The 104,099-nt window shown below is 46.4% G+C and overlaps 2 protein-coding genes across 3 annotated transcripts; one reads left to right on the forward strand and one right to left on the reverse strand.

The window, feature by feature from the left end:
• Positions 1 to 31,697: 31,697 nt before the first annotated feature.
• LOC144892363 (uncharacterized) lies at positions 31,698 to 32,920 on the reverse strand. The gene is made up of 2 exons (XM_078778604.1): positions 32,726 to 32,920; positions 31,698 to 32,562 (listed from the first exon to the last, which is right to left on the reverse strand). Exons 1-2 carry the CDS (start codon positions 32,917 to 32,919, stop codon positions 32,028 to 32,030), a joined length of 729 nt encoding a protein of 242 aa, XP_078634730.1. The 5' UTR covers position 32,920; the 3' UTR covers positions 31,698 to 32,027.
• A 13,325-nt stretch (positions 32,921 to 46,245) lies between these two features.
• LOC137427169 (guanylate-binding protein 1) lies at positions 46,246 to 82,661 on the forward strand. 2 transcript variants are annotated; one of them, XM_068116400.2, is made up of 12 exons: positions 46,246 to 47,145; positions 49,433 to 49,535; positions 52,238 to 52,455; positions 57,926 to 58,053; positions 60,237 to 60,346; positions 65,801 to 66,056; positions 68,033 to 68,213; positions 75,269 to 75,549; positions 75,875 to 76,087; positions 78,830 to 78,932; positions 81,266 to 81,369; positions 81,658 to 82,661. In XM_068116400.2, exons 3-12 carry the CDS (start codon positions 52,269 to 52,271, stop codon positions 81,859 to 81,861), a joined length of 1,767 nt encoding a protein of 588 aa, XP_067972501.2. In that variant the 5' UTR covers positions 46,246 to 47,145; positions 49,433 to 49,535; positions 52,238 to 52,268; the 3' UTR covers positions 81,862 to 82,661. The 2 variants fall into 2 exon arrangements, with proteins under 2 accessions (XP_067972501.2, XP_067972499.2); XM_068116398.2 differs by having other exon boundaries at positions 46,247 to 47,145; positions 49,377 to 49,535.
• The last annotated feature ends 21,438 nt before the right edge of the window (positions 82,662 to 104,099 follow it).

The following is a 104,099-nucleotide window of genomic DNA, read 5'->3' on the forward strand; positions in this document are numbered from 1 at the left end:
AAAAACACCTCAGCACCACGTAATTCAAAACACCTCACCACCATGTAATTAAAACACCTCACCACCACGTAATTTAAAACACCTCACCACCATGTAATTAAAAACACCTCACCACCACGTAATTCAAAACACCTCACCACCACGTAATTAAAAACACCTCACCACCACGTAATTAAAAACACCTCACTGCCACGTAATTAAAAACACCTCACCACCACATCATTAAAAACACCTCACCACCATGTAATTAAAAACACCTCACCACCACATCATTAAAAACACCTCACTGCCACGTAATTAAAAACACCTCACCACCACATCATTAAAAACACCTCACCACCACGAAAATAAAAACATTTCACCACCACGGAATTAAAAATACCTCACCACCACGAAATTCAAAACACCTCACCACCACGAAATTCAAAACACCTCAACACTACGAAATTCAAAACAACTCACCACTCACCACCAAAATTAAAAACACCTCACCACCACGAAATTAAAAACACCTCACCACCACGAAATTCAAAACACCTCAACACCACGAAATTCAAAACAACTCAACACCACAAAATTAAAAACACCTTACCACCATGAAATTAAAAACACCTCACCACCACGAAATTAAAAACACCTCACCACCACATAATTAAAAACACCTCACCACCACGAAATTAAAAGACCTCACCACCATGAAATTAAAAACACCTCAACACCACGTGAAATCATTGCCAAATTATTCCAGAGGAGAAAGTTACCCAAGGGGTAATTTTTCTACAACACATCTTTCATTTTGACATACCTACTGGTTCTCATGAGCAGAGCCAGATGTGGGACCAGAATGTGTGTAACCCTCACATTGTTCTCCTGGGGAACTTCAAAAGACTTTGCCCTTATAAAGAGATAAATTTGGGAGAGAACGGGAGAAGAGGACTCTGCTTGCTCTGCTGCTGTTATGCTGGGAAATTACTGTGCTGTAACCAAAGTGAACTATTCTATGCAAGTGTGCTACACTTTGTATGTAATCTTTGCTTATCAAGCCTAGCTTTCTTCTCTCAATAATTAATACATTTCCTGTCCAACCTGCGGTATTTGTGGACATTGCTTAGACAAGCACACCTCGAATCTTCTTCCTCCTCAACACCCTATCTCCAATTAATCCTGCTTCATCAATATTATATATAAACAAGTGCAGCATCTCACTGTGCGGTAAAACAAAATGGCGCGAGTTATTCAAAACTTTTCACTGATTTTCAGCTTTTATTCCACACTTAGACATTTGGAGACATAAGTTTGCTTATATGGAGGGGTTAGTCACAACTACATAGTACCACACATATCTTAGGGCGACAGCAGCAATAGCTGGAGATAAGTTCCGATTACAAACTTCAGAAATAAGCGTTTTAATGATATAGATGACTGTACCTGAATTGCTGTTTCGTCATGGTTTACACCAATCATAATACAAACAATTATTTTGCACAAATGTATTTGTAATATACGTGATATTACATTTTATAAACTAGCAGAAGTACCCGGCATTGCCGGGTGGGGGAGGAGAGGGGGAGGGGAGGGGAACGGGGGTGGGGGGGGGGGGGGAGCGAGCCCCTTGGCAAAGCGAGCGATTTTTTTTTTCATAGCGTCATAGCGTTCATAGCGTCATAGCGTTCATAGCGTTCATAGCGTCATCACGTGATCGCTCTGAGCGAATCAGCGCCCACCTGCTCCGATTCCGTCGATTCCGTGCGCTGAAATGCGCTGAGGTAAATATGAATAAAAAATATGGATCGTCAAATATTTTGAGTTCGGCCATGTTCGTCCCAGGCGCAATGGCCATGTCTATGCCAAATATCAAGCACGTAAGCCTCTCCGTTTAGGAGTCTATCGGTAACATTACACACACACACACACACACACACACACACACACACACACACACACACACACACACACACACACACACACACACACACACACACACACACACACACACACACACACACACACATACACAGTGTTTTATATTTATAGATTTAAGTTTTCAACAAAAATTGTTTTCCAAAAAAATTTCTCATAAAATACCCTTCAGACATACACACGGGAGAGATAGGTGCATGCCAGAAGTTTGGTACGATTTCACAAAAGGTTTGAGGGAGTAGTTCGTTCAGTGACAAGACAGACACTGCACAGATATACATATCGATAGCTATAGATATACATATTGTCACGTGGCTACCTTGTGTGGTGAACACCGTCGGTTAGCACCGATGACCAAACGAGCTGTTACTTTGCGGTCAATCAAATGGTGGATAATACGCGTGGGGAAGCAAGAGGGAGGGGAAACAGGAGCCTTACCTGAACGGCTTCCACCCCGGCAGCCTTCACCCTGTAATAAATAACTCAAACAAAACGGAATTAAAATGTACAAAAATAAACAGGTTTATCTATCTATAATTCCAGTAATCTCTGTTTGTACGTTTGTACGTTTGTCTGTGACCGCTGTTTCTCGACAACCACGGGTCCGATATACTTTTAACTTGCCAGGTATATTGCTGGGGACCCGAGGATGTGCCTTTTCAAGGTTTCATATTAATCGGACAATTACTTACCGAGCTATGTCCAAAAAACGATTCAAGCAATCAGAGAGCAGCGAACTATCGCGTGTGCCGAACGTGGCGGACACACTCTGCCTCGGATGGCACATTTGAGAGCGTATTCATTTATTTCACGTTTGCAAACTATGTTGGCGCTATGTTGGCGTTAAACTATGTTTTAAAACTAATAAAAACGAATTTGCGATTCATTCGCTTTCCTGCGCGTTTGTGCACGCGATGGCGATTTCTTTACCAAACTCCGGAAGCCGTTCGCTTTGGACCAAACCATTTCATGTAAATAGAGGGGGGGGATATAATTTTAGATATAGATATAGTACGGGCAATGCCCTAGTTAAAGAAAATGCCGGTAACAAAGAAACACACGATAAACTAAATTCCTAACTTGAGGGACCCTCCACACCAGACTCAAACACGGACAAATGGAAATATAATGATGTAGAAATAAAAGGTGTAATTTTATTGCACTTAGCTCAACTCGATCGGTGCATCTCATCAAGACTCTTCCAGGCTCGTTGGTGCGAAGTAGGCCTGCCGCATGAAGCGAACAACAGGTGTGCAGCCCGCTCTTCCACACCGTGCTCATCCACCCATCTTCCGCATGGAAAACCGCAGTGCCCGGGTTGTGGTTGTGCCTCTGAACGACCACCAGCAAGATCTCCAAAAACGCGGCCGTTCACGATCGCTCCCTTGAGCACGAGAGCAAAATGCCACCATTCGTACGAGGTTCAGGGCGAGAATGCGCAAGAGGGAATCACAACCGTTCGCTATCGTCTTCGGTAGGACAAGGCAAGGTTGGTCAGAGCGAGAAGCCAAGGAGAAGAGAAGGGAAGCAGCCCAAAATATCCGCTAGCGCGTTCATTTATCACCCAGGCTCTGACATCATCTGGGGTGCTTCGCCAATCAGCGAGTTGCTTCCTACCAGTCCTTCCTGTCAATAAAAATCCCGCCCAATCACGGCTCCTCGGGGCGTGGCCTCTTCCTGCCCGACATGTGCACTTCCCAAGTCGGTGTTGTCAGTGGTAGGGCTTGATGCATGACTTCCGGTTAGCTTTTTAATAAGTGAGTTTAAATGCGGGTGATTGCATGGCTTGGCTATGTGTCTATGGTATGGTGCCAAAAGGGACATAGGAAATAAATTACAGAGGCAATGACAGAGGGGATAAATTACCCATAATCCCCGAGCTAATTAACATACCCCACTCTTCGTAATGGGGACGAAGATACACTTAATCCGAACACACGGTCCACCAGATCCCTACCAAGGTGGTTCTTCTTCTTCGTGACAGTCGGGTCACACTAATCTATACACTCTACCTAGTCTATGGTATCCCTACCCCCTACAAACATAACAATACATACAAGGTGTTCCAAAAAGACCTGGACAACTTTGGTTGTTAATATATTTAGTATCATAAATGATACGATACCCTTTGTTTCATATGATACAGAAACTCATCAAGTTTTCTTTATTTTCAGGTCTGGTGGTATAATGTAAAATAAAATGTCAACTCCGCAGGAGAAAGGTCAGTGCATAGAATGGTTAATCGAGACAAGATCCGACATGCGTGTTCAACGTAATATCGGTACAAGGTATGGAAGGAATCCACCATCGCGGACTCGTATCAGAGAGTGGTACAACCGGTTTAAGGAGACTGGAAGTTGTCATAAACAGAAAAGTACTAGTCGACCAATCATAAGTGCAACAGACATTGAATGAGTGCATGAATCATTTCAACAAAGTCCCAGAAAATCAATCCAATGCACATCCAGAGAAGTGGGACGACCAACCACCACTGTACACAGGAGCTTACATCCAGAGAACTGGAACTACCAAACACCACTGTACACAGAAGCTTACATTCAGAGAACTGGGACTACCAGCCACCACTGTACACAGGAGCTTACATTCAGAGAACTGGGACTACCAACCACCACTGTACACAGAAGCTTACATCCAGAGAACTGGGACTACCAACCTCTATTGTACACAGGATTTTGCATAAAAAACTGAAGCTTTATGTCTGTAACGTGCAGATTCTGCAGGAACTCAAACCAAATGACAGACCCAAATGCAAGGTGTTTGACTTGGAAGCGCTCAGTCGCACAGTCAAAGAAAACGCTTTCAACGTGAAACCCCCCTTCAAAAACCGGATTTTGAGGAGGAGTTTTCACACTGGGTTTAAAAACCCTTGCCCGACATAGTTTCTTTTTTCCCTGTGCAGCGCCTCATGATAGGGGAGGGATTTTTTTTTGGTACCCTTGATCTGACTTTGGATACCCCCAGCTCGTTTGCAAAATTTGTTGGAGATTGGCCCAGCTGGTTTTTTTTTTCTATGATTTTCAGATATTCCAAAAATACATACACATAATTTCCTTGTGGGGAGCAGGGGAGGGGCTAATATTGGGGAAGATTTTTTGGTGCCCTTGAATTTGAACCTGGGTACCCCCAGGACATGCAAAATCAGTTGGACATTGACCCATCCATTTTATTTTTACTCTGATTTTCAGAACGACACGAACATACATGCAGATAATTTCCTTGTGGGGGAAGGGGGATAGTTTCAAACCTCTCTCAGATTCTGGGGCCAAAATACCAAACCAAAATTTGGGGCCTCGAGGTGCTATGGTTCGGCTGTGAAAGAATAACGTGCGAATGCACAAACACACAAACAAATCACAAACACTTGAATATATATACAGTCGTGGCCAAAAATATTGGCAACCTTGCACTTTTTGCAAATAATGCACCATTTCTTCCAGAAAATTGTTGATATTAAAAACGATTTTGGTATCCACAAATGTATTTCTTTTGTTTGCAGTGGAACAAAACAAAAAAGCTGAAATAATTACTAAATCTTAGCTTATTCCATACAGAAATCCTAAAATGGTCCCGACAATTATATTATTGGCACCTTTTAGAAGTTGTGAGAAATAATTAGATTTTGAAGCAGGTGATTCTCCTTTACTTTGGAATTGAACTCACCTGTGGTGAGTTGCAGGTGCCTGCAATATAAAAATCACTCATTCAACCAGTTGGAATAGAGAAAAGGAGTCATTCTGCTGTTTTGTGTCACTGTGTGTTCCCCAATGAGCATGGAGAAAAAAAAGAAAAACAGAGTAGTCTGAGTAGGTGAGACACAATATTGTAGCCAAGCATGGACAATCTCAAAGCTACAAGTCGATCTCCAGAGACCTTGATGTTCCTGTGTCCACCATACGCAATGTTATCAGGAAGTTTAAGGCCCATAGCACTGTAGCAAACCTCCCTGGATGTGGCCGCAAGAGAAAACTTCATCCAAGATTGCAGTGAAGGATTGTTCGAATGGTGGAAAAAGCACCTCGATCAACTCCCAAACAGATTCAAATTGAATTTCAGACACAAGGTACGACAGTTTCAACTCGCACCATCCGTCACCAACTCAATGACAGGTGATTCTATGGTAGGAGACCCAGAAGGATCCCACTGCTGGGAGAGAGACGTAAGAAAGCCCGACTGGAGTTTGCCAAAACACACCTGAATAAGCCAAAATCCTCCTGGGAGAATGTCCTGTGGACAGATAAGACCAAATTAGAGATTTTTGGTAAAGCACATCATCTCTATGTTTACAGAAAACAAAATGAAGCCTTCAAAGAATGGAATACCTTCCCTACAGTCAAACATGAGCAGGTTCAGTGATGTTTTGGGGTTGCTTTGTGGCCTCTGGCACTGGGTGCCTTGAATGGCATCATGAAATCAGATTACCAAGGCATTTTGGAGCGCAATGTTCAACCCAGTGTCAGGAAGCTTGGTCTCCGTAGAAGGTCATGGGTCTTACATCAGGACAATGACCCCAAACACATTTCAAAAATTACCCAGGAATGGTTCAAGACAAAACGCTGGACTGTTCTGAAGTGGCCAGCAATGAGTCCAGATCTAAATCTGATTGAACACCTGTGGGGAGATCTGAAAACAGCAGTTGGGAGAAGGCACCCTTCAAATCTGGGAGAACTGGAGCAGTTTCCACAAGAAGACTGCCAGTAGAGAGGTGTCGGAAGATCATTCATGGCTATAGGAAGCTCTTGACTGCAGTTATTTTGTCCAAAGGTTGTGCTACCAAATATGAAGTCTGGGGTGTCAATAATTTTGTCAATGTCATTTCTTTTTATTTTCTGATTTAAAATGATATATTAAGTTCTGAATCAAAAAGAAAGGTTCTGTAATATTAACAGTGAAATAAAGAATTGTGGAGACCAAATACTTTTGTCAATTTCAACGTACTTTTCGAGAAAATTGTGAGCTGTATGAAAAAAGTGCAAGGGTGCCAATATTTTTGGCCTCTACTGTATACATATATATATACATATTGTTACAGACGCGGTTGTGGATGTTGGTTCACCGAGCGGTTTGGTATGACCGCGCCTGCACGTTTACCCGATTATGCTCGAACGTTGACTAAGTCGCGCTATGCTAAATCAATGATGGAAAAGACACAACGGCTGGATTAAAATGACACGACACCAAGGGTTCAGTTCTCAAGACCTCCGGAGGAGGTTATATTAGGGCGGAAGGTCAGATTACAACGACAAGAGGGACAGCATAGGAAGACAGGCACTTAGACACAGTCTTATCTAGCCCCGACAGACGACAGATAAACGGGACAAAAACTGACTCACACGGGGATTGATGGCAAGGAGGGGCAGGTCTTCGATGGCTCAAGGTGCACCTTGGCTCAGGGGCAAAATCGACCCGGTCCAGTCCAAGATGCGGGAGGTCTCACTCAGCGCTCGGAGATGGTGACTTGTCTGCTCAAGCTGGGGGCGCATCTCACGTCACGTCCGGTAAGTGGCTGCGTATATCCGGCGGGGAGTGACACGCCCTCGGCTAGTTAGCTCCGCCCCAGATGGAATCGGTCCGCCCTTCTTATTGGGTGCGGGGGGGGGGGTTACTGGCTCTGCCCCTGACGAGGAGCTGACAGCCAGCCCCTTCGTGGTAACCCCGTGGAGCGCATGGGCAATGGCGGCTAACCACGCCGGTGTGAGGACGCACACTCCCCGCACGCCACGCCGCGCCCCTCTGTTGTTGTAGTTGTTGTTGTAGTTGTTGTTGTAGCTGTTGTTGTAGTTGTTGTTGTTTCATGGGGAAGATGGGAGGAGGTAAGGGGAGGTCCTAAACTCACTACTGGTGCCATACGATCACATTCTGGTGCAACGAAGAGTCAGAATTAATGGAAACGAGTCCTTAACTGACATAGACTAAGAATAACTAGCAAGATGTCCTATAGTTGTCTACGTGAGATGCGGTGAACCTGGGCACGACATTTAATGGGGGAAAAAGGGGAAGGTCGGTTCTACAGAGTGTTGTTTACAGACAATGGGACTAGGGAATGGGGGATTGGGGATAGTTGGAGAGTATTGGGGAAATAGGGGAGTATTTACAAGCGGATATTGAGGCCAAATGCCATATCCGCAACATTGCACCCTTCTCTACCCTCGGGGCGTCCCGACCCGATAAATTTTTACCTATTTTAGTGTGGCACTCAGATGTAGTTCCCTCTACTATTAACTCTACCCTGAGTGCGACAGTTTTACAGATATTCACAAATGAGTAAATATGTCCCCCTGCGACGTTGCACCCTTCTCCTCACAGAAACACACCCACAGGATAACCGAATTGCGGAAAGAATTCGCAAACTAAACATACAGCCGGTAGGGAGCATTATTTACACAAGACTACACTGATATTTACACTACGATCCAGGACCTGTTTTTGGAGGAACACATGCAGATGTTATGCATAGAGAGAGAGAGCACGCATGCCAGCATCGATACACCAACCCACGAGTGCTCTGTGGCCTTACGGCCTTTAATAATGTGCAGAGCACCCCTTCCAAGCATCAAAAGCACCACCCCATCACACAGTCAGCACCATCCGGTGCACCAATAAAGTGTTTATAAATCACCGGTGGTGTCGCAGCCGGCCGATGTTCTGCCGCTGGTCTTGCCTTCATGTGGTGCACTTGGCCTTCTTACTTCTTTAATAAATCAAGAAAGTCGCCAACTGCGTCCATTTATGTATTGTGGCCGTCAGGGGCCAACTAAGAGTGGTTCACCTGTTTGGCATAGGTGCCACGTTGACCCATAGGTCCTTCCACGGGTGGTGCTTGGCCGCAAAAGAACTGCGGTCCATGGTGGGTGGCCACAAACATTGCGGTCCATATGGTGTATCGATCCAAGCAGCAAGCAGCGAAAGTGCAGGCCCACAACTGCGGAGCCAGCACCTCTCTCTCCTCTCTCTCTGCCCCAAAGCCAGATCCTCGGAGGTGGGAGACAAAAGAAGCAGACAAGTGAGTAAGGTGGTAAGGGCGCAAAAGTGCACGCAATACAAGATGATGCACACTGGGGGCACATGGGAACCAGGTGAGACAGGTACGTTCCTACCGTACGCCCCCCCCCCCACCAGGTAACCTACATGGCCCCTCCCTTACCCCTTACTGTATCCACAAAACACAACACTACCCATAAACATCTACTTTACAAATCAACAAACATCCCTACTGTCTTCCCCGTTCCTCCCATAAACCAAATTCGTCTTCTCTCCCTCCTAACCAATCAAATTTGCCATTTTCAACTTTCATCAAAATTTGCCATCTCCAACTCAACATCATAATTTGCCATTACCAATTCATCATCAGTCCCTCCTAGGGAGGGAGAGATGGAATCACCCCAATGTCTCATCCACGTCGTGATGCGTCTCACAAATCCTCACAGCAATTCTCATTTCCTGCACCAAAACAAAGAAAACACAGGTGTGGAGTCATCATCATCACCACAGGTAAGTGGCTGCGTATGGTGCGACAGGTTCATCAATCCTAACTATTTCCTAAATGACTTTAACAACTTTACACTACCCGGGGTCTTTCTCCGGCCAAACCATTGGCCCTCTTACACTATGGGTTCTAAAAACCAATTCCCATTGGCCAAACTGTGGTGCTTTTCAATTTGGGGTCTCACTCCCCCGATTCATCTCCCGGTGCCCTCGCACAATTTCTGGGCTGTGGCGTGTACCTCTCCCAGTGGGTCTACCCACCTGCACACCTCCACCACTGCAGTTGCCTCCGAGCTTACCTGCTCCTTACCCTAACCTAACTACCTGGGGAAGGCCCTCTGGCGCTCTCCCCACTCGGTGCCCTCTCTGGCACTGGGCTGCCCGATCCACACCCGGGATCCTCAGGCACCCACTCACAACTACCGGCTCCCAGAGCCCACCTGCGGCCTCACCTGGCCGACATCCTCACAGTGGTGGAGTGCCCAACCAACTACACACACTAACAGGCTACACGCCCAGCCATTTCCACAACACGAATGCACCCATCCACAACACCATTCTGCAACCGCACCACAAATGCCAATATCCACCCACAATTTACCTATACCCTCTACCTAACACTTACACTACCCGCCCCGGGTACTCGTGAAAGGGGTCCACTCTTCCCCCATCCACACCTTCGCACCATGCACACCACTCCGTACCACTTACTCCAACTCTCTCCACACACCTGTACTTGCACACCTGTGCTCTCACACCTGGTGCCACCTGCACCCTTCTCTCCCCAAGCGCATTCGCGCTGATCCACAACACTCACTACTCACACACTGCTCCACACACCTGTCCAGTTGCACACCTGTGCAATCACACCTGTTCCATTCTCACACACACGGCATCATCTCATCTAACTACTCCCCTCTGAAACTTGCGCTTCCCAGTCGTCCCTTTTAACTATTGCGCTCCCTCGTCATTATCATCCATACTAATCTACCTGCGTCCCCACTACAGGTATCAGTCACTAACTAACCTTAACGTTACCGACTGTCATCTTCGCTAGATCCCTATCAATATAACCTAACCCACCCGGGCTAGTTTTCACTGCCATACACCCCATAATCTAGTGCTCCTTTGCCCCCCTATGGGAAGGGTGGCAGGGATGCCCCCCTTACCCACCGGGCCCATCGCTCACTACCCATCATCTGCCAATCACTACTGCCAATCCCTTGCCAATCATCAAATTTTGTTTTTCTCTAATTTTGGGTCCAAAACACTAACCTCATCACCCAGTCTACTCACTAATGCCTCTCGGTGCGCCAATTCCTGTCCAAAGCCCGGCTTTGTAAAGCCAAGCCATGAATGCGGGTTGTTCTGTGCCAGCGGCTGGATGCGTCCGGCACTCGGTGCAGGGACGGGGGCTTACCCGGGCCGAGATCCCACGCACCATCTCGGCGTGGAGCCATCCAATGTCCCGATCTCGACCTGCCGGAATGCCTCAACAAAAAGTGGTCGCCATGACGACTCTTTCTATCGGGCCGCCCGCTCCGCCTAGTGGAGCACGGACGCGGCCGTTCAAAGCGAGGCCCAGCACGCACCGAGGGCCCGATTCGGCTACAAGTCGTTCTAAACTCTACCCCGTCTAACGTCGATGCTTCACCTGGACGCTTACACCCCGCAGCCCGTTCCTTGCTCACACATCCAGCCGTTTCCATGCTCCTCGTACCTTTCCTTACACACCTCGGTACACCCATTCCACTCACAGCCTTGGTCACACACCTGACCACCGAACACTTTGGCACACATTCGTTGGTCGCACACCTCACCAACACACCTCTTCGCGCCCCCTCCTCTGTCACCTCCTCTGTGACAATCACAGGTGTGCTCTCATTCGCACACCCAACCACGTGCCTCACCACCAACTCCAGCGTGCATTCCCACTCACGCTCTACCATTCTAGGTGTGCATCCTTCCATCCCAGGTGTACATCCTCGCTCACCTGTCACAACCAACTCACTCTCCTTGTCACTCTCACTACTCTCACCTCCATTCTTGACAGCGCACTCACCCTTACTCCCCATGCACCTGTCCGTCACACACCTTTCTCGCACACCCTCCTGCGCACACTCTCCCGTCACACCCTCTGTAACACTTACCACACCGCGCTTCCATGTGCTCCCTCGCACACGCGCTACGACCGACTCACTCTCGCCAGCACCCTCACTCCTTGGCACACACTTTTTCCTCACACACCCCAGAGTCAGACTTTCTCGCACACCTCCTTTTTCGCACACCAGACCTGTCGCACACTTCACCAACGGCCTCTCACGAACACCCGGGTCCATCTCGACCCCCAAGCTTCTTAAATCCCCTGGCGCATCATACGCACGACCATATTGGTCACCACTTACACCGGGTCCTCTTCCTCTTCGCTTCTCCTCCATCACCTGCGAATCCCTCATCCGGTTAATGAGCACATCATCACGATCCAAACACAGACTTTGGACCAATTCTTTTATCTCCTCTTTTATCTCTTTCTTATCCTCCCTCCGTCGCTTCTTAATTTCGCTCACCCCTTCTTCCACTTCTTCTAATTTCTGCTTCACCTCCTTTATTCCCCGGTACGTCTCCTCAAGCTCGTCCTCCAAGGCTACCTTGACCGTTTCCATGTGCGTCCTCACCTGCCGGTCCTTCGTCTCCATTACCTCTATCACCTCGTCCAACCTCGTTGTCAATCCCTCACGTACCATCTGACATTCCCTCTTCGTCGCTATCAAGTCGTCTTTTAGTTCTTTCTGTGTCGCTTTTAAACCTCCTAATACCGCAGTGTTCCTTTGAACCTGCTCCACTAACTCAGTCTGTCCCACCGTCAGCTGCTCCACCTCCTGCGTCAGGTCCTCTATGCCCCCCTGCAATTTTACAGTCCCCTTTCTCACCTCCTTCTCCATGCGCTCCTTACAGTGCCTCACCTCCTCGCGCACTCCTCCGACCTCCTCACTCACACCTCTTCTGATCTCCTCTCCCATCACTTGCATCTCCTGCCCAGATGCCACCCTCATCTGCTCCATTTCCTCCCTGTGAGCATCCAGTTTGGTTTCTACCCCCATTCTGACCCCCTCTATCTGCTGCCCCATTTGGTTAACTTCCCTTTCCGCTTGGTCCCTCATGTCCCTCAATTTGCCTTCCATCCTGTTTTCTAACCCCTCTAACCCATTTTTCACTCCCTCTATCTGATTCTCCTGGGCAGCCATTCTATTTTCTACCCCCATTAACCCCTTTTTCACCTCTTTTATCCCGTTGTCTAACCCCTCACCGGTACCCCTCGCTTCGTCCCTCATTACCCCCATTTCGTTTCCCATTACCCCCATTTGGTTTCCCATTTGTCCCATACTGCTTTTCAAACCTCTAATTTGGTCTCCCAATTGCTCACCCATTTGTTCCATAAGGGCCCTCATTTGCAACATAAAAAGGTTCGGATCCACCAGGGGCGCTGCCACGGTCGCGGGCGCGGTGACCAGCGAGGCGCCATTTTGCGCTCCCGCAACGTCGGGCGCAACGACGCTATTTTGTGCGTCTGCTACCCTCGCTGCTTCGCTCTCCTCGCGTCCCTCAATTTGGTCCTGGACCGACCCTGCCTCACTCTCCCCTACCGGACCCCAGCTGTCTTGATCCGCCATAGCGCGACTTTCAAAATTCGGGTTTTTATTTCCGTAAAACAAATCAAATTTCGCCGTTATAATTTCGAGCGCGGGAAACGCGCTCCGGATCGAATTCTACCTCCCCAACACCAATTGTTACCCTAGTGGTACAATTGGTGTTCCAAAATTTGGGCCTAATAAATTTAGTCCCAGGTCCGAATTCCACTCCTCGACAGCAATTGTTACAGACGCGGTTGTGGATGTTGGTTCACCGAGCGGTTTGGTATGACCGCGCCTGCACGTTTACCCGATTATGCTCGAACGTTGACTAAGTCGCGCTATGCTAAATCAATGATGGAAAAGACACAACGGCTGGATTAAAATGACACGACACCAAGGGTTCAGTTCTCAAGACCTCCGGAGGAGGTTATATTAGGGCGGAAGGTCAGATTACAACGACAAGAGGGACAGCATAGGAAGACAGGCACTTAGACACAGTCTTATCTAGCCCCGACAGACGACAGATAAACGGGACAAAAACCGACTCACACGGGGATTGATGGCAAGGAGGGGCAGGTCTTCGATGGCTCAAGGTGCACCTTGGCTCAGGGGCAAAATCGACCCGGTCCAGTCCAAGATGCGGGAGGTCTCACTCAGCGCTCGGAGATGGTGACTTGTCTGCTCAAGCTGGGGGCGCATCTCACGTCACGTCCGGTAAGTGGCTGCGTATATCCGGCGGGGAGTGACACGCCCTCGGCTAGTTAGCTCCGCCCCAGATGGAATCGGTCCGCCCTTCTTATTGGGTGCGGGGGGGGGGGGTTACTGGCTCCGCCCCTGACGAGGAGCTGACAGCCAGCCCCTTCGTGGTAACCCCGTGGAGCGCATGGGCAATGGCGGCTAACCACGCCGGTGTGAGGGCGCACACTCCCCGCACGCCGCGCCGCGCCCCTCTGTTGTTGTAGTTGTTGTTGTAGTTGTTGTTGTTGTTGTAGTTGTTGTTGTAGTTGTTGTTTCATGGGGAAGATGGGAGGAGGTAAGGGGAGGTCCTAAACTCACTACTGGTGCCATACGATCACATTCTGGTGCAACGAAGAGTCAGAATTAATGGAAACGAGTCCTTAACTGACATAGACTACGAATAACTAGCAAGATGTCCTATAGTTGTCTACGTGAGATGCGGTGAACCTGGGCACGACATTTAATGGGGGAAAAAGGGGAAGGTCGGTTCTACAGAGTGTTGTTTACAGACAATGGGACTAGGCAATGGGGGATTGGGGATAGTTGGGGAGTATTGGGGAAATAGGGGAGTATTTACAAGCGGATATTGAGGCCAAATGCCATATCCGCAACAATATATATGCAAATGTATACTGTGTGTGTGCGTGTGTGTGTGTGTGTGTGTGTGTGTGTGTGTCTCTGTGTGTCTGTGTGTCTCTGTGTGTGTGTGTGTGTGTGTGTGTGTGTGTGTGTGTGTGTGTGTGTGTGTGTGTGTGTGTGTGTGTGTGTGTGTGTGTGTGTGTCCTGTGTTTCATGCTGAATGTGTTGGAATAATAGGCGACACTTTCGGAAAGTAGTGAAGGACACTGAAACGTATGAACATCAAGGTACACAGCAATTGGCACCGTTCCCAGCATGTCCTGCATGGACCCTCAGACACACACACACAACCTAAACCACCGGCGCCACCAGCTGGTTGTAACAACTCAACTACAACATCTCTTGTTTAAAGATCACACTTGTAATTGACATGGTACAACAGTCAACGTGAGTGCCTAAATTTTACAAGTGTCGAATTCACCACAAATTAACCACAACCTGACAAATCTCACACTCTCTCACTCCGAAAGGACCATCTGACAAACCCTCCATCTACTTTCTTCACAATCCTCTTGAGGAAGTTCAGTCATTTCAACTCCTGGGTCTCACTGTCAGCCATGATCTTTCTTGAGCAAACCACATTTCCAAGCTGGCCTCCAAAGCCAGATGCCGACTGGGCATCCTCTGTCATACAGTCCTTCCTTGGCACACCTGAACTCCGATCCAGCTACAAGGCTTTTATCTGCAGCTTGATGGAGTACTGTTCTCCCATCTGGGCTGGCTCCCCTGCCTCACATCTTGTTCAGCTTGACGCCGTGGAAACCATGAAGGATTTCAAGTCCATTGGAATCTCCCGCAATGAAGCCGAGTCCATGGGTCTATCACTTCATCACCGCAGACAGGTGAGTGATCTGTCTTCTTCTGCCACCTTTCTGATCTTGCACCCTCTGCTCGTTCCGTGCTTTGTGCGCCAGGTTTCTGCAGGGCTCACACGTTCCACCATCTTCCCCCTTCTGGTTAAACTATCTCAATCCAGGATCACTGCTCACCTCCACTCATTTATTCCTCTTTTTCCAGCTTGTGAAATCAACTTCCACATCTTCAATTTCATTCTTCCCTCCAGGTCAAGACAACTGTTCACCAACATCTCAGATCTTCCCCAATCCAAAACCATGATCTTTTCTACCCTCGTCAACCCCCCCACCCCACTCCCTCCTCCTTCCAGTTTTCCCTCCTTGGAGTTTCCTTCTGTTTCCATCTCGTCCACCGCATGCATAGAGTGTTTTGTGTCCTGATTTTGGGTGTTACCTCCTGATCCATTCAGTGTACCTATTACTAGCTCTTCCACGAGCCTCGACTATGTATACAAAAAAGGTCCACAAGATCTATCCAATTATTGAGCACCAACAATAATTTTAAAACATATACACAGATCTACTGAACAGTTCAAAGTCCCATATGTCCTGGATCACAGATAAAATCATTCACCTGGTGGGCGTGCATGCAAGACTGGCAGACCGTGATTATACGTCACTGAGTCCTGGAAGAGCAAGGCCTCACATTCACCCACGACTGGGGGTGGCTGAACGTTGCTCAGACCATCAGCAGCACCACCATCTGCAGGTGCCTGACAAACCTTATCTGCAGGTGCCTGACAAACCTTATCTGCAGGTGCCTGACAAACCTTATCTGCAGGTGCTTGACAAACCTCAGACAACCCATCCACTGAGTTAATGTCATCATGGTCATCATCATCATCGATATTGATCTTTCATTGGTCATTAGCCGCAAGATGATCATTTTCAAAAATGAGTTTCACAAGGTACATTTATACAGTACTAGCAGAAGTACCCGGCATTGCCGGGCGGGGGAGGGGCGGGGGAGGGGGAAGGGGAGGGGAGGGGGAAGGGGAGGGGAACGGGGGAAGGGGAGGGGAACGGGGGAAGGGGAGGGGAACGGGGGGGGGGGAGAAGCGGAGGGGGAGGGGGAGAAGCGGAGGGGGAGGGGGAAGGGGAGGGGGAAGGGGAGGGGGAAGGGAGGGGGAAGGGGAGGGGGAAGGGAGGGGGACGGGGTGGGGAACGGGGGGGGAGGGTAGGAGAGGGGGGGGAGAAGCGGAGGGAGGGGGAGGGGAGGGGGAGGGGGAGGGGGGAGGGGAGGAGGGAAGGGGGCGGGGGGAAAGGGAGGGGAGGAGAGAAGGGGAGGGGAGGGATATAGATGGTTACTGGCAATTCATCACATCCACAAATGACGTAATCCACACAATTTATACACAATAGGGGAGGAGGAATCCTCCAATAGGGGAGGGGAATTTATACACAATTTATACAAAAATTTCGGTTGCTCACCTGGTTGAGGGTGGATAGAGCCAATGAGGTGGTATACCTGGCCTTGCACCTTGAATGTAGGCATGAATCCTTGCTCAGTGATGACGCGATCTGCTCCAAACGAAGTCATTTGGAACGAAGAGTTGTAATTACGGATTTCCTTCAGGAAGTGTCAGGATTGAGTCGTAGTTGATTGAAGTAGTTCTTTCAAAGGTTCCGGTGGAGATTGGAGAGAAGGCAAAAGGACATTGCCTCCCCTGCAACACATTCCTGGTGTTTCTCCCTTCCATTTCAAGGCATGGCAAAACTGACAGGTGAACGACATGGAGCCAATATCAACGTTTGAGGAGTAGTCAGTGTTCGGATTGTAACTGAATGCAGCCTTTCTCCCATGCAATGGCCGGCTGCCGTCTGCCTGATGGTTGCCAGTTGTTGAGTCGTTTTTGGCGCTGTTCTTCTGTCTCCTGCTGTCTGGCCCTCGCGTTGATTGGCGTTTAGACGTGCCTCTGTCTCATCTTCTGTCTCTCGCTGTCTGGCCCTCGCCAGACGTTGTTGATTGGCGTTTAGACGTGCCTCTGTCTCATCTTCTGTCTCTCGCTGTCTGGCCCTCGCCAGACATTGTTGATTGGCGTTTAGACGTGCCTCTGTCTCATCTTCTGTCTCTCGCTGTCTGGCCCTCGCTACACTTTGTTGATTGGCATTCAGACGTGCCTCTGTCTCATCTTCTGTCTCTCGCTGTCTGGCCCTCGCCAGACATTGTTGATTGGCGTTTAGACGTGCCTCTGTATCGTCTGGCCCTCGCCAGACATTGTTGATTGGCGTTTAGACGTGCCTCTGTCTCATCTTCTGTCTCTCGCTGTCTGAATCTAGAGACACGTTCTTGATTGGCTTGTCGATGGTGAAAAGTATCTTCATCGGCTTCATGGAGTCTCCGATCAGCGATTTTCCTTGCTCGGGAGGTTGAACGTGACAAATTTCTTTTCTTCGGTGCCATTGCCTTTATCACAGTCAGTCTTCCAGTCACTCACTCGTAGACAAATTCAAAATACCAAATTCAAAATACTCGTAGACAAAATACCACGTTTACACGTGGTAAGAAACGACGCAAACGGAAGAATTGCAACTCTGCGTCGTGTCGTGGGCGTGGCCTCATGTTCCCAGGTGATTGGCTAACTCGAGCTCGAGAGAGCCATAATGCGCTGCGTTATGGCAAAAAAAATATGGATCTAAAGATGAAAGGGGAAAAAACCTATGTGGTGTGAATGGCAATGTTCCTCGCTGAAATGTGAAAAAACGCACTCGCTTTTTGCCCGCGACACGGAACTGTGAGTTCATGGCAGCAAGGACCATCACGTGATCGCTCTGAGCGAATATACATCGCTCTATTATAGCTCGCTCTATTATACAAACATCTATGTGAAACATGCTACTAAACATGCAAGCAAGTAGCATAAAGCATGATAAATCATGCTAAATGCTAATCGTGCTAAAATCTATGCTACTTGCTGTGAGTTTATGGCGGCACGGATGGAACATCACGTGATCGCTCTGAGCGAATCAGCGCGCTGCTTTCCCACCGCCTCTGATTCCGTGCGCTGAAATGCGCTGAGGTAAATATGAATAAAAAATATGGATCGTCAAATATTTTGAATTCGGCCATGTTCGTCCCACGCTCAATGGCCATGTCTATGTCAAATATCAAGCACGTAAGCCTCTCCGTTTAGGAGTCTATCGGTAACATTACACACACACGCACACACACACACACGCACGCACACACACACACACACACACACACAAACTGTGTTTTATATCATACTAGGGCATGCCCGTACTATATATAAGCTAGGACGTGCCCGTACTATATATAAGCTAGGACGTGCCCGTACGTGGGTGCCCGTTCCTTGCCAAAAAAAAAAAAAAAAAAAATTTGTGTAGGGGTGTGTGTGTGTAAACATCCTAGGGCGTGCCCGTACGTGGGTGCAAAAAAACATGCGTGCAAACAACAACAACAAAAAAAAACTTTGAAACCACGTGGCAGTAACGACCACAGAACCCCCCCCCCCCCCCTCTATTTACATGAATGGTTTGGTCCATTCGCAACGACCACAGAACCCCCCCCTCTATTTACATGCAATGGTTTGGTCCATTCGCAACGCCAAAGCGAACGGCGAACGGCTAAATCGCCATAGCTCGGTAAGTACTTGTCCGATTAATTTCAAACCTTGAAAAGGCACATCCTCGGGTCCCCAGCAATATACCTGGCAAGTTTAAAGTATATCGGACCCGTGGTTGTCGAGAAACAGCGGTCACAGACAAACAAACAAACGTACAAACGTACAAACAAACACACAGAGATTACTGGAATTATAGATAGATATAGATTGTACACATTTTGAAATCACCATTAATGCACAACTGTGTTTCACCTATTTTTAAAAACTAAAATTTACTCGTGAGATGCCTCCAAGATTGGTGGCGCCCCAGCTCAAGGCTCGCTCAGCCAGAGCACACGGAGCGCCGGCAGCAGCGACGAGATCGCCTGCACTACCACTATGTCTGCAAATGTCAAGAAGTCCCTGCAAACAGGCAGAGCGAGTATCGAGTGCAGGACGAGCACCGCTGCAGTTGGTGTGCCCAGACCTTGCAAACGGGCAATGGTAACGGACTTGGAGACGCATAGCATCAGGATCTGCTGGCTCAGGACCCGGAAACGTACACTCCCGCACTCCAACATGGGACCGAGCGTGTTCTGCTCCAGCATTCAGCCTGGTTCCAATGCAGCAATGTCAGGACCACGTTCAACAGATCAGTCACAGCCTCAGTGATGGACTTGGAGCGATTCAGGCCATGTGGCATGGAAAGGCTCATTAAGTGAGTCGTGTGCTTCGGCAAAGCCGCCCTGCAAGCCGTGGAAAAACGTCTCCCATGCTGTGACGATGGAACAATCCCAGCTCAGCTCATCAATCACCTCTCTCGACTGCCTTAGATGCCGTCCGTTCTGACGATACACACAGCCATCAGGTTTTCTGACTTGTTATGGCTATCTTGAAACAGGGCACATAAATGTGGCTAGACTCCACTCTCTGTAATGACCAAATAATTGGATGCATGTGGAATGACCACTCACTAAAGGAGGCAGATCAATAGCGGAGCGGTTGGAGTCCTGCACTTAGTAAGTCTGACTGTGTGCTATCTTCTCTGGTACGCACTGAGGCAAAGACCAGCGCGTTGGAGTTGGAAATAAGGAGTTGTTGGAGTTGGAAGTAAGGAGTTGTTGGAGTTGGAAGTAAGAAGTTGTTGGAGTTGGAAGTCAGGAGTTGTTGGAGATGGAAGTAAGAAGTTGTTGGAGTTGGAAGTAAGGAGTTGTTGGAGTTGGAAGTAAGGAGTTGTTGGAGTTGGAAGTAAGGAGTTGTTGGAGTTGGAAGTAAGAAGTTGTTGGAGTTGGAAGTAAGGAGTTGTTGGAGTTGGAAGTAAGGAGTTGTTGGAGTTGGAAGTAAGGTTCATTCCCGAACGAAGTGAAGTCCTCAGCGCCCGCATTCATACCGAGCCAGTAGGTGCAATCAAGAGCCGGATGTAAGGTGCTTTCCATGCCAAGGTGAGCTGAATGAAGGTACTTCATAAGATTTAAGATGAAAAGACTGTGGTACGATGAGGCCCTCACCACGATAAACAATTCCATGCTCTGTTGAGAGCTCATCATGGATGTGATAGTATGGGAAATTTTCCAAGGGGACAGAGCGGATTTTTGCTCGCCATCCATCTCAAATTGTTTCCTGAAGTAAGTCTAATGTTCCATTGTTGCTTGCATGTGGTGCTACGGGACTCCTGACTGGTGCTACGGGAGCACGGAGCATAGTACGGCATGTTGATATCCTCTTGCTGCTGTCCAGACGGCTTCATTGGCAAATATGCCCTGCAAAACGTGTCAGCCAAGTAGATTTCTCTGCCTGGCCTGTATTAAATATCCACCTCGTAGGCTATCTGCAGTAGCATCCTCTGCCAGCATTCTGGAGCTCAAGCTAAATCCTTTTTGGCAATAATTTCTAACGGTCTGTGATCTGTATGCACTCCCACCTTCCAGCCTTAGGTATACTGGTGAAACTTCTCAACTCTGTACTGCAAGGTCAAAAGTTCTTTCTCAATTTCCGCATATCCAGTTTCTGCGTTTGACATGGTTCTACTGGCATTTCCAAAACAGCTTGCACTTTCTGAGGGTGACGCTTCACTCTCTAGTCTCTACTTCGTAAGTAAATGCCCTAAATAGGACACCTGTGACTGATGCAGTTTCACTCTTTTGGGGCCTAAATGCAATCATTTTAGTCTACACCATTCAAAAAGAAAAACAGCTTCCGATCATGGTCAGCCAATGCTTCCTCATCCGTTCTTCCTTTCCCGTACAGCGCAATGTCATCATTAACCTTCTTACAGCGGGGTAGGTCTTCCAAGACCTGTTCAACTTACATCTGAAATTCTTCAGGCACAGATTTAATTACAAATGGCATCCTAAAGCTAAGGTAGTGACTGAATGGCATATTGAATCTTGTCAGAGAGGAACTTGGCTCGTCCAACTGAAAATGCCAGAATCCATTTTTGGTGTTGAATGTGTTGAAAATATGTGCATTCCGCAAATTTTGCAAGACATCCTCAATCACCACCATCAGGTAATGACTCCACATGACAGCAGTGGTGAGGTGTTTCGGATCAATGCATATCTTCAACCTTCGTGTTAACTGCTTTATCACCGTTACCATACTGTTCATCCATGGGGGTTGGCATTGTAACTGGTGTGATGATGCCTAGCTCTTCCCAATGGCCAAGTTTCTCCTCGAGCTTGGAATGCAATGCCACTGGAACTCTGCGTGGTGGATGTATGACTAGTTTTACGGTGGGATCAGTCTCAATATGATACTCCCAGCTTCAAGCAGTTCAGTGCCAGTGAAGATATTTTGTGTTCGTAGGACATGGAAAGAAGTCAGCTTGGAAAACATACATCAGAAAACAATCCCAAGATGGTCGAGGAAAAGGAAACCTGCTGTCGTGGCTAAAAATATTGGCACCATTGCACTTTTTTCAAATAATGCACCATTTCTTCCAGAAAATTGTTGAAATAAAAAAACCTTTTAGTATCCACATTTGTATTTCTTTTGTTTACAGGGGAACAAAACAAAAAAGCTGAAACAATTTCTTAGATTATTCCACACACAGATCCTAAAATGGCCCGGACAATATTATTGCGGATCTCGGGTTCGTCGACGTACTAAGGAGGGATTAAGCCCTGCTCCCCCTCTAACTCCGAGTCCACGAGGCCGCCACCCACACTACACTCGTGGTGGACGGATTGCTAAGCAATTCCAGCCGCTGAGCCGCAGCTACGCATGGAAGGGTTAACGGTCACGACCCGAGTACCTTCAACACATGCAGCTGTGAGAACGGGGACTGAACCTCGCACGAGTCACGCTGGTATTGAACGCCCGAGTGGTTGTGCGTCGCATAACTCGTGCAGTTAACACTATTGAACCCGATCGAGCGGTTTTAATTCGGGCAATGCTAGGCCAATGTTGAAAGGATGATGACGGCCAGGTTGGAAACAAACCACAGGATTTATTTAAAAGGTACAGTATTCACAGGAAAAGGACACAGTGAAGAATCTTAACGGCCTTACCTACGGTCCCAGACAAGGGCCCTCAGATTCGTTCGGGGAAGGGGAGGAAGAGGGGAATGCGCACAAAGCGCGGCCGCTTTGTGCAGTTTGCCTGGACGGGCTCGTTGGACGGATACCCCCAAGGATCCTCCAATCCGGGACACTACAGCCAGAGATGTTCGCGGCAGGGGCATTGATCACGGATGTGCACGTAGCAGGAATCCGAGGAGCATATCTCAGGGTCAGCGAGGCAGAGTGCGCGTGGCAGAGAGAGCGTCTATATGCAAGGAGTCCAGGCAGAGAGAGAGAGAGTCGGGGCAGAGAGAGAGTCGGGGCAGAGAGAGAGTCTATATGCAGGGAGTCCAGGCACAGAGAGAGTCGGGGCAGAGAGAGAGAGAGTCTACATGCAGGGAGTCCAGGCAGAGAGAGAGAGTCGGGGCAGAGAGAGAGAGTCAGGGCAGAGAGAGAGAGCGGGGGGTCCGGGCCGGGTTTTATAACCCCCCGACACCCCACTCGAACGTTCCACGGGCCTCCATTGGCCGCCTGGGGTCACGTGTCGTGACAGCCCCTTATTGGTCACCCTTGGCCACTCCCTTCAGCTCCCATTGGCTGCTCGCTGCTCACCGGCCACGCCCTCCAGCTCCTCCCTCTGGCCTGCAAGGCCTGGCCTAGGCCCATGACGAGGCACTTTAGGCTGCAATGAGGCCTACCATTACCCTGCCTGCCTCAACGCATACTAACACTGGGAAGGAGACTATTGTGGCGGACACGAAAGCTCACTGGCGTGATGGCATCATTCCGCGCACCAAGTGGGCGGCGGCCACGCCCGAGGGGTAGGCGTGGCCGCGGGATATACACCGGGCGCGCAGCCCGGAGCGCTCCAGTGCTACAGTGGAGCTCTTGAAATAATGACTCTTTTAACCTAGCGCGTTGTCCGCTTCCTCCTTGCTAAGCAAGTAGCGCGCGTAGCACCGCGCTTCATTGGTGACCCTCCGACGTTGGATCAGCCGTCGCTGACCGACCGAATACGCCATCGCAATGGCAAACAACGCGGTTACGATCAAACTCCCCGAGTTCTGGGAGGCGCAAGCTGAAGTATGGTTCCTGCAGGCAGAAGCCCAGTTCTGACTTTGAGGCATCACGGTGGATGAGACCATGTACTGCCATGTGGTCGCCTCCCTCGGGCCGGGCACGGCTGCCCGCGTCGTGTCAGTCCTGAGGAACCCACCGGCCGACGGCAGGTACGAGGCGATCAAGCGTCTCCTCCTCGCCACGTTCGGCCTCACGGTGGACGCCCGGGCCGACCGCCTCCTGGACCTCCCCGAGCTCGGTGACACGCGACCGTCGGTCCGCATGGACCATATGCTGTTGTTGATGGGCGACGAAACCCCGAACGCTCTATTCCGGGCGTTATTTCGACGCCAGCTGCCGGCACGCGTACGCCTCGCCTTGGCCGGTTCTGCGACGACGGAACCCCGAGCTCTCGCTGCCGAGGCCGACAGGTTCTTCGCGGCTTTGGACATGCAGGCGAGTTTTGACGTGGCCGTCACGAATCCCGAGGCTGACCCTGATGCTGATGCACCACACCTCGTGGCTGATGCTGATGCACACCTCGGGGCCGCCGCCACGCCCCGCCCACCACCGCCGCCGCGGAGAAAACCGCGGCCTCCGCCGCCTCCGCCGCCAACCTGGTGTTTTTTCCACGCCCAGTTCGGCCACGAGGCTCGGCAATGTCGCCCGCCGTGCTCATTCGGCAGGTCGGGAAACGCCCGGGCCGGCCCTCGGTAGTGGCACTGAGCGCCGGCCGTTCAAACAGCCTACTGTTCATCACGGACACCTTATCCGGGCGCCGTTACCTAATCGACACGGGAGCGCAGGTGAGTGTCGTTCCCACCGGTACGTCCGACAAGCAGACCGCGGGCCGGGGCCCCGCGCTGCTTGCTGCCAACGGTACGTCCTTTCGCACATACGGAAAACGCTGCCTTTCTCTGCGGTTCGGAGGGCAGGTTTTCCGGTGGTCGTTCGTCACTGCCGACGTTGCCTATGGCACTGCTCGGGGCGGACTTCCTGTGTGCCAATGGTCTGCTGGTGGACGTAAAGCACAGAAGGCTTGTCCAGGCTGAGACATTCAGCTCGCTCGCTTGCGAGCTGCCCACCTCGTTGAGCAGCTCCCGGAGCGGCTCATCGAGCGGCTTGCCGAGTGGCTTGCTGAGCGGTTCGGTTCCGGCCAGGTTCATCTGTACGCTTCCGGCAGCGAACGAATTCACCCGCCTCCTCGCCGGCTTCCCGGCCCTCACGCGGCCCACCTTCTCGGCGGGGGCTGTCAAGCACGGGGTGGAACACCACATCCCCACCGCCGGGCCACCGGTCTACGCCCGGGCACGCCGCCTCGAGCCGACGAAGCTCGCGGTAGCTAAAGCGGAGTTCGCTACGCTGGAGCGGCTCGGCATCGTGCGGCGCTCCGAGAGTGCTTGGGCATCGCCGTTCCACATCGTGCCAAAGCCCGGCGGGGGATGGCGACCGTGCGGGGACTACCGGCGCCTCAACGACGCCACCACCCCTGACCACTACCCCGTCCCCCACATTCAGGACTTCTCCGCCCGGTTGGCGGGCATGTCCTTCTTTTCAAAGGTGGACCTCATACGCGGCTACCATCAGGTCCCCGTCAGGCCGGAGGACATCCGGAAGACGGCGGTCATCACGCCATTCGGTCTTTTCGAATTTCTTCGGATGCCCTTCGGTTTGAAAAATGCGGCTCAGGCATTCCAGCGACTAATGGACAGCGTCTTGCGCGACTTGGATTTCGTCTACGTCTACCTGGACGACATCCTCTTCGCCAGCGCGTCCCGCGCCAAGCACCTACACCATCTCCGCATGCTCTTCGAACGTCTGGGCCAGCATGGCCTCATCGTGAACCCCGCCAAGTGCCGGTTCGGCGTCACCGACATCGACTTTTTGGGGCACCGCGTCACCAGGCACGGGGCTGTCCCCCTACCGGCCAAGGTGGAGGCGGTGAAGGGGTTTCCGCACCCCCGCACGATCAAGGGGCTCCAGGAGTTCCTGGGCATGGTAAACTTTTACCATCGGTTCCTGCCCCGCATCGCCCAGCTCCTGCGCCCCCTGCACGAAGCCCTCCGAGGGAAGCCGGGCAAAGGTGACGTTACCTGGACCGAGCAGATGGATGCGGCGTTCGCGGGCGCGAAGCTCGCCTTGGCTAACGCCACCATGCTCGCGCACCCGGCGCCCGATGCACCCATCGCCCTCACCACCGACGCCTCGGACTACGCGGTGGGCGCGGTGCACGAGCAATGGGTGCGTGGGTGCCTGGCTGCTGGCGTTCTTCATCCGGCAGCTTCACCCACCCGAACGCCGCTAAAGTACCTTCGACCGCGAGTTGCTCGGGCTTCACCTGGCTGTCAGGCACTTCCGCCATCTGCTCGAGGGCCGTGCGTTCACGGCCTTCGTCGACCACAAGCCACTGGTCTTCGCGATGGGCAAGGTCGCCGAGCCTTGGTCGCCCCGGCAGCAGCGTCACCTCTCGGCCGTGTCCGAATATACAACGGACATCCGGCACGTCGCGGGGAAGGACAACCCCTGTGGCGGATTGCCTTTCCCGGTCCGTCGCCCACGCAGTCCACCTTGGCATCGACTATGCCCGGATGGCAGCGGACCAGGCCGCCGACCCCGGCATCCAAGCCTTGCGGACCGCCATCATGGGCCTCCGCGTCACCGAGGTGCCGTTCGACGGCGCGGGCACGGCCCTCTTGTGCGACGTCTCCATCGGGCGGCCTCGCCCCATCATGCCCGCGGGCTGGCAGCGCCAGGTTTTTGACACCATCCACGGCCTGTCCCACCCGGGCACGAAGGCCTCCCAGAGGTTGGTCGCCGACAAGTTTGTCTGGCATGGCCTCCGGAAGGCCGTCCGCGGCTGGACCAGGACGTGCCTCGCGTGCCAGCGCGCGAAGGTGCACCGGCACACCCAGGCCACATTGGCCCCGTTTACGGTGCCGGAACATAGGTTCGACCACGTGCACATGGACCTGGTGGGACCTCTGCCCCCCTCGCGGGGTTTCACCCATGTCCTGACAATGGTGGACCGCACCACCCGCTGGCCGGAGGCCGTGCCTTTGGTGGCGACGACGGCGGCGGACATCGCGCAGGCGTTCATCGCCACCTGGGTCGCCAGGTTCGGCGCCCCCTCGGACATCTCGTCCGACCGCGGCCCCCAGTTCACCTCGGAGCTCTGCGGGGCCGTCGCGCGGGGGCTCGGCGTCTAGCTGCACCGAACCACGGCCTACCACTCCCAGGCCAACGGCCTGTGCGAGCGGTTCCACCGCTCGTTGAAGGCCACGCTCCGGGCCACCCTCCGTGATGGCGGCTGGGTCGACAGGCACCCCTGGGTCCTGCTGGGCCTCCGGACGGCGCCCAAGGACGACCTGCGCGGATCCGCGGTGAAGTTGGTCTTCGGACAACCGCTGCAGGTGCCGGGCAATTTCCTCCCCGACCCCACGGCACCATGGTCCGCGGTGCAGGAGCGCTCCGCGCTGCAGGAGACCGCCCGGAGGTTCGCCCCGGTGCCGACGGCGCACCACGGGCACCCGCCTACGCACGTCGCCCCGGAGCTTCGCACCGCGGAGTACGTCTTCGTCTGGCACGACGCCCACCGGACACCACTGCGGCCCCCGTACGACGGGCCTTTCTGCGTGCTGGAGACCGGGGTGAAACATTTCACCTTGGACATCGGCGGTACTCCCGACCGCCTCTCAGTGGATCGCCTCAAGCCGGCCCACCTCGACGTGGACCACCCACCGCCGGTGGCTCGGCCCCCGCGTCGGGGCCACTCCCCCTGCGGGCGGACCACCGGCACCGCCCAGGCCGGCCGGCACGCCGCCCCCCAGTCCTGCACCCGTCCCAGGTGCAGCCGGAGGCATCCCAGCTGGCATCCCCGCACCCCGGACGCCGCCAGTCGCCAGAGGGTGCTTCGGCCGGGTCATCCGTTTGCCCCGCAAACTGGCCCTCCAGGTGCGCGGGAATTCTGGGGGGGCGCGTGTGGCGGACACGAAAGCTCACTGGCGTGATGGCATCATTCCGTGCACCAAGTGGGCGGCGGCCACGCCCGAGGGGTAGGCGTGGCCGCGGGATATACACCGGGTGCGCAGCCCGGAGCGCTCCAGTGCTACAGTTAGTCCGTCAGGTAGAGGGGTCCATCGGTACCAAAAAGGAGGCCTAGGTTCATTGGTGTCATTTGAAAGCATTTTCCTCACCTATAACAAAAATCCCTGGTAGCAGTGTCAAATCGACAGCTTTCATGTTAAAAAACGTATATGTTTGTGGCCTATGACGATGTCATGAAACATCACTTTCAGAAAATCAGGTTTTTCGCTACCTTTTCCTACTGACCAGTTGGCAGCACATATAACATTTTATATATGCATATGGCATATCATATGAAAGCTGGTCAACTGACCATAAATATGGTGCATCTTTCCTACTGATAACTCAAAAATTGTGCAAAGTATTAGCATTTGAATGTATTTATCCGCCATTTATTGACGACATAACACATTATCCATCAACATAATGTTTGTATGTTTTTGTAATATTCTGCTGCTCTGTAGTTTTCATTTAATACATCAAGTACATATGTTGTTTTACAGGTGATATATTACGATGTATATCACCAACATTACCATCCTTATCAACTTTGATTACACTTTCGTTTATAATATCACAATTATCGTATTTTTCTTGCAACATTAGCATATGTCCAGTACATATCATTTATGCTACCGGTATGTTCATTATTGTTTGCTTTTCACAACTCAAGTCACATGTTGTATATTGTTTGTTTACTTATTTAAGTCTAATGAATAAATATATTAGAAAATAAATACAAGCAGATTGGCTAAATCTGGATTAGGACTACTACCAGCGCGATCGCTGAATCCCATACTGTATACCACAAGGTTCTATAACAGTTTTCACTTTGCAATAATTAAGGTATGTGTAAATCTCTACTAATCTCTGGTATAGCTTATGTAATTAGTTGTTTATTATATTCCCCTACAACAAAATACTCAGTTTTATCAACATGTTTTTTAAAATACTTTTTCCATGTCATTTCAGGTGTCACATCCTTGAGTTTTCAAAATGGCTACGAGTTCAACACCACCTGAGTGCATCATTCACGTCAGCAATGAAGATCCGCACAGCAATCTAACATCGCCAAGGGACTTTGAATCCTGGAGTGTACTGTTGAGAGCTGCCAGGCTTAAAAAGCACAAACCACTTTTGATGGTTGCGGAGGACTTAGAAGATGACACAATTCCTCCAGTCCATTATCACCTGAAATGTCGCAAGCTATTCACACTGAAGAGAGACTTCGAAAAACTGGAAGAACGAGACCTAGAAAATAGAGAAGAGGACATTAAGCGAAGGTCACTACGACCAGTAACCCTTCCTTCAAGTAGCACAGTTTTTGACAAAGTTTGCATTTTCTGCCCACCAGGAAAACATTCTAAGTACATAAAGGGTAGCAATACCAGAGAACACCTTGTACAATGTCTCGAGCTCAAAGCAGATGCTGGAGTTAGAGAAATTGCTCGACAAAGACGAGACCAGCGCATCCTCGCTGTTGTTTCAAGAGAGCTCGTAGCAGCTGAAGCTTGGTATCACAAGTCATGTTACAGGCAATATACCAATGAAAAATCCATTCCTGCAAAACTAGAATCTCCAAATGAGGATCCAAATGAGGATGATTACCAGCATGCTGAAACATATGCATTCAGCATACTTGTCACTATCTCATCTGGGCCCGGAGCCTTTCCAGTCCTTATAATTCCTATTTTTTTATCGTACTTGAACTTATAGGACCTTCTGACCACTCAAATCTACTATTTCTGGGGTCTGTTCTTTTTCATCTTTGTACTCCTATCAGTCCATCAGGTGGAGGGCTCCATCGGTACCAACTGGGTGGACACGGTTCATTGGTATAATTTGATAGCTTTGTGTGTCAGCATACCATTTATGCCTGGTAGCAGTTTCAAATGAGTAGCTTTCATTTCAAAATTAGTTGTTCAAAGGAGCCTCTATTAGTTCGATGCCGAGTACAAATGTCCTTGTAAGTCATTTTAACTCCAAAGATTCTGGTCATATATGTGATGACTGAATATAATATACGTATAAATAAGGTACCAAATATAGAAAATAAAATGTACATTTCTCACCAATATATATTGTCCTTGCAGGATTCCTGACTTCCTTATTGTTTTTTGACTCTTCAGAAATTGCTGTGATTATTTCTAATGCCATTTTATTTATTTTAGGTCAATTCAAAAATGGACAGCACGGAAACGATTTGCATCATTCATATGACTGGTGAGGATCCACATACTGTTCTCACTTAACAGAGGGATCTGGAATCCTGGAATTCTCTCCGAAGAGCTGCTAGGTTACGACAGCATCGTCCTTTGCTGGAGATTGCAGAAAATGCGCAAGAAGGGCAGATACCACAAGTACATTATCTATCTATAATTCCAGCAATCTCTGTGTGTGTGTGTGTGTGTGTGTCTGTGTGTGTGTTTGTCTGTGACCGCTGTTTCTCGACAACCACGGGTCCGATATACTTTAAACTTGCCAGGTATATTGCTGGGGACCCGAGGATGTGCCTTTTCAAGGTTTTAAATTAATCGCAGAAGTAGTTACCGAGCTATGTCCAAAAAACGATTCAACCAATCAGAGAGCAGCGAGCTATCACGTGTGCCGAACGTGGCGAACAGACTCTGCCTCGGATGGCACATTTGAGAGCGTATTCATTTATTTCACGTTGGAAAACTATGTTGCCGTTAAACTATGTTTTAAAACTAATTAAAACTACTATCTATAATTCCACGGGTCCGATAAAAAACACCGTACTCGCAAGCCGTTCGCTTTGGACCAAACCATTTCATGTAAATAGAGGGGGGGGATTGTCACCGTACTCGCAAGCCGTTCGCTTTGGACCAAACCATTTCATGTAAATAGAGGGGGGGGATATAATTTTAGATATATATATAGTACGGGCATGCCCTAGTCATCTGAAATGTCGGAAGGTCTTCACTATGAAACGGGACTTAGATAAATGTGAAGCAACAAAAAAAGATGAAGTTGAGAAAAAGCGAATATGTTTGCGTCAGTGAACATCATCTTCAGACTCAACTGTGATGGATAAAATTTGCATATTCAGTCCACCTGGGAAAACTTCAAAGTACATTAAAGGAACACGAACAAGAGAACCACTGACAAAGTGTGTAGAGCTTCAAGCTGATGCTACGATTCGCAACATCGCTATGCAGAGACAGGACACACGTATACACAGAGACAGGACACAGAACTAGTTGCTGCTGAGACTTGGGACCATAAATCGTGCTTCAGGCTCTACACCAATACCAAAGACCTTCAGAACCCAGCTCATAAAGAGGACACAGCGGAAAGTGATACTGATACTCGATAAAAGCTAGCTGAAGCTACATCAAATCATATTCCAACACATAAAACAAGACTTGTTTCAGTCTCCACGGATTGTCCCACTAACTGAGCTGTCTCGTCTTCCAGTAACATATATGCATGCTCATGAGGTGTCTGCAATTAAAGACTCTTCTAAAAAGTACATACGTCGAAAACTACAGGCTGAATTTGGCAATACTCTTCACATATTTCCTGACAGCAAAGGAAAATTGCTAGTCTTTCCTGAGAACCTCAGCAAGTATGACCTTGCAGAAGAGAATGTGAGGCTGAAAACAGAACTTGAAAGCTTACATAGTATGTGACAACCAGCCATCTGAGGAGGGAGAGGACATGGTTGTGTGCAGGATGATGCTGATGATGTGGATGAACTTGATCTTTATTAATTATGCCTCTGCAATTGATGATGCTAATGATTTCCATGATTATGTGCATTTATTTTGATGAAATTAATTCGTTTATTTTGATGAAAAGTCAAGTTATTTTCATTTTGATGATGATGATGATTAAAGTGTAATGTAAGGTGGCTGTAAATTCAAAATAAACTGTTTGCAAGAACTTACATGTGATCTTCTGAAGCCTAGTATGTCTGTACTACATATACATATTGCTAAAAATCGAACCAATATGGGGCCTTTTCTTCAACATATTTCAGGGTGAAAGCTGCTATTTACAGACTGCTACCAGGCAGACATGTGTTCCTGAATAGCAGAGCTTTCATATGGTATCCCTGAACCTTGGCCATCCCGAGTGGTACCGGTGGCTCAATTTTGGGGTCGTACCTGACGGACGAAGAGGTATACTCTCTACTGAGCACCGTTAGTAAGGGCATTTTATGAAATATTTCACAAATCTGTTAACTAAATTGTTACCAAAAAATTTCTTCACCAATATGTTTGTAAAGGTGTGTAATAACATGTGTTAAAATGTTGAAGTTCAACTCCCGTGGGAAACCCAGAAAAAAAGCTGTTGAATTCGGGTACCGAAAAATTATTTTCGAGAATTTTTTATTTTTTTTAATCGGCCCTTAAGTAACTTATGAGGGGTCAAATAAGGGTTTTTCATGATTCTGAGTTGATTGTTAACATTTATATTTTCACTTTTACATTTACACACAAAGTAGCTTTTATTTCACATACATATATAATACTCAAGAGTTATTTCTCATTCACAATGTCAGAAGTTTCAACAGTCATTGTCTATGTCTTCTTCAGACTCAACAACATCATGACTGCAGTTTCTGCATGTAATGCCATTACAGACTCCACAGGCCGAGATGCACGTGACCCCATTCTTCTTGCAGCTGCATCGCCGGTTGCTGCAATCTCCATGACAATTGCAGCTCGTGAACTGCAATAGCTCCTCAGGAGCCGTGGGGTCCAGTGTTGGAACTGGCTCATACCCATGCACACCTATTGTCCATCCATAGTCACTGGGGTTCAGAGACATGCTCTGTAGAAGGATCCAGTCCCGGGTCTGCAGGTAGGCACGGAGTGAATGTTGTGCAGCTGCACCCTCTGTTGGAGGTAGAGTATCTGGTTTAATCACTCCTGCCGCTGCCTTCCTTGAGAACATGTTGTACCGAATTTCACCCAATGTAGTATCTCGTCCATGGTAAATGTACTTGAAAATCGCAGTACCAGCCTGAATCACTGTTTCCTTGGTGGCTTCTGTGTCAAGGAAGATGTCGATGTACTCAGCCGCGTCCCCTTCGCAAAACCTAAAAAAAAGCACCAGGTCTATGTCAAGTAAAGTATAATGCAAAACGGAAATAAAATTATTATTATTTTTAACATTTATACTATGATGACAATGATTATAATTATTATTATTAGTAGTATTAGTATTATTTGCCGACGTAATAGTAGTATTATCATTATTACCTGGCAAATAGAGTTGTTTTCCCATGACCAGCGATTGCAGAAACCGTATCACACCCCGTGAAGGCGTGACAGAAGAGCAGGTAGCTCTTCTGTGTTTCGGAGAGAGATTCTTTGATCTTTCGGACGTCATAAGAGCCGTTTGATGTGGTTAAGAAGAGTGGATGGTGGCTGTCTGAGCTATGGTGCACCAGCATTACCAGCACGTCTGCATCTGCTGCCCGCACCTGAAAATATAACAACATGTACAAAGCATAATGAACCGTTCAAGAACAGATTTAACTTTTCAACAGTGTGAATTCTCTTATTTTTAAATTACCCCATCTCCCCCCGGGCTCCATCCAATAGTTATACTAACTGAAGACACAAATGGTACTGACCTCAACAGAGCCATCTGAAGCAGCAGCCAATGCCTCTCTCACAATTGAAGTGTCAGCATCATTGTCACACTGCTCCACAGTGATGTGATGTTTTCGGAAGGTTGAAGAGAGAAGGTGGATGAGCTCACTCTTGTTATGAGTGTTGTCCAGAAACTTTGCTCTTGGGGTCCAGTTGGACATATCCGGTCGAATCTGGAGATTACAGCAGGAATTCTTGGTACGCCGGATGTGGTCGTGATCTTTTGGTGATCTGCTGTAGCCATCAAAGACCACAATGATCTTCTGGGAGCAGCGGCCCAGATACTGCACGTAGCTCAGGTAACTGTTGGCGATCTCCTGCCAGGTCTGACGTTGTTCCCACTTCACCATGTAGACAAGCCATCCACCATCAATTACGAGGGTGCAGCAGGGTTGGTTAGTCAAGTCAAGTGGATCAGTTAACGCCTTCAGGCTTGTATTTGAAAAGTCTGCCTTGTTTGCCTTGTTCATCTTCTGATCTTTGTTGCTGAACAGGGACAATGGGAAGGGAGTCGGCTCATACTGTAAGCTTGTCTCAACTGTCATATCCCGCTGGGCGAAAATGATCAGTCGGTTGAACAACTTTAGTGAGTCAAGGTGAATCTTTTTCTCGTTGACCAAGGGAAATTTTCTTAGTGATGACAGGGCTTTTATCTTTGACTTGACATCCATGGTCGACGTCACTGACTGTCCATCCAGCTTGATCTGCATCTCCATCCCAACTTCAGCTGCTCTCTCAGCATTGACTGCGTCATATCCAGTGCTTGTGAATCCTGTTGAGAAAGACACGAGCAACTCCTTGTCTCTATCGTTGTCGAATGGCTTGATCTCCTCAAACCATTTTAGGACAAGTTCAACTGCCTCTGCATCTCGCTTCATCTGTGTCTTGGCAAGGTCTCTGTGGACTGGAACATGTTTACTGACGTCCTCCTCCATCCGCCGGTTGACATCAGACAGGTGACTGAGGGTGAGCACCCAGCATTTGTGGCCAGAAAAACTGTTTCTCATTCTTCCTCTGCTCAGTCCACCTTGTGACTTGGCTGCCTTCATTAATGTCTGCTCAATGCAAATGTCACACCATGTGCCGGACCACTCATGACTTGAGTAACGGACAACGTGGTTCCCGTGGGCAGTGGGACGTTCTAAGGTGTCTTTGTAAGCAGGCAAAGTTTCTAGTTCCTTCATGAGTTGACAGTACAGCCGTGCGCCCTTGGCATACTGATGATGGCCTGCAGCGGCAAAGATGTGAAGCATCTTGGTAACAATGCAGGACAGATGCCCATTGTGGTCTGCAAGTCGCTCGGTTCTGATAAAGACCTTGATCACATCTACCATGTGGTGGTACTCCACCCAGAGTGCAGGTGTTCTTCCTCCTTTTGCGAGTCGTTTGAAGGTTTCTTCAAACCTTTGCTCAAACACTGGCACTACTGGGTCTGAGTGTCTGGCTCCCATCTTCCCATCAGCCACCTTCTCCATGAAGGTCTTCATGTCACCACGCTCCTCCTCAGTGAAGGCAAGTTTCATGATGTGTTGATAGATGGCTGCATCGATGAGGAGGTGAACACGGATTGCCTTGTCAAAACATCCTCCATCCATGATGTGGTTGGCTGTCGTACTTCCAGGATAGATCAACTGGATCACATCTAGTAGTCCAGAATCTTCCATGATGTTACACATTGATCCAAGATAAGACTTCAGCAGGTGAAAACCACCCAACGTTGGAATGACGGGTAGATTTGCCTGCTTTATTATATTCACAGCCTTCAGCCAAATCGGAAGATCAAAGGTCACTATAGCGACCCCAGCGCGCCGTATGCACTTTCAGAGTGGTGAAGATGGTGTTGAGGTCATTAGGGTCTCGTTCAATAACTGGGAGGAACTCGATCTGTGTGCTCTGCTTTGCATCATTAGCATGGATTCTCTTCATCCAGCCATTCCAGTTGGAATGTGGGAACTCAGGATCGTTGGCTTTGATCACCCACCCCGCTGCCCAGAGTGTGTCACCTGGAGTGAGGAGTGGCTGATCATGAGCCAGGGAGGAGGAAAGCTCAGCGAGGGGGAGAAACATGATCGCATTCGTTCCTATCTGTTTCCTGTTCGTAAATGGAATAATATTTACTTCAGTTCCTCTCAGGATCTTAGCTTTGTCGAGTGCCTTCAACTTCACCCGGGGGAAAGCTGCTGTTGTCTGTGGATCTGGCAACGGTGGTGCCGGAGAGGTGACTTCGATTCAACCCATTGAGTGAAAGGGAGTGTTTCCGTGAATAGAGACAATGTTTAAATCTATATTGTCTCCAACAAACTGTGTGACTGCATTGTTTGTTTCCCCAACCTCCATAAAGACCACCTTGAAGGAGCTGGGGCTCCCACGTCGATCGGAAGAATGGACGCGACAAAAAGCTGGAATTCATCCGAGTTGCTTTAATCAAACCAAACACTCAGGCACTCTGAAAAGCCCGTTTATCGGGCAGCAATATATATACATATTATCCCGGAGCGTTTGCCCAGGAAAAGCGAGAGGGGGCGTGGCCCAGCGTCCTGGCTGCGGCCTGGCAAGTTGAGCGCGGGCCTGCCCGGGCGTCCTGGACGAGCCCGGCATGGTGATCGCTCCGCGTCCTTGATAGGTGCAAGGCGATTGTGAAAACCCAGCGGTAGCCGCTACACACATCCCCCCAGAATCGACTTGCACCGGCAGGGTCAATTTGAGGGGGGTCCTGATGACCCGGCCGAAGCGACCCCTGGCGGGTCGTGGGAGGGGATCCGGTGTGGTGGTGGGCGGTCGAGTGGGGGGCACCGTGGACGGGGGGCGGCGTCGCCGCGGTGGAAGGGCCACCCATGGTGGGTGGTCGACGTCCACGTGCGCCGGCTTGAGGCGGTCCACCGCAATCCGGTCCGACCTGCCGCCGATGTCGATGACGAACGACTTGTCGTCCCGTCGCAGCACCCGGAAGGGCCCGTCGTACGGCGGCCGGAGTGGCCCCCGATGTGCGTCGTGACACACAAAAACATACTCCGCTGTGCGAAGTGCTGGGGGGACGTAGGACTGGGGGTCACCGTGGTGGGATGTTGGCACGGGGGCAAACCGTCGGGCGGCCTCCTGGAGGTCCGAGCGCTGGTGAGCTGCGGACCAGGGACTGGTAGCGTCGGGCACGAATTCGCCCGGGACGCGTAGCACCTGGCCATAGACAAGCCCGGCGGTGGATGCCTGGAGGTCCTCCTTGGGGGCCGTGCGGAGGCCCAAAAGGACCCACGGCAGCCGGTCGGCCCAACCGCCGTCTTGAAGACCGGCCATGAGCGCGGCCTTCATGGAGCGGTGGAATCGCTCGCACAACCCGTTTGCTTGGGGGTGGTAGGCCGTAGTACGGTGGAGCTTGACCCCCAGGTTGCGGGCGACCGCGCCCCACAGCTCGGAGGTGAACTGTGGTCCGCGGTCTGACGAGATGTCCGCCGGTGCGCCGAAGCGGGCGACCCAGGTGGCGATGAAAGCCTGCGCCACGTCGGCGGTGGTGGTGGAGATGAGGGGAACGGCCTCCGGCCACCTGGTGGTCCTGTCCACCATGGTGAGCAGGTGTGTGAACCCCCGTGACGGGGGGAGGGGGCCCACCAGATCCACGTTGACGTGGTCGAAACGTCGTTCGGGCACGGTGAAAGGTGCCAGCGGGGCCTGGGTGTGTCGGTGGACCTTGGCCCGTTGGCAGGCCGTGCAGGTGCTGGTCCAATCGCGGACGTCCCGACGAAGGCCGTGCCAGACGAATCGCGCCGACACCAGCTTCTGGGAAGCTTTCCGGCCCGGGTGGGAAAGGCCGTGGAGGGAGGCGAAGATGCGGCGTTGCCAGGTGACGGGCACGATGGGGCGAGGCTGGCCTTGGGAGACGTCGCAGAGCAGTGTGTCGCAGGACAGTGTCCGCGAAGGGGATGTCGGCCAGGCGGAGGCCCGTGTCCGCCGCCCGGAGGGCTTGCACCGTGGTGTCGGTGGTTTGGTCCGCCGCCATAAGCGCAAAGTCCACGCCCAGGTGGACCGCGTTCGCGCTGGCCCGGGAAAGACAGTCGGCCACGGCGTTGTTTTTGCCGGTAATGTGCTGGATGTCCGTGGTAAACTCCGACACGGCGGAGAGGTGGCGTTGTTGGCGGGCCGACCACGGCTCCATGACCTTGGCCATTGCGTAAACCAACGGCTTGTGGTCGACGAACGCCGTGAAAGGTCGGCCCTCCAGGAGGTGGCGGAAATGGCGGACGGCCAGGTGTACACCGAGGAGCTCCCGGTCAAACGTGCTGTATTTGAGCTCATTCGGCCGGAGCTGCCGGCTGAAAAAAGCGAGTGGCTGCCAAACCCCGTTCACCCATTGCTCATGTACGGCGCCCGCCGCGTAGTCGGAGGCATCCGTGGTGAGGGCGATGGGAGCGTTGAGCACCGGGTGAGCGAGCAGTGTTGCGTCGGCGAGGGCCCGCTTTGAGCTTTGGAAGGCCGCATCCATTGCTGCGGACCAGGTGATGTCGTGCTTGGCCGGCTTGCCCCGGAGGGCTTCGTAGAGGGGCCGCATGAGTTGAGCAGCGCGGGGCACGAAGCGGTGATAAAAATTCACCATTCCCAGGAATTCCTGCAGGGCCTTTATGGTGCGGGGACGCGGGAACGTGGTGATGGCCTCAACCTTGGTTGGCAGCAGCACGGCCCCGTTCTTGGTGATGTGGTGGCCCAAAAAATCAACGGCCGTCGTGCCGAAGTGGCATTTGGCCGGGTTGACGATGAGGCCGTGCTCGCTGAGGCGCCCGAACAGTGTTCGGAGGTGGAGGAGGTGCTCGGCCCGGGACGTGCTGGCGACGAGGATGTCGTCCAGGTAAACGAAAAGGAACGGCAGGTCACGCAGCACGCCGTCCATCAAGCGCTGGAATGCCTGAGCCGCGTTCTTGAGACCAAACGGCATCCGCAAGAATTCGAATAAGCTGAACGGCGTGATGACTGCCGTTTTAGGGACGTCGGCCGCCCTGACAGGTACCTGGTGATATCCCCGTATGAGATCAATTTTCGAAAAAATGACCCGTCCCGCCAGACGGGCGGAGAATTCTTGGATATGCGGGATCGGGTACCTGTCGGGGGTGGTAGCGTCATTGAGACGGCGGTAGTCGCCACACGGGCGCCATCCACCCCCCGGCTTTGGCACGATGTGCAGTGGCGAGGCCCACGTGCTATCGGAGCGCCGCACGATGCCGAGGTGCTCCAACGCGTCGAATTCGGCCTTCGCCACGGCGAGCTTGGCTGGGTCGAGGCGGCGGGCCCTGGCGTAGACCGGCGGGCCCGTGGTTGGTATGTGGTGCTCGATCCCATGCCGTACTGCGACGGCCGAAAACGTCGGCCGCGTGAGGGCCGGGAACTCCGTGAGCAGGCGAGCAAACTCGTTCGCCGCCGGGACGGCGCATGCCAGCTCGGTCGGCGCGGAGCTGCTCAATGTGCATACCAGGGAGCTGAAGGTTTCGGCGTTGATTAAACGACGCCGTTAGACGTCCACCAGCAGTCCGTGTGCGCAGAGGAAGTCGGCGCCTAGCAGAGCCATGGGCACGTTTGCGGTTACAAACGTCCAAGCAAAGCGTTGGCCACCGAAGCAGAGGGTGATGTTGCGCGGGCCGAAGGTGCGGATGGTCGATCCGTTGGCCGCAACCAAGGAGGGGCCGCAAACCGCGGATTGCCTGTCCTGGTCAGAGGCGGGTATGACGCTCAGTTGGGCGCCGGTGTCGCACAGGAAGCGCCGTCCGGACGCTTTATCCATGATGAACAGTAAGTTGCCCGTGTGGCCGGCGCTCATGGCTGGTAATGAACGCCGGCCCGGCCGTTTCCCGGCCTGCCGAAGGTGCACGGGGGTCGGCATGTCCGGGCCTTCTGTCCGAACCTGGCATGATAGTAACACCACGCTTGGTCAGGTGGAGGCCCCGGTCGTCGTGCTGGAGGTGGTCGGCTCGGTGTAGCGGCCGCCAATTGCGTCGGCAGTTCGGTCGTCGACCGTGCCGGGTGCTCGGGCGCCATGGGTGTTGCGTCGGACGGCGTTGGGTCCCATGTCGCCGCTGCGATGCGCTGTCCTGCGGCGGAGATCTTGTCGGCTTCTCTGGCAAGGGCCCGGGGATCTGTGATCGTCGTGCTTGCCAGGGCGAGGCGTACCGGGTTAGGCAGCTGACGGAGGAACAGCTCCCGGAACAGGAATGCCGGAGAGTGCTCGCCGAGCAGTGAAAGCATGTAGTCCATTCGCTCGGAAGGGCGCGTGTCGCCGAGCTCGGGCAGGTCGAGCAGGCGCCGTGCGCGTTCCGCCGATGGGAGGGCAAAAGCGTCGAGGAGAAGCTTCTTAATCGCGCCGTATTTGTCAGCGGCTGGCGGGCTCTCGAGGAGGCTCAGGGCGCGGGCCGCGGTGGCCGAACCGAGCGCTGCTACCACATGGTGGAAGCGGGTGTCGTCGGCCGTGATGCCTCGCAGGGCGAACAGGGAATCCGCCTGTGCGAACCAAACCGCCGCGTGAGCCTCCCTGAAGGTAGGCAGTTTAAGGGCGACTGCCGTGTCCATGTCGGTAGGTCACCAATTAAGGAGCTGGGGCTCCCATGTCGATCGGAAGAATGGACGCGACAAAAAGCTGGAATTCATCCGAGTTGCTTTAATCAAACCAAACACTCAGGCACTCTGAAAAGCCCGTTTATCGGGCAGCAATATATATACATATTATCCCGGAGCGTTTGCCCAGGAAAAGTGAGAGGGGGTGTGGCCCAGCGTCCTGGCTGCGGCCTGGCAAGTTGAGGGCGAGCCTGCCCGGGCATGCCCGGGCATGCCCGGGCGTCCCAACCAAGGCCTGGCAAGTTGAGCGCAGGCCTGCCCGGGCGTCCTGGACGAACCCGGCATGGTGATCGCTCCGCGTCCTTGATAGGTGCAAGGCGATTGTGAAAACCCAGCGGTAGCCGCTACAACCTGATCATTTCTTGACAATTCACTTTCACTGGCTGGCACTTTGGCTGTCATCACTGATTGATCCTCAAGCGCAGCATCAACCACAACCTCATCATTGATCTGTTCATCGGTTGCCTCCACAATGGTGTCAAGAGTGCCAGAAGTATCTGGAACATCATCTCCACTCCTACTATTAAGGAAGCAGTATTTGTAGTTTTGTGTCTCCGTGTAAGACTCAGTGTATCCCAGCCGGTGGAACTTGTTGAGCATCCATTTTGACCCAAATCTATGATCAAGTTGTATGGCAAGCCCCATTTGGTGTGGCAATACTCCAGACCGAGGTCGACAGGCCTTAATAAAATTCTGCCCCCAAACGGCAACTCTTTCGTCTGTCTTGACAATCGGTCTCAAGAACATCTGAAGGCTTGCAGGAACAAGTGTCAGCTGACTATCGATGTCAGTCATACTGTGTGTGGTGGGGTATGACTTTGGACCTAAATCAATCAAGGCAATATCATTGGATATGAACTTGAGTGCCGTCTTTATGATCTGAGTCTTCTCATCTCCATGGTCAAGATTAGCATGATGCACTCGCAGAATATTGTCGGTGCCATCTTTGAGACAGAGTACATCTGCCCTTCTTTCCTGTGTTGTGAAATACAAGGTGTCTTCGTATTTCTCTAGAAGTTTTATCTTTAGCCAATGCTTTGAATAAGAAAGGCTCTTCTCTGGTGACTGATCAAACTCCTGCAGCTTTTCATGGACTTGGTCCATGTTCATTACCCCATGCTCTAATTCTGAGTCTAACCATTCGCAGAATTCAATAAAAACTGCTTCTCGCTCCTCATCAATACTCCTCTGTCCTCTCTTCCTTTTTCCTTCCTCATCAGTCTTGGACAAACTGTCACCTCTCGCAAACATAAGTTTGCATCGCAAATGGTACAGTGTTTCTTCTGCTACCAAGTCGTTGATCCCTTCCAGGCGTCCAGTGACTTCAGTGCCCCAGTCATCCCCGCGACTCCGTGCTGTCTTCAGCAAGCTTGCCTTCAGTGTATCTGCAGTCAAATTATCTGGCACTCTGTATTTCTTTCTAGCTTGTGCTGGATTATTTTTGTAGAGCTGGGCTGGTTGGTTGCAAAGAATGCATACATCCTTATACAGGAAGTCAACTGACTGTGATCTTCTAGAACTGCAGCCAGTTGATGAACTGAACTCACAAGTAGTGCGTCTTCTCTTCAACTTTGATGACTCTTTCTCTGCCTTTGATGCTTGAGCTGACTTCTTGGTGGTTGCAACAAAGTTGTTGTACAGATCATTTTCACACTTCTGGTGGTACCTCAGTTTTCCTTCCTTTTGAGCCTCCTTCATACGTTCCACAACAGTAACATTTTCGACAGTTTCTGCTTGTTTCAATAAAGTTGAGTATCCCTTTGGAGTTGCCTGTATGAGCCTTTCAGCTGGTGTATCCGAGCGTGCACAGATGAAGCAATTGAGCCCAGGTGGAGTAACGTCTTCATCCATATTGCTAGACTCCATGTCCTGCAAAGTAGAAAATGAGATATATTTAGAAATTATTTTTCCACAAAGGAGTGTCTGTGGTGAAATATAAATGTTAACAATCAACTCAGAATCATGAAAAACCCTTATTTGACCCCTCATAAGTTACTTAAGGGCCGATTTAAAAAAATTAAAATTCTCGAAAATAATTTTTCGGTACCCGAATTCAACAGCTTTTTTTCTGGGTTTCCCACGGGAGTTGACCTTCAACATTTTAACACATGTTATTACACACCTTTACAAACATATTGGTGAAGAAATTTTTTGGTAACAATTTAGTTAACAGATTTTCATATGTTTCCCTTACTACGTTCGAGTTTATCATTTATCTCCCCACAAATACAATCGAAAACCCTGTTAGCTTAACCTATACCTGTCCTGCACTGTGCTATCTGCACCACTTGACCCAGCCTCTCCCTCCCCCTCCCCCTCCCCCGTGTATATTGCCATCCGCAGGTCGAGCCTCTTTCTGTGTGACACGCTCCAAGACTGTCCCTTGTATTATATAATCCCTACTTTCATTTTGCTTACTCACCCCAAGCACCGCACATTTGTCCATGTTAAACTACATTTGCCAATCCTTTACCCAATCCATCAAAGTATCGACTTTTCTGAAGCTGATCCTGCCCTCCATCTCTGCTCTCTACTTTACCTCCAAGTTTAGTATTATCTGAAAATTTGAAAAGCCTCCTCTTAACCCCACTATCCAATTGATGAATGTAAAGAATGAATAACAAGTGAATCCTCTTGGATTGCGCTGAGGTTCGGGCTTGGAATTTCTAGGAGGAAGTATAATTTGTATGCAATGAAAGTACATGTAATATGGGATCGAGTAAGATCGAGTAAGCTTCACCAGTGCGCGTGCGCGAATTTACGTCACGTCGGCAGCGAGAAGGCGTTCCCCAACACGAACCAATCAGGAACTGCCACGCCCACTTATATGATCTCCGAATTCCTGTGACAGGAATTAGCGTTACACTGGCTGGAAGTCAATCGCTAAAGGCGCTTCCTCAGCGCCAATCACCAGTGCGCGTGCGCGAATTTACGTCACGTCGGCAGCGAGAAGGCGTTCCCCAACACGAACCAATCAGGAACTGCCACGCCCACTTATATGATCTCCGAATTCCTGTGACAGGAATTAGCGTTACACTGGCTGGAAGTCAATCGCTAAAGGCGCTTCCTCAGCGCCAATCACCAGTGCGCGTGCGCGAATTTACGTCACGTCGGCAGCGAGAAGGCGTTCCCCAACACGAACCAATCAGGAACTGCCACGCCCACTTATATGATCTCCGAATTCCTGTGACAGAAATTAGCGTTACACTGGCTGGAAGACAATCGCTAAAGGCGCTTCCTCAGCGCCAATCACCAGTGCGCGTGCGCGAATTTACGTCACGTCGGCAGCGAGAAGGCGTTCCCCAACACGAACCAATCAGGAACTGCCACGCCCACTTATATGATCTCCGAATTCCTGTGACAGGAATTAGCGTTACACTGGCTGGAAGACAATCGCTAAAGGCGCTTCCTCAGCGCCAATAATGATCATCAAAATGATCTCTGGGTTACTCCACAACTTACAACCTCCGAGTCACAGCTTCCCATCACTAATCCAGTTATCTTCTCCACCAGTTACTCCATAATCCAGTCTACCAACAGCCGTTCTGTGTGGTCCCTCACCAGAAGCCTTTTGAAAGTCCAGTTAAACTACATCCACTGCACTCCCTTTGGCCGGCCAATGAGAAGCTGACTGAAGCTGATATGTCAAAACTACCTTCGAGGAAAAGAACAAGACGGTCGGCTTCAAATCATGGAATGGCCAGCACAGTCTCCAGACTTAAACCCCATCGAGCTGGTTTGGGATGAATTGGACAGAAGGGTGAAAGCAAAGCAACCTCAGTACGTTTTGTCAAGGTGTTTTTAAAAGTGGAATTCCTCGAGATTGTAGGCACTCAAATGTTGTACTAGGTTACGCACAATGCATACACACTGGCGGGCGGCGCACTAGTGCGTGGCGCAAACAATGGAAACAAAATGGCTTCTAATCCCGGGTTGTCGTAACTCTCTCTATCCAGGAACTCTAGTTTCCTGACATCGATGACAGTTCAGCAGAAATGCTCGAATGACTTTTCAAAAATTATCTTGGTGCTGGGCTCCAACCATAAATTACGAGTACCTTGTTATAATAGAGCAAACGTATATGGTTATGTATGCAACCAAAACGTCTTCTTCATCTTCTGCAAAGTAAAATATTAACACCCTCTTAATTACATTTAGACCAGTGAGACCCCTCAGACGTTTGACGACGCTTTAATTCCCCCAAGACACTTAATACCACCAAGACCCCTGAAGACCCAAAGTACCCTTAAAGACCCAAAACACCCCAAAGACCCAAAATACCCTTGAAGGCCCCGAGGCTCAAAAAGACCCAAAAGACCCTGATGACCCAAATAGACCCCGAAGACACAAAAGACCCCAAAGACCGAAAACACCCCAAAGACCCTGAAGACCCAAAACACCCCAAAGACCCTGAAGACCCAAAACACCCCAAAGACCCAGAAGACCCAAAAGACCCCGAAGACCCAAAATGCCCCGAAGACCCAAAACGCCCCGAAGACCCAAAACGCCCCGAAGACCCAAAACACCCCGAACACCCAAAACACCCCGAAGACCCAAAACACCCCGAAGACCCAAAACACCCCAAAGACCCAAAGCACCCCGAAGACCCAAAGCACCCCGAAGAACCAAAACACCCCGAAGAACCAAAACACCCCGAAGACCCAAAACACCCCGAAGACCCAAAACACCCCGAAGACCCAAAACACCCCGAAGACCCAAAACACCCCGAAGACCCAAAACACCCCGAAGACCCAAAACACCCCGAAGACCCAAAACACCCCGAAGACCAAAAACACCCCGAAGACCAAAAACACCCCAAAGACCCCAAATACACAAAATACCCTGAAATACCCCCAATGAACCAAAATACCTCAAAGACTCTTAAAGACTCAGAGGAAACAAAATCCCTGACGACACCGAAGACCCAAAACACCATAAAGACCCAAAATACCCCGATATGGTCAAAGATGCCTATCCCTCTGAAACGACGTGTGGTGAGGGGTGCGGAGCGTGGCGGAGCTAGTGTGGGTAATTTGACAACATAATATGAATTCACCCAACGAAGCGTGAGTTTTGTGCATTCGTTTATCAATACAAGTTTATACCCAAGGAACAGGTAATTTTAACAGAAAGTCTCAATCAGTTTATGGGATTATCAAAATGTATTCCCCTTTTAAGTAAAGACATTTTCTCTTGGAGTTCCAAAACATACAATGAGGTCGTTGTCTGGTAGTGTTTTCGTATACAACCTGTGGCTGCTGGTTGCATTATTGTCTGGAGGCGTCGCTGTGCCGCTGATGCAGTGCCCCTGTTACCAATCACCTGGTGCTCATTTTGCCGACCTTGGAAGGAGGACAGACTGAGTCAACCCACCTGGTGTTAATTCAACGACACAACAGGGCCTCAAACTAAGGACCCTAACATCTCAAGCCAACCACCTTAACCGTTAAACCAACATCAGGCGTAGATAGTACAGTAGTCTGAATTGTGCATTTAGGGGTGAGTGAGGTGAACAGGGTGAGTTGTGCATTCAGCTACCACCCGCTCACTCCTCCTCCTGCTACCCGCTCACTCCTCCTCCTGCTACCCGCTCACTCCTCCTCCTGCTACCCGCTCACTCCTCCTCCTGCTACCCCCTCACTCCTCCTCCTGCTACCCCCTCACTCCTCCTCCTCCTGCTACCCCCTCACTCCTCCTCCTGCTACCTCCTCACACCTCCTCCTGCTACCCGCTCACCCCTCCTCCTGCTACCCCCTCACCCCTCCTCCTGCTACCCGCTCACTCCTCCTCCTGCTCCCCGCTCACTCCTCCTCCTGCTCCCCGCTCACTCCTCCTCCTCCTGCTCCCCGCTCACTCCTCCTCCTGCTCCCCGCTCACTCCTCCTCCTGCTACCCGCTCACTCCTCCTCCTGCTACCCCCTCACTCCTCCTCCTGCTCCCCGATCACCCCTTCCTGTTGCTACCCGCTCACTCTTCCTCCTTCCCTGTGCTCACCCCTCCTCCTGCTACCCGCTCACCCCTCCTCCTGCTACCCGCTCACTCTTCCTCCTGCTCTGTGGTCACCCCGCCTCCTGCTACCCACTCACTATTCCTCCTGCGCTGTGCTCACTCCGCCTCCGGCTACCCGCTCACCCCGCCTCCTGCTACCCGCTCACCCCACCTCCTGCTACCCGCTCACTCCTCCTCCTGCTACCCCCTCACTCCTCCTCCTACCCGCTCACCCCTCCTCCTGCTACCTCCTCACTCCTCCTGCTACCCCTCACTCCTCCTCCTGCTACCCCTCACTCCTCCTCCTGCTACCAGCTCACTCCTCCTCCTGCTACCCGCTCACTCCTCCTCAACCTCCCCGCTCACTCCTCCTCCTGCTCCCCGCTCACTCCTCCTCCAGCTCCCCGCTCACTCCTCCTCCTGCTACCCGCTCACTCCTCCTCCTGCTTCCCGCTCACTCTTCCTCCTGCTCCCCGCTCACTCATCCTCCTGCTCCCCTCCCACTCCTCCTCCTGCTCCCCGCTCACTCCTCCTCCTGCTTCCCGCTCACTCTTCCTCCTGCTCCCCGCTCACTCTTCCTCCTGCTCCCCGCCCACTCCTCCTCCTGCTCCCCGCTTACTCCTCCTCCTGCTCCCCGCTTACTCCTCCTCCTGCTCCCCGCTCACCCCTCCTCCTGCTCCCCGCTAACTCCTCCTGATCCCCGCTCACTCCTCCTCCTGCTCCCCGATCACCCCTTCCTGTTGCTACCCGCTCACTCTTCCTCCTGCTCTGTGGTCACCCCGCCTCCTGCTCCCCGATCACCCCTTCCTGTTGCTACCCGCTCACTCTTCCTCCTGCTCTGTGGTCACCCCGCCTCCTGCTACCCACTCACTATTCCTCCTGCGCTGTGCTCACCCCGCCTCCGGCTACCCGCTCACCCCGCCTCCTGCTACCCGCTCACCCCGCCTCCTGCAACCCGATCCCCCTTCCTCCTTCCCTGTGCTCACCCCTCCTCCTGCTACCCGCTCACCCCTCCTCCTGCTACCCGCTCACCCCGCCTCCTGCAACCCGATCCCCCTTCCTCCTTCCCTGTGCTCACCCCTCCTCCTGCTACCCGCTCACCCCTCCTCCTGCTACCCGCTCACCCCTCCTCCTGCTACCCGCTCACCCCGCCTCCTGCAACCCGATCCCCCTTCCTCCTTCCCTGTGCTCACCCCTCCTCCTGCTACCCGCTCACCCCTCCTCCTGCTACCCGCTCACCCCGCCTCCTGCAACCCGATCCCCCTTCCTCCTTCCCTGTGCTCACCCCGCCTCCTGCTACCCACTCACTATTCCTCCTGCGCTGTGCTCACCCCGCCTCCGGCTACCCGCTCACCCCGCCCCCTGCTACCCGCTCACCCCGCCTCCTGCTACCCACTCACTCCTCCTGGGAGGAAGGAGGGGAAGGGGGAATCTGCGTTACCGAACCTAGTATATAACAGTTGTACCGCTTTATATATAAACTATAATAGTTGTACTTGTTTCGTTTTATCTATCTATAATTCCACTAATCTCTGTGTGTGTGTGTGTGTGTGTGTGTGTGTGTGTGTGTGTGTGTGTGTGTGTGTGTGTGTGTGTGTGTGTGTGTGTGTGTGTATATATGTGTGTATGTGTGTATGTCTGTGTGTTTGTCTGTGACCGCTGTTTCTCGACAACCACGGGTCCGATATACTTGAAACTTGCCAGGTATATTGCTGGGGACCTGAGGATGTGCCTTTTCAAGGTTTCATATTAATCGGAGAAGTAGTTACCGAGCTATGTCCAAAAAACGATTCAACCAATCAGAGAGCAGCGAGCTATCACGTGTGCCGAACGTGGCGAACAGACTCTGCCTCGGACGGCACATTTGAGAGCGTATTCATTTATTTCACGTTGGCAAACTATGTTGGCGTTAAACTATGTTTTAAAACTAATTAAAACTAATTTGCGATTCATCGTAACTGCGATATGCGACCTTCCGGACAGTCAAATGAGGACGTCACTTCCGGACTTACGGATAGTCATAGTGACGCTGAACGTGGCGAGCAGACGCTGCCTCGGACGGCACATTTGAGAGCGTATTCATTTATTTGATGTTGCAATCTGTGTTGATTGTTGTAAGGTACGATCGATTGTAGTACATACATATTTATATTTTGTACATATTCATTACGGGCACGGTACGAGTACGGTTCCGGGTACGGTACCGGGTACGGTACGGGTACGGTACGGGTACGGTTCCGGGTACGGTACGGTTACGGGTACGCCACGTACGGGCACGTCCTAGTAATTATAAACTACTAGGGCATGCCCGTACTATATATAAGCTAGGACGTGCCCGTACGTGGGTGCCCGTTCCTTGCCAAAAAAAAAAAAAAAAAAAATTTGTGTAGGGGTGTGTGTGTGTAAACATCCTAGGGCGTGCCCGTACGTGGGTGCAAAAAAACATGCGTGCAAACAACAACAACAAAAAAAAACTTTGAAACCACGTGGCAGTAACGACCACAGAACCCCCCCCCCCCCTCTATTTACATGAATGGTTTGGTCCATTCGCAACGACCACAGAACCCCCCCCTCTATTTACATGCAATGGTTTGGTCCATTCGCAACGCCAAAGCGAACGGCGAACGGCTAAATCGCCATAGCTCGGTAAGTACTTGTCCGATTAATTTCAAACCTTGAAAAGGCACATCCTCGGGTCCCCAGCAATATACCTGGCAAGTTTAAAGTATATCGGACCCGTGGTTGTCGAGAAACAGCGGTCACAGACAAACGTACAAACGTACAAACAAACAAACACACAGAGATTACTGGAATTATAGATAGACTAGGGCATGCCCGTACTATATATATATCTAAAATTATATCCCCCCCCCCTATTTACATGAAATGGTTTGGTCCAAAGCGAACGGCTTGCGAGTGGTGACAATCCCCCCCCCTCTATTTACATGCAATGGTTCGGTCCAAAGCGAACGGCTTCCGGAGTTTGGTAAAGAAATCGCCATCGCGTACACAAACGCGCAGGAAAGCGAATGAATCGCAAATTCGTTTTTATTAGTTGTAAAACATAATGCCCAATTATTCAATTAGCGCCAACGTATTTTGGCTGTTTGCAATTTAATCGCAAGGCAAAGTAGAAAGAGAAGAGGGAAAAAAAGAAAAGCCTTGCCTTGCTGCAAACAGCTGCTGCAAACAACAACAACAGGGAAGGCTGCACTGTCCGGAAGTTGGCATATCGCAGTTACGATTATTTTAGTGTTAATGGCCAATTATTCAATTAGCGCCAACGTATTTTGGCTGTTTGCAATTTAATCGCAAGGAAAAGTAGAAAGAGAAGAGGGGAAAAAAGAAAAGCCTTGCATTAACGCATTAACGCTTGCATTGCATTAACGGTTCGGCACACGTGATAGCTCGCTGCTCTCTGATTGGTTGAAGCGTTTTTTGGACATAGCTCGGTAGGTACTTGTCCGATTAATTTCAAACCTTGAAAAGGCACATCCTCGGGTCCCCAGCAATATACCTGGCAAGTTTCAAGTATATCGGACCCGTGGTTGTCGAGAAACAGCGGTCACAGACAAACACACAGACACACAGACACACAGACAGACACACAGAGATTACTGGAATTATAGATAGATAAATAGTTGTACTTGTTTCGTTTTGTTCCTGTTTACAAAATACAGAAGTGAAACGGAATTGATGAACCACATCTAACTCGCTGCCCTTTGGCGACATCTAGCGTGTGACGTCAGTATCTGACTACGTCACTTCTTGGAAAGTCCCAGCTTTTAAAACGACGAAGAAAGTTTACAAGAGGCACACAACGAATCTTCTCTTGTCAGGTGAGGGAAACGTGAAATACTCGTCTCGTCTCAGTCACTTTGAGGGTTTAAATAACTGTATAACTATAAAATAACTTTTTGTCTGCTTGTTGTCTGTCTGCAAACACCACCAAAGGTGGATGGAGGTTATGTTTTCACCCCTGTCTGTCCGTTTGCCTGTCCGTTTGTGAACAAAATATATCAAAAAATTGTGGACGGATTCGGACGAAATTTGGCAGAGATGTAGTGTATGTGACAAGGACGAAATGATTCGATTTTGGTGAAGATCCGGATTCGGATCCGTCTAGTAGAATGTTTTAAGTGATTCTTCACCATTGGGAGATCGGGCAAAAAACTATACATAGCAGGATATCTTAAAAAGTTGTGGACGGATTTGGACGAAACTTGTTGGACAGGTTGGGTGTCTGACAAGGACGAATAGATTCGATTTTGGTGAAGATCTGAACATGGATTCCGATATGAGAATTATTTAATTACTACCGCTAGGGAGTAATGCATTCGATCGTGTCCGTGTGTGCGTGTGTGTTCGTGTGTGTTGTGAACAAGATATCTGGAAAAGTTCTCAACGGATTTGGATGAAAGTTGGTGAGATGATTGCGCTTGGGATAAGGGAGAAATGATTAGTTTTTGGTAAAGCTCAGGATATTACTCCGGATCCAGGAATTTTTTGAAGGATTGTTTACCATTGGAAGATAGGGCTCATTTTTTTTTAAACATTATCTTCTATATATTCGATATTTAACATTGTGATATGAAAATAGTTTTCATATTTGTTTTAAATGCAGTTTAAACTCGTGGTTATGCGTTAGAGCGGTGTATTTTGTTAGCAGCGTCGTCTTCAAGGTTCTTTTTGTTTTTCTAATAAAGACATATTCTGTCATTTTAAAAACACCAAAGTGTGTATTAGGTCTCCCCGTTTCATAAAATGTATCGTTTGATATGTATAATGCTTTAAAACTGTTTTTATTTACTTTTTACCTCAGAAGAGATATCAGCATTTACCTCAGCGAATGTCAATCGCGGTGTCAGTATTTGATGAACTTATAAAGACTTAGGTGAGTTATAAGTGTGACCAGCATGTGCACGGGATTCTTCCCAGAAGAATGAGTGGTCGCATTAGCTTGTACGACTTAAAATGAGCGAGTTTTGTTTTGACGTTTGGGCCAGTTTTACATGTTGTATCCTCAAGGAATGAAACGAACGTTTTTCCTGGCTTACAATTTTATTTGAAGTCACACATGCCTCAAAATACACTCACTTACATAGAATTGAACGCTGAATCCGAAAATGTAAGTGCAATTTCCTTGTTTTTTTTAAACATTATCTTCTATATATTCTAAATATATATCTGTGCAGTGTCTGTCTTGTGTTGTCTTGTCTTGTGTTGTCATTGAACTACTCCCTCAAACTTTTGTGAAATCGTACTATTCCAACTTGACCCACGGCGGGAGTAAGCGCTCTACTGAGTGGCGTTCTAGTTTCGTATGTGATTCTCCACCTTTGGGAGATAGGGCCAAAAGCAATACAAAGCGGGATATCTCAAAAAGTTATGAATTTTTTTTTTTTTGTAAACAGGATCGAGGCCCGTGAAAGAGCTAACATTTATCACACAAAAAAAAAAAATCAAACAGACACACAAAACATGTAATAAGGGTAGCGGTAGACAAGATGAGGAGAGAAGGGTTTATAGGGTCCCTTGTGTTTTATACGTCTCCCCCCCCCCTCCTTCCAACGCCTCCTCCCCCCCCCCCCCCTCCAACGCCTCCTCACCCCAAGCCCTCTCCCTCCCACACTTCTCCCTGCTCTCAAATGTTGTGGTTGTGTGCTTCCCCTTGTCTTCCCATCTTGTCTTCCGCTCCCTCTTTTTGTATATTTTGTTTTGTCTGGTTGATTTGTTTGTGAAATAAATCTTAGCTCTTTCACGAGCCTCGATTCAGTATACAAAAAAAAAAAAAAAAAAAAGGGGGAAGCACACAAACACAACATTTGAGAGCAGGGACATCGGGAGATCTGTGGGATGGAGGGGGCTTGGGGGGGAGTAGGCGTGGGAAGGGGGGGGGGGGGGTGAGAAGTATAAAACACAAGGATACTACAAGGACTTCCAGGAAAAAAGTTGGTATTTCAAAAAAAGTGGATCTGGGGTGAAGTTAGCGGGGGTAGATTCGTTAAATGAGATTATCGATGAGGTCTTACCCGGTTCAGATGGATATCCAACATGGTGCAGGGTGAGAAGAGGGGCTCACTTCCGAAACGCCGCCTCACCCTCTTTTCCAAAGCAATTAGCTATTCCTCCTCAACAATTGATTGAGGAAAGTTGTTATTATTATTTTGCCACTGGGCAGAACGAGTCATCCTTATATGGACGAACTCACCATTAGATCTTTAGAAGACCCTTTCCTGTTGCAGTGGGTTCTGATTTTGATAGGATGAGTTTCGTACTTTTTAACAGACTTTAAAAAGCGTTGATGAAATATTTGAAAAGGTTGGTTAGAATACATCGTCACAAGGTATGAGATGTAATGGTTGACATTAATAATCCTACCTCCAATAAAGCTCAGACCTTCATCACAATGCTAGGTTGTCAGGTGTTTTTCGAAACACTTTTAGTGTTTGGTAGGAAAACCTGTTTTATCAGTATTGTAGCTTTAGGGAAATGAAACCAAACTTTACTAACCAACTTGACACTTCCTCTCCCTCCCCAGTTGGTTATCTTAGTCTGTGGACGAAGCAGCCATGGATTCCGAGATCGATCGACCTCTCGAGTTCATCCGAATGGACGAGGAGGGGAAGTTTCACATGAATCAGGACACGCTCAGGTGCCTCTCCGAGATCAAGCAGTCGGTCGTTGTCGTGTCCATCATTGGGAAGTATCGGAGTGGAAAATCCTACCTGATGAACACGTTGGCTGGGAAACGCACAGGTAGAGCATTTGATTAAACGTATCAACGACCCGTGAAACCGTTCATCCAATAAGAATCGATAACAAGTACACATACATTCAAAGTACACCGCCCCATGCCAAATAATTAAATATGCTGCAGCGCGGCATTGCCGGGGCGCCTCCGGCGCCCGGCAATACCGCAGTGCAGCTCATTGAGGCTGCATTGGGAGGGAGAGGTGTACACTAATTGATTGATTAATTGTATAATTAAAATCAATAAAAGATTATCACAAAATATTTTCATAATCAATTGGCTAATCGCATAACTAAACCAGTAGTGCTTCATCCGAAGATGTATCTTTTAGAAATTTAATTAAATAAGTCATTTATAAAAAATTAAATAATTAATTGATTACTCAATAAATAATTAATCGATTAATCAATAAATACTTAATAGATGAAATGATTAATCAATAAATCAAAAATATCCTTGATAGCCACATCACTTGGTCACTCATGTCCAAATATTAGCTTCCCAGCTCAAAAGGTGCCTGAGATATTGGCCAAATGAGAAAGAAAATAAATAAATGATTAATAATGAAAATAAATAAATAATAATCATAAAAAAATTAAATTATTAATCAATTTGGTCAGAGAACACATAAACTACCACTATTTCATCAGAATCTGTAACTTTAAAAAAAAAATTTTTTTTGTCATTAATCGAATAATTAAATAATTAATCGATTAATTGATTAATTAATAAATCAAAAATATCCTTTGCAGCCAAATCACCTGGTCATTGGCATGTCCAAATATCAGCTTCCTAACTCAAAAGGTGCCTGAGTTAATAATGGTCAGAAGAGAAATGAAATTTAATTAATTAAATAAGTACTTAATTAAACGCTAATAATTAAATAACTCCTCAATTAATTGATTATTCAAAAAACAAAAAATACCGTATTTGACAAAGGACTTGCTCACTACTGTGCCGAAATTTCAGCTTCCTAGCTCAAAGGATGGCTGAGATATCGTCCGGACAACCAAGAAAGAAAACAAACAAACAAACAACCAAGAAAACAAACAAACAAGAAACCAGAGTGAAAACTGAGTACTCTCTTTCAGCGTGCGTCACTGCCGAGCCCCCTTTGGTGCCCGGCAATGACGATTTGCAATGCCTGGAGATGGCATAGGAAAGGAGCGGTGTACAACATACACTTTCACGATCAAGTCATTCTTAAAGTCGGACGTTTATGAATACATGGATATTTTATCGATAAATACATATTTTTGTATTTAATCAACACATATTGTACACCGCACCTTTCCTATGCCATCTCCAGGCATTGCAAATCGTCATTGCTGGGCACCGAAGGGGGCTCGGCAGTGACGCACGCTGAAAGGGAGTACTCAGTTTTCACTCTGGTTGTTTGTTTGTTTGTTTTCTTGTTTTCTTGTTTTCTTTCTTGTTTTCTTGGTTGTCCGGATGATATCTCAGCCATCCTTTGAGCTGGGAAGCTGAAATTTTGGCACAATAGTGAGCAAGTCCTTTGTCAAAAACGGTATTTTTTGTTTTTTTGAATAATCAATTAATTGAGGAGTTATTTAATTATTAGCGATGAATTAAGTACTTATTTAATTAATCAAATTTCCTTTCTCTTCTGACCATTAACTCAGGCACCTTTTGAGTTAGGAAGCTGATATTTGGACATGCCAATGACCAGGTGATTTGGCTGCAAATGCTATTTTTGATTTTTTAATTAATCAATTAATCAATTAATCGATTAATTATTTAATTATTCGATTAATGACTAATAAAAATTTTTTTTAAGTTACGGATTCTGATGAAATGGTGGTGGTTTATGTGTTGTCTGACCGAATTGATTAATAATTTAATTTTTTATGATTATTATTTATTTATTTTCATTATTAATCATTTATTTATTTTATTTCTCATTTGGCCAATATCTCAGGTGCCTTTTGAGCTGGGAAGCTAATATTTGGACATGACGGTGACCAAGTGATGTGGCTATCAAGGATATTTTTGATTTATTGACATCAATTGATCAATTAATCGATTAATTATTTAATTATTCGATTAATTACGAAAAAAAATAAAAATAAATTCAGTTACAGATTCTGATGAAATGGTGGTGGTTTATGTGTTCTGTGACCGAATTGATTAATATTTTAATTTTTTCATGATTATTATTTATTTATTTTCATTATTAATCATTTATTTATTTTCTTTCTCATTTGGCCAATATCTCAGGCACCTTTTGAGCTGGGAAGCTAATATTTGGACATGACGGTGACCAAGTGATGTGGCTATCAAGGATATTTTTGATTTATTGATGAATCATTTAATCGATTAATTATTTATTGATTAATCGATTAATTATTTATTGATTAATCAATTAATTATTAAATTTTTTCTTAATGAGTTATTTAATTAAATTTCTAAAAGATACATCTTCGGATGAAGCACTAGTGGTTTAGTTATGCTATTAGCCAATTGGTTTAGAAAATATTTTGTGATACTCTTTTATTGATTTTAATTATACAATTAATCAATCAATTAGTGTACACCTCTCCCTCCCAATGCAGCCTCTATGAGCTACACTGCGGTATTGCCGGGCGCCAAAGGCGCCAAAGGGCGCCAAAATTTCATTTCATACATTTGTAGGATATTTAATTATTTGGCATGGGGGCGGTCTACTTTGAATGTATGTGTACTTGTAAATACTTTTTTTAAATCTTGTGTATATATGTATAATGTATATACAGTATACGAGTGACTGTATATACATTATATGCCACAGTATATATACACAAAGAATTAAGTTAAGCACCCCTACACAACGAATTAAGGAAAGCACCCCCTAATATATATTCTTTGTGTATATGTATACATTGGCATATATTCTAAGGTATGTGAGATCAAATAATGATTGGTATGACATTAGCAATTATCCATTGATGAAATGCAGATGAGTGCACTCGTAGGGTTGAGTTGGGTTGAGTAGTGATCCGATCACGTGGGTCCTACACACGTTATTGACGCAAAGATCGCTAGAGGTCTTCTCAGAACAATGACTGTACGTTAGAAAACATAAACGTCATCCACACTGTCCGTGATGGACCTATAGCTCCATACTTAAATTGAGGTGAAAATATGCCTAAAATTCCCAAAAATTTTCACCTTAAATTATTCAGAAAAAAATAATGAAAACGGCATGATTGTTATGTTTTTATGTGACCATAATATCACTTCTCCAGAATATATAGCAATATCATGGGTATATTACACTGTTTTGACGACAACAAACTTGTAATGTGCGAGGTTGTAAAAAAACGGGGGGGGGTGCTTAACTTAATTCTTTGTGTATACATGCCACAGTCGTGACCAAAAATATTGTCACCCTTACACTTCAAATAATACACCATTTCTTCCATTAAATTGTTAAAATTAAAAAACCTTTTGGAATCCACACATGTATTTCTTTGGTTTGCAGTGGAGCAAAACAAAAAAAGCTGAAAAAATTACTAAATTACTAAATCTTAGCTTATTCCACACACAAATTCTAAAATGGCCCGGACAATATTATTTTTACCTTTTAGAAATAATTAGATTTCAAGCAGGTGATTCTCCTTTACTTTGGAATTGAACTCACGTGTGGTGAGTTATCAAATGGTTTGAACCTCAGTTGCATCCTGTCTATTAATTACATACTGTTTGAACATCAGTTACATCCTGTCTATTAATTACGTACATCTATTATGTACTGTTTGAACGTACATTTTAATTATGTACCATTTGAGGGGAGTGTGGGAAGTAGAGGTTGGGAAGGGAAAGGGTGATGGGTTTGAGATCGGTGGATGAAAGGATGGCGGTGGATCCTGTGCAGCCTGTGCCTGCTGGTTGCATCATTTTCTGGGGACGCAGCTACCGCTGATGCAATGCCTCTCTATAACCAGTCATCTCGTTCTCATTTTGCCGACCTTATAAGGATGTCTTATAAGGGCTGAGTCAGCCCACCTGGTGTTAATTCAACGGCGAGACGGGCTCGAACTCAGGACCCCAAGATCTCCAGCCAACCACCTTAACCGTTTTTTTTTTTTTTGTTTGTTTTTTTTTAAACCTCCAGCCAACCACCTTAACCGTTAAGCCAATACCAGGCTTGGATGAACGGGTGGATAGATGTTAAACGAGAGGAGGGAAGTTTCCAGTGGGGTTTCCGAAGGCAAAGGGACAAAGGTGTTGGGGAGTCCCGAGTATAGCGGCTTGGAAGCGAGAGGGTGGGGGATTGGTGATGGATGGATAGATAGAGGGATTATGGGATGGATTGAAAATTGGATTGATGGATTGAAAGTGCAAAGTTGGGAAAATCACACCGAGGATGAAACATGCTAATCTCACAACGCATTTCCCCACAAAACCCCTGTACAAAGGGCAGATATCTAAGTGCACATACTAATGAAATAACTAACTCAGGGATTCCCTACCTGTTCACGGATGCTCTTCCCGGATTCCGTCTCCACATGTCTCCAGTTAAAAAAAAAAAAAAACCTTCAATATTTATCGATTACCAAGTGCAATAAAAAGACGTTTAATTGTTTGGGTAGAAACGTAACTCATTTATACACACATGCTCTTTTAAAGAAATAATTAAACATATGTTGCCTTACAAGGAACTTCAACCTAGGAGGAGCGGTTGCCAGTTTTAACCGTGCTCTGTTGTTTTAAATTCTGAGTACAAAGCAAGGAAGCAGCACGTACCTTTCAGGAAGTCTTTTGTATACCCCGTCCAGGTTTGAACCGTTGCCCTTTCAAGCAAACTAAGGAAGAGCACACACTCCAACCATTACACCACCAAGGCTGGTTTTCAACTCACATGTTCAGCCAATGTTTTCAAACTCGCTGCGTGGTTCGTTTGTCGTTTCAAATTTTAAGCCTTGTGCTGATCATATTCTCCAAGACCATTTTCTAATGCCTTTTTTTTTTTTTTGGATACTGAATCGAGGCTCGTGAAAGAGCTAACATTTATTTCACAAACAAATCAACCAGACAAACAAAATATACAAAAAGAGGGAGCGGAAGACAAGATGGGGAGAGAAGGGGAAGCACACAACCACAACATTTGAGAGCAGGGAGAAGTGTGGGAGGGAGATGGCTTGGGGGCAGGAGGTGTGGGAAGGGGGGGATTTCCTTGGAGGAAATGTCTTACCATGGAACTCATCATAAACGTACAGGTATAATGTTTCAGGTATAACTATGCAAACTTTCTTTGTGAATAGACTAGACACGATCAGGCCTATCTTCGGCCATGTACATATGATGATGAACTATCTTGCTATTGAAGGCCTATCCTAGGCCAAGGTGATCTCCCATAATTTGGGGGTTTTTTTCAGATGAAGAGAAAAATGCTGATGTGTTTCCGGTTTGACTGTAACTCGGGCCTGTACTATAACTAGCCAAATCCTAAACCCTTTCCCCTTATCCCGACAGGGTTCATGTTGGGACACGCTGTGCAGTCCTGTACCAAAGGTATTTGGGTTTGGCCACGGCCTCACCCTCACTATCCCAAGAGAATGTTGCTGCTTTTGGATACAGAAGGCTTGGGTGATGTGGAGAAGGTACATCTAGATCACGGATCTGTAGATTCTTCTTCGTAAAGTACATAAAGTACAGTATATTTGTAAAGATTTGTCCTCGTAACTGAGAATCTAATAAGGTGTAAAATCCTGAGGATGAGATAAGGTTAGAACATTTCTCAGGCCTATCTGAAATATATGGAAAATGAGGCTGGCTGTTTTACATGCACACATACTGTTCTCTTCATCTTTTTTCTTATCTCTTGTATTTACAAGCTATGTAAATTTGTATCCTTGAATGCTCTGCATGTCATGGAGTTTGGGTTTGGTGGAAGAGATGAATCTTTTTGAGGAATGGCAAATTTCTAGCTCAGTTTTGTGGTTTCAGTGTTACTGCTGTGTCTTGCTGATCCTTGGTCGTTAATAAAACTTCTTGATAAGTGAGGACTACACTAATTAATGAGGTCTGTTTCTCTTATACATCCGGAAGGATGGTGACGTCTGTTTTTGACTGCCTCGTATCCGGTCCAGCTCCCGCTGCTCTCTCGGTCCTCTACAGAATGCACCAATTCTTCCAGTAACCACTTCCTGGTTAAGATTCGATAATCCAGGCTGACTGCACACCTCAACCCTTTTATTTCTCACTTCTCCATTCTATGGAACCCGCTTAGAGTCCTTTCTTTCCTACCCTTCCTTCCTCCAAGGCTTCAAGCATGCACGTCATCCTGACCCCTTATGTTTATTACCCTCATTAACCCTTCATAACCCAACCGTCTAACTTGCTGCTTTCAGCATTTCACCACCTTCTCTTTCTTCTTTTCTGTTCCTTCATTCCCTTGCTTGCTGAGCTCAATTGCTTCCTTGTTACCCCACTGTCAATTCAACCTTGCTCTTCCATGAGCCACTGGACCTGTTCTATTGTAGAGAAAAAAAAATAGAACCACTGGACCTGTAGCTTATCTGGGCCCTGGCCGAATGTTGTAACCCAAATTTGGTATCATTCTGACTGGTGGATCTGGACAACAAGTTTTTTGAAGGAATTTCCTGAGTCCGCCATTTTGACACACTTAGTCATGGTACCCGGACGAGCTTTGCAATCCCTGTTACCAGTCAGGAGCGGAACCTCGCTGCCCTGTTACCAGTCAGGAGCGGTACCTCGCTGCCCTGTTACCAGTCAGGAGCGGAACCTCGCTGCCCTGTTACCAGTCAGGAGCGGAACCTCGCTGCCCTGTTACCAGTCAGGAGCGGAACCTCGCTGCCCTGTTACCAGTCAGGAGCAGAACTTCACTGCCCTGTTACCAGTCAGGAGCGGAACCTCGCTGCCCTGTTACCAGTCAGGAGCGGAGCCTCGCTGCCCTGTTACCAGTCAGGAGCAGAGCCTCGCTGCCCTGTTACCAGTCAGGAGCAGAACCTCGCTGCCCTGTTACCAGTCAGGAGCGGAACCTCGCTGCCCTGTTACCAGTCAGGAGCGGAACCTCGCTGCCCTGTTACCAGTCAGGAGTGGAACCTCGCTGCCAAACTTAAGCCCAATCGGCCCAGCGGTTTGGCCAAAGAAGTCGAAATAGGAGTCGGACGGATAGACGGTCGTTTGGTGCATGATGAAAATACCTTCTATGGATTTACAATTCCAGATAGGTTTTAGAAAACTAAGGGACTTGGGAAGACTGAAGGCAACATGTATGAATGAGTGTTGTGGAATCTGCTGATTGGCTGCACTCGAATACAGTCATGAGTCGCTTCTCCTGCATGTCTCACCGAAGACTGGCGATAGTCTTTGATGGCGGAAGTGGTTAATTTACGTGGAGATTAGAGGTAAATGTGAAACTACCACCCCAGTTGGAATAGCCTCGATTATTCAATCCATGCTGGAGTGCCTGCGGGAAGCGTTGGGATAACTGTCAGAATGTGAGGGTTTACAGGTAAGGTCATGCCACATACCCTCCAAGGCAAGTGCCACTCCCTCATATTTATGGAGCACAAGGTGCTGAGTTGGAATGTCAGCAATCAACTAAAGAGTACACGATTGTGACCTCCTGTAAAAATGTATACATTCCGGTAGAAACTGCTCAGTTGTGTCTGGGGCAGTGCTGGGAATCTTTAGTCATGACACTCTCTGGGAGATTACTTGATATATATTTTACCTGTTTGGTGTTACAGTACGATGACCTGGTTCCCCATGCTGATGGTGATGACCAAATGCTTTGTCACTGCGTGTACTCCTGCAGGACAGCGAGTCACATGACATCCACCTGTTTACGCTCACTCTTCTCCTGAGTTCTGTCCTCATTTACAACACGTCCAACGTCCTCTGCAGTAATGGATTTGACCAATTGCAGTATCCTTTCCATGAGGACAATGATTTCCAGTTTTGATGTTCTCTCGACTTTTGGAGGGAAGGAAAACCTCCAATCCTTCGATATATCATATTTGAAATGCTTCATTTCGTTTTAGCTTTTTGAAAACAAATATATCAAGTCTGTAAATTTTCTGGCAAAAAGTAATCACCTGTAGGAATATGGATTTATTGTGCACCTGTATTGTAATTTACTAGCAATGGTACCTGCCCCAAGGGCAGGGCTAAAATTGGGAGGCCCAAATGAAAAGGCAAAATATCAGAAATTGAAGGCTGTTTTTATTTTAAACGATTCATATAAACATCCGTTAAATCATGTCACATGCAAATCATCAAAATCTAAACAGTATTTGTAGAATTTCAATAAAAGCCACATCACTGTTCATATCGGTAAATATTATTCCATCGTGTTTGGAAAAACTGGAAAATTGAAAAATTGGAAATTAGAAAAATTGGAAAAACAATATAGTGTGGTGCCGTGCACACACGACTCGATTGCCAGAGAGGTAGGCCACAACGCATTGCGACAACAAGAGTCTTTATTCAGAGCTCGCACTTCAGCACTGGGTGGGCTCGAGCTTAGAGCCCGCATATATGTCCCGAGGCCAAAAGGCGGGGCATGCATTTCAGTTCCCCGCCTGGACGCTCGCGCCACCCACTGGTGCGCGGAATTATTGTCCCTTGTGCCCGCCACACGCGCTCCCCCAGAATTCCCGCACACCTGAAGGGTGAGCTTGCGGGGAAGCCGGATGATCCGGCCGAAACGCCCCCTAGCGATGCGTGCAGGGCTGGGGAGTGGCGGGGCTGGGGGGTGCCGGGAGTCTGACCGCCGGGGGGCGGCCTCGACGCGGAGGCAGAGCTGCTTGCGGGGGGTGGTCCAGATCGAGGTGGGCCGGCTTGAGGCGGTCCACGGAGATATGATCCGGGGCATCACCGATGTCGACGGTGAAATATTTGTCCCCGGTCTCCAGCACGCGGAAGGGCCCGTCATATGGGGGCCGTAGCGGTGCCCGGTGGGCGTCATGCCGGACGAAGACGTACTCCGCTGTGCGAAGCTCCGGGGCGACGTGGGAGGACGGGCAACCGTGGTGTGCCGTCGGCACCGGGGCGAACCTCCGGGCGGTCTCCTGCAGGGTGGAGCGCTGTTGCGCCGCGGACCAAGGAGCCGTGGAGTCGGGGATAAATTCGCCCGGTACCCGCAGTGGTTGCCCGAAGACCAGCTCCGCCGAGGATGCGCGCAGGTCGTCCTTGGGCGCTGTCCTGAGGCCCAGCAGGACCCAGGGGAGCCTGTCGGCCCAGCTGCCATCGCGGAAGCTGGCCCGGAGCGCGGCCTTCATCGAACGATGAAAGCGCTCACACAGGCCATTGGCCTGGGGGTGGTAGGCCGTGGTGCGGTGCAGTTTGACGCCGAGCCCTTGCGCCACCACGCCCCAGAGCTCCGAGGTGAACTGGGGGCTGCGGTCGGATGAGATGTCCGAGGGGGCGCCGAACCGGGCAACCCAAGTGGCGATGAAGGCTTGCGCCACATCCGCCGCAGACGTCGCCGCCAATGGCACGGCCTCCGGCCACCGTGTGGTGCGGTCCACCATGGTGAGGAGATGGGTGAACCCCCGCGAGGGGGGCAGAGGTCCCACCAAGTCGACGTGGACGTGGTCGAACCGACGCTCGGGCACCGTAAACGGGGCCAACGGGGCCTGGGTGTGGCGGTGGACCTTTGCGCGCTGGCACGCGAGGCACGTCCTGGCCCAGTCGCGGACGTCCTTCCTGAGGCCATGCCAGACGAACTTCGCCGCGACGAGCTTCTGGGAGGCCTTCGTGCCCGGGTGGGACAGGCCGTGGATGGCGTCGAAAACTGGGTGCTGCCAGCCAGCGGGCACGATGGGGCGAGGCCGGCCGAGGGAGACGTCGCACAGGAGGGCCGCGCCCGCGATGTCGAACGGCACCTCGGTGACGCGGAGGCCAGTGACGGCGGTCTGCAAGGCCTGGACGCCGAGGTCGGCGGTCTGGTCCTCCGCCATCCGGGCATAGTCGATCCCGAGGTGGACCGCGTGCGCGACGGACCGGGAAAGACAATCCGCCACCGGGTGGTCTTTACCCGCGACGTGACGGATGTCCGTCGTGTACTCGGACACGGCAGAGAGGTGACGCTGCTGCCGTGCCAGCCATGGCTCGGCGACCTTGGCCATCGCGAACACAAGGAGCTTGTGGTCGACGAAAGCCGTGAACGGGCGGCCCTCGAGCAGATGGCGGAAGTGTCGGACCGCCAGGTGGAGCCCGAGCAGCTCGCGGTCGAAGGTGCTGTAGCGGCGTTCGTGCGGGCGAAGCTGCCGGCTAAAAAACGCCAGCGGCTGCCAAACACCACGCACCCACTGCTCGTGCACCGCCCCCACCGCGTAGTCCGACGCGTCGGTGGTGAGGGCGATCGGTGCATCGGGCGCCGGGTGCGCCAGCATGGTGGCGTTGGCCAGGGCCAGCTTTGCGCCCGCAAACGCCGTGGCCATCGGCTCCGACCAGGTGATGTCACCTTTGCCTGGCTTGCCTCGTGCAGGGGGCGGAGGAGCTGGGCGACATGGGGCACGAAGCGGTGGTAAAAATTTACCATGCCCAGGAACTCTTGGAGCCCCTTGATCTTGCGGGGACGCGGGAAAGCCCTGACCGCCTCCACCTTGGCCGGTAAAGGGACGGCCCCGTGCCTGGTGATGCGGTGCCCCAAGAAGTCGATGGCGGCGACGCCAAAACGGCACTTTGCGGGGTTGATGATCAGGCCATGCTGGCCCAGGCGTTCGAAAAGCGTGCGGAGGTGGAGCAGGTGCTCCTCCCGGGACGCGCTCGCGACTAGGATGTCGTCCAGGTAGACATAGATGAAAGGTAAGTCACGCAAGACGCTGTCCATGAGCCGTTGGAACGCCTGGGCCGCATTCTTCAACCCAAAAGGCATTCGCAGGAACTCAGAGGCTGAAAGGGGTGATGACGGCCGTCTTTGGGACATCGTCCGGTTGGACGGGGACCTGGTGGTAGCCCCGGATGAGGTCCACCTTGGAGAACACGGTCGTGTTTGCCAACCGGGCGGAAAGGTCCTGGATATGCGGAACCGGGTAGCGGTCGGGGGTGGTGGCATCATTGAGCCGGCGGTAGTCACCGCACGGCCGCCATCCTCCGCCGGGCTTCGGCACAATGTGCAGAGGAGAAGCCCAAGCGCTGTTGGAGCGCCGTACGATCCCCAGCCGTTCCAGCGTGGCAAACTCCGCTTTCGCCACGGCGAGCTTCATGGGGTCGAGTCGGCGTGCCCGGGCGTAGACCGGCGGCCCAACCGTGGGGATATGGTGCTCCACCCCGTGTTTGACGACCACCGCTGAGAAGGTGGGCCGCGTGAGGGCCGGGAAACTGGCGATGAGGCTGGTAAACTCGCCCGCTGCCGGAAGCGTGCAGACTAACCTCGCCGGGACGGAACCTTTCAGCAAGCCGCTCGGTGAGCCGCTCAGCGAGCTGCTCAATGAGCCGCTCAGCGAACAAGCGAGCGAGCTGAAGGTTTCAGCCTGGACAAGACGTCTGCGCTTAACGTCGACCAACAGCCCATGCGCACATAGGACGTCCGCGCCGAGCAGGGGCCATTGGCACGCTGGCGGTAACGAACGACCATTGAAAGCGCTGCCTTCTGAACCGCAGTGAGAGGCAACGCTTCCCGAATGTGCGGATGGGTGTACCGTTGGCGGCAAGCAAAGCGGGGCCCCGGCCCGCGGCTTGCTTGTCGGACGTGGAGGCAGGGAGGACGCTTACCCACGCTCCCGTGTTGCAAAGAAAACGGCGCCCGGACAAGGTGTCCGTGATGAACAGGAGGCTGCCGGAATGGCCGACGCTCATGGCCGCAAGTGAGCGCCGGCCCGACCCGTCAAAAGAACACGGCGGGCGGCACGTTTTAGCCTTGCGGCCGAACCTGGCATGGTAGTAGCACCAGGTTTGCGGCGGTGGTCCCCGCGGCGGCCGTGCCGGTGCCGGCGCCGGTGGTGGTGGCGGCGGCGGTAGTGGGCGGGGCGTAGCAGCGGCCACGAGGGAAGCAGGGGGCGCTGTAGCCCCCGCGCCGGGATCCACTACTGCAGCACCGTACACCGACCACGTGTCGCAGGCCTCGAAATACTTGTCGGCCTCTCCAGCCAGGGCGTGGGGTTCCGTTATTTTGGAACCGGCCAGCGCGATGCGCACCTGTACAGGTAGCTGGCGTAGGAAAAGTGCTCGGAATAAGACATCCGGGCGCCGGTCTCCAAGCAGCGACAGCATGAAATCCATCCGGATGGATGGTCATGTCGACGGGGGCGGGAAGGTCCAGGAGGCGGTCGGCACGTTCGACCTCTGTGAGCCCGAACATGGCAAGGAGGAGTCGTTTGAGCGCCTCATACTTGTGGTCGCCTGGTGGGCGCCGAAGGATCGACACGACGTGGGTGGCAGTGCCGGGCCCGAGGGCGGCGACCACGTGGTAGTACCGGGTCTCGCCCGCCATGATGCCCCGGAGCTGAAATTGAGCTTCGGCCTGCACAAACCAAACGTCGGCTTGCGCTTCCCAAAACTCCGGGAGGTTGATTGCGACGGCGTTGGTAGCCATGGTGCGTTCGGGGGTCAGCAACGGCTGAACCAATCGGGGTCACCGGTGTGGTGCTGTGCACACACGACTCGATTGCCAGAGAGGTAGGCCACAACGCGTTGATACAACAAGTCTTTATTCAGAGCTCGCAATTCAGCACTGGGCGGACTCTAGCTTAGAGCCCGCATATATGTCCCGAGGCCAAAAGGCGGGGCATGCATTTCAGTTCCCCGCCTGGACGCTCGCGCCACCCACTGGTGCGCGGAATTATTGTCCCTTGTGCCCGCCACAAAAGACTATTTTACTCCAGGGGGTCCCAGGATTACCCACCCAAAATATCGTTGCGATCAGTTCAGCCGTTTTTGCGGTACCTGGGAACAGACAGACAGACGGACATTTGGTGAATTATCGTAAGATGAACCACCTGACATTATAAATACCCACCTGGTTTGTAAGTACTTAGCATGATTGGCTTTCATGAAAACATGACGAGCTCCACATGTGATGGTCTCCTATTACTCTCTTGCCTTGCTGAATAATGTGCCTGGTCAGACAACATTGTAGTCTGTGCAATTACAGTTATCTCGTTATAACACAGATATAACTCTGGTACCTGTTGCTGTGTTTGAGCCTTGGGAGTAACTGCTATGTGGATTGGTCTGGGCCTCTCCCACCCATTCTCTCTTCCATTCCCCCCAAAAATATAAAAGGTGATAATTATCATCCAAAAATATTGCAAGTGATAAAATCTTCTATATTTCACCTTGTATGGTTTGATTTGCAGTTCCCCTTTGGTCAAATACAGACTTCACTTTCAATGTCTTCTTGAGGTTCCTTTTGTTCTTAACCCCACGCTCCAGCATGGTGCTCAATCTTGCCGACCATGTAAACACCAAGATACACCAAAGAGAAGATGAAAGAGGCATGGACTTCCACCAGTACTTTCCCACATTTGTGGTGTGTTTGAGGGACTTTACCCTGGTGCTGGAGATCGATGGAAATCCGTGCACTGCTGACGAGTACTTGGAACACTGTTTGAACATACGGAAAAAAGGAAAGTCGAGATCCTGTCGGGACTTCAATGACCAGAGGGAATGTATGTGTCAGTATTTCCAGGTAAGTTCTCAGAATGATCTTTTCTTTTTCTCAATAAAAATGTTCATGATAAAGCAGATTGAAGAATGGGGACGAAAGGGAGGAAGTAGAATCTTGGAGATGTTATTGAGGGTAGACGGGGTGAATTAGGATAGAGAAGATGAGGTAAGGAGATGCATTTTAAAGGAGTAGAGGACACGATGGAAGAACAAAGAAAGTTCCACATGCGAGAGAATAGTGATATGAAGGAGTGGAGGTAGTTGGTGCAGTTCGAATTTGGGATAAGAATGTAAGAGGGTTAAGATGACCAATGAACGTAAGACCAGATAAAGTGGGGTTATATATATATATAGACAGATATAGTTATTGTCCTTGTTCTTCTTATCGTTCTTATTATCTCCGCCACCGAAGGTAGATGGAGGTTATGTTTTCACCCCTGTCTGTTTGTTTGTGAACAGGATATCTCAAAAAGTTGTTGACGAATTTGAACGAAATTTGGTGGAGAGGTTGGGTATGTGACATGGACAAAATTATTCGAATTTAACGAAGATCCGGATGTGATAATTTTTAAAGTGATTCTTCACCATTGAGTGATAGGACAAAAGACGATACAATCACTGACTTGTGGGCCAAGAGTAAGCCGCAGACGATCGCCAAGAGTAAGCCACAGGCAATCACCAAGAGTAAGCCACAGGCGATCACCAAGAGTAAGCCACAGGCGATCGACAAGAGTCAGCCAAAGGCGATCGACAAGAGTAAGCCAAAGGCGATCGACAAGAGTAAGCCACAGGCGATCGACCAGAGTAAGCCATAGGCAATCACCAAGAGTAAGCCACAGGCAATCGACAAGAGTAAGCCACAGGCAATCGACAAGAGTAAGCCACAGGCGATCCCAAGAGTAAGCCACAGGCAATCGACAACAGTAAGCCACAGGCAATCGACAACAGTAAGCCACAGACTATCGCCAAGAGTAAGCCACAGGCGATCACCACGAGTAAGCCACAGGCGATCGCCAAGAGTTAGCCAAAGGCGATCGACAAGAGTAAGCCACAGGCGATCGACAAGAGTAAGCCACAGGCGATCGACAAGAGTAAGCCACAGGCGATCGCCAAGAGTAAGGCGCAGGTGATCACCAAGAGGAAGGCACAGGCGATCGCTGGGGGTCGTGATCACTGTGAATGCAGATAACAAGTTTAATTAATGATTACTGAATTCATAATTAACTAGCCGAAACCCGTGGAACATCCACGGAAGGGGGGATGTGGTGTATGGATAGAGTGTACCATTATGGATGGCATAGGGGATTTGCTTGTCCGAGTAAGAGTTAGGAAGAAAGATGAGAATGAAGAGTGCGTATATGAGTGCGTATACGTAGAAATTATGGTAAACCCAACTGATGAGGTTAGCGTACACCGCGATCCATGACACCGGCACAAATGCATGCTCAGGATTGTCCACTCAGTGGACGGCTTGCTGTCGCCTTCGCCTGTCCAATCAGCGGACGGCTTGCTTCGCCTTCACCCAGCAGACGTCAATATGATGGCGTCGTAAGATGGCGTCGTATCGGCAGTTAATCGGATGCTTTTGGGCCCCAACGTCGGCTAATTCAGATTTTTCGAGTATGGCTGTACGTGATAAACAAAGAGTGCGGTTCGTAGATCGTAAATCCATTAGTGCCGTGGGCATCGGGTCACTGGGTGCAGCATAAAAGGGATAACAAAGTCGAGTCCTTACGCTATTATTATATAGATTAATACCCTATATTATTATCTCCAGTTTCCCCAGATGACCTCCAGAGTATTATCTCTCCTGCAGTTTTTATAAGAAAGCTTGTCCTGTCCTATTTCCTTACCTCGATCTATAGAATGCCAAGTTCGAGTAATTTCTGTATCGTTCATGGCAGAAACTCTAGGAATGAATGACATGACATCACCAACAAATACAAATACCATAATTACTTTTTCTTGATCTCAAACGAAACGTTTTCTTCATCTCAGGACAGGAAGTGTTTCGCGTTTCCCATGCCCACAAGTCAAGATGAAGAATTGGGTCATTTGGACATCTTGAGTGATGAAAAGTTGGATGAACAGTTTCTGAAGATGGTGGAAGATTTCCGGAGAATGATTTACGTAAATGGGAAAGTGAAATCATCAGGGAACGTTGTTCTCAATGGAGACTGTGAGTACCCTTAATGATGTTTGTGTAGAAAATGTTATTTATTTGGTTAATACAATGCTTAGGCTCAAGGTGTGCAACAGAGGTTGAAAGGTAAACATAACAAGTACAGATACATTCAAAGTACACCGCCCCATGCCAAATAATTAAATATCCTACAGCGCGGCATTGCCGGGGTGCCTCCGGCACCTGGCAATACTGCAGTGCAGCTCATAGAGGCTGCATTGGGAGGGAGAGGTGTACACTAATTGATTGATTAATTGTATAATTAAAATCAATAAAAGATTATCACAAAATATTTTCTTAATCAATTGGCTAATTGCATAACTAAACCACTAGTGCTTCATCCGAAGATGTATCTTTTAGAAATGTAATTAAAGAACTCATTAATAAAAAATTAAATAATTAATTGATTAATCAATAAATAATTAATCGATTAATCAATAAATAATTTATCGATTAAATGATTAATCAATAAATCAAAAATATCCTTGTTAGCCACTTCACCTGGTCACTGTCATGTCCAAATATTAGCTTCCCAGCTCAAAAGGTGCCTGAGATATTGGCCAAATGAGAAAGAAAATAAATAAATGATTAATAATGAAAATAAATAAATAATAATCATGAAAAAATTAAATTATTAATCAATTCAGTCACAGAACACATAAACCACCACCATTTCATCAGAATCTGTAACTGAAATATATAATTTTTTTTTAGTAATTAATCGAATAATTAAATAAGTAATCGATTAATTAATTAATTGATTAATCAATAAATCAAAAATACCCTTGATAGCCACATCACTTGGTCACTCATGTCCAAATATTAGCTTCCGAGCTCAAAAGATGCCTGAGATATTGGCCAAATGAGAAAGAAAATAAATAAATGATTAATAATGAAAATAAATAAATAATAATCATAAAAAAATTAAATTATGAATCAATTCGGTCAGAGAACACATAAACCACCACCATTTCATCAGAATCTGTAACTGCAAAAAAATATTTTGTTTTAGTAATTAATTGAATAATTAAATAATTAATAGATTAATTGATTAATCAATAAATCAAAAATATCCTTGATAGCCACATCACTTGGTCACTGATGTCCAAATATTAGCTTCCGAGCTCATAAGGTGCCTGAGATATTGGCCAAATGAGAAAGAAAATAAATAAATGATTAATAATGAAAATAAATAAATAATAATCATTAAAAATTAAATTATTAATCAATTCGGTCATAACACATAAACCACCACCATTTCATCAGAATCTGTAACTAAAAAAAATAAAAAAATTGTCATTAATCGAATAATTAAATAATTAATCGATTAATTGATTAATTGATGAATTAATAAATCAAAAATAGCCTTTGCAGCCAAATCACCTGGTCATTGGCATGTCCAAATATCAGCTTCCTAACTCAAAAGATGCCTGAGTTAATGGTCAGAAGAGAAAGGAAATTCGATTAATTAAACAAGTACTTAATTAATCGCTAATAATTAAATAACTCCTCAATTAATTGATTAATAAAAAAACAAAAAATACCATTTTTGACAAAGGACTTGCTCACTACTGTGCCGAAATTTCAGCTTCCTAGCTCAAAGGATGGCTGAGATATTGCCCGGACAACCAAGAAAACAAGAAGAAAACAAACATGAAAGAAAACAAACAAGTACAGATACATTCAAAGTACACCGCCCCCATGCCAAATAATTAAATATCCTACAGCGTGGCATTGCCGGGACGCCTCCGGCGCCCGGCAATGCCGCAGTGCAGCTCGTAGAGGCTGCATTGGGAGGGAGAGGTGTACGCTAAAATATAGTTAAATATAAAAGTATAAATAAAGTTAAAATTAAATAAAGTTAAATAAAGTTAATAATAATAATAAATTAAATAAAGTTAAATAAAGTTAAAAATAAAGTATAGTTAAAATCAATAAAAGATTGTCACAAAATATTTTCTTAATCAATTGGCTAATAGCATAACTAAACCACTAGTGCTTCATCTGAAGATGTATCTTTTAGAAATTTAATTAAATAAGTCATTAATAAAAAATTAAATAATTAATTGATTAATCAATAAATAATTAATCAATAAATAATTAATCGATTAAATGATTAATCAATAAATCAAAAATATCCTTGATCGCCACATCACTTGGTCACTCATGTCCAAATATTAGCTTCCGAGCTCAAAAGGTGCCTGAGATATTGGCCAAATGAGAAAGAAAAGCGTCCTCCCCGCTTCTTCCCCCTTCAAACTCTCACCTCCATCTCCCCCAACCTTCTGCCTCGCTCTTCCCCCTCCTCAAATAACACCTCATTGTGGCTCACCCAATCACCATCAAACCTTTTGTCCGCCCCATCCTTCCCTTTCTCCGAGCTATTCTGAAATCTCTGACACACCTTCAACAGCTCTCCCTATCTCTTCCACCTCTTCCACATCTTACCCTACCCCTCCTCCCCCCTGTTCTGTATCTGATGCTCCCCCTTCCTCTTCATTAACGGTATGGACCTCAAACATCCGGGGCCTTCGTTCAAACTTAACTGATCTCTCCATACAGGTTGCTTCTGTCAAACCAGACGTGATCTGCTTAACAGAAACTTTCCTCCTTTATGATGTCTCTGATTCCATAGTATCTCTCCCGGGCTACTCCCTCCTCCGGTATGATAGACCTGAGCCTCGTCCTGGAGGCGGGGTTGCTATCTTTATCAAAAACTCTCTTCCTCACTCGCCCTGCACTGCACTCTCTCCACCTCACCCCCAGGAATACCTCTGGCTACGGCTTCCCCTTCGCTCCCACCTCTTGTTCATATGTGTGTTGTACCGTCCACCAAACAGTGATGACTCCATCTACATCTCGCTGTCTGATGATATGGACCAACTTCTATCTACTCATCCCAACTCTCTCTTCCTCATATGTGGTGATTTCAATTGTCACCATGCCAGTTGGCTGGGTGTGGGTACCTCTCTCACCAGCCATGGCTCTTCAGCAAAGGACTTCTGCGACTCACTGGGACTGACACAATCTGTCAATTTCCCGACCCGGATCTCAGTCAACGGAACATCTTCTCTTCTGGACTTGGTTATGACTAACTTCCCTGAAAATGTCTGCTGCTCTTCTTCTGCTCCGATCGGATCATCTGATCATGTCCTTGTTAAAGTGGACATCTCTCTGACCATCCTCAGGGAGCCTGCTCAGCGTCGACGAGTCTGGCATTTCACTCAGGCCAACTGGCACGGTCTTCAAGCAGCCATCAATCATCTGGACTGGTCTCCCATCTCTACCACCTCTGACATCAACTCATCCTGGGAATTCTTCCAAAGTAAATTGCTCTCTCTCATGCACAGATTTATCCCATCTCGTCTTCAGTTGTCATACCCTTCCTCCCGTCCATGGTACACGGAATCTTGTGGTGAGGCTGTTGCCCAGAAACAACTTGCCTTCGTCTCCTGGAAAGCAAATCCAACGGAAGGAAATCTCATTTCCTTTCACAAAGCCCGAAACAAGTGTGTGTCCACCCTCAGGAGAGCCAGGAAACAATATCTCTCCGTTCTCAAGACCGAACTCTCTTATCTGTCTCCCTCTTCCAAATCCTGGTGGCGTCTGGTCAAATCCGTTTCTGGTGTTTGTTCCCCCTCCATCCCCTCCCTTACCTCAAACGGCTACACAGCTGACTCCGCACGTGAAAAAGCTGAATGCCTCAACTCTGTGTTTGCCTCTAAATCTTGTGTCCCAAACCCATCCCTCTCTGTACCCACCATACCCAGTCGTACCCTGCTGCTCCTGGACTCCGTGTCCTTTCCTCCTGACAAGGTGGAAAAGTTTCTGTCAACCCTCGACTCTGATTCTGCAACTGGACCCGACGGCATCAGCCCACGGGTCCTAAAATCCTGCTCTGCTGCTCTATCTCACCCTCTCTCTGTTCTCTTCACCCTCTCTTTTGCTCAAGGTCAACTGCCATCTGCTTGGAAATCAGCCAACATCACCGCTTTGCACAAAAAAGGTGCAAAAACAGATCCTAGCAACTACAGACCAATCAGCCTTCTCCCAATTATCAGCAAAGTCTTGGAATCCATCATTGCTTCGGATATGAAATCTTTCCTCTTCTCCAATGGCTTGATCTCTGATCATCAATTTGGTTTCAGACCAGGTCACTCTACTCTGGACATGCTGCTTCTGCTGTCTCAACAATGGATGGAGGTCCTCAATGCCAAACAGGAAATTAGAGCTGTCTCCCTCGACATATCACGTGCCTTCGACACGGTCTGGCACCCCGCTCTGCTCACCAAACTCTCCTCCTTTGGTATCCATGGAAATCTCCACGCATGGCTGGCGGACTTCCTCTCTAGTCGTCGTCAACGTGTGGCCCTGAATGGGTTTCTCTCATCTCCTCTTCCTGTTCAGGCTGGAGTTCCCCAAGGCAGTGTTCTGGGCCCCGTGCTTTTTCTGGTCTTCATCAATGATCTCTCTGACTCTCTCGAAAATCCTCTCTATCTCTTTGCTGATGACTCCACTCTCTGCCGCTCCATTCCTCTTCCCTCAGATCGGCAGTCTGCTGCCTCCTCACTCTCTGAAGACCTGGACAAAATCACAGACTGGTCAAACAAGTGGAACATGTCTTTCAATCCTGACAAATCTCACACTCTTACTATGTCTCTCCGAAAAGATCGACTGGACAACCCTCCCATCTACTTTCTCAACAATCGTCTCCAAGAAGTTCTGTCGCTCAAGATTTTGGGTCTCACTATCTGCCATGATCTTTCTTGGGAAAACCACATTTCCAAGCTGGCCTCCAAAGCCAGTCGCCGACTGGGCATCCTCCGTCGTGCGAAGTCCTTCCTCGGCACACCTGAGCTCTTCACCACATACAAGGCTTTCATCCGCAGCTCAATGGAATACTGTTCTCCCCTATGGGCCGGTGCTCCTGCCTCACACCTAGCTCGGCTTCACGCTGTTGAAACCAAAGCTTTCAGAATTATTGGAATCTCCCGCGATGAAGCTATCTCTGAGGGCCTTTCACTCACTCACCGCAGGCAGGTAGGTGGTCTTTCTGTCTTCTACCGACTCCTCTCCGGCCTTGCACCCCCAGCTCTCTCTGTGCTCTGTCCCCCAAATATTCCTACAGGTCGCACAAGATCTGCCAGCAACCCTCTGATGGTTAAACTGCCGAAATCTCGGCTCTCTGCTCACCTTCACTCTTTCATTCCTCTTTTCTCCCGCCTCTGGAACAAACTCCCTCACTCCCTTCAATCCCACTCCTCCCTCCAGGTCTTTAAAACAGCTGTTCACCACCATCTCTTATCTTCCCCCATCCAAAACCTTGATCTTTTCTACCCCCGCTAATTCACCCCAGATCCACCTTGTTTGAAATTCCAACTTCTTTCCTGGAAGTCCTGGCAGTGTCCATATGTTTTATACCTCTCCCACCGCCCCCTTCCCATGCCCCCCCCCCCAAAGCCCTCGCCCTCTCTCAGATCTCTCGATGTCTCCATGTCTCTCGGTCCCTGCTCTCAAATGTTGTGTTTGTGTCCTTCCCCCTCTCTCCCCATCTTGTCTACCGCTCCCGATGTTATATGTTTTATGTGTCGGTTTGTCTTTCTGTGTGATTAATGTTCGCTCTTTCACGAGCCTCGATCTTGTATACAAAAAAAAAAACAAAAAAAAAAAAAAAAAAAGATTAATAATGAAAATAAATAAATAATAATCATAAAAAATGAAATTATTAATCAATTCGGTCAGAGAACACATAAACCACCACCATTTCATCAGAATCTGTAACTTTAAAAAAAAAAAAATCTTTTGTCATTAATCGAATAATGAAATAATTGGTTCATTGATTCATTAATAAATCAAAAATAGCCTTTGCAGCCAAATCACCTGGTCATTGGCATGTCCAAATATCAGCTTCCTCACTCAAAAGGTGCCTGAGTTGATGGTCAGAAGAGAAAGGAAATTTGATTAATTAAATAAGTACTTAATTAATCGCTAATAATTAAATAACTCCTCAATTAATTGATTAATCAAAAAACAAAAAATACAGTTTTTGACAAAGGACTTGCTCAATACTGTACCGAAATTTCAGCTTCCAAGCTCAAAGGATGGCTGAGATATCGCCCGGACAAACAAACAAGAAAGAAAGAAAACAAACAAACAACCAGAGTGAAAACTGAGTACTCCCTTTCAGCGTGCGTCACTGCCGAGCCCCCTTCGGTGCCCGGCAATGACGATTTGCAATGCCTGGAAATGGCATAGGAAAGGTGCGTGTACAATTATGGAAAAAAAGATCGTTTTTTTGGAGTTTTTTTTCAAAAAATCGCTCGATAGTGCCTAAGCTTTTAAAATTAAGGACAGTTATATACAAGGACACATTCGCATAAATAAATACAAAACAATCACCAGACTTTTGAATACAAATAAATCAAACAATTCCGGAAGTGTACGAATTTGGTATTACGGCTTCTTCTTCTTCCTGATTGGCATCACACTTAACTCAGAAACGTGAGCCACGTTCACCCACTAGCATATATATGAACCCCCGCACCCCCCTCCCCCCCTCCCCTCTCCATTACATGCTCAATACTTGTAGCGGCACACATGATCCCTTTCAAGTACATGGTTGGCAATGGGTCCATAAACCGACTGACTGGGACACAGGGTAAAACAAGAAGCAGTAGGGTACAGTCGTATGTTTTTTTGCAGCATTAAGTTTATTAACATGGCTTAACATTAAGTTTATTAATTAACTACCCCCACTAATTTCGGTCCCCTTGTGTTTTATACCTCTCCCCCCCCCCCCCCTCCCCTTCCCACGCCTCCTGCCCCCAGGCCCTCTCCCTCCCACACTTCTCCCTGCTCTCAAATGTTGTGGTTGTGTGCTTCCCCTTCTCTCCCCATCTTGTCTTCTGCTCCCTCTTTTTGTGTGTTTTGTTTGTCTGGTTGATTTGTTTGTGAAATAAATGTTAGCTCTTTCACGAGCCTCGATTCAGTATACAAAAAAAAAAAAAAAAAAAAAAAAACATTAAGTTTATTAATTGCAATCTAAATGACAGGTTTTGCAACAATGGCGACTCAGTACGTGGAGGCAATCACCAAGGGTGCAATCCCGTGCATTGAGAGCACTACTCAGGTGGCTGTGAAACAGGCGAACATGAAGGCCAAACAAGATAGCGTAAACCTGTACAAGACATCAATGGCCGGTGTGGAGCAGCAGCTTCCCATGAGTGTGGAAGATCTCATGGAACATCAGAAGAAGAGTGTGAATGATGCGTTGAAGTTGTTCATGAATAATTGTGTGTTGGATCGAGATCACGAGCACGAAAAAGATCTGCAGGTGAGAGTGATGGTCCAGGTGAAAAGATCTCCAGGTATAACCCTAACCCTAACAACTTTGTTTCTATCTGCTGGGCAGCTCTTAGGTTAACCTCATTTAATTTCTTGGAAGAGGAACAAATATGTGGATAACTTGTGTGGCTGATGAATTGATTTTGTACAAGAGGGAATATTGGGAATAAAGGACAACAAAGCTCAAAAGGTGGGAGATGTTGAAAAAATATCAACCTTTGAGGGAAGGTTCTTCCCTTACCTCTCACCGCATCTTCCTTCGTCCTCATTTTATTTGATCCTCTTTCATTCTTTCTTTTTGATGTTTTCTCCAGCAATATTTTGTTGATCAAGAGAAGTTCTGGGTGGAACAAAACTACCTGCGGTCCAAGAAGGAAAGCGAGCGGTGTTTGCAGAGTTTGTACGACCCGATACAGCAAGACGTGGAAGCGGGACAATTCCACTGTCCTGGTGGATACGCCAAGTACAGGGAGAGAATTGACGAGGTCATTTTGAAGTACAACAACACCCCGAAACTGGGTCCATGGGTAAGTACCAGACGATCACAGCGTGGTTTTCATTACGAAACGCCGAATGCAATTCACAGCCAATCAGGAGGCGACAAAGGCAAGACATGGCGGCCTCCACGATAAATCCCTGAAGTTGCATTTGTTGCTTTATTATTCACATTTTCCTTTAAAAGTTGTAAAGTAACAAATAATTGTACAACGATCAGATCGAGTAATTTTCAGTTTTTGAAATTTGACTTTTGTTTGTGCATTGTCCACTTTCAGGACTTATTGGTGGATGAATGATGCTAATTAATTATATGATACAGGTTACACTGCGTGAGGTTGTGTGATTAATTACAAATCACACATGTTTACATTATACAATCATACATTATATGATACGGGTTACACTGTGTGAGGTTGTGTGAATAATTACAAATCATACATGTTTACATTATACAATCATACATTATACGATACGGGTTACACTGTGTGAGTTTGTGTGATTAATTACAAATCATACATGTTTACATTATACAATCATACATTATACGATACAGGTTACACTGTGTGAGGTGTGATTAATTACAAATCATACATGTTTACATTATACAATCATACATTATACGATACAGGTTACACTGTGTGAGGTTGTGTGATTAATTACAAATCATACATGTTTACATTATACAATCATACATTATATGATACAGGTTACACTGTGTGAGATTGTGTGATTAATTACAAATCATACATGTTTATATTATACAATCATACATTATACGATACGGGTTACACTGTGTGAGGTTGTGTGATTAATTACAAATCATACATATTTACATTATACAATCATACATTATACGATACAGGTTACACTGTGTGAGTTTGTGTGATTAATTACAAATCATACATGTTTACATTATACAATCATACATTATATGATACAGGTTACACTGTGTGAGGTTGTGTGATTAATTAAAATCATACATGTTTACATTATACAATCATACATTATACGATACAGGTTACACTGTGTGAGGTGTGATTAATTACAAATCATACATGTTTACATTATACAATCATACATTATACGATACAGGTTACACTGTGTGAGGTTGTGTGATTAATTACAAATCATACATGTTTACATTATACAATCATACATTATACGATACAGGTTACACTGTGTGAGTTTGTGTGATTAATTACAAATCATACATGTTTACATTATACAATCATACATTATATGATACAGGTTACACTGTGTGAGGTTGTGTGATTAATTAAAATCATACATGTTTACATTATACAATCATACATTATACGATACAGGTTACACTGTGTGAGGTGTGATTAATTACAAATCATACATGTTTACATTATACAATCATACATTATACGATACAGGTTACACTGTGTGAGGTGTGATTAATTACAAATCATACATGTTTACATTATACAATCATACATTATACGATACAGGTTACACTGTGTGAGTTTGTGTGATTAATTACAAATCATACATGTTTACATTATACAATCATACATTATATGATGCAGGTTACACTGTGAGGTTGTGTGATTAATTACAAATCATACATGTTTACATTATACAATCATACATTATACGATACAGGTTACACTGTGTGAGTTTGTGTGATTAATTACAAATCATACATGTTCACATTATACAATCTTACATTATATGATACAGGTTACACTGTGTGAGTTTGTGTGATTAATTACAAATCATACATGTTTACATCATACAATCATACATTATACGATACAGGTTACACTGTGTGAGGTTGTGTGATTAATTACAAATCATACATGTTTACATTATACAATCATACATTATATGATACAGGTTACACTGTGTGAGTTTGTGTGATTAATTACAAATCATACATGTTTACATTATACAATCATACATTATACGATACAGGTTACACTGTGTGAGTTTGTGTGATTAATTACAAATCATACATGTTTACATTATACAATCATACATTATACGATACAGGTTACACTGTGTGAGTTTGTGTGATTAATTACAAATCATACATGTTTACATTATACAATCATACATTATATGATACAGGTTACACTGTGTGAGTTTGTGTGATTAATTACAAATCATACATGTTTACATTATACAATCATACATTATACGATACGGGTTACACTGTGTGAGTTTGTGTGATTAATTACAAATCATACATGTTTCCATCATACAATCTTACATTATACGATACAGGTTACACTGTGTGAGGTTGTGTGATTAATTACAAATCATACATGTTTACATTATTCAATCATACATTATATGATACAGGTTACACTGTGTGAGTTTGTGTGATTAATTACAAATCATACATGTTTACATTATACAGTCATACATTATATGATACAGGTTACACTGTGTGAGTTTGTGTGATTAATTACAAATCATACATGTTTACATTATACAGTCATACATTATATGATACAGGTTACACTGTGTGAGTTTGTGTGATTAATTCCAAATCATACATGTTTACATTATACAATCATACATTATATGATACAGGTTACACTGTGTGAGTTTGTGTGATTAATTCCAAATCATACATGTTTACATTATACAATCATACATTATATGATACAGGTTACACTGTGTGAGTTTGTGTGATTAATTACAAATCATACATGTTTACATTATACAGTCATACATTATATGATACAGGTTACACTGTGTGAGTTAGTGTGATTAATTCCAAATCATACATTTTTCAGCAACACGAGGAAATGAAACATTTTTTGGAGAAAATATCCTCAGAATCCCGAAAAATTTCCAGGTTGGACACTTTGTTGCAAGAAACTGAAAGAAAAAAATTTGGTGAGTTTGCTGCAGAATTATTATACTTCGCTCACCTGGAACATAGTTCAGTTGAGCTTATGGAATGGTGTGTCGTCCGTTCGTTTGCAAACACTTGCAACTTCTCCGAAACTGCTGATGGGATTTTTTTTTTTTTTTTTTTTTTTTTTTTTTTTTGTATACAAGGTCGAGGCTCGTGAAAGAGCGAACATTAATCACACAGAAAGACAAACCGACACATAAAACATATAACAGGGAGCGGTAGACAAGATGGGGAGAGAGGGGGAAGGACACAAACACAACTTGTTGTGTGACCTTGGCTTGGATGTGACCAAACTTGGCTAAAATGATCTTTGGTGTGGTAGACCTCAAGGTCGATCTCAAATATGTTGATGGAAGCCTCACCCTCCACATGTGAGTCGGTCATAATAAGGTTTAAAGGCCCCAAAAGTACTTGAAATCCAATCTGGTTTGGTTGCCATTTTGATTTTTTTTTATATACATAGTCACAGCTCATGGAAGAGCTAGAACATATAATGGATCAGGACGCAACATAATAAAAGGAACAGCAGACGGAGAAGGGGGAAATGCCAACAGCAGGGCTGAGGAAGAAAACATATGGAGACGGACAAACGGGTAATGATGAGGGGAAGGGGAGACCACAAGGTGTGGACAAGATGGATACAGAGGCCAAATTTTGGGGAGGGGCAGGAGGTGGTTTAATATGTGTCGAAAAAGAAAATGGTTATGGATGGGGTGTGATTTGAGATGGTGGTGAAAACCTGAAGGGAGGAATGAGATTGAAGAGTGTGGAAGTTGGTATTGAAAGTGGGAAAAAAGAGGAAGAAATTAGTTGAGGTAAGCAGCGGTTCTGAATTTTGAGTTTTACGAGAAGTGGGTTGCTGGAGGACCGCGTGCGTCCTGCAGATACTTAGGGTGTGGGAATAAATCACGAAGAGGGCAGAGGGTGCAAGTCCAGAAAGGAAGCGGAAGAAGACAGAGAGACCACCGACTTGTCAGCTATGGCGAAGTGATAGCCCATAGACTGGTTGGTTTCCTTGGTTTCACCTTGGTTTCATAGACAAGGCCTTGGTTTCCACCGCATCAAACTGAGTAAGGTGTGAGGAAGGGGTGCCAGCCCAGAGGGGAGATAAGTGTTCACCTGAGTGTAGCTGTGGTTGAAGTGGAGTGGTCCCGGGTGCCTTGTGGAAACTTGTAAATCCGCAATGATGTCTCCCATATCACCGGTCCACTCAGAGGCACCTTTTTCTGTGTTTGGACCCCAATCCAAATATTAAGGGCTTTTTCCATCCTTTCAATATGAGGATCACGGGACTGGAATGAGACTTTTGTGCTTTGCGGAGGGAGCGCTTGCGGTAACACTTGCACGTACTCCGATGACTATATGTGACTCACTTTTACAGATATACTGCACAGTAGATTCATTGATTCCGTAACGACTGTCCACATAGGCTGCACCTCCACCTTTTGCCAACCTATCTAACAACTCCATTTTTTCGCCCAACATCCTAACCTTTGTCTGACTTTTGGTACAACTAATTTTGTCCATCGTTTTATGTTTGGACGCCATTGAAGACTGTGTACGAAAAACAACACAAGGCTCGTAACGGGAGGCAATCGCACACACAGACGGATGCAAGCGAGCGATTGGCCAAAATACTGAATTGGAACACAATAGCGATTGGTCAAAACCCGGACATTAAAATCCGCGATATTTGAGGGTTTACTGCACATGATCGACTACCTATGGGAATGTTTGATTGGAAGAAGCTGATCCGAAACAATATGGCCACCAGTGAAGTCGTAATACAAAAAAGTGGGCAACATCTAAAAAAAAAAACGTGAATTATAGACATTAGAATTGCACCTTGTCAATGAGGGATAATCTGACCTAAGAGGAAGTGACGTCATCATACCGGAAGTGGGCAATATCTTGGAAACTAAGGGACATAGACAACAGGGAGTTGCACTATTGTGGACGTTATCTCAATACTCCCTGACCTAAAATGTGTATTCTAAATCGAGCTCTTATTTTTACCTTGATCCATGTGTCACTCCACTCTTTGCCACCCAGCCAGGCGAGCTGCAGGACCATTGGTTCTCTGTTTGTTTCAGGGTTTGTTTTTTTTTACATCCAGTCATGTTCTTGTTATTTGAAACTATTTACAAGAATATGTTCAAAAACCGAGATGTGGAACTCAGCTGCAGTCCTATGCGGATCTAACTCCGCTTTTAAACTTTGGGATTTTGTTTGGAAAACTATGATTAATTGTAACAGTTGATCAGTACCAATGATGCGGATTCTGATGGAAACTATTTTCTTGTTCCTGTAGCATTGCAAGAAGAGGAGAGGCTGGAGGAACAGACTCAAAATGCATTCCAGACACAATCCGATCAGAATGGAATCATGATGGAGGCCATGAAGAGTCAGTTTGAGGTTTGTTTGGAAAAAAATCCATTTGACAATATGTTTTATTCGAAGGTTTAAGGTTTTTCAGGAAAACATGTCGCTGTAAATTACCTAAACATCAAATGAGGTCCAGTTGGATAAATGAGAATTTGAACATTGGGAAGAAGGAATTAGAACTTGCACTTGTTCGTTGGAAAAGGAGAAGCCATTGGAGTAACACCAGGGATGCCCGACGTTGTCATGTGTATTACACGAGTGTTAAATCCATCAGATACGAACTCTGTTTTTTTTTTCGCTCTCTCTCTGTGTTGTTAGACGTCAAATACGTTATTTGAAATGAAAATCAAGACGATGGAACAGCAACTGCAGGCGAAGCTGGAGAGAGAAAACGAAGAAAGAAGCTCCATATTCACTCCGATCCTGGATGTCGCTTGTGCCGCCTTCAGTGTGTTCTCTCCAGTAAAAGGCTTGATCGCTGGAACTGCTAGAGGAATCGTAAAATCCTTGTTTAAAATATGACGCACATCATTCTGAATTCTGAAACCAGCACAGGGCTGTAAATCCTCCAATAATTATAATTATAGTGCAAGGAAATTTATTGTTTGGTGGTGATCAACACATTGAATTGCACTGTTCACACAATTGCACATTGAATCCACCTGTTCAGCACTGCATTCAACATTCAACCCACAGCATTTAACCCCTGACTATCACTTCTCCTTCTCCCTCCTTTTGCTTTAAATATTTCCCTATTGATTCTTGTCTTTTTGCAATTGTTGTTTTCATGTTTTGTTATGCATTATGTTTTGCACTCTGTCAAAGCGCCTTTGGGCTTCATGAAAAGCGCTATACAAAATAAATGAATTATTATTATTAATTGTAATTTCTGTTTCGGCAATTTAGATTATGCTGCCCGGATTAGTCAGGCGGAGGACGGTCAGAGTGACCATTGGTCCCCATGGACCGGCCCTTTCCCTCTTCTCTCTCTCTCTGACTCTTTTGTGGCCCTGGCTTTGTGAAGGTGCGGGGGAAACCATCTTGGATGTGGGAGATCTCAGGGTCACTCCTGCGAGATCGATCAGCTGTCCGTGCCGCGGGCTTGTTTGAGAGAACTGTCTGGGGCCATACAACAACAACAACAACAACAACAACAACAACAACAACCCCTATAGTTGTGCTTTACATGTAATTATATATTGACATGACTTGCAAGTTTAAATACTCAATTAACCAAGGATGTTAGTTACTCGAATAATTGTTCTACATTAAATGTTTGTGTACTCCTCGTGAAAGATGAAGCAATAAAAATTCTGAAATCAGTCGTAGCACCTTGGTGAATGATGACAAGAGGAGCACATTGATCTGTACGCTCCATGAACAAACGTGATGTCAGTGGAAGCCAAAGCTTAGTTGTGTGGAAAACAAAACACGGATGTATAAAATAAGCATTCCGATTAACGGATTTCAGTGGACAAATGATCACCGACGTTACACAGTGGACATTTCCCATGATGTGCTAACACATGAGATTTCTTGATAATTTGATGCAAATTATTGAGTTAAGAAAGGATGTGCAGTAATGAAGCTTTTAAAATCTTGGAAAATTTCAGGTGCTCATCCTGAGATTTTTTTTTCGAGGGGTAAGATTGCTTGTCGGAAGCTGTGCCAGATTTCCAACATGGCCACTTCCTTTTGTTGAGGAGACGGTGACTAGACTTGGTGAACAATTTAGCAATCCTCCCAAAAACATCTCAAGCACTAGATTTGCTGATCTCCCATCACAAACATCGGCATTCCCTTTGCCTTAATTCCTCTCCTCTAGTCCAGCTCTTTCTCTCGCTGCTCTCTCTCAACCCTCTGAGTCCCCCCCAGCTCCTTCATAACCTCGACCAGCAAACTCCTCGTAGCTAAATTCCCAAAATCCAGGCTCAGTGACCACTTCAATTTTTTGTTCCTCACTTTTCATGTCTGTGCAACTGCCTTCCGGGGACGTATACCGCTCTTCCTCCAAAGATTCTGTTTTCTTTACATAAGCGAGGCTCATGGAACAGAGTGGTACATTTTACAGTGGGACAAACATCAAGGGAATGAAGGAACAAGATAAGAGGAAAGGGAGGAACGCTGAAACTATCAGGGAATTAAGATGGTTCGTTTAGGAAAGATTAATGGAGGAAATAAAGATCATTTGGTGATCACAGGAGATGGTGGTGCAGTTCTTCCGTTAAACCAAGGCAGGAACAGTGAGACATAACAGCGGTCTGCAAATGGGATAAATAAGCAAGAAGTCGAGTTGAGGTTTGCAGATAGGGAGAGTTGGAGGACTGAGAGAGCAGAAGAAGCAATGTTTTTGTATACATAGTCGAGGCTCGTATAAGAGTTAACACATAGAACATACTAGTACCCGACTGCAAAGCCGCAATGAGCCGGCGAAGCCAAAGCCTCTTGCCACTATTTTACCCATCACCATGGCATCAGTAGGTTAGGTAGTTGGTAGTAGGTAGGTAGGTAGTTGGTAGTAGGTAGGTAGGTAGTTGGTAGTAGGTAGGTGTAGTAGGTACCGTACCTGGTAAGACTTGGTAAAAGAGAAGAGCAGACAGTCCTCCCCAATACCTACATACAATAAATGTCACAAGAAGCTGAAGGAAGTAACTATACGATGTGCTCGCTTAGGGCCTATTTTAAGAAATTTTAACTGGGCTTAACATACGTTTTCACAGTAAGTGTGTAGTCTTCTAACTTCAGTCGCTGTCAGGACTGGTTCTCTCCGGGCACTGCGGCTTCCTCCACCAGAAGAAGTTAGCTTGCAGTAAGATCAGTGCCGACAGATCAGACGATAGCGCCGTTTCAACGGCAATGTGTAAAAAAAAAAAAAAACACCTTTAGAGGCCATTTTTTCCCCGCAAGCGGGGGTTGGCCTTTTTCGGGAACTGTGGTTGTTGTTGTTTTTCGGTCCCCTTTTGAAGCAATGTTTTGCGGCCGGATGCCCTTCCTGACGCCAACCCTTTTTGCCGCCTTTAACGACAAGCAGGGAATTACCAGTGAACTGGTACTCAATGTGTGACTAAGTCGTCAATGTGTGACTGTCATTAATCAAACCGTGTCGATGGCGCTGATTGGCTGACCTAAGCTGATCGCTGATTGGTCAGCTCACAAAATTTCGCAAATTCAGACCTAAAATGACACCATTTGCATTCTGGATGAGATTAAAATTGATCAAATTTACTTCTTGATTAATTCGGTGAATTCCGTCTCAACTTCGGATATTTCCGGCCGTGAAAAACTATCCCCTACGGCCGCGCGATTTCTAAAAAATAATTCTTCGTCAATTTTAGAATATTTGACGCCGTTTTCACCCTCCGAAACGCGTAATAAGCTTATTTGAAATAAATTTTGAAATGCTCGAATCTCATTGGTTCTGGTGTTTGGTGACGATTTTCGTTGAAGTAACGAGGTTGGTCTTAAATTATTTTAATTACACATCAGAGGTGCATAAGATTGTGAATCAAACAAAGACGGGTGAAACAAACTCCGATTGAACTTTTTCTCAATTTTTTTATGCATACTTCCGCATCCGGACGATGGCGGCCTCCATTGAGTGATTTGGTTTTAGAAATATTTTTTCAAATGCTCGAATCTCATTGGTTCCGGTGTTTGGTGACGATTTTCGTTGAAGATAACCAGGGCCCGTGCGGGCCGAGGTTGGTCTTAAAGTATTTTAATTACAAATTAGAGGTGCATAAGATTGTGAATCAAACAAAGACGGGTGAAACAAACTCCTATTGAACTTTTTCAATTTGTTATGCATACTTCCGCATCCGCAAGATGGCGGCCTCCATTGAGCGATTTGGTGCGTCACAGCTTCGGAATTCTCAAGCCAAGGAATCCAGCATAATCTGGTTTTCAACATAATACGTACGCGTTTATTCACAACACCGGCTTCGCCGGCTATAATGAAGGCAGCAGGAGAAAAGAATAGGAGGAGAGAGAGGGAAGCACAACTACAGTGGAGAACAGGGACATCGGGAGATCTGTGGAAGGGAGAGGGGTGGGGAGGGGTACATGGGACAAACAAGATGGACACTACAGGAGATTTCAGGGGAAAATAAAATAGGGAATTTGAAGGAGGTGGGTTTGGGGTGCATTATCGGGGGTAGAAAAGATCAAGGTTATGGATGGGGGAAGATAGAAGTTTGAAGACCTGTAGGAAGGTGTGGGATTGAAGAGAGTGAGAGAGTTTGTTCCAGAGATGGGAGGAAAGAGGACTGAAGGAGTGAAGGTGAGCAGAGAGTCTTGATTTTGGCAGTTTCACCAGAAGAGGGTTGCAGGCAGATCTTGTGCGACCTGCAGGAATATTGGGGGGACAGCACAGAGAGAGCTGGGTGAGCCAGGCCAGAGAGGAGTCGGTAGAAGACAGAAAGACCACCAATCTGCCTGAGGTGAGTGTGTGAAAGGCACTCAGAGTTAGCTTCATCGCAGGAGATTCCAATGATTCTGAAAGCTTTGGTTTCAACAGCGTGAAGACGAGCTAGGTGTGAGGCAGGAGCACCGGCCCAGAGGGGAGAGCAGTATTCCATTGAGCTGCGGAGGAAAGCCTTGTATGTGGTGAGGAGCTCAGGTTTGCCAAGGAAGGACTTCGCACGACGGAGGATGCCCAGTCGGCGACTGGCTTTGGAGGCCAGCTTGGAAATGTGGTTTTTCCAGGAAAGATCATGGCAGATAGTGAGACCCAAAAGCTTGAGCGACAGAACTTGTTGGAGAGGATTGTTGAGAAAGTAGATAGGAGGGGTTTCCAGTCGGTCTTTTCAGAGAGACATAGTAAGAGTGTGAGATTTGTCAGGATTGAAAGACATGTTCCACTTGTTTGCCCAGTCTGTGATTTTGTCCAGGTCTGCAGAGAGTGAGGAGGCTGCAGACTGCCGATCTGAGGGATGAGGAATGGAGCAGGAAAGAGTGGAGTTATCAGCAAAGAGATAGAGAGGATTTTCCAGAGAGTCGGAGAGATCATTGATGAAGATTAGAAAATCAATATCAAGCACATAGCCACACTTTTTCCACTCCCATTAATCCTTCAATCTACTCCCAATTTGGGAAAACAATTGAGAAGAGCTCACTCAAGACCGATCAATGTGGAAAAGCAACGTGAAAGATGGAATGAAGACTTTAGAATAAAATATAGAAAATGCTTCACAATGAGTGACATAAAACGTAACCCACTTCCGGGCTGCGGCTTTTGCTGCTGAAGTCATTGTTGAAGAGCTTTCTGGGTCCACGTGGGTCTTATGTCGCACGTCCGGCAAAAGTACCAGAATGGTTCCCATGAGGCCACTCCGGCTTCGACGGAGGGACGATAAACCCTCCTATCACAAAAACAAAGGTCTTAGATCGATCAATATCCAATAAGCAAGCTGGACGAGTACAAATTTGTGTTTATTGAGAAGAAAACCACAAGTGAACACTCTAGGTGTTTTAGGCCATGAGCAGGTATGAGCTTTCGTTCTGTTTCGTCCCATTAAAAGAGTGAAACTTATCTTCACTTGAATACATTTCAGAAACATAAAAAGTTCGCATCATGAGGCACCCTTGTGTGTGTGTGTGTGTGTGTGTGTGTGTGTGTGTGTGTGTGTGTGTGTGTGTGTGTGTGTGTGTGTGTGTGTTATATATATACTGCCAAAAATATTGGCACCCTTGTGTGATTCAGAACTTAATATATCCTTTTAAATCAGAAAAAAAAAAGAAATGGCATTGACAAAATTATTGACACCCGAAACTTAATATTTCGTAGCACAGACATTGGACAAAATAACTGCAGTAAAGCACTTCCTATAACCATGAATGAGCTTCCGACACCTCTCTACTGGCAGGTTGACACAGCAGTTTGTTTCTCTATCAGCGGTTGGGTCCTCCTGGGTCTCCTTTCATTGAGTTGGCGACGGATTGTGTGAGTTGAAACTGTCGTACCTTGTGTCTGAAGTTCAGCTTGAATCTGAATGGCAGTTGATCGAGGTGCTTCCTCCACCATTCGAACAATCCCTCGCTGCAATCTTGGATCAATTTTTATTTTGCGGCCACGTCCAGGGAGGTTATAAGGTTATAAGGTTAAGGTTATAAAGCAGAGCATGAAAGTTATAAGGCAGCGAAGAAAGAGGTAGCAAAGGCGCAGGAGGCATGTAGGAAAATGTTCGGAGAACGCTTTGACTCGGAAGAGGGCCAGAGAGTGGTATTCAGGATTGCAAAGCAGGTAGCGAAAGAGAGATGTGATGTGATGGGGGTGAGTTGCTTGAAGGATGAAGTGGGACAAATCGTTGTGGACCCAGATGGAATTGAAGGAAGATGGAAAATATATATGGAAATGCTGTTGAATACAGAGAATGAATGGGATGGCAACATAGAGAGTAACCCAGTTTTAGGACCGGCAGAGAAGATAACTGAGAAGGAAGTTGAGGAAGCGATAAAAGCAATGAAGGGTAGAAAAGCAGGAGGGCCGACGGGAGTTGTGGGAGATATGTTGAAGGCAGCAGGAAGTTGGGGTGTGAAGAGAATGACAGAGATCTGTAATCTGGTGGTGAAAGAAGGCCGCATTCCAGTGGATTGGGAACTGAGTACCCTCGTCCCTCTATACAAGGGGAAAGGTGACCCTCTGGAGTGTAGCTCATACCGAGTGATAGTCATTGGAGCATGGAATGAAGGTATTGGAAAGGGTGTTCGAGAGGAGGATAAGGAAGAAGGTGAAGATCGACGAAATGCAGTTTGGATTTATGCCAGGAAGAGGAACGACAGACGCGCTCTTTATTGTGAGGCAGTTGCAGGAGAAGTACATGGAGAAGAGGAAGAAGTTGTTTCTTGGGTTTGTTGATCTGGAGAAAGCATTCGATAGGGTTCCACGCGGAGTATTGACATGGGCATTGAGGACGTTAGGGGTGGAGGAATGGTTGATCAGAGTAGTGATGGCAATGTACAAAAGAGCGCGCAAGCTGTAAGGACGAAGACGGGAACAGTGGTGAGTTTGAGGTGCAGGTGGGAGTGCATAAGGGGTCGGTACTAAGTCCACTACTATTTGTAGCTGTGATGGAGGTGCTGGCTCAGAACGTAAAGGAGGGTTTACCGTGGGAGTTGTTGTATGCAGATGATCTGGTGTTGATTGCGCAAAGTATGGATGGACTGAAGGAAAAGATGAACAAGTGGAAGGAATGTATGGAGACAAGAGGTCTGATGGTGAATATCAGAAAGACGAAGGTGATATCAAGTGGTAAAGCATGTGGTGAGGTGGAAAGAACTGGGAAGTGGCCATGTGCTGTGTGCAGGAAGGGTGTCGGAGTGAACTCCATTCAATGTACAATGTGCGCTGAGTGGGTTCATCAAAAATGTAGTGGTCTGAGAGGGTCATGAACCAGTGTGGCAGCTACATTCAAGTGTAAGGTGTGCACAGAGGGAGCTGCAGATGGAGGAAATGTTGAGTTGGATCTTGGAGACGGTGTGAAGCTGGAAGGTGTGAAAACATTTTGCTACCTCGGAGACATGCTGAATGGAGAAAGTGGATCAGACTCAGCAATGGTTGCTGGATTGAGATGTGCATGGAAGAAGTTTCGGGAACTCAGTGGCGTGCTGATGAGGAGGGGAGTGTCGTTGAAGCTGAAGGGAAAGGTGTATGCTGCATGTGTGAGAAGTGTTTTGATTTATGGGAGCGAGACATGGGTAATGAACGTAGAGCAGCAACGAAGGCCTGAAAGGGTGGAAATGTGAATGGTTCGGTGGATGTGCGGAGTATCGTTGAGAGAGAGAGGAAGACAAATGATGAATTGCGAAAGATGATGGGAATATTGCCTGTGATTGATGCTGTGAAGAGGAAGAGGTTGAGATGGTTTGGTCATGTTTTGAGGAAGGATGAAAGTGACTGGTTGAGAAGAGTGATGGAAATGAATGTAGAAGGAAGTAGAGGACAGGGAAGACTGAGAAAGACTTGGCTAAAGATGGTGGAAGGAGAAATGCGGGCAAGGGGGTTAACAAGGAGAGATGCAGAAATAGGGCAAAATGGAGAAGATTGTCATGGGGACCGCAAGGCTAACCCCCGCTCAAGCAGGGAAAATGGCCTTAAAATGCATGTTGGTGTTTGCTTGTCCAGGGAGGTTGGTTACAGTGCCATGGGCCTTAAACTTCCTGATAACATTGCATACGGTGGACACAGGAACATCAACGTCTCTGGAGATTGACTCGTAGCCTTGGGATTGTACATGCTCGGCTACAATCTTATGTCTGACCTCCTCAGACAATTCTCTGGTTTTGTTTCTTTTCTCCATGCTCATTGCGGGACATACAGTGACACAAAACAGCAGAATGATTGCTTTACGGTGCTCCTACTGCTATCTGCCATGATCTTTACTGGGAAAACCACATTTCCAAGCTGGCGCCCAAAGTCAGTCGCCGACTGGGCATCCTCCGTCGTGTGAAGTCCTTCCTAGGCAAACCTGAGCTCCTCACCACATACAAGGCTTTCATCCACAGCTCAATGGAATACTGTTCTCCCCTCTGGGCCGGTGCTCCTGCCTCACACCTTGCTCAGCTTCACGCTGTTGAAACCAAAGCTTTCAGAATCATTGAATCTCCTGCGATGAAGCTAACTCCGAGTGCCTTTCACTCACTCCCCACAGGCAGGTTGGTGGTCTTTCTGTCTTCTACCGAGCCGAGCTTCTACCGAGGTTTTTGTATACGAGGATGTCCTCTCCAGCCTTGCTCCCCCAGCTCTATCTGTGCTCTGTCCCCCAAATATTGCTACAGGTCACACAAGATCTGCCAGCAACCCTCTTATGGTTAAACTGCCAAAATCAACATTCCCTGCTCACCTTCACTCTTTCATTCCTCTTTTCTCCCACCTCTGGAACAAACTTCCTCACTCTCTTCAATCCCTCTTCTCCCTCTATGTCTTTAAAACAGCTGTTCACCACCATCTCTTATCTTCCCCCATCCAAAACCTTGATCTTTTCTACCTCCGTTAATTCACCCCAGATCCACTTTTTTGAAATAGCGACTTCTTTCCTGGAAGTCTTAGCTGTGTCCATGTGTTTTCTACCTCTTCTCCCCCCCCCCCCCCCCCCCCCGTGCCCTCTCGTGCCCCCCAAGCCCTCTCCCTCCCACAGATCTCCCGATGTTCCTGTTCTCTGCTGTTGTACTTGTGTGGTTCTTTCTCTCTCTCCCCATCTTGTCTCCCGCTCCCTTTATCATGTTTTATGTGTCATTTGTTTTTATGTGATTAATGTTAGCTCTTACACGAGCCTCAATGTTGTACACAAAAAAAAAAAAGTTCCTTTGACTAAGTTGCTCGATAAGAAAGCAAAAAATTGGTGCTGGAATTTAAATTGTCTGCAATGTTCGGCGAATGTAATGTTGCCATGTTGACTAGTCTGGGATCATTGCAGTTATTTGAGGCCATCGCAGTATGCCGGCGATATCTCGCCAACTTTGCTGATTGATTAAATTCAGGGTTGCAAATGAGCCGGGGATTGTGGGTTCAGTCACCACCAAAGGTGAATGGAGGATATGCTTTTGCCTGTCTGCGAACAACATGTCTCACAAGGATATGGAAGGAATTGTTTATTTATATGGCTCTGTAAAGTTTGTTGAGTGAGATGTTAATTAGAAAAGTTAGAGAGGTGAGTTTTCTCCAACACCTTGCTCCACGGGGAAATACTAAGTGTCAAGCCCCCTTCAATTTTAATTAACTTATAGAAAGGAGATTTATGAACTTTTTGTGGTTGCGTGAAACATTTTTTTTGTTTAAAAAAATTAATAATTCTTCAGTATAAGCCTCGGTGCGTGCTCGGCTCTTGTGGGTATTTTGAAGGTCACAGCTCTAGGTTGCTGGCTTGTGTGTGGAGCGGAGGCATGTACTGCTGATAAGGTTCTTTTAGAAGGGTGTCCTTTGGTCAGGTGGCAGAAAATTCCTCTGGAAAGGACTCAAGGGATTGGCAAACCTGGAGCAAATGGAGACGCGGGCATCTGTGAGCAGGAGGATGTCCAAAGTGCCGAGACCACGACTCATCCCTGCCTCCAAAAAAGCCAGAGCAAACAAACTAACGCTGTCTCTCTTTTCCGAGCTCGTTCAATCATCTGCCTGCTCAAACCACGAGAGCCGCTTGGGGGGAGCTGGCCTGTCATGAGCTTCTGCTGTTTGCTGGTCTGGACCACGAGGGCCACGAGCCCACGACCATTCCTGCCTGTCGAAATACATGATATCCGACACTGTACCGACACTCCCGATGTCCCCATTTTCCCCACCCACCCTGTCGCTCAACTTTGGGTTGACAAAGGCCTGTCTGTGTATGGCGAGTCATGAGCCTTAACCACGATCTGCTCTTTTTCTCTTCTTCTTCCTCCTGTCCCCTCTTCATGGTCTGATTGTGTGGTGTGCCTGTCTTTTGTTGTAGGTAATTAAGATTGGAGAAGGGGAATTTATGTGCTCGGGGCAATTACCTTTTCCTTTTGATCTGTGTATGTGCTTGTTTTGAATCTCCCTGTAAATACTTGCCCTATTGATTGTGATCTCCATATGTGCTGTAAATAATTGTGATTATAAATACGCACTTCAATTTTGATAAACTATTCTTTCAAACCTGCTCGGTTGTCCTTTCCTTCATTGATCCGACATAGTGTGTGCATAGCAAATACATGGGACGTTGAACCCCACCAATTCGTTCCAATGGGTAGCCGACTCCCACACAATTTAGCTCGGCCGTACATAATAAATAGACAGCTTGCGGAGTCGAGAGCACAGTTCCCTAGTTAAAGTAACCAAACCACCAGTCAGGTCACGCGATTTATTAGAGCGAGGACCCTGCTCGGGTTGGTGGCTTCAACCAGCATCCGTGGTTGCTAAGCAACCCATCGGGCCACAGAGTGATCTGCCTTCAGGGACGGAGGTCGAGTGGTGGGAAGGAGTGACCCCCTCTTGTATCCCAGCATGCTCACCCCGAACCCATAACATTTGATGTTTAAGGAGTGTGATGGGACCTGGTGGATGGTTAGCACGCCTCAAAATTGTATGGAGAGTCGTCTGGGGCACTGGCGTAGCAAGGGGGGGGGGGGGGAGGGGGAAGTGGGCGAAAAGTGTGGTCGCCCGAGCGGCACTTTTGAGGGGCGGCAAATTTGTTATTTTGCATCTATCAATTAATCATTATCAGCACTTTGTTCCATTTTGCCGCGGCTCATGAAAGCACAAGTGAAGGGAGGAGTTCAACTGTGCAAATGGCCCCGCCCTCCGTTTGCTGACCAATGGTTGCGGCCAATGATATCCCGGAGAGAGGGGGCGGGCAAAAAGTAGCGCGTGGCATGCCGCGAAACTAAGCGGATGAGGAGTTCGCCGTTCACACCTCATTAGTGTTCGCGTCTCATTTGTACAGGTTAGAAAAGGATATGAACAAAAAGAAGAATTTATTAGGAAGGTTTTTAAAGGTTGAAAATTAATTTTCTTTATTTTCTTTGAAATCCTGTCTGATAAAACCCTCTATCATCTATTTATTACGTAAGCAAAAATGGGTGAATTCCCCTTTTGAAGGCCAAGGAGTGCCGGGCTAATGCAACATGGCGCTTCACAGAGGGGAGGAGCCACATGACCTCATGCTGATCGCCATCTTTGTAAAATCTTGAGAAGTCGTACTTGTAAAAGTCCCCTTCCCCCAGTATCAGGATTCTCTTGTGATCGATAAGTTATCATCCTCGCAGAGCTCTCGTTCTCTCTGCTTCCCTCTCTGCAGGGTTAGCAAGCTGAGCTTGCTTCTGCACACGTTTTGCTTCTCTTTTTTTACTTCTGCTAACGCGAGGACGAGGAAATGACATTGTTTTTATGCTTTTGGAATACTTCTGGCATTTCATTGAATAAGTTGGGCCAATTTTTATAAAATTTATCAAAGATTATTTTTCTTTTTTTACATAATTTCCACAATGTTTTGATAAAAATCCATAATTTTCACGATCCAATATTGTTTTCAAGGAATCTTAGTTGCAGATCTGGAAACGTTATGCTCTTAACAATTTCCTATTTGCTTTCTAATTTATTACCACAACATTACTATTGAATTATTCTTGTCTTTACTTTTTAGACGAACCCTTTCTACCATGAGCAAGCGGGTTACGTCACGTCTAAGCGGAGCCGCCAACAAGCGCCTTCGTCAGTCTCGAGAACAAGCGAACCAGAAAGGTGAAGCTGCCTTACGAAAGTGTCTGCAGGTGTCAGACAGAGTGGATGGGAAAAGGTCTGATCATGGACCAGAGACTGAGGAGACCTCACCTGAAATTCAAAAACAAACAAGGGATGCATCAGGGCAGGAGTCCACCGAGGTAAATGAACCGCATGAGCTACGTCGAGCTATAGATCTACCTAAACCAGATTCCAGTTGGATTGATATACTTCATGATGTGGCAACGTGGTCACACTATATTTCTCAACATATACGAGTGGATCTGGTGATGAAAGGCCCTCTGGGTATTCAGAACAGGGATGGGACTCATCCAAATTTTTCCCAAAAATGAGGAGAACCACAGTATGTCTGGGGAGTGGTTTTTCAAAAAGATAGAGAATGGAGAAGAACTCCTAAACCACTGGTTGCTCTATTCACCTTCATCGGACTTTCCTCTATTGCTTCTGCTGCTGCCTTTTCAACCCTGGTAGTAGCTCCTTTGCCAAGAAGGAGGAATTTAACAAGTGTAGGAAGTTAAACCCTCTGGTATCTGAGCATGAACAAAGCCCAGGCCATTATGAGGCATCTATGATGTGGAAAGAGACGTGTATTCGTTTGGAAAGAGGAGCAACAATAGATCATGACATCCAACGTCAGATTGAAAGCGATGCGGCAAAGTGGCGCGCCACTCCCAAACGTATCATCCGTGTATTTATCACGCAAAAATCTCGCTTTTCGAGGGCATAGAAAGATTCTCTCACCCGAAACGACCAATAACCCAGGGAGTTTCCTGGCACTGATGCAGCTGTTAGGAAAATATGATCCAGTAATGAGAGAGCATTTGATGAATGTTGAAGCTGTTCTCCACCCTACCGTCACATACCTCTCACCCACCATTCAAAATGAATTCATACAACTTCTGGGTAGACTGGTGAAGTTTAACATCATCGAGGAAGTTAAAACCGCAAAATACTATGCCCTCATCTTGGATAGCACTCCAGATCAATCACACGTAGATCAGACGTCTCAGATCCTAAGATATGTCCATATCTCATGTGGGGAAGTGAAAGTAAAGGAGTCATTTATTGATTTCATGCAGCTGGAAGGCAAAGACGGCTGAATATTTAACAGAACAAATCGTTAGTAAGCTGCAAGATGATGGTCTTGACCTCATGCACCTCCGTGGTCAAGGGTACGACAATGCCGCCATGATGACCGGGGTTCACCATGGAGTTCAATGGCGAATCACCGGTATCAATCCAAAGGCTGTCTTCATTCCGTGCACCAATCATTCCCTTAATTTGGCTGAAGGTCGCTCTGCTGCAACTACAGTGAACGCCATGACTTTTTTCGGGAAACTCCACCAGTTTTTCTCTGTCTCAACTCGCCGGTGGAAAATCTTCAAGCAGTTCGTCCCAGGGAAGAAGGTGAAGCGAGTTTGCGAGAATCGATGGAGCTCCAAGCATGATGCAATGGATGCTGTATGTTCCAATCTACATGAAAGATCTGAGGTCCTGGAGCAGCTTCGTGACAGTAACACCGAGACGCAGGACGCACGGTCAGATGCAGCTATTTTGTTGAATAGCATGATGACCAACATTTTCACTGAATTCCTATTCTTTTGGAAGCCCGTTCCAACTGAGATGAATGACACGCAAGAAAAATTCTCCAAACAGCTGGGCTCGGGCTAGATGCCTCTGCTGCCAAATTGGGAGCCCTTGTTTTATTTTTCCAAAATGAGTGGGATAACGTCATGGAGGAGGCATAATCAAGGCCGTTAATTTTTGTGAACAAATGGGAATCTCTACCGAGCAACGGATAAGAAGAAGGAAAAGATTGCCACGGGAAGACACCATGGACGCAGGTCTCTCATTGCAGGATGAGATTTAATGGGAGTGTGGAAGTGTAACTCAGTGTAACTTATTGATTGGCACTGGTAACTCATTGATTAAAGACTGGTAACGATTTCGTAAATGGATGCCAAGAATGTGCACGAACATGGTAATCTCTTGTCCACCTGGTCACAGCCCCAGGCTGGAGCACCCCCCTATCGTTTGGTAAACGGAACTCGCAGCAGGAGGGGAGCGAGCTGATGCCAGGACTCGGTGCATGCATGACCTCAGGGCATTAGCGGAGAAAGGATTAGCGCGACAAGGCCCATAAAAACCAGAGCAAACGATGAGTCAGGAGACTTGTCACCAGAAGCTCTGACCTACGGAACGGAACGGAACCCTGTGAACAGCGCTGAGAGAGAGCACTCATACTCAGAACCTCTGCCCGACGGGAATGGCGGAGGAACATCGGCCGAACGAGAAGGACCATGCGGATAGAGTGAGCTGGTCCATTGAGTTAAACGGTAGTTATTTGGTATTGGAATGAAAGTGAACAACCAGTTAATAATAAAGTCATGACCGTTTGTAAAACCTGTGTCCGGTCATTGGAGTCTTGAGTCTCCCTCACCATTTCCCCTACAATTTGGAGGCACCGCTGAGATCAATTGGACACATACAAGACCTTTAAAGGTGAGTGTGTCTTGTTTTTGTCCAGTATGATTTACGAACTTGGGAATAGTTATGTGTATATACATGGAGGATTTGGTGTGTGGGACTTGTGATTGTCCATAGGTAATCCAAGGATGGAACGTTTTAAATGATTCTATTATTCGTGAGCTTGCGAGGATATGTACAAAAGCCTTACTCTGGTCTGCGGGCAAATCGGCTCATGAAGTGCACCATGAGGCGATTTGTTTGCCGGTTCGGTAAGGTTCGGTAAGGTCCGTACACGTGTACAATCGTGTACACCCGTTTTAAATAAATAAATAAAAATTTTTTTTCAGTTTTCCCGCCATGTCTAAAACTCGTTTGATTACAATATAAATTAATGAATTGGATGAAAATTAAAGATTTTGAATAAAATAGTTGTTGATTGAACTAGTTGACGGATATATAAATCCCAATTCAAAAGTCAAGTGAATTGGATGAAAATTAAAGATTTTGAAATTGTTGTTGACTTTTGGCCTATGTTGAATAAAATAGTTGTTGATTGAACTAGTTGACGGATATATAAATCCCAATTCAAAAGTCAAGTGAATTGGATGAAAATTAAGGATTTTGAAATTGTTGTTGACTTTTGGCCTATGTTGAATAAAATAGTTGTTGATTGAACTAGTTGACGGATATATAAATCCCAATTCAAAAGTCAAGTGAATTGGATGAAAATTAAGGATTTTGAAATTGTTGTTGACTTTTGGCCTATGTTGAATAAAATAGTTGTTGATTGAACTAGTTGACGAATATATAAATCCCAATTCAAAAGTCAAGTGAATTGGATGAAAATTAAGGATTTTGAAATTGTTGTTGACTTTTGGCCTATGTTGAATAAAATAGTTGTTGATTGAACTAGTTGACGGATATATAAATCCCAATTCAAAAGTCAAGTGAATTGGATGAAAATTAAGGATTTTGAAATTGTTGTTGACTTTTGGCCTATGTTGAATAAAATAGTTGTTGATTGAACTAGTTGACGGATATATAAATCCCAATTCAAAAGTCAAGTGAATTGGATGAAAATTAAGGATTTTGAAATTGTTGTTGACTTTTGGCCTATGTTGAATAAAATAGTTGTTGATTGAACTAGTTGACGGATATATAAATCCCAATTCAAAAGTCAAGTGAATTGGAAGAAAATTAAGGATTTTGAAATTGTTGTTGACTTTTGGCCTATGTTGAATAAAATAGTTGTTGATTGAACTAGTTGACGGATATATAAATCCCAATTCAAAAGTCAAGTGAATTGGATGAAAATTAAGGATTTTGAAATTGTTGTTGACTTTTGGCCTATGTTGAATAAAATAGTTGTTGATTGAACTAGTTGACGAATATATAAATCCCAATTCAAAAGTCAAGTGAATTGGATGAAAATTAAGGATTTTGAAATTGTTGTTGACTTTTGGCCTATGTTGAATAAAATAGTTGTTGATTGAACTAGTTGACGGATATATAAATCCCAATTCAAAAGTCAAGTGAATTGGATGAAAATTAAGGATTTTGAAATTGTTGTTGACTTTTGGCCTATGTTGAATAAAATAGTTGTTGATTGAACTAGTTGACGGATATATAAATCCCAATTCAAAAGTCAAGTGAATTGGATGAAAATTAAGGATTTTGAAATTGTTGTTGACTTTTGGCCTATGTTGAATAAAATAGTTGTTGATTGAACTAGTTGACGGATATATAAATCCCAATTCAAAAGTCAAGTGAATTGGATGAAAATTAAGGATTTTTGAAATTGTTGTTGACTTTTGACCTATGTTGAATAAAATAGTTGTTGATTGAACTAGTTGACGGATATATAAATCCCAATTCAAAAGTCAAGTGAATTGGATGAAAATTAAGGATTTTGAAATTGTTGTTGACTTTTGGCCTATGTTGAATAAAATAGTTGTTGATTGAACTAGTTGACGGATATATAAATCCCAATTCAAAAGTCAAGTGAATTGGATGAAAATTAAGGATTTTGAAATTGTTGTTGACTTTTGGCCTATGTTGAATAAAATAGTTGTTGATTGAACTAGTTGACGGATATATAAATCCCAATTCAAAAGTCAAGTGAATTGGATGAAAATTAAGGATTTTGAAATTGTTGTTGACTTTTGGCCTATGTTGAATAAAATAGTTGTTGATTGAACTAGTTGACGGATATATAAATCCCAATTCAAAAGTCAAGTGAATTGGATGAAAATTAAGGATTTTTGAAATTGTTGTTGACTTTTGACCTATGTTGAATAAAATAGTTGTTGATTGAACTAGTTGACGGATATATAAATCCCAATTCAAAAGTCAAGTGAATTGGATGAAAATTAAGGATTTTGAAATTGTTGTTGACTTTTGGCCTATGTTGAATAAAATAGTTGTTGATTGAACTAGTTGACGGATATATAAATCCCAATTCAAAAGTCAAGTGAATTGGATGAAAATTAAGGATTTTGAAATTGTTGTTGACTTTTGGCCTATGTTGAATAAAATAGTTGTTGATTGAACTAGTTGACGGATATATAAATCCCAATTCAAAAGTCAAGTGAATTGGATGAAAATTAAGGATTTTGAAATTGTTGTTGACTTTTGGCCTATGTTGAATAAAATAGTTGTTGATTGAACTAGTTGACGGATATATAAATCCCAATTCAAAAGTCAAGTGAATTGGATGAAAATTAAGGATTTTGAAATTGTTGTTGACTTTTGGCCTATGTTGAATAAAATAGTTGTTGATTGAACTAGTTGACGGATATATAAATCCCAATTCAAAAGTCAAGTGAATTGGAAGAAAATTAAGGATTTTGAAATTGTTGTTGACTTTTGGCCTATGTTGAATAAAATAGTTGTTGATTGAACTAGTTGACGGATATATAAATCCCAATTCAAAAGTCAAGTGAATTGGATGAAAATTAAGGATTTTGAAATTGTTGTTGACTTTTGGCCTATGTTGAATAAAATAGTTGTTGATTGAACTAGTTGACGAATATATAAATCCCAATTCAAAAGTCAAGTGAATTGGATGAAAATTAAGGATTTTGAAATTGTTGTTGACTTTTGGCCTATGTTGAATAAAATAGTTGTTGATTGAACTAGTTGACGGATATATAAATCCCAATTCAAAAGTCAAGTGAATTGGATGAAAATTAAGGATTTTGAAATTGTTGTTGACTTTTGGCCTATGTTGAATAAAATAGTTGTTGATTGAACTAGTTGACGGATATATAAATCCCAATTCAAAAGTCAAGTGAATTGGATGAAAATTAAGGATTTTGAAATTGTTGTTGACTTTTGGCCTATGTTGAATAAAATAGTTGTTGATTGAACTAGTTGACGGATATATAAATCCCAATTCAAAAGTCAAGTGAATTGGATGAAAATTAAGGATTTTTGAAATTGTTGTTGACTTTTGACCTATGTTGAATAAAATAGTTGTTGATTGAACTAGTTGACGGATATATAAATCCCAATTCAAAAGTCAAGTGAATTGGATGAAAATTAAGGATTTTGAAATTGTTGTTGACTTTTGGCCTATGTTGAATAAAATAGTTGTTGATTGAACTAGTTGACGGATATATAAATCCCAATTCAAAAGTCAAGTGAATTGGATGAAAATTAAGGATTTTGAAATTGTTGTTGACTTTTGGCCTATGTTGAATAAAATAGTTGTTGATTGAACTAGTTGATGGATATATAAATCCCAATTCAAAAGTCAAGTGAATTGGATGAAAATTAAGGATTTTGAAATTGTTGTTGACTTTTGGCCTATGTTGAATAAAATAGTTGTTGATTGAACTAGTTGACGGATATATAAATCCCAATTCAAAAGTCAAGTGAATTGGATGAAAATTAAGGATTTTTGAAATTGTTGTTGACTTTTGACCTATGTTGAATAAAATAGTTGTTGATTGAACTAGTTGACGGATATATAAATCCCAATTCAAAAGTCAAGTGAATTGGATGAAAATTAAGGATTTTGAAATTGTTGTTGACTTTTGGCCTATGTTGAATAAAATAGTTGTTGATTGAACTAGTTGACGGATATATAAATCCCAATTCAAAAGTCAAGTGAATTGGATGAAAATTAAGGATTTTGAAATTGTTGTTGACTTTTGGCCTATGTTGAATAAAATAGTTGTTGATTGAACTAGTTGACGGATATATAAATCCCAATTCAAAAGTCAAGTGAATTGGATGAAAATTAAGGATTTTGAAATTGTTGTTGACTTTTGGCCTATGTTGAATAAAATAGTTGTTGATTGAACTAGTTGACGGATATATAAATCCCAATTCAAAAGTCAAGTGAATTGGATGAAAATTAAAGATTTTGAAATTGTTGTTGACTTTTGGCCTATGTTGAATAAAATAGTTGTTGATTGAACTAGTTGACGGATATATAAATCCCATACAAAATTGTAAAAATTGTGGTAACGTTTCTTTGTAACTTTGTAAAGTTGTAACTTTGTAAAGTTTCAACAAAAGTTGTTGTAAAGTTGTAAAGTAAAGTTTGCAACATTGAAATAATGTTGTTGTAAAACGTTTCCACAACGTCGCCACAACGTTTCACTTTCGTTGTTGCAACGTTTTGCTCCAACGTTTTGGGAACATTTAAATGTTGGGTTTTGCTGACGTTTCCACAACGTCGCCACAACGTTTCACTTTCGTTGTTGCAACGTTTTGCTCCAACGTTTTGGGAACATTTAAATATTGGGTTTTGCTGACGTTTCCACAACGTCGCCACAACGTTTCACTTTCGTTGTTGCAACGTTTTGCTCCAACGTTTTGGGAACATTTAAATGTTGGGTTTTGCTGACGTTTCCACAACGTCGCCACAACGTTTCACTTTCGTTGTTGCAACGTTTTGCTCCAACGTTTTGGGAACATTTAAATGTTGGGTTTTGCTGACGTTTCCACAACGTCGCCACAACGTTTCACTTTCGTTGTTGCAACGTTTTGCTCCAACGTTTTGGGAACATTTAAATGTTGGGTTTTGCTGACGTTTCCACAACGTCGCCACAACGTTTCACTTTCGTTGTTGCAACGTTTTGCTCCAACGTTTTGGGAACATTTAAATGTTGGGTTTTGCTGACGTTTCCACAACGTCGCCACAATGTTTCACTTTCGTTGTTGCAACGTTTTGCTCCAACGTTTTGGGAACATTCAAATGTTGGGTTTTGCTGACGTTTCCACAACGTCGCTACAACGTTTCACTTTCGTTGTTGCAACGTTTTGCTCCAACGTTTTGGGGACACTCAAATGTTAAGTAAATCGGATAAGAATTCACGAGTTATTTAATTATTAGCGATTAATGAAGTACTTATTTAATTAATTACATTTCTTATTAAATTACAGTAATTACATTACAGTAATTACCTGAGGTAATTACAGTAATTACAGTTCCGGTAATTACAGTAATTACAGTAATCATTACAGTAATTGCAGTAATCTTATTACAGTAATTACATTACATTAACTCAGGCACCTTTTGAGTAAGGAAGCTGATATTTGGACATGACACTGACCAAGTGATGTGGCTGTCAAGGAAAATTTTGATTTATTGATTAATCATTTAATAAATTAACTCGTTGATTTATAAATGACTTATTTAATTAAAAGTCCTCAGAGATACATCTTCGGATGAAATACTTGCAGATTGGTTATGCTATGAGCCAATTGATTAAGGAAAATATTTTGTGATGGCCATATTGGCAATTTCGTGGCCATATTCGTGGCAACTCAGTTAGTGCCACTGCACCTTTAAAATGCATCCCTGCGTTCATTTTTCGATCGATTGAGTTGAAATTTTGAACAATCGGATCTGGACTGTCGTTGTTAACGACTCTAGCACGCACCCGTCCAATCAGTATGGAGCGGTATGGTCCCCGGATCATCACTGCCCGCAGTTTTAATTAGTTTTACTTTTTCTCTTGGTCATATAATTTTGAAGACATGCATGTCATGATATAGGAAATGTTTGTTCTGTTGAACGGAATAAATGTTGTTTATTTTTGTGGGTGTGTATTTTTGCGTATTTTGGATATATTTTCACGACTAATTCCAGTTAACATCCTGCAAAATTTGCTCGTTTTCTGGCCGAGTCGAAATTGCGTTGAGTTCCTATGGCATGCGCCATTAAAAGCGCTGTGTAATGGTTGAGCTCCCTTTATTTCGTTTTGGTCATGCGGATGAGCAGACAAAGTGACGAATGCTGCGGCTGGAGCAGTAGAAGCGATGTTTTTTTTAATTGAAATGATGTAATTTAATTCAACGTGGTAGGTGGGCAACACCGCAAAGCATACCTCTTTTAAGGTGTGTTCAAACCCATGAACATTTCAGCAATCAATACGATGCTGAAATGATGTAATTTAATTAAACGTGGTAGGTGGGCAACACCGCAAAGCATACCTCTTTTAAGGTGTGTTCAAACCCATGAACATTTCAGCAATCAATACGATGCTGAAATGATGTAATTTAATTAAACGTGGTAGGTGGGCAAAACCGCAAAGCATACCTCTTTTAAGGTGTGTTCAAACCCATGAACATTTCAGCAATCAATACGATGCTGAAATGATGTAATTTAATTAAACGTGGTAGGTGGGCAACACCGCAAAGCATACCTCTTTTAAAGTGTGTTCAAACCCATGAACATTTCAGCAATCAATACGATGCTGAAATGGTGTAATTTAATGAGTAATTTAATGAGTAATTTAATGAATAATTTAATGTGTAATTTAATTGTGTAATATGGTCGACCTTGGTTTTGTTTGGGTTTTGTTGTTTATTTTTGTGGGTGGGTATTTTTGTGTATTTTGGATATATTTTCACGACTAATTCCAGTTAACATCCTGCAAAATTTGCTCGTTTTTCTGGCCGAGTCGAAATTGCGTTGAGTTCCTATGGCATGCGCCATTAAAAGCGCTGTGTAATGGTTGAGCTCCCTTTATTTCGTTTTGGTCACGCAGATGAGCAGACAAAATGACGAATGCTGCGGCTGGAGGAGTAGAAGCGATTTTTGAATTGTTCAATGATTATTCGATATTGTTATGACTTATTGTCAATAGGTATACTAAGTGGCCATGAGGTAGCCTGTTGCTATGTACAGTTTTATTCTATTGTTGATTATACCACATAGCTGTGGTGATAAAGGAAATGTTCGTTTTAAATAGATGATTATGATAGGACCATGACTATAAAATCATGATGATTATTATGAATGATATCATAGGGTTCAAATGCAGAATGATTGCATGAACTTGGGAAAGAACTTTCAAGCCCTATGGGATAAATTGGGTGTTACAAGCAATGGAGTTTCAAAATTTAGCATGATTGAAGGAATTTTACAGTCTTATTTCAGGAGTTTTACGAAATTTATATTGCCAAGAGATTTTGGGTACTATTAAAAGAAAAATGATGAGATATTTTTCCCAATGAACTTTAATATCTGCCATCCATGTTGGCTGTCTCACGAATGAAGGATGAGTTGCCTTTAGTGGTTGCAAAGAAAATTTGTGGAGACCAGGCAAAATGGGGAAATATGTCAGATATGACCCTAGGACAGAACGGTGATTCATCAATTGACATGACGTATGAACCAGAGGTGACGACCGATGAGATTCGATCTCAGTCAATGGATGGACCTGTCCTGACATCATTGGGGAAAGGGCTTATGCAAGGAGTCATCCAAAATGATTAATTTGATTTATTGATGAATATTGATGAATTAATTGAAATTGAATAATTGATTGAATTGTTGATTTATTGAATCTAATTGATTGAATTTAATTGAATAAATTTAACTGGATAAATTGAATTGAATAAATTAAATTGAATATATTGATCGTTTGATTGATGAAAATGCGGTCTCAAGAAAGAAGCTTTAATATCTTTGTGAGATATTATCAATGTGAAGACAACCTTGGAAAATTGAGCAAGGTGGTGAGTTTATATATAGATATATATGTGCGGTTACCATTGTATGATTTCCCCTTCAACAGAGCGGACACCTGAGGATTCACCCATTTCATACTGACCCTCTGGCTCATCTGCAAATACTGATCTG

Source organism: Myxine glutinosa, chromosome 5, assembly GCF_964187855.1.
Source record: "Myxine glutinosa chromosome 5, kmMyxGlut1.1, whole genome shotgun sequence".
Lineage (NCBI taxonomy): Eukaryota > Metazoa > Chordata > Myxini > Myxiniformes > Myxinidae > Myxine > Myxine glutinosa.

Coding starts and splice junctions, on each gene's coding strand:
- LOC137427169 (XM_068116400.2), top strand. CDS start 52,269: ATGGATTCCGAGATCGATCGACCTCTCGAGTTCATCCGAATGGACGAG. Junction 60,347..65,800: donor AATGGATTTGACCAATTGCA/GTATCCTTTCCA, acceptor CCCACGCTCCAG/CATGGTGCTCAATCTTGCCG. Junction 78,933..81,265: donor AACTGAAAGAAAAAAATTTG/GTGAGTTTGCTG, acceptor TTGTTCCTGTAG/CATTGCAAGAAGAGGAGAGG.
- LOC144892363 (XM_078778604.1), bottom strand. CDS start 32,919: ATGCTGGTGCACCATAGCTCAGACAGCCACCATCCACTCTTCTTAACC. Junction 32,563..32,725: donor AAAACAACTCTATTTGCCAG/GTAATAATGATA, acceptor GCTTTTTTTTAG/GTTTTGCGAAGGGGACGCGG.